At 44.0% G+C, this 124,610-nt stretch overlaps 1 protein-coding gene and 1 long non-coding RNA gene across 6 annotated transcripts; one reads left to right on the top strand and one right to left on the bottom strand.

Annotated features, from left to right (window-relative positions):
• Nucleotides 1-4,322: 4,322 nt before the first annotated feature.
• On the bottom strand, nt 4,323-84,417 carry ADAMTS9 (ADAM metallopeptidase with thrombospondin type 1 motif 9). 3 transcript variants are annotated; one of them, XM_053989173.1, is made up of 40 exons: nt 83,893-84,417; nt 83,394-83,782; nt 82,108-82,270; nt 69,562-69,848; nt 68,507-68,590; nt 68,286-68,407; nt 67,883-67,923; nt 67,656-67,761; nt 65,664-65,813; nt 64,660-64,801; nt 64,342-64,449; nt 59,723-59,868; nt 53,603-53,784; nt 53,366-53,502; nt 52,178-52,295; nt 51,819-51,914; nt 49,112-49,278; nt 48,874-49,003; nt 48,179-48,305; nt 46,338-46,548; nt 45,457-45,621; nt 44,173-44,337; nt 43,194-43,313; nt 41,297-41,401; nt 40,984-41,151; nt 40,522-40,806; nt 39,714-39,875; nt 38,953-39,129; nt 26,297-26,464; nt 22,130-22,303; nt 16,897-17,067; nt 15,227-15,421; nt 13,253-13,385; nt 12,913-13,007; nt 12,666-12,760; nt 12,438-12,571; nt 10,835-10,926; nt 9,303-9,407; nt 7,227-7,321; nt 4,323-6,928 (listed from the first exon to the last, which is right to left on the bottom strand). In XM_053989173.1, exons 1-39 carry the CDS (start codon nt 83,984-83,986, stop codon nt 7,232-7,234), a joined length of 5,799 nt encoding a protein of 1,932 aa, XP_053845148.1. In that variant the 5' UTR covers nt 83,987-84,417; the 3' UTR covers nt 4,323-6,928; nt 7,227-7,231. The 3 variants fall into 3 exon arrangements, with proteins under 3 accessions (XP_053845148.1, XP_053845149.1, XP_053845150.1); XM_053989174.1 differs by having other exon boundaries at nt 64,342-64,446; XM_053989175.1 differs by lacking the exons at nt 4,323-6,928; nt 7,227-7,321 and having other exon boundaries at nt 9,310-9,407; nt 12,472-12,571.
• Nucleotides 83,374-95,369, top strand: LOC128813815 (uncharacterized). Of its 3 annotated transcripts, none has more exons than XR_008439189.1 (6): nt 83,374-83,736; nt 84,750-84,801; nt 88,788-88,892; nt 92,806-92,942; nt 93,455-93,571; nt 95,160-95,369. It is a non-coding gene; the product is annotated as an uncharacterized LOC128813815 (long non-coding RNA). The 3 variants fall into 3 exon arrangements; XR_008439191.1 differs by having other exon boundaries at nt 95,157-95,369; XR_008439190.1 differs by lacking the exons at nt 88,788-88,892; nt 92,806-92,942; nt 93,455-93,571; nt 95,160-95,369 and having other exon boundaries at nt 84,750-85,249.
• The last annotated feature ends 29,241 nt before the right edge of the window (nt 95,370-124,610 follow it).

The raw sequence follows: 124,610 nt of genomic DNA, 5'->3' as shown, positions 1-124,610 counted from the left end.
CCCTTCCCTTGCCACAGCACTGGAAGTGTCACAGATGTCCTGCAATCCCTCACATTAATCATTAATTTGCCACCCTGCAGGTGGAAAGGTCCTTTTACTCATGTTTTTAAAGCTGTTTTATTGTCTCTTTTAATTGAGAGAAAAAGAAAAGAGTCTTTTACTTAACATTTTACAGGGTTGAAACCTGCTTATAAATAGGGGAGAGAAATGCCTAGCAAAACCAGGCTGCTGGTGGTAGCTCAGATCATGAGAAATTAGGTAGCTGGCCAAAGGAAAAAATCAGGAAACTGTCTGTGGCCCTGAGATGCCAGAGATTGTTTCTTTTCTAGACACTAATGTTATCAGGTTTTATATAGGTGCTATTTTTGCCTGCTGGAAGCACCAGTTCTTTAGCCAAAGCAAACAGCCCAGGACACACCTGCTGTCAAAAGCTTCTGGTTCTCCCAAGTTAAATGCTGCCATACATTTGAGTTCTTGAAAGCCCCAAGCCATTGGGAATGATGAGATGGGAAATGCCATTAGTGAAATCTGAATGCCAGTCGTACCTGGAAAGCTCCACATACCACTTGCACAATGTGGAGGAAAGCTGAAGAGGAGGATACACTCAGGTTATCTTGGGCAACAGCCTCTCTGGGGCAGGCAGCAGCTCTCAGGGGTTATTCCAGGTGAGCTCTGCTCCAGCACAAGGTACACCCACTGCATTTTTCCACACAGAGCAGGATGAAGCTGTCGGTGTTGACAAGAGCTGTTGAAATGTCTTGAGGACACCCCACTTCATGCAATTCAGTCAGCAGAATTTAGAAGTATCTCTAAAAAGTGGATCTGAAGGGTATCACCTCTCCATTTGCCCTACCTGAATGGAGCAGCAGCTCAAATGAGAGTCAGCAGAGTGATCTGCTGGGTTTTCCTTAGATCACCTGTACCACTGACCTGGGTGGACTGTTCCCCTGAGACATGGGGATTTGAGGAGACATGGCATGCTCAGGGATACCCTGGGAGGAGAACAGTGAAGGAGAGACAGACAGCAAAGTGTTGCAGCAGCTGAACCCCAGCACAGGTAAGAAGAAAGGCCATTGCCTCCTGCTTCTACAGACAAGGCTCAGACTCACTGTGCTGCCAGGAAACAAACCTCCATGGCCACTGCTGCCCTACATCTCCTTTCAGCAGCTCGTGGTTTGAAATTCTAGGTCTCAGTTGTTTGCCAGTTCAGCTATGCTGTATTTACTGAAGCAGGGAAAGGTTGCCACCAGTGTGTACCTGCTTGTTCTAAGCAGCCTCAGTGGGAAGTGCAGAGCTGCATGCTCCCACCACAACACACGTGCATCCTGCTCCAAAGGGCTACTCCAACCTGGGACCAAGCTGAGAAATTTCATCTGGGAAGTCCAAGCCATGCACGAGGCCACAGCTCCAGCCTCTGGCAGCATCTGGTACCTGCTTGCATCCTGTGCTGCAGGCGGCCTCGCTCCCACCCGCCGGGGGGGCTTGGAGGCACCACCTGTATTTACTGCTGCTTTATTTGCCAGTAACAGCAGCTAACCTGGGCATGTCTGTTCTTGCCAGTGAGTTTGCAGGGAGCCATTCCCACTTCCCTGCTCCGGCAGCAGGAGCAATGAGAGCGTTTCACAGTCAGTGCTCCTTTCTGTGTGGGGCTGAGGAAGGCAGGCAGCGAGCCGTGAATAGCTTCAAAGAGGAAGGTCAGCAAGCCAGCGAGGATGGATTAGAAAAGGACAATGCAGAAAAGACTGGATTAATTTAATTGCTCATCTGAAATGTTGGCGCAGACTAAAGAAGGATGAAGAAATTATAAGCATATGAATGGAGCCAAGTAATGATTTTAAGAGAGAATATCAGAGCCCTGCCTCCCCCTGCACCCTTTGCCCCACATACAAAGGGTTTTGTATTCAGAGATTACTCCAGACTTCTGGCTCTTCTCCTCATACTGTCTCTTTGGAAATGGAGACACTGACTACCAACACATGTTTAATTAGCTGCAGCTTGATCTTGTTGCTGGCGGCTCAGACTGATCATTAGAGCCAGGCATGTGCCAAAACCTGTGAGGAGATGTAATGTGGAAACCATTCTGCTCCCAGCAGAACTGAGGTTTTCCTGGTGGAAATGGATTGATGGGCATGGCCTCAGCTGCGGCATTTTATATCCTGCCTGGAAGGACCTGGATCAGTGTCACAAAGGAGAAATGCATTTCTACCTCCCCTTGCTTAAAATGGTACCTTACATCAGATCTTGTTGTGCTTACAGTCAACGTATCACATCTCCAAACACTTCAGAACCAATATTTATAAGTAGAGAGAGGCAGAAGTAATTTTATGGAAAATTTCATAGTTGTTTTTTTTTTTTTAATTGGAACAAACAAACAAAAGAAACCTCCTCAGGAAATATATTATAAAAGGCATTTGGGTTAGGTCAAAATGCTATTTTTTTTTTTCTGAAATCTGTGCCTTATATTTGCTAATATTAAATAACTGGAAAATTAAGCCAACTTTGAAGTGGAAACTCAGACTTTTCTGTGAAGGCTGAAAATAACTTCTTAGCATTCTTCATCTCGCTATTGCAAAGAGAGGTCAGAAACTTGTCAGCTAAATCTGCTTCTGGAAAGCTACAATTCCAATTGCCTGGATCACTTCACAGGCAAAAATACTTGGAAAATATTGGAGTGAGACTGACAGGCACCACTTTCGGTCATCAGCTTCCTCCTGCTCAATGCAAGCCGGAGCTGCCTCCAGGAATCTGTACTGCAGAGGGACTCATCCCCTCCCACAACAGTCACCAACATTACAAAGGGCTGTGACTTCTGGATGAACTGAAACACGTCTCTTACAACGACCAGATTGAAAGAGTTCTCCATTTGAAGAGTTCAAGTGATGGGAGAACTTAAGGCATGGCCTGAGCCACTTCAGCTGTTAATGAGGCCTGGGTTGGGTTGAATTCCTGTGCCTTTGCCTGGTAATGGGAGGTGTCTCACCTCAGTGCTCTTCCCCTGACAGAATGCTTTCTTCTGAGTCAGCCCTCAATCATCTGTTTGAGGAGTTGTGTTGGAAAGACTCAACAGAACAGGCTTCTCTGCACTCTTCAATTTTCAAAGTGTGGCTGTGAGGAAAGGAAGGAAAGGAGTCAAACGTCCTGATTTAGGACTAATCCCTTGAGACATGCCTTTCCAACAGCCTTCAACAAAATGTGTTTTATTTTTCTGTACAAGAAAAATGCCCATCATTGGGGCAGAAGGCCAAAGTGATTAAGCAATCACCTCTGTCTCTGAAGCTGCACAAAGAGACTGAAGAAGAGTGCTGCAATTGTAATAGAACCTCAGCACTAATCACACAGAACCTAAGCACTGAAAGTGTTAAAATGACCTTTCATTATACAGGGCTGGAAGGTTAAATAGGATTCAGGGTCGGTGTATTAATTCCACAGTAGCTCACATTTAAAGTCTTTGTAATAATTTATTAAGGATAAATTATAGAAAAGACATTTTTATGAGATTGGTCATTTAAAATAAGAATTGCGCTTTTGAAACACTACATGTTCTGTTTTCTGCATCTGTCAGTGCTTCAGACAGCACAAGGGAGGAATCCTCTCTCCTTTGAAAAAATAGAAGCTGGAAAAGGCTGGAACTGCCAGCACTAAGAGATCTGCCGCATTTTCTGAGACAAAGCATGAGGAACATATAAGGGAAGACAGAAATTGCAATTTCACTCTTACCTGCAGTATCTGGGGCAGTGGTGATGTAACACTGGTTGCACTTCAACACTTGACTGCCATCCTGGGAGGCGGTCCCCACATTTGCTTCCTTTTAAACCAAATTTCTCCTGCCTGAATTTTCTTGTATATTTGATACTATCCTTTCCAATTTAGGAAAGATGGTTTTTGTTTTTTGCACATTTCTTTCCATAGCAATAGAAGTGGTGTGGACCAGGCCCATTATCCCAGCTCATCCTTCAGAAACATTTCAAAATGAACTGCTTGTCTCTCTTATATGCCATGTCCAAGGATGTCCCTGGTCATTGAAGGCAGCACCAGCCAGTCACCAGACATGTCTGAACAATGCATGGCAAATCTCTGAGATGTGCTTGTGTATATTATGCACCTTGGAGCAGTCCTCTCTGGACAGAAATTTGGGAGCATCAGCCGCAACCAGCAGGACATGAGTGGGTGGTCACAGCCATTCTCCAAGGGGGTCCCTGGTCCACAGACTCCAACATAGGTTTGGGGCAGGGCTCCATATAAACAACATTCTTCCCATCCCTCATTCCTTTTGCATGGGACAATCAAACCCAAACCTTGGAAATAAACACCAGCACAGAAAAGAATGTTTACCATTAAATGTATTATTCCCTTGTGTACAAAGTATTTTGCCTCTATTGTAGGACACAGGTATTGAAATACGATGGCAAATGCAGCAAGACCATACAGACATGTCATACAGGTATTCTCATTTCCTTTTGAGTGTAAGCAGAAAGAAAGGAAACATTGTACAGGAAAGTGCTTGCAAAAAAAATACCCCAGTTTGTAGAAAAATAATGGCATTGATATACAAAACCCAGAGTTCTTTCCTGAACAAGAAATATCTATTGTCTCTGATCTTCAAAATCTGCTCTATTTAATGATGACCATTAAGGAATGTCAGGATCGGTGCTCTGTCATTTTTTCCCTTATAGTTTATTTTGTATTTTTTTTAGGTTCTGCTAGCTCTGTTAATAGCTGCCCTGAAACTATATGGTAGAAATGAATTTGTACAGGTCAAAATAGTATTTCTTTTTATAAATAGCCATTCACTTCATTTCACTTCACTTACACAGGTAAAGCACCTCTATTTCTTTCTGAAGTTCATAGTGCAATTTTCCCTTTTTCCCTACAGAATTTATACATAAGCAATTATCATTAGAAAATCACTATTCCATTATTACTCCTTTCCCCTTTCCCTTTTTTCTCCTTCTCTTTCCCTTTTTCCTCTTTCCTTCACCAGTTCTCCAGCTGCCGGGCTGTACCACAGCCCTGCTCGCCTGTGAGATGTCTCCCAGCTGACAGGAATGTGTCAATCCCTGATTGTCAGGCTGACAGGTTTCACTCCAAAGGCTGAACACAGCCTGGCACACACAGGTTATGAATCCAGGGATTGGATCATTTATCACCATTGATCCAACTGTTTTGTAACACACTGATTACACATCCTTTGGGGAGCTCTGTAAAAGACTCACACAAGATCCCAAGGTTGCGTTTGGTAACTGCTTGCATCCAAAATGGAAAGAGTTATCTGGAGTAGCAGATAAGCCTCTTTGGTTTTCCAAACTGCAGGTAATTCTGTGCTGAAAAGCTTCCTTTCCTTGTACTTTGTGCTCCTGGCTGCCTCAACATATAAGGTGAAAGGGCAGCACCTTCCTATCACTAAGTAAAGTTGTGGAGAAAGAGATAAGGGACATAGTCACAGACTACAACAATAACCTGGTCACATCACCCCCCTTCAGTGTGCTACGAAGCTCTGTGAAAGTGTGGAGTGCCACAGGTAGAGGGCTATGTACAGGCAGGAGCCACCACACCTAAGGGACACAGCTCCTCAGTTTGATTAAAAAAAAGCCAACAGCAAATGTCTGGCTGTACATGGGAATGAGGAGAGGCAAGGAGCACAGATGCCTTACCAGGAAGATCCGAAGCAACACGGGAGTAGGCGTAAAGCAGCTTGCTTTTGAAGGGGGGGCAGAATCATCTGTAGGTACAGAGTGATCTTGCTGAAAGGAGGCAGCAAAGCCTCCCTTTGCAGATGGTCTGCGAGTGAGTAGGAAGCTGGGGAAATGCTGTAAGTGCCTGCAGGGGAGTACCCTGGCCAAGAGAAGGGGTGGCTTGGCTGGGCGTGCTGTCCCCATCCCTGGGCGTGCTGTCCCCATCCCTGGGCGTGCTGTCCCCACAGTCCTCCTCAGCCCCATGGGGAGGGAACACCACAGGGATGCTTTCATCTTCATGCTAGGATTTTGTAACAAAGTCTGTAAGAAACTACATCTCTTCTGAGAACACAGCCCAGGGAAACATATGGCCTGATCAGCCTGTCTGGGATGAGTTAATACCCCGCTTCCAGATGGAGTCAGGAAGCACAGTGGCACATGCAATTAGGAGACAAAGATAGTTTTTTTTTAAAAAGTGAGTTCACTTCAGAACCCTGGAAAAAAAAGGGCTTGAGCTGAAGATCCATCTGCAGGATTTTTCCTAAACCTGGGGTAGATCTTGATTGATTTTAATTGCCTGACAATTTTTCTCCTTTATCCTCTTCTTCAATGATAAAGGCACTGGATTAACTAAAACTACAGAGCATTAATAAATATCATGTTAGCACCAAACCAGTGCTTTCAGCACTGGCCACAGAGGTCATGTGAAATTCAAAACATACCTAAAAGATACAGATTGCTAATGCAACTAGCACAGTATTCATTGTCATGTTTTCCTTGAGTGCTGTCAGCCTAATCCCTAAAAATAAAAATTTAAGCACATCTTGTCTAATTTCCTTGCATAAAGACAGATTGAAATGCCAAAAATACCCCTATGCAGATTGTGTAGCACCGTGGAGGGCCAAAGCAGCCCATAACTGAAGGAAAATTACTGACTGAAAGTAAACAACTGAATACAGTGACAATTAAGTATCACTTGTCTTAATGCTACATATAATGTAGAGTATGCAAAATGCAGTGGCTTGACTGCAGGATTTAACAATAAAAAATAAAAATAGTAAAAGCAGCCTTAATATAATGATTTTACGTACAAAAATATTAAATCAAAATAAATAATCCCAAACATAAATATTATACTGTACATTAGGAATATGCAATCTATATACACATATACACAGATATAAAAGTGGAAGGCAGAGGTATTGCATCACTATCCTTCATCCATCTCTCATCTCCGCTGGCTCCTCCCAGAGAACCTGGAAAACACAGAAAAGGTGCACATTTAGAGTCATCCTGGCCTCTGGAACATGCCAATAGAGAAACTGGCACAAGAGCAGAGCAAAGGTGGGTGCCAGTAAGGTGGGGAGGTGTTTCTAGGTGACAGTGCTGTATCCACAGGGGTTACTGGGGGAGGAGGGGATCCCACAGGGATGCTGTGTGGGGTGGGTGGCTGTCACCAATGCACTCCATGTCTTTTTGCAAACATGGTCTGATCTGCTCCTTCAGGGCATTTTGGGGGAGATTTTCTTCATGCAGAAGCAGCTGAGAACTCACCACTGCTATAACACCTGAATGTCAAGGCCTGTTCCAGATGATGGAGTGCACTTCCCACAGTAACCACCACATCTTCCTACTACTTTGGTACCATCCTGCAGGCAAAATCAGAAATAACAGCTCAGTAAGAGCTCAGGAATTCCATGCTGTAGAAGGGCCAGATCTGGGTTACTCAAGCCACGTTTTTCAGGGTGTATAAGAAAACAAATGATGCCAAAATCAATCTATGAGATCACTGCTGTATTCAAATATACACAAATGTAATTCTCTTTAGTGCTAGCAGGTCAGATGATGGACACAAATAGGAAAGGGTAGTTTTGATTTATTAAATTGAAAGCTGCCCAAGGAGAAGGCCATTTGGAGGGTATCTCAAGGGTATCTGCTTTCTCCAGTTTGCCCCACAATGAGTAACAGTAGTGAGTAGAAAACTTGGCTCATGCAAGAGCAAAACCACTCTGGGTCAGAAGCAACTGCTCAGCTCTGCCTGAGCATGGAAAGGGTATTTGCAGGCAATACCAGGAAACATCCACTTGGAAGGCAAAGTCCTGGAGTGGCTCCAGAGACAAGAGAGGAGGGAAAGTGATAGGGTGAGGTGATGTTACTTGCTGAGGTGCCAACCCTCCTCCCCTTCTCACAGCCAGCAGGGGTAAGTGTGGAGTGGTCCTGAGGCTGACCTGGTCTCCAGGTGAGCCCAGCAAGCAGGGTGCAACTTTGGGCTAGAGTCAGGAGATTAATACCTCCATCTGGCCTTCCTTATCTCACCTCTGCAGAGTTTTTCTCCTCTTGGTCATTACAATGGACAGACAGTCCTTGAGGGGAATTCAACCCTCAATTACCAGAAAATTGGACTTAAGCACACAACAAGTTTGCACAAAGCACTTATTTTTAAACGAGCTCCACCCTGCCCTTGACATTATTGATCTGTGACTGCAGCAGGCTGCTATCATCTCTTCTCACTACACCGTTCTTTCTTCTGCTCCTGCAGGCAATTACGCCCTTGGAACAGCACTTGACAGATGCCACCAGGTGATGGAGGATTTTTGAGCACCCCTGTTCCTTAAAGTTTGTTTTAATTCTGCCAGCCATGATGTTTCCTGCAACCCCAAAGGTGACTTCTCTCCTTTTAGAAGGGGATGATAGAAAAGCACCTTCTGGAACTGACATACAGGGCGTGTGCTGGTCCTCTTCCACCTGTAGTGTGGTCAGATCTGTAGCATTAATTCTCATCTGAGAGACCAGCACAGAGGAGACTATGCTCCCCAGAGCCAGGGGGAGACTGACAGCAGTACAGGAGAGGATATTTTGTCAATTGCTGTTTGTTAAATGATGGTGACCTCCTTTGGAGAATTTTAACAGGGGCAATTGGGATGACTCACATGAAATAACAGCCAAAAAAGCAATCCTGGGTTTCTACCATTTCAGAATATGACACAGAAGCAACAGAGTGAAGGCACACTGTGACTGCAGGAGGTGTTAACAGGCAGGCAAATTCAGAAGTACAAGTACAAATTTGGCTGTGAGTGATTCTGAAGGGCTGCCTGGCTTACCCTGAGGATCCAGCCAGCAGAGCCACAGGCAGTGACAGGGGACGGTGCCTCTGCAACACTCCTGTGACTTGAGGCTTTCCCAAGGAGATAAACCCAGACCAGACCAGCAGGAAGGTCCATGCCCTCCATGCTTTATCAGCCATGTGTTGGGAATAGTTCAGGGCACTTGCCTGGCACCAGACCCTTCCTGCATGTCCAACTCTGCTCTGCAGCCCTGACCCTGCCCTGCTGCCCTGCCTTGTGATGCACACTCCATGCTGGACATCTCAGACAACTGATTAAGTATATGTCTGCCCCACAGCACTCAGCACTTTCAGCTTCACAGTTAATCAGGCTCACTAATTAATTGCAATAACTCTGATCAAGCTAAACCCACGAGGGCCTCGCTCCACTACAATTACATACAACACTTTAATGTCAGATGTTCATTTTTTGTTAGTCTCTATTGGAAGATGTTGCTGTGAATGACAACGTGGTGATTAAAAACTTCTGATGAGCAGGTATAGCCATAATTAAAGTTACAACTTACTGGGGATTTCTGAATTTCCGACACCGCGTAATTCCCTTGTGAGAGCCACTTGGCTGTTCCCATTAGGGACAGGCCTGTCCCGTACAGGTCTATGCTGAAGCGACCCTAAAAAACAACCAGAGCCTGGTTATCCCAAAATGCCATGCTCCACACTCCCAGCATGCCACGGTGTTGCTTTTCTAACAGGATCTTGACAGCAGGGTTTTCCTTGTTTTCCATTGCTCTGACCATGATCATTGTACAAATCACAGCATGGCTCACATTAGGAGTTTCTTGTCCTTGGTGGCTGCAGAGAAGGAGGGGCTTTAGATTGCTTTTGAACTGCATTTTCCCCCCAGGTTTCACTGCTTTACCCCGGTTTTGCACTGCTTCTTCTCTGCCGGCTGAGGGCATTGTTGGCTTTCCCATGGCAAACTGCAGAGCCTGACGTGCTCCAGGAAGGAACCTCAGGGATGTGCTGCAGCTGCTCTCCCTCCTCAACTGGAGAGGGCACACTTGTCCTTGTTTTCCTTATTTTCCACTGTGTTTTTTTTTTTTTTCCCCAGACTAGTGAAACTCTTCAATTTCTTTAAAACACTTAATTCCACCCTTTCTCAAAATGAGAAAGATGGATGAAAAATTAAGGACTATGCCAGCATCCAGTGCTCAGCCCCCAGCCCTCCCCTCCCCCTCATGGCAGACTCCAGTCCTGCCAATTTCTGGACCCACGGAGGGATCCTTTGGACACATCCCCAGGCTGACCCACAGCCCAGCACGGCCTGCAGTACCAGCTGGCTGTTAGCTTTGCTCCTTGTACTTGCTGCCTTGGGAATGCTGATTTTCTGTGAGGAGCAAACTGTCTGGGTCAGGTGGATGGATATTAACATTTATGAGCATTCCTGAGGTAAGGAGTCAATCCCTAAGCTGCTGAGCTGTGCGGGAAAGTGTCAGCTCTGAAAGCAGGGAGGGAAGGAGATGGAGAGGTTTGCCCTCTGCTGTCTGCTGCTGCAACTCCCTGTTAATGCCCTTTGCCAGTAATGCCCACCCAATACCTTGGACTATCCAAGCAGACCACTCCCCATGCCCAGCCACACAAAAGGTAGATGTGCTGGGGACATGCAGCAAGCCATCCCTAACACAGTGTTATTTGTCTCCTACAGACTTTCAAAAAGCATCTACTCCCTGCTGCTCTCTCTGCCCAGCATTTCCACCAAGTCCTGTCATGGACTGATCCCCATGTCTTCAACTATGCAGGCAAAACCCAGTTCTCCCCCCACAGCCTCTTCTTCCTTTTCTCCTTTACTGGAGCCTTAGGGAACGTCTCTTAGGCAGCCACTGGCCTGATAACATGGAAAATGGAAACTACTTTCTTCCCGTTCACAAAAGGAACTTTCTCCATCATTTTCTCCCTCTTCACAAAGGGAAAAGTTTCAGATCGCTGAGATAAGAATGTGCCACTCACTGAAGTTGGGTTGCTGCGATCAGCAGTAATTAATAGAGGGCCTGAACATAACAAATGGCACCAATTCCTGTTAAATGCACTTGTCAAATACCTGCGGGCATTTGGCAGCACTGTAGCAGTCCCCAGCAGTGGCATAAGGAACCGGTCGTCCATCATGTGTCTGTGCAAACTGTAAATCAGTTGCTGTGGAGAAGAGTTGGTGAATAACATGGAAAGAAAGATACAGGGAGAAGACAAAATAAATGTAAACATGTTCTTTGCTAATGTTTAAATTCACCAAAGTTAGCTTCCCATATTAATGTAGGAAGTCAAGATTACTATACTTTTATGATATCAAGATTACTATATTTTTTAATATTAAATATCCTGATTCATCCCACATGATTCCCAGCACATGAGCACTGAATTTAACAGGACATTTACACTCAGTATTTACAGCTCAGTTTAAATCTGTTGGTGATTTAGGAACAAGGTATAAATAACAACAAAACTCGAACCCTTAACTTGGGGTTTATTTCGCTATCAAAAAAATCCCCACTTTCAAAAAGGCTACAGCACCTTCTAAATCTCCCTTTTAAACAAAAGCAAACAACATCTCTGCTCTCCTGGCTGCCCCAGCCCAGGGGTCGGGTTTTCAAAGGGAATTGGAGTATTTTGCTCTGGAATGATCTGAAGTAACTGAGACTCATTTAGATGGGGATGTGAGATAGCTCCTGCCTGACAGAGGTAGGTGCCCAGCTCCTTTTGAAATTCAAAGGGAGCTGGTATCAAATTCCCAGAGGGTGGTTCCTTTGAGATCTTTACCTAGAAGCTTTTACAGATTATTAGTTGCTTTTTACAGATTGATAGACTGGGAGGTCTTGAAAATTAAGTGATAAAACCCACTTATCAGATAAGGAGTCGTCTTACAGGGAAGGATTTTGATTTGCTAAAAAACCACTTAGCTATTTACTGAATGAACTCCCAACAATATGTTATATTTTTAAAACACTTGCTGAAAACTGATAGCAGTGGAGTCAGGGGACTGAAACCATAACCCCATGGAATGCTACAGGGTCTCTGGTGGTGGGATGGGCTCCCAGCTCACAGGAATGACAAAAGAGACAGTGTGTTACTCTTATTGCACAGCTATATTCTCTTTCTCCATTGCAAATCCATGTCCCCAGCCCTCAACACAAGTTATTTCCCTGTGGTCTGGCTCTGCTGAGAGACTTCTCTGCCCTGGCCACTGGGAATAGCATCCCCATCCCAGTGGAGCCCCCTGTACTGGGATCTCCTGACACCTCTCTGAGTAAAATGGAGGGGGGTGGGGGAGTGGGGCAGCTCCTCCCTGATCAGGCTTTGTGTCTGAGTCCCTTGTGAAAAGAGGGGACCAAATGAAATAAAATAAAATAAAATCCTTCATAAAATGCACTGGGCTGCTGGGAGCGTGCAACATTCTGCAGAGCAGATACACCAGCAATTGCCTTAGTATTTTCCTGTTTTACAGAGAAATAACATGAGCGTCTCTGGTGTACTCAAGCTGCAGTCTCCAGGTGTAAAGCAGCAAACAGGTGACCAAGTCTAAAAGCAGCTTTTAACAGGAATTCTCAAGAATATTGCTCACTAGAGTACTACTGCTTTTTTGTCACAGTTATAATTGTGTAAAATAAACATTTTTTTTTTTTTAATGGCAAGGCCCTGTTTTTACTCACTTATTATTTGCATAGTGTTCAGGTCCAGCCTTACTTTGCTGAAGGTGGAAAACCCAGCTGCTGTGTAATCTTTCCTACACTGGCAGTCTTCTCGTCTGCTCCCGTTATACGGACACTCGGTCGGGTTATGCAATCTAAATCAAAAGAAAACCCTTTCTACTCATGACCAGGAAATATTGCCATGGAAAACAAAAACACTGTAAGGTTCATGATTACAGGATTTCTTACCTGTATCCATACACCTCTGAAAAATTCTCTGCATCCCCATTTACAAGGGTCACATACTCCTTTGGGCTGTCAGTCTGCATCCCAGAGCAATACACCTGAGAGAGAGAAGCCAGAATTGTGTCATGTGCAAAGGCATCACTGAGACAACCAAAGGCAGAAAATTCAAGAGTGGAAGTGAACACCACAGGCAGGGTCCTCTTGAACCTTTAGAAAACCCATTAACTATCATTCTGTTGCTGAAATGCACCTTTAATGTCTTTCCTTTGACTTGCAGGAAATATTCACCATCTTCAGTGACGCCTTCGAGATTTTTAACGTCTTTGCAACTCCTTGGTAAGTCACCTGAAACAAAACAGAAATACTTGTAGTCACTGAACAACTGCATATCAAAATTTAGTTTGGAACACTCTGAGACTTCCAAGCATCAAAACATCTTTTTTATTTTTAACAGGTTTCCCTGAAGTGTCTTAGTGCTTACTTGGATGGCTCCCAATGCTTGGAAATACTGCAGATCTCAAGGAGTTTTGAGGGGAAAAGATGCTGAAGCCATGAGAAAGGCAAAAGAAGGTGTAAATCAGCAGACTTACAGTCATGGACATTGTGGCATATCCTCCTCTCTTCAGGTTTCAGGTCCACATGGCACAAACTGCTGACCTGGTCGTCGTTGGTCAAACACTGCACTGAGCGGTGCATGACCCCAGCTCCACAGGTGACAGAGCACTGTGGGACACAAGACAGAGATTCCTGGTTTATCTCAAGGGTTTATGGGCTCCAGAAGAAAGAACAGAGACAGATGGTTTCCCTTGTATCAAGAGACAGCAGCAAAGACTTCAGTCCTGTGAAGTGTACAAACACAGGCTTAATTTTAATCAAATGAGTAGTCCCTTTGGTAATTAATCCCTTATTATCATTGATTACTTCAAGAATACCATACTTTGCTCAGTGTTTGCACACTTTGCTGGATGAGGCAGGTGGTTAAAGAGAACCAACTGTGTGCTCAAGTGAAATTGCTTATTTTTCACATCAGGAAGATTGTTGTTTTCTATGCAAATTACACAAAAAAAAAAAAAATGGAGCCTCAAAATCTTCTCTCCCCTCACCTCCTGGGGAAATGGCTACATCTGTGCAAACACTGGGTCATCCTCAAACCACCCAGATTAAGGGCAATCCTAAGGCTGAAATTGCACAAGTTACTGGAGCTACCAAGCAGCAGAGCATCCAGCTACTGAGTGTGGGCTGTGGGAGGTGGGAGCACCTTTGCTCCTCCATCCACAACTTGTTCTTTCAAGTACTTGAGAAATGAAAATCAGCTCTTTCTACAGCTACCAGGTTAGGCTATAAGGAAAATGAAGTTGCTCATCCATTTAGAAATTATTATTCTAAAGGAATAACCCATGCAGAAGATGGTCTTCAGTGGGTCATGGTATTCACAGCTTGAGCATTTACTCTTTATCAAGTCCAGTTCCATAAAATTTAGCTGAAGCGCTGAGTAGGACTCTCTCTGTCCATCAAAGGGGATGGCATTTTACATTAAATCCCTTTCAAAATCACAGCTGACAAGGGTCATGGCACTTGGTGGTCACTGGGATATTCAGCAGCCCAAAGTGAGGAGAAAGGTCTTGCTCTCTGAAATGAATACTCTTTGCAGTGAAGTTGGATTAATGAGTTGGGTATTTTGCACTTAAATTCTGAGGGAAAATACCAATTAATTGAGGCTGAACTCTTTGCTGTAACTCCTCTGTGCTGACTCACAGGGAGGATCTGAAGCTTCCTATGGGGCAGGAGGAACTTAGGTTTCAAATGGCTTTGCCAGTTACCACGACAACTTCTACTACATTTTACTTGGCTTGACACTCATCGCCTTGTAAAGGTTTGACAAATTCCTACAAATGCCTGAGCTGGGTTAATAAATCAAGTTTATGGGAGAAACATCACATTTCAAAGAATGTCAGAAGCCCTAAGAAGTGAAATGTTATCACCTTAACTAAAATTTGATCTTGTAGTTCAGGTCCCAAAAGAAGCTCAACACAAATAACTTTAGCAGAAAGGCCAGGTTCTTTCCCCTGACCTGTCCTAGCATTTCTGAGAAGGAGGGAGAGGAAAAAAAACTAGAAAAAAATCGTTTTCAGGCTCAAATGACCAGTGTTTCAGCCTAATGTTGGCTCCCAAGTCTTTCTCATACACATGGCCAAGTGGAATCCACTGCAGTTGCCAGTGACTCACCAATCCTTCTAGCACAAGGCTTTCAAATCCTTGTTTTCTGCAATGACCCCACTCTCTGACTAAGCATTCAGCATGGCCATCAACACAGCCACAAATGTTGGCTACATCCCAATTTTCATGAATGACTCTACTTGTAGCCGCTGGGGCTCTCCCATATGAAAGGGTTCAGTGTGAAGTATGGAGCCCTACACACACAACGCCTGCTGCTGCACCACAGTATGCCATGCATTAATTTAAGCAGCTCTAAAACATTCCCCTGCCAAACCTTCAGTCTGTGTCTGAAAAAAAAACAGGTTGTTCCAGTCTTTTTGGCCAAAAAAGAAATTTGCCCAACTTACGCTTCCCCAGTTGCCGACGCGCCAGGAGGCCGAGATGGGGCACTCTCCGAGGTAGCAGGGCTGGATGTTGGGGGGCTGCGTGCCAGGACAGTTGACCATGTTCTGGTACCCGTACTCGTAGTGGTCCTTGCCGGTGTAAATCTCACTGCAGGACACGAGGCGCTGCCTGTATCCCTTCCCGCACGTGACGGAGCACTGCGGGCAGAGCAAATACCAGTGAGCACCGCGTGCTTCAGGAAGGCTGCCCAAAATGGGAGGGGAGGAAACCAGGCCTGTCAGCTTTTAACACAGGAAACTGATTCAACAGATCACTGGTATCTATTTAAGCCAGTCATGAATATTGTAAGTGGCTACTACAAGTGGGCTGGTGCCTGACACTATCTTTGAGCACCCAACTCCTATCTGGGCTGGATCTACAGCTGCTCCAGGACTCCCTGCTCCAGACTGGCTCCTGGCCACGTGTTATTTCTTCCCAAGCACAAAGAAAGGAGCAGAAGATCCATGGGAATTCGGAAATGCCTCTATTAGTTGTTTTGGTTTGTGGTGTTTTTTTTGCCATGGGATACAGAGAGATAGAAAATGGTCAAGGTTGACCCTGAATTGCAGGAACTTGTCAGCAACTAGAAGAATGAGAAAATTTTCATTGTAATTAGAGGATTAATAGCACTGGTGCTTTCCTCATCAAAGGGCTGAGTGGGACCTGGGAGAGCCAAACTCTGGCTCTGAAAGCTCTCTTCACCTCTCTGTTTTCATGGGCCTGAGTGCTCCCAGGTGGTCTCCCAGGCATTGGGGGGTGGGTAGAGGGTGCCTGGGCAAGGAGCAGAGCCAGAGCTCCAGCCAGACAGGCACCTCAATATTTCAAACCACTCAGGAGACCAGACTGCTCTGAGATATTCTCATGTCTCCACATTTCTCCCTCCTTGCACTATCTCAGGTGGCTTGGCTCTCCTTCCCCTCAGTCCTGCTGTGTTTTCTTTTTTCCCTTTTCTCGTTCTTTCTTTTTAATCAGCGCTGTGTCAGCAGCTGCCTTGTCATTTCCCTCTGCTGTTTCTCCAACTGGAAAGTAATCCTTCACTGGCTGCAGAAGGAAACAGGCTGAGATTAGCCTGCATCCTCCCGCATGCGGCGCCCGCTGCAAGGAAAACTCATCTATATTCCTTGCCTCCCAGCTGTGAGGGTGAATGTCCTGCCTTCCCTCACTCCGGGTCCTTGCCCCTGCAAAGACAGCACTGAGGAAGGATGTGCCCCCATGGTCACCTCCAGGCTTGCCTCTCCCCCATGATGCACATCTGGACCCTTACACAACTCACAACCCCAGAGCCCCCAGGGAGCGGATGGGAATAAAACCAATTAATTAAATAAATGAAATAAACCAGCAGAAAACCAAAGTGGGTGCCTGCTGAATGCACTGTGCTTTGGAAGAAAATTGCCTCCAGATAATATTAGCTAGGACCCTGAGCAGGCTGCTTTTAGTCTTTAATATCCTGGGTGTCTCCCACAGCACCGCTCCTTTCTGTCCAACAGGGAGATTGCACACTGAAATAAACCAAAAAATAATAATTAAAACCCACAGCGCTGCCTTGCCACTGCTGATTGGGGTTGCAATACCTCAGCAAGGGCAGTGTTGAGAGGAGGAGAGCATGGCCTGGTGCAGGCCATGGGGGACTCACCTCTGACCACTCTCCTGTGATCCAGATGTACTCGCAGGGGGGCAGCCCGCAGCTCTCCACCTCGGGCGGGCGTTTGCTGGCCTCGCAGTAGCCGCTGTTCTGCAGCTGCTTGTTCTCATCCACACAGAACACCTCGCGGAACCGGGACGCCTCCCCGCACGTCTTGGTGCACTGTGTGCAAGAAACAACAGCTCAGGCAACCCTGAGGGACTCCAGGGAATGAACCCACATCCAGAGCAAGCCTTCCTCCCAGCAACCATTGTAAGCTGTCACTGGTATCACCTGGGGGAAAATTTTCCACCAGGACCCTGCTGTGCCACGTGCTGCTGCCAGTGACAAACTGCTCCTGACCTCTGGAGGTACTAACACACATCCCAGGAGAGAGGAGAAACCAAGGTAGCAGGTATTGGGATTGGGCAGATGTGGGGTCCTGCTGTGGTAGGATCAAAAGATGCAGGATTGGGCATGCTGGGCCAGGAGATAGGGAAAGGGGAGAAGAAAGGGCCAAGCCCTGTTATTTCAACCCCTAGTGAATACAGCTCTTTGGAGAATGACAGCTCAAGCATTCCCCTTGCAAAAATCACACTGCTGCACCTCTGGCTGTGGCTGGTGTGGGGGGAGCTCCTGCCCCAGCTCTCTGCTTTGGCATGGGGCACACAGAATCATAGAATCATCATAGAGCAGTTTGGGTGAAAAAGACCTTAGAGATCTTCTCATTCCAACCCCCTGCCATTGGCAGGGACACCTTCTACTAGAGCAGGTTGATCAGAGCTTCACCTAGCCTAGCCTCAAACACAACTCTACAACCACTGCAGTGGAGGCAGCCCTGCAGCTTTATTCTCTTTTAAACACTGCCCTGCCTGATATTAAGAGCAACTCATGCCAGACAAGTACAACTGCTCCCCAGGTCCTTCAGGAGATTTCAAGGACTCAGTTCTTTCTCTGCTTGTCATGGAAAAACGAGCCTGGCTGTGAGGCTGTGTTCCTAGGAGTGAGGCTGTCCTTGGAGAGCATCTTAGAAAAACACATAAAACAAAATAAATCAGTGTAAGAGCAGCTGTCTAGATAAAACCCTATTTTCTTTTAGTTATTGCCTGTAATGGACTTTTAATACTTTCAACTAACTGGATTAACGAGGAGAAAAATGCATGAAAATAATCATTTTATAGAACATAGGAAATGTCTTCCCCTTAAGGAAAAGGATAAAACATCCAATCAGACCATTCCTATCTGTACAGAAACACTGCTTGAAGTTACCTAGGCTTGGAACACTGTGCCAGTTTAATCTAGTTAGAGTCTTACTCTCTAAACATCATTTCCAGCCTCCCTGAAGCAGCTCTTGCTCTCCTGGCTGGCCAACAATTAGGAAGATATTAGTGGGTTCAGCTAATGGCAAAATGCAGGCACTGTCATGGCACTGTTACTGTAATTGGCTGTCAGAACCAGGATTGTAAATTATTTGAGAATATTGAAAAATCAGATCAGTCTGTGGCAGCAGCAGCAAACCAGGAGAGCAGCAGTGAGCACAGCATCATGTTGGGTGTAAATATTTAAAACTGGGGCAAAGTGGAAAGGGATGGGGAAGGAGAGGCAGCTCCACAAAGCAGCATTTATTCCAAAGGAATAACTTAGGAGCTCTTAGGCAACAGTCAACATTGCAAAATCTGCAGTCTGCCAGAAGACCCCAAGGGCTTTGTGTGCTTTCAACCTTATTTACTCTCTTGCTTTGAGTTCTTGGAGTGGAAGCTCATTCTAGGTCTGTGCTGAAACATGGCAATCCTACAGGGGTTGGAGGAATTTGCTGGAGTGTGACTTCCCCAGAAAGCAAACAAAGTGAGCTATATTTGCCCATCTCTGATTATCTCCCTATTATTATTTTAATATTACATAAGTAAAAACTGAAAGGGGGTCATTGTGTGTGAATATGGCACCACTACACCTCCATCATCAGGGAGCTTCCCTGACAGCTTTTGGGGCAGCCTGAACCCTGACCTTCCTGCTCAGTGGGAGTGGGCTCACAGGATGCTCAAAGCTGCCCTCTTCTCTTCTTTGGCATTTTCCAGCCCAGCAATGGGTCAGCAATACAGGGTGAATTGTTCCATGGTCCCTCACAGCCAAAGGAGGCACCTTGAAAGGAGTGGGAAGAACCAAGCCTGATTTTGTCTCATCTCCTTAATGTATATTTCAGACTAAATTTGCAAAGTACACTGGCTCATGCTTTACTTTAAGAGGGTGAACCATGGCTATGCCATCAAGGCATCTTCTAACATTGGCAGTGAAAAGTTATCACATCAAAAGCCCATCCTTGTTTAAAATCATTACTTGCTGATGAAAGACTGACACTCCCAAGCACAGGCCAGCCTGATTTGGGTTTGTCTGCAAATAACAGTTGTGTGGCCAAATAAACCTGAGCCAGCTCTGTGCATTCTGTCATCATCAGAAATTGAAAGTTTGGTTATTTGTATTTTTAAGGGTAACTGGCAATTGAAATAATCCCACTGAAATATTAAATGAGGCTCAAAGACAGTGAAACCATCATGAACTAAGTAAAAAAGAAACACTGCAGAGGTTCCAATCAGCCACCCCAGTTATAAAACATTATTCATGTAGAAAGCAGATAGTTCAACTAGCATGGAAAGGCTACTTTTTGTTTCAATGCAGTGACAGATTTTGCATGAAATATCATGTTCAAGACTGATTTAAATCTCACACAAAACAGTGAGGTCAGGCTATAACAGCTATTGATAGTAAAATCTGAAAACAGATCAGGCATTTGACAATATTTGTCTCTTTTGCCTCATTTCCCAAATTCTGAACTATTTTCCTGGCAGTTCAAATTAAGGATCATTTCAAGCAGTTCTGAAACTGCTTTAGAAGAGCAATAATAATAATTAAAATAACCCCAAAGGCATTGCTTTGCAAAAGCATTGATTGTTTTCTTCTTTTTTTAAAATAACAATCTGACACAGAGATGAAATGTACCCCCCATGCATGAACGCTTGAAACATGCCTTGGGTAACTCTGCAATTCAAATCAGGCAAGGATGGCACAATTTCCCCCCAAAAGGCAAATGTCAAAGATTCAGGAGTTGCATGGCAGCTTCCAGAGCCGTGCATTGTCCTTCCACAGAGGCTCATATTAAAGAAAAAAAACCCTTCTTTCTCCCAATTTTTCCTTTTTCTTTGTGACTCTAGTCTGAGTTTTATTTTGACATTAGCAAGGCTCTTTCTATTGACTTTCTTCTCCCTGGTGAGGGCACTGAGAACAGGTGATTAATGGTGATACACCAACAGAGCAGTAAATGGTTTCCAGTAAGTTTCATATTCCTTCTCATTGTCAAGACCAACACTTTTTCTAAACAACAACAACAAAAAAAAAGGAACAATTAAAAACCCCCAAACCCTCTTGAGAGATTCCCTTTAAAGATAAGAAACAAGAAGATAAGAACAAGACAGCACTGAGATGTTATTTATATCCTGCCTTCCATGTTCATTGCTGCTCCCTGCTCAGAGAATACCAGTGAAATCTGTGCCTCCTCATGGACATTTCCTATGGCTGGGGTGGAGATGCTATTCCTTTTTTGCACTGTGTACACCAGAACAAAATAAGAAGTGCTTGAAAAAAATGCTTGGAATCAGCCAAAGGGCCAAGCTCACACTGGGCAGCTCCTGCATTTTCCTGTTCATGGTTACTTATGAGTACTTATGAGGGTGAGGAAACCTCCAGTCCATCCTCTTAGTAAAGCTCCCTTGGAGAAAAAACAAATCTCCATTGTATGTTCAAAATTTGCCCAGTGCAATGAGGAGCCCTGGAAAACTTCAGAAAACATCACTATTTATGTCCCATCAAGGGCTCAGAAGGGTGGGGGCAGGCACCTCTCCAAACTGTTTTAAGAAGTTGCAAAAATAAGGGAGGGAGGGCAAAACTTGATTGAAAGTTGGACTTGATGATTTTGGAGGTCTTTTCTAACTTAATGATTCTAAGATTCTGTGAAAGGATGGGGCAGGAGCTGTTTCTTTCCAGGGCTGATTACACCACTAGGTAAGGACTGGCACTACATGCTGTTTGGTGACCTCTTTGCTGCCTTTAAATTTATTAGCTGAAGAACTTAATGGGCTCTGTAAAACTAAAACTAAAACTGCAAGGAAGCTGCTGGAGCCCCCTCAGCTGTTCCTACATTTCCTTTTCTGGCTAGGATGTTTCCATCTGGTATCACTGTGTGACCAGCCCAGCTTTGCCTCCTGCTGCTTCCCATCACACTTCCCTGTGTACTGGGAAGCAGCTGGGAAAGGGCACAGCCCCCTCTGACCTCCTGCACTCGTGGCTGGGTTACACAGGATTATAAACCAAATTTCCCAGCACTGCTGAGATTGGGGAAATCAAGATAAACTTGTGTGTCCAGTTCCCATCAGGCTGAGGTACCACATGCAGGGGCTAAAAATGGAAAAAAAAACCAGAATGAAAAGAATAATTTTGCTGTCTGGTCTGAACTGCCTCTGCCAAAAACTTCAGTGCATTTGAAGGCTGACACAGCACACTCTTGGCAGTGCATGGGAGGGCTTCTCCTGCTCAGAATCCCCTCGTCCTCCTACCACCCACCAACCTTGAGGCCACTTATTGCCCACACAGCAGGAGAGTTGGAGTCACTCCCTAAACCACCGGAGCAGCAGCTTTATCTCCAGTTTCAGTCTCAGGAGTTGTTTTTGATAGGAACTGATGCTGGTCACACAGAAAAGCATCATCTCCCACAGAAGACTTGATCTTGGCACTGTCCGTGACTTGATAAAAGAGCAAAGAACCTGGAGCTCAGTGAAAGGATAGGGATGTCAGATGGAGCTGGGGTAATGGGGCAGGAAAGAGGGGATTACCACTGCTCCCTAACTCCTCCAGGCATGGGGCTCAGGCTGGAGCAGCACAGCAGGGCTCTGTCTCCTGGAAGAGACCCAAATCCGCCCTACCCAAGACCTGCTCAGTATTTGCATAGGTCCCAGCCAAACACAAGGCAGCACGAAGCAATAAATTAACCCTACAGAGGCATTTCTTCCCCTTTCAGCCAGCACGCATGAGCCTTCCCTCTGCCTCTTCTTTTTTTTTTGTTTTGCAACCCCAGGTTGCAACCCGAACACCGCGACCCTCCGGCAGCGCTCCCCGGCCTCGGCATCCAGCATCATGCCACGCCTGAGAGCACAGGAGCCGTGACCCCCGGGCCGGGGAAGGGGGGGTCCCTGCTTACCGCCTGCCATTCTCCGGCTGCCCAGCGGTGCGTGGGGCACGCGGGGAGGTGACAGTCCCGCTGCGCAGGTGGCCGGCTGGCCGGGTCACACTCGGCCTCCTCGGCTGCCTTCGGGGTGCCGCTGTGGCACTGCACGGAGCGGCGCTGGACGCCCCGGCCGCAGGACACGGAGCACTGCAGGAAGGGACAGAAGGTGAGTGGAGCTCCCCATCACAGCCACCATGGTAAGTTCAGGGGGTTCAGTCTCTGCTCTGGGCTCCACGGCATCGATAGCGATGCTCTATCCAACCTCCAAGTGAGGCTTGTCATTGCGCAAGGGAACACTGGGAATCTGAAGCCAGTGCGAATATTTGCCGTTGGCTTCAGTGGGGTCAGGACTTCCTGGACAGGATTTTTATTGAAAAATCTGTTTTTATTGCAAAATAGCGGCACTGCTAAACCACCCTGACATGCCAGAGGCGGCCAGGCTCTGAGTATTGCTCTGACTATTGCTTCTCAGGCACTGGTTCAAAAAAGTAATAGTTCAAAATACATCAAATGCCACAAACAGAGTGGGCTTTAATGAAAAGCAAACTTGGATTCTATAGAAGAAAGTGTGTAGCTGCAGAGAGGGAAAGGTGTGATACAGCTGGGATTTCTTTCAGCATGCATCTAAACATGAACATGCACCAAGGCAGGGAATACAGTTAGTTTTGTAAACAAATGTCTTTTTGAAATTAACTGCATTTCAGATTTCCTTCATTACACTGTGGGCACATTTCTCCCAACTTCAAGGCACAGCAACAAATGCTTGAATTTTTCTGTTTCTCAGACATCTTTAAATTATTATCTATACTGCAATATTATTAACAGCTTATTTTTTCTTTCACGCAACATTTCTTAGTGTTGTGACTGCACACTAACATGTTTAGCAGTACTTAATATTCCCCTGGAACAGATTCCTCCTGGCTAGACCTTAAAGTATACTATACAGATTTGGAGTAAAGAGAATTTGCATTTGTAGAAGAAAGTGCATAAAAAATAAAGGTATGTATTAAAACCACAGCTTGAATTAACAACTAATGTTAGTCATTTATAACCACTAATATTACTTATTAATATATCAGGAACTAAGAAAATAAGTTCACAGCCTGTTATTGCAATGCCCACTAAAATGAGCCTTCTTAAGGCAGAGAATTAAGTGGTGTCTAATGGGGAAGCAATTCCCTTTTCCGTATTCCTCCATAATGTTCTTTGCTTTACTATCCAAATGCCCCATAAAGCCAAGAAAATGAGAGAAAAGCTGACTGTGACTATTTGTCTGGCTTCAGATATTCATAGGAGGGTGGGAGCATTTTTGTGTAGCTTTTGAAAGCAGCAGTGGGATTTCTGTCACTAGTGATGCAAATGCTTCCCATATGCTGCTGCTTCCCTGGGATTAACAGTGGTCTTTGTCCTACACATTCCAGAGGGGACTCTTAAACTGAATAAAGGCACAAACTTGGAGAATATACACCAGGATGCCTACCATGCTCTAAGATATCTTTTGAGTTGCATTTATCACCAACATAAAAAGCCCAGGTATGGATAAAAGAGCACAAGTGACACCATGGCTTTTTCATGGGGGGCTGCAGTGTGTGTGTGACACCTAGGTTTGGGAAGAGGATGGTCCCTGGACAGTGCCAGAAACTCCACCTGATGCTCTGCCTGTGTTTTTATATAGGGCTGGATTTCAGCCTGTAGCTGAAGTATGCAAATACCAGAGAGCAGAATAAATATTGGTGTTTTTGTTAAATGAAAGGTAAATGGCCATAATTGACACTACTTAGGAGAAACAAACACATTGAATCTGATATTTCATTGCAGACATAAACACACTTAAGACTGGAGAAAAAACCTTTTTAGAGATATATCAAAAATGCTTTGCTCCATGGAAGTGGGTTCTTAACAATGCAGAAAAGAACTAACCACCCTCTGAATACAAAACATCCAAAGAGAAAAAAACCTAAGATTGGAGCACCAGCACAACCAGTGTCCAACTGAGACTGATTTTTAACCATTCCGGTATTTTTTGATCTTCACTTTCTCAGTAATTCCTTTTTCAGAAGGCAAAAACTCCCAACACCTAAAGGTATGTGCAATGGGTTCTGTGCATATATAAGGATCCACTTTTATGGGAAAATATTGCCTTATTTCTCACGCAGATTTTTGCAGGTTTATTCAGCAGAAAAAGCACAGCAGCTCAGCTTTGGGATTAACTTTCTGAGACAATTAGACCTTCAGAAAGTTAGGGGGTTTTATGGATAATATCTAAGTGGAAACTGATCATGGTTCCTATTTGCCACAGTGGCACTGGAGATAGGGAAAGTCACGTGGAGTTTTCATGCCCAATTTATGCCCTGATCTGCTGTGTATTCAGAGCACCAAACTCGTGTATGTTTCATGCTCTTTATGAGAGGTTCAGCACCTAAATCCAGCTTGGCTCCACGGCATTAGATCTCTGACCCCCCTTACAAGGGAACCAGAACCAGCACTCCCAACCTGTGACAGCCCCAACTCTTCATCTGTCACAGGCAAAAAAAATGCTGCCAGCAGCAGTGAGTCTCAGAGATCCATGTCACAGCATCTGACAGGACTTTAAAAAAGCCCAATTTGACATTGTAGCATAAGTGTTTCCACCCCTTTATTTTTTCCCCAAGCAAGATGCTGGCTGGCTGAGCACAACCTGCTTCAGGAACCTGGGCTGAGGAGCTACTCCTGGAAAAGCCTGCTCTTAGCCTTATCATTAGCATACAAATATTCCTTAATTGCCTGGTCATGAGAGATCACCTCAGACCATAAATCACCTCATCCTCCTATTAACTTGGGTTTCTTTCTCTAGTTGCATAAAATTAATATCCATGATGCAGTGGAAAGCTGGGAATTTTAAACCACTTATGTTTATCAATTAGTATTAGTGTATTTTAATGCAATTGACAGACCATTACATTATTATGTTTACAATTATTAGTAAAAACTGCTTTCAGGAATAGTCATTAAATAAGGTGCAAATTGGATACCACAAGACTGTCTAATGGCCTTGCATTTCATTTTAGTCTCTGGCTCCTGTATAAAACTGAGGTTTCAGTCCTGAAGGTAATAAAGGTAATAATATTGACTTAATTTCCAGTATGGGAGCAGTACTGTGGATTTCACAGGCTGGGTGCTCCAATCCTCAGGTAAAGAGCCCAGACCTCAGCAACTGAACCTCCATGGTGAACGAGCACTTAGTCCCTCACCCACATAATGGCAAATACTCCTATCCTGTCAATCCAAAGATAAGGATTAAAAAAAAAAACTAATACAAGTCTGAAAACAATCATAGATCATTAATGGGTTTATTGCCCTTTTTATTAGTGGACATTAATCAACAACATGCTGTCCTAGTCTTAACATTTGCATGTGTGCCTGTAGCAATGTGAATAGTTTGTCTTTCAGGGAACTTGAATGCAGCAAGAATGGGTGTTTTGTAGCTACATTTGGAAGACAGAATGCAAGGGAACACGATGTTTTACAAGTTAACAGTTCATTTAGTCTGGGATTTTCAATTATTCCTCTGATTAGCACACAAATGAGGCAGAGGGAAAAGCAAGGTTCAGAGTTAAAAATGTGATGTGGCAGATTCAAGGTGATGACAAAGACATTATTTTCAGGAAAACAAGGATTCAAGGTATGCTTTCAGCAAGCAAGAAGTTTAATAACTCAAAATACTTTTTCATTTCCAGCAGCCTCTGCTCTGTGCATTGCTGTCTGACTTTTTAACAAGGGAAAATCAAACAATGAGTTTATTTCTCAAAAATAAGGAAGATTTTATTTGAGTTATGATATTTCAATTATATTAAAAACATAAATAAATAGTAGATTCTCTTTAATATTATATACTAACGATGTTTCTAGCAAAACCCTAAAATATGCAACAAGGAATTTGCTTTCAGAGAGACACTAAAAGCAAACTGCCTAGTTTTCAGCTGGTACAAATCTCTGCTGCTCCACTGCTGTCCATGAAGCTGCAGTGGACACCAGGATCTGGCCCAAAACCTTTATCCCTGAATAATTCATGAGGACAGAAGTGATTGGAAAACCAGGCTCTAACCAATTTGATGGAGGAAGAATACCAAAAGGTGCAAAAGGGTACACAACATGTCTCACCTGGCCCCAATCTCCTGCTTTCCACTTCGGACATCTGCCCCCTCTGCATTTCTTTTGCACGTTGGGCTTAGCAAGGTGTTTACAATTCTCTTCTTCTACATGCCTCCCTTCCTTTGTCAAACAGTACACACTGCGGTGCTTTTGGCCCCTTCCACAGGAGACAGAACACTGTAAATATAAAGTAGTAACAGATCAGCTTTCACACTCATACAGGGGCCATGGCTAACCAGGGCATTTTCTTGTAGCTTGACCAAAAAGCACCTCCCCAGGTCCCCAGCAGGCTACACAAAGCTTGAGGGGAGTGCAGACACTTAATATCGTGTGATATTCTTGGTCAAAGCCCTAAAAAATGCCAGTATCAAAATAGAGAAAACAGCTGACATTCAGCAGGGGTAACAGCCTGGATTCCTGGCATTGCTCCAGTCGTTTCAAAGGAGCAGAGTCATCTTACAGGGATCAAGGCAGGAGCCCTCAGTATCTACTTAGAAGAACTTGAAACGAACCATTTCCCTTTACCTTGGTACAAAGGGATGTCAAATATTGGTAAATCAGGAGGGTAAAGTGTGCTCTGCACCTTCACAGAGGGAAATAACTGCACAAAGGACGAGGCAGAAAAGTGCAGCATTTCCTTGTCCTTGGTACAAAAGCTCGTGTTTGTTTTATCAGTGTAGTCTGACTTTTCTTTTTTTCTTCACTAAACAGACTGAAACCAGGACATGTTCATCCTTAAGATTTATGCATTTTGAAAACAACTCAGAAGGTGGCAAGAAGGCAGAGCCTGGAGAATCAAAGCAAAAAGCAAACCAGCAGGTATGTTAGCTGCAAGCTTTGTAGTGAAGCAACTAATTTCAACCTCCCTCTGCAGGTTCACTGAACTTTTTCAAATGTGACCACTTCTGGCATGCAAACCCCAAGCAACTTCACTTTGATTTCAGATTAGTCTCCTCCAAAGATTTAGGAATCAAAGGGGTCTGGAATCACGACACGAATTTAATATGACAGTTTCATGTAGAACAAGCCTCTTACTCAGCATGATGCACCCAGAGACTCAGCTTCCATTTCTTCATTACATGTTACCCCATAAGCATACTGGTTTAATCCTTGAGGGCAAACCCACTGTTTTAACCATGTCTCCATATAAAAAGTTCTGCTTTCTTTTCAGAATGGAGAAAACACGCAGAAATGAGGCTTCGACCTTCATTTTGGAGTCACTCCATCAGTATATTTCCCAAGAAATATATTACAGATTAAGCTCTTCCCAGCCTATAAATAACCTAAAAAAATTATAGCAGCTCTGGAAGATCCACTAGAATAGGAATTGACATATACATTGACACCTGTGACTATTTTGTATTACAGCCCTACTTATGGCTCATTCAACCCACAAAGAACCAGCCAGAGAGCAGTTTCTAAATGGAAAAGTTCAGAACAATGTGGAGAGAAATGGATGTACCTCCTAAAACCAGACATTGATGCTTAAAAGTTTGTATAAATGATTCCCTGAAAAAGGTTGTTTTCCTTACAGTGTTACAGAGTTAAGAGTGTTACAGCTCAACAAAAGATCACTGAGGTCCCGTTAATCAACAGCTTTAAGAGCCGTTAATGATGCTCCTCTGAGAGGCTGAGCAGGGATAGCTGCCTCTGAGTTTTCCTGAGCTCAGATCAAATTTGAAGATAGGCCAAAAAACCCAACAAGCAACATCCAGACTTGCACTGAAAAACAGAAGAAATGCTGTCCCTTGCAATAAAATAAAACTTCCACAAGTTACCCAGATCCATAAACTTCACTTCTTTTCTTTAGCATCAACAGAAGAAAGATCAAGTTAATGTTACCCTATTTTTATAAGCCTTCAAATTTCATCAGAAGTTATTTTTGTCATTCTCTCTACTTCTCTCCCCAGGCAACGAAAGTCAGCAGCAAGACAGAAATGTCACATCCTAAAAAACCCAGTTCTAAACTTCTAGTATTTTCATCCACTTACTGTCTTTGGATTAAACACCAACACTGATGCTTAAACAAAAATTCAAGTGCTCCTTGGTAAACATTCTTCATGCAGGTTATGCCACTTTGCTGTGACAGTCAAAGAGTAAATTTACAGCATGGATCATGACTCTCATGTCCCACATCCTGAGCTGATACAGCCCAGAGCATCCTTAATTTAAAAAATACACGGGATCCCACTACTTAAACTAGAGCAAGACTAACCACACTGTGTAACAATGCAAGCACCTTTCTGGGGACCTGAAGCTGGTTGATAAATACAGGATCTCATGAACAATTTGGTCCTAGTTATTTCAAAATTTTTACTCCCTGTCAACAAAATGCTTCACTTTGGCATGGAGCCTGATTCTGACATTTATCTTGTGATCCCATGATCAAACGAGTCTGCGTGCAAACCTCGGTGCACTCAGAGGTTAAAGCATAATTTGGTTAATTTTTTAAATACTTAAATGTAATTCCCAAGACGCTGGAATGAATCATTTCTATGTCTGCCTTTAATATAAATCATATTTAGGCAGCTGTATATTTTCAGATCTAAACCACCCGTTTGCTTTCATGCACATTTGAGTTATGATCTCATTTGCACTAACAGAAAAGAAAGGTTGAATAATCTAATTTAACCAAGTATCAGAGACTGAAAATTCCTTTGCAAAGAGTCCACTTAATAACTGCCATCTAAGTAATCTCAGGTATTCAACTTTTATCTGGCACATAGATTTTAAGCATATGTGAGCCACATGCAAAGCAGAATTTAATAGTGGGCTGCATCTCAACGCCATGTGAGTCCAGGAAGTGCTACACCCAACTACCACCATCAGCCTCATCATTTATTTTGGACCCTGGATAAACTTTGCATTTCATTAACAGGACTCTTCGTGGCTGCAAATGCTGCCTGCTTATGGTACCTACCAATAACAGTACCACAATGAGGTAAGCTTTGACCTTGCCTTTCTCAAAACATTTGGCAAAATCACTGTCTTCACATTCCTCTTTTTCTTGAATTTCTTTCCCACACCCCCCATATAAAATGCTTCCAAGTACTGGGGGCAGATGGTGGCTCTCTGGAATAACAGCCTCACCTTATCCAAGGTTTTCTGAGTCCACAGAAAAGCCTCTACCGGTTTTAAGCACCTCTGCGCCAGCCCTGAATGTGTAGCCAGGTACTGTATGGAATTTTTTCACTTATCAGCTTCCTAGAGTCAAGGATCACATGCACTTGGGCATGCCTGTGGTCAAGTTGCCTCTGCCTCCACTTAAGTGTGGGAAAACGCTGCCCTGAAAGGCTGTTTACAGCCTGTGATTGAGGCACAACAGCAAATAGCACCCCTGGATGAACCTGGGAGGACAGCCAGGCATGAAGGAGGGTGTGAAAACAGCAAATTGTTAAGTTTCTGTAAAAAAAACCACCAAAGTTTGCAGCGCATATAATAATAGAGAAACAGTATTTTGAAAAATCAGCTACAGCCATCACTCTAAAACTCTAGCAAACCTTCCCCTTGTTATTATCTTTATTATCTCCTAAACCCACCACAGTTGCACCTGGCACTTTACACGGAGAACAATAACAAAAGAATTTTCCTAAGAGCATTAGGATCAAAGCACTTAGCACAGATTTAAGGGCTTTATGTTTATTGCATGATTAGTGTTGGTTAACGTGCCAAGAACTGGAGATTGGCATGCTGCTGATATTTTCAAATAAATATACTGCCTAGTTAAAATAAATGCAAGGAAAAAGGTTTAAATAAATACGGCAGAAATATTTCTATATCAACTGTTTTCATAAAGGTCAGAACACGATGCTAAATATCTGCAATGCCTTGCTCTGCTCTGCTTGTGTTTTTGTTTCCACAAAAAATTTGTTTTATGTTTCAGAGCTTAGAAGATGATAATTCTGTTTTACAAGTGTGTGCAAATTGCTTTAAAATAAGCCTTTCTGCATTTCCTGATCTCATCGTTTGAGAGATGAGGGTACATCTTCATTAAGACCTCCCTAAAACAGAAAGGCTGCATGCTATTGATGCATAGGGCTGGCAGAGGAAAAAAAAAAACAAAAAAACCCAAAACAAAACAAAAAAAACCCCACAACCCCCCCCCCAAAAAAAAACCCAAAAAACAAACAAACCAACAAAAAAAAACCAAAAAAAAAAAACCAAAAAAAAACCCCCCAAAAAAAAAAACAAAAACAAAAACAAAAAAAACCCACCACAAACCAGAATGTGTTCAAAATCTCTTAAAAATTTGTACAAAATTTCTGATGAATTTCTGGGAACAGGGTCAGTCCAGCACCAAGAAGACTCAAGAGCTCTGGGCACAAATGAACAAATCTTAGCAAGAAAAAGGCACCACAGAGCAGTCAAGAAGAAATGGAATGACTGCTCCTTGTAAATTCAGTGCATTGAAGAGGCAGTTCCACAAAGGGCAGAAGGGCACATCCCAAGCAAGAACCTGGGAACACTCTCCCCCAGAAGGGAAAAGTTGCAGAAAATGCTGTCAGACCACTTCTCAGACCCACCGTGCATCAGCCGACAACGATTTGGGAGGTATTTAAGACAATGAATGCAAGCTGTGGTGATCACCCAGTGAATTCCCAAAGATAGAATGATAGCTCAGCAAGGGCAGGGCTGGGAAGGATTAGACTAAAAATGGCTTTATCAGATTCTGCCAGGAGCAACTTTTTGTAGGAAATTAAAATCAATCCTTGTAGATTTAGACTGCCCCACATTAAGGATTTTATAGAAAGTCAGCAGCTGTAAGTAAGCTCTGGTTCATCCTTTGCAGCAATCTGAGACAAAATGTGTTGGATGAAACAAAGCAGAAAAGCAACAGAGCCCTCCAATGCTTTACACCCATTTTCCAAGAGGGCTATGATCCTGGATGCCAGCAAACTCCTCCAACTACAAGCAAACCCAACAATGTACCCTCACAGCTACCTTTCACAGCTAGCCTATTAGTCTGTATCACCTTTTCCTACCACTAACACTGCTGCTGTCAGATACTGAAACCATATCCCTGTGACTTCTGTACCTCTGAAGTCTCTTGAGCACAAAGGACATCAACAGACACATCACCAGGGAAAGCCTGGATCCTTCCTCACCAGCTGAACCTTTACCAGGAATCTTAAAATGCTGGAACCTTTGTGAGCTGTTCAGCAACAGGGGCTCTGTGGCATCCAAACCAAATCAGCTTCACAACAGCAAGGTATTTCAGCAGGTAAGTCCCTTGGCTTCAGTGAGACAGACTGAAAGCAAGGCTCCAGCACTTTAGGAGATGTTTAAGAAATATTTACTGCTGCTCTGAAGCCCTGTTTCTCCCACCGATGCGTTTTAGCACAGTCTTGTGCCCATCTGCATTGGCATGGTGAGAAATCCCTAGAATTGGGTGGGGATACATGCAGGGCAGGAGTCACCCAGCTTGCCCTTCCTTTCCTCACAAACGAAGGTGCTCAGTGTTTATGGTCATGGTGATTTTAGCTGGTGCATGGCCAAAAAGTACATGGGATTCTTGATTTAAAAGGGAAGAGGGGTCTCTACATTTAAGGGAGGGCAAATGGACCAGAGACCTGAACAAAACACATCAAAGCACTGCACTTTTGAAAGAGGCTTTAGAAATGTTTAATCCAAATTGACTCCTCAGATAAATGGGGTGATTGAAAAAAAAGGCACGAACATCAGGGATTTTGGAATCTATAGTCTGAATGTGTTTGTGAGCACTGTCCAGAGCCCATGTGGAAGTGTTCTGAGGAGCCCTCTTAGAGCTGGAGGACAGCCCCCAGTCTGAAGAGGAGCAGGCATGGGCAAGAGGGAACTTCCATGTTGGCCTGCCTTGTCTCTGCAGTGGCCACAGGGTCTCCATCCTTCAGAGGCTCTGGTCTTGACTTGGAGCAGAGGCATAGAGCTTCCCAAGTCATTACTGCAAAAGGGAGAAATCTTCTAAAAAAAAAAAATCACTAAATCTTCACCTTCCCACCAACAAACTCAGCTGCAGGGACTGGTGAGTGGCCTCAGATGATGTCTTACAACACATAAAAAAAAAAAAAAAAGAAAAAAAGAGGAAAATTTCTCAGAGAAAAGGGCCCAATTTGATGTGCTGCTGCAGAGGAAGTAAGAGCTGGTGTGTCTGGAGCCCACTGCTCCAGCATAAATTGCCCAGAGGAAAGGATGCTCCTGGGTTCTTTAACTCCTGCAAGATTTAAGGCCCAAGTGCCAAAGTCAATACAATAATTTCCCCAAGCTGGGAAACCTCACAAGATATATGACAAGAAAGAGGTAACTGCAGCAGGAGAAGCCATGCATCTCCTCTTCTGCAGCATCCACCCAGTAAGCAGCACCTTCTCCCCCTCTTTTCCCTGCCCTGTTGTTACACCACAAAAGACTTCACCAGGCACAGAAATTAGCAGGGCTGTGAGCACACAGAGCTCTCCTAAAAGCTGTGTCCCTTCCCTGCTCCACACTATTTACCTTGAACAACAAAGAAAAGCCCCATAGAACCACTGCAGGTTTCTCCAGGGAGGGTGGCAGTAGATGGCAATTCCTCAAATTAGGAGGAGATGTGTGAGCTATCTAAGGACACCAATACAGTGGGATGTGGAAGGGACTGATGAAACCTCTTTTCCATGTTGTGGCACTTCTAGGAGAGTACCAATTGAAGCAGCAAGGTGCCTCAGCTAACTGACACTTCATATTTCTAGTGAACAGTGGTACTACCATGCCATTTAGATATTCTATTCCAGAATAGGATTTCTCTGTGTTGGATGGAGTAAAACACAAAGTAAAGAGCTCTCCAAGAAATGTCAGCCCTGTTTCACATTGGGGGGTTGTAGGAGCCCTGGGCTGCTGCTTGCTCCCCCATTTTATAAAGAAGAATCTTAGTTTAATGCACTGGGGACAAATATTGTCAACCTGTATATGGTCTTGGGCATCAGACAGATTTTCATCCATGCTGTTGGATCACTCACCTCCCCTGTGTGCTAGTAAAATTAAAATATGAATAGAGCTTTAAGTGCCTTTGGAACACGACTGACTACACCATCTTTTTCTTAATAACTGCACAAATCAATCACTGGAAAAGTTAGAAGCACAGTAAATCTCTTTGTGCTTAGTGTCCCTCATTGTTATACATCCTTGTTTCTAAATACCTAGGATCTGAGCAACAGAAATGACTGCAGTGTGGAGTACAGAATGTGACTCTGGAAAATGGGCAAAACCACAGGCAGACTCCCAAAACCCAGCTCAGGGATCTCCCTGAAGATGCTGCATTTCACAGCTCATCCCTGAAAGTGTGTTACTGCTTCAATGTGTCCCTTGCAGTCTAATGCATTCCTGGACTCAGAGCCAGTGCTTTGGGAGACATATTCCCAGCAATTGCCCTTTTATTTATTGCTTTATTTCTCCTGTGTGGGCATGTGCAGATGTGCAGGAGATCTGCAGCCAGGGATGGGCCACCCATAACACAAGGCCTGAAGCCAGCCATTGCTGAACAGCAGCCTCACCATTTCTTGTTTGAGTTTAGGCCTAGAAAATGACTATTTCATTGAGAAAATGTGTAAGGGAGGAGGTGTAAAAAGGCAACCACAGAGGCATGCCAAATGCAGCCAAACAGCCACTGCACTGTGGGAGGAAAGAGACTGCTCTGAGTGGGAAAGTGCACTGAGGAACTTGGGGAGAAGATGCACTGTCTGGGGGCAAAGGGATGAGAGGATTTTAAAGATGCCTGAAAATAACCTTTGTGAGTCTAAACACTGGTCCAGCTCCTGTGTGTCCTGGCAGTGGCAACAGGAGAGGTTGTTTAAGGACAGCAGATGAGATCCTCTGCAGCTCCTTTCCCTTGTCATTCCCCTGCATTTAGTCACTGGATTAGGGAAGTCGGAAGGGACATTGCTGACCAGTCCTTTTATTTCTCCATCACACTAAAAGGTCACGAGGGGTGTAAAGACCAATGGGGGTCTGCAAGGGGGAGAGTGGATTGCAACAGCTGAGCTTTAAGTTGCAGGAAATCAGTCCTGTGAGGAGTTGATCCAGGAATCACTAAGGTGCTGGCTCAGTGTTAAGCACACAGTGCCCCAGGGCAGTCCCTCACCTGCAGGGTGTAGCTGATGGGCTTCCATGGCTGTTTTCCTGCTAATGGAGCATCAACACCAGCAAAGAGGAGACAGAGAACTGATTACAGAAGTATACCTATACAGTTCTCCTTATTTAAGTAGAATCAGAAGGAGCAATGAAAGATGGTGATAATAGGCAAAAAATAAAAATGGAAAGGAAAACAAAAATCAGAGATTTTAGGGTAAAAAGAGATTAAATAAATTATGTGACTCCACTGGGCAGCTGGGTACCACTGGCTTTGCCCACCTGTGATTGCCTTGGAGCCACCAGCTGTGAGCACTGAGGTGAGGAGAGAGATGCATGAGCATCCATCACCACTGCCTCAGAGGAGCAACAGGCTGAGACTCTTCAAACAAAACCCCAAGAGCAGTTCAGCAATGCTGCTGTCACAGCAAATTCATTTTCTGCAAGGAGAAGAAGGGAACAGCAGAGTTATATACACTTGCAACCAAATCTGTCCCTGGCTATCACTTTTGCCTTAGCATGACCTGACATCCTGCCTGCTATGAACATTATCAGAACAACGACACAGAGAATATTGCTGTTGAGCAGCCTATTTTCAGCCAGCTGCATGGGGAAGGCATTTTCCAAACAACATGTTGGGGCTTTGACAGAATTAAATACAAATAACCCAAAGTTTCCACTGACACCAACTTTAAGATTAAAATTCCAGAGTGCCAGCTGCCTGACACAGGTGTTGGCCAGGCAGTTCTTCCACTTCCCAGTTCAGAGCTCCTTTGCTGCTCTGTCCCTGTGTGCAGCCAAAGAGCCCTGCAAAGCCATCAATGCCACCAGCTTCCTGCCAAGGGAAACCAGTGCTGTCCTAGCCCAAACCTGAATGCACATCCACAATAAGAGAGCTTGGAACTTAGCTGGTTAATGTTCTAATTACCTGACAGTAAGCTTCTGATTCTTCATTAGAGCAAAAGGCCCACAAAGACTCTGATACCAGCACCTCTGCCTACAGGATACAGAGCTGGGAAGCATTGAGAGCTACACAACCACTGCACCAGCAGCTTGAACTTCAGATATCCAAGACTGACAAGCACTTGACAAGGCAGATTACTTTTAAAATTATAATACTTTTTTGGTAAAAAAACCAAACAAACCCCAAATAAATCTAAACTTCACCCACCCATTTTCCAGAGTTCAAAGTCAAATGATCACTGTTCTGTGCAGTGAAGCCCAAATGACTCACCCAACTGGAGCAGGCTGCTGTGAGATATAATTGTTTTTACTTTATCTGTAACCATTCCCTAACTCAGAATGAATGAGAAGCCCACAACAAGTTAATTCAGCATTATTCATAAATTGTATCAGGATACAGTGGGATATTAAGGCAAACTCAAAATATCAGAGATTATTGCATGGAGCAAATCTGCTCCAAGACAGGTGCTTTAAGGGAGGTTATGCACATATTTTATATATATGGTATATATATGGGTATATTTATTAAAACCAAACCTCGGGTTTTAAGTGAAGCGATGGGTAATTCTCGTGAACATCTCCCTCACTCTGGAGAACATGGCAAGATTTCCTCTCGGGATTCGAGAGTGTGTATGGAGATCTGCATTCATACCATAAAGCATTCAGAGGAGAAAAAACACTCTCTGTATTCTGGTGACAGTCAGTGCACATTTTCTAAAGCATGGTTTTAATAAGAAGGTCAGGTCTATCACATGGTGTACAATTCTGCAGTGGGTAAATACATGTTCTTAAATATGCAAGGGAATAAAAGTGTCACCTCCTCTTAGTCCTCTTTGAACATACATTAAAATTACAAGACATCTCAGCAGTCTCTTGTTGTAAAATTATCATTTACACATACAATCTGTTTATCCATTTAATTATCTCTTCCAAACCTGGATTTAACCAGCCAGATAAAGATCACTTGTTTACTGTATAAAATCCCAGTGGAATTTTGCCCGAGGACTGCAGACTGGGTGCTTCAGACTCCCTCTGCTTTAATTTGTACGCATTTTATAGTACTAATTTCACTGAAACTTGAGTAGTGCTAAGCCAGTCACATGATTGCAAGAAATTAGTTAACCAAACTTTGTAATTCATACACCTTTAACTGTGTTTGTTTAATCATTGAGAATGACAATTTCTGTTGGAGAACAAAGCAAGTAAAAGAAAAGCCAGATAAAAGATGGAACATTGCAGAACTGTTTCAGAAAATTTAGCAAAAGTCACCAAAACTAAGTATATGATCTGAATTTATCAAAAGAGTCAAGAAATCATTATACAAATTCATTTATGATTACATTCTACTTGTCTTTAATTTTCACTGTTCAACATTAACATTAAACATTATAAATGTATGCAATATTTATATAAAATTAAATAACAGTATTGGAAAAATAAATACACTTTTACATAAATACATAAATCCATACTGCTGAAAAGTTTCAGCTAATACTATACTCTTGTTTCAAAAGTGACCAAAAAAATATGGTAGTGACACTCCATCCCAACAGATGAAGTATGTACAGCTACAGAATGATGTTTGCAACCGACGACAGAGCTAAAGCAAATCCAGGTGATACCACACTAAAGGAGAAAAACTTGGCCGTTACTACCTACAGTAGTAGCACGAGGTAGACATACACGTGGAGTGTTCTGCTGGAGGGAATGAAGCCCTGGGGACCCCATAGATACTTCTCAGTCTTCAAACAGCTCTGGGTCTCCTATGTCAGAGCCCAAGGACATCTTGGTAAATGAGACTGAAAAATCAAATCAGTTCATGGCAATGACGGGGGCTCGGCCCTGCAGCCCCTTCCCCAGGGCTGTGACCCTGCGCCAGCCGGGAGGAGACACTGCAGGCAGGACAGGGTGTCCCTGCCCTCCACCTGTCTGCCAGATGTCCCACCTGCTCCCAGGAGAGCAAGGACAACCCACTGAGACTAATACAACAGAGTGGAGCCAAGGGAACTTTTCCTGGGTGAAAAGAAAACCATCAGACTAGAGGACTGCACCCTGTGTTTCCAACACTGAGAAGCAGGTGCAGCCTGGAGCCTGCTCCTCAACAGCCACGAAGAAGCTGAGTGACACCAGAATGAAACACAACTCTGTCCAAACCTTTGGCTCTTGCAAATGGTCCAGCACAGGTAAAACAAAGTTGGCAGCACCTCCCAGCTGGCAAATCCTGCAGGGCAGCCAGCACACACATCGCTACCTCTGCTTACCTCACCTCGCTGTTCCTTAGCACCAACCAGGTTGATGGACAAGGGGTACATTAGCACCTCAAATGAAATATTTCATAGCACTGTCTCTTGTACTGGTGAAGCACTGGATACACACCAGTTCAGCAGTTTTATGGCTATTGCAGAACTCACTGAGGTATGATAAAAATATTGAAGAGTGTTACTGAAGGCATCCACATTACTGAAAGCACCCACAGGAGGAGAGCAGGTTTTGGCAAGATGACTTTCCAAACTATGACAATTAAGGAATTACAATTACATTAAAAAACAGGCCTCTTTTTTCTTTTCCTATAAAGTGCTTTTAAATCAGATTTTTAAAAAAATTGTCTTCAAATGCTTTTATAACAAAATACACAAAGGTGTTTGAAGGCCACTCCAAAATGGACAGGTCTGTGGTTTTCCAGGGCTCCAGAAGCACCTCAGGTGGCACTTGCTTTGGTGCAGGTTCACAGAAAAGGTTGCTGCTCTGGTCAGGAAGAATTACAAAGGTGTGGCACCCAAAACAGCACCACAACCCTGTGGTTCGGGGCTGCTCTGCCCTCATGAAATCATCTCTGTAGCAGACTCCTCCAGCAGCAAAGGAGCAAAGTAAGACACCTCTGCTCCAAATACTATTTTGCTATTGGGAAACTGCCAGGGTTTTAAGCCTTCCAACACCTGGCTGATCATTTGCTGGCTTAGTGATAGAGCAGCAGCTGGAGATCAAGCTAGACAATCACTCTCCAGAAGCAGAGAGATACACGAGAATAGCTTACAGGTGCCTTGCACTGTACATCACAGTCTTATTATATACACAGGAACAGAAATAGAGCACAGGTGTGAATGCACACGTTTCTATGTAGGTCTGTGTGTGGGCATGTGCCCACATGCACACATATCTATACACACTTATACATGCCTGGAAATTGATGCCATTTAACACATTCTCCCCACTTCTCTTGCCTTTGGCAGAGAACACACCACTGCTAAACCAGTAGGTGCCCAGTGCAGTATTACCATTAAAGAGCGGAACAATTTAACTTCAATGGAAATGTACTGCTTAAATTACAGGTTTAAATCCATATGCAAAAACTTAGTCAGAACCAAGATTCGTAATGCACAGCACTCGCACAGTGTAATAAAATGGACAAAGGTGGCTACTTAGCAGAAAGTGCCTTTTAAATTAAAGGACCAGAGTTCCCCTAATGTAAGCCCTTCCTGAACAGGTGTTATTATGAATATATTGTAAATAATCCTCTGTAAGTGCAGTTTTAAGACATGAAACATTAGCACCTTGGTTTGAAGCAAATTAAATGTCGTTAGGGGATATCTACTAAATAGTTCATAAAGAGAAAGAGTTTATGGTCGTACCGAGCTCCAAGGACCAGCACTCCAGGCAGCATCTCTAGGACAGTCCTGCACATTGCACTGCTCTCTGTCTGGTGGCTTGTCAAGGATTTCACAGCTCAGATCCGGAAACCTTTCTCCATTAGGGCGCTGGCACACCACCAGCCGTGTCCTTGTCCCTGCTCCGCATGGCTTCGTGCACTGCAAGTCAGCAGAGGACAGAGCAATCACCGCTGGGACAGCAAAAATACTGCTCACTTGCTGCCTGAAGCACTAGCACCTCAAAAAACCAATGGTAGTTTCTGTTCCCAACTAACCCACTCCAGCCAAATCCCTCTCATGAGCCTCAGATGGACCTTCAGCTGCCTCAGCTTCTCTCCCCCTAAAGCTGTTCATGCTGCTCCACCATGATATTGCCCGACTCAATGTGATAATGGAGGTTTACATCTCCAATTGCTCATCTCAGACTAATTTTCAGAAGGGAGCAGCGCTTTTATTAAAAAAAAAAAAAGGCCTTCAGTTAAACTAGGCTTCACTTAAAAAAAAAAACAAACTTCATTTTTGTAAAACTTACTTTTGCTTGGGAAGAAAGTTTTCCCATGACAAATGGAAATGAAACCACCACCCAGCAACTGCTTGGGTTCACTCATTTATCAGAGGCTGCCCTTCAAGTTCCAATCCTTCTAATAAATGCCACCACAATACCCCTCTCTTCTCCTATTTTTCAGCCACCTGTTAATGAAATCTTGCCCTGGGCAGGGAGCCCAGATGGATGGTGCACTCACCTCTCCCCAGTTGCCATAGGCCCACTGAGGGCAGGGGCCAGATTCGCACGATCTCTGCTCCATGGGTTTGCTTTTCTCATCGCAGTTATTTGCAGTGTATCCATTTTCATCCTGGCACACCACGACCCGCCGCTGGAACCCCCCCGCACACGTGCTAGAGCACTGGAAGACACAATTGCACACAGCTTCATTGAGTCCAGGAATAAGTTTGCATTCCCAGCTCCTTACCAGTGCCTTGCACCGTGGGAATGCACTGCTAGAAGTTTAATACAGCTAACAGGCATTATTAAACTTCAAAACCCAGCTATTACTAATAGCAGTGCAATGACTTAGGTGCTGACTAAGCAAAGAAAGTAAACGCCAGCCTAGTTTTAAGCAGGTGAGTAATCCCTGCTGCAGTGTTTGACATCTCATTTGTGCTTAATTCCCTTTAGAGATTTCCATGATAAAGCGTTGCATACTGCTTGCAGTGAGAGGAGCTGGCATCGTGGCTCTGCTGTGCTTTGGCAACAACTCTGCACAACTGTAAATGTCCCAGGAGACAGCCAAGAAGCAGAGGCCAGCCTTTGCCTCATGGAAAATGACGTTGTCAGCTTTCTGCCTAGACTGCCTTGGAGATATGAGGTATGAGAGGCTGACAAGTGATGCCTGAGCCCTTCTGCAACACTTGCTTGTGTGAGCAAAGACCAGACAGTGGGGAGAAAGGTCCCTTTCTCTCTTCCCTTTGTGCTGACTTTAAGAAAATATGGATTTTGGGAAAGAAACAAAGCCCAAGAAAACCCAAGAATAAGAGAATCAGAGCACTTACAGCACCCCAGGGGCCTATCCTCCACTGATTGCCTCCTGGTATATGTGCACGGTTTCGGTTCGGGCTGCCCCCAGGGTGCGGTTTGAGGCGATGATCCGGATAGAGGAAAGGGGGGATGGGCCTGCCGTAGTCATGGCTGTTTGGATGACAAGGAGACATGGAGCAGTCTTGCTCGGTGGCAGGGAGGTCGTCTGGGTCACACTCGCTCCTATCCACCAGCTGGTCACTGTAATTGATGCAGATCACTTGTCGCGTTGCCTTACCTTGACCACAAGTCACCGAGCACTGCATTACAGTGGGAAAAGAAGACACGGTCACATTTCCAGTTTTGAAAAACAGCTCTTGCTAATAATGAACAGCAGAAAACCCAAATAACCTCACTTATAAAAGGGCAAGCGCGACAGATTAACGAAGCACATTTCCAGCAATGAGGTCTCTTGCAAGAGACAGTGTGATGCTTACAGAGCTCCACTCCAAGGCCTTCCACTGCCCACATGGTGTCACGGTGCACATTTCTGTGGCTGATGGCTTTGGGAGGTGTAAACAAGCTGACTCATTGGCCACGGAGCCCTGGTCATCCCGGCAGCTGACGTATCTCATCCGGGTTCCCTTCCCGCAGGTTGCGGAGCACTAGGGAAGAGCAAAGAACATTCCACTAGGAAGTTGCCTGATATACATTGCAAGGACTTTGTAATGAAAAGTTGGGCATATGCAGTTAAAAATATCACACTGTCTACTGTAAAATAATCCTGAAAGTATTATGATGTGTGCTTACCGGTGTCCAGGATCCAAATCTCCACTGTGTCCTGTGAATGCCTGATATTGCTCTCTTGGCTTCAGGACTATTTGGATGGGCAGGACATACAGCTACTTCACAGTCCTGTATAGAAAATACATGGGGAAAACAGGAAATAAAGAATTTGCAGATGTTTTGATTAAACCACCTCCTCTTCAATGTAATTATGAAGAACATGCAACATCTTGAAACTCCGTGACCTGCACGTGTTGTGCAGGCAGGCTTCCTCCCTTCATCCCCTTGGTGAATCAGCAAAACTCAGCATCAGTATCCTGAGGCTTTCATATGTAGTACCCTATGTGGACTTTTGACTTATTAGGAACTCTACAATAGGGATCCCCATAACCATGTGCCATCTCCATGCATTAAAACCAGATGTTTTTGAGGCAAAAGATGAAAGTTCATTAAACGTTCTGGTATGAACACACATCTGCAAAACAGCAACTTTATCTCCCTTCAAAGCTTCCTTCCTTCAGAGTGAGACCTGCAGCCCACACAATAAAGGTTATGCTGCTGATTGCAGCCCTTTGATTCCCTGCAGCCCACCAGACCACCTATATCCACGTGCTGATCTCCACCACACACCAAGCAATGTGAGGTTTTGGGGACAGACGTGTCATTCTGCTCAGTTTTTGTACAGTGCCTCACAGGAGGGCTCTGGTTCTGCCTGGACCTCCCTGGAGGTCTGGTGCCAGAAACTATGAACATCCATAACTTTATTCCATTGAGTACTCCTTGCCAAAAAGGAAATTAATAGTGATTGTCCCTGTTAGGGGGAGAGCAGCTTCTGACAAACGGCAAACCTGATTTCTGCTTTGCTGTGATTTCACTTATGCTGGAGGCACACATGCCAAATGATGGCTGATGACAGGTGGGTTTGCTACCCCTTGACTGTAGTGCAACTGGTCTCCATACATGGGAAAAACAGCTCCTTCCCAAATGTTGTGGCCTTAGTTAAACTCTGAGTTCATGCAAGACTGAAGCTGCACAGGGCACAAGCACTACAATTCTCCTAGATGACAGATAGATGGTAATGTTCTGTTTTATTCAGCTCCTCCAGACGCCTTGGATATATCCTCTGCTTGAAATGGGAATTTACATGTTTGCTTCCAAGTACACAGCATGGAAAGCCTCTTCAGCAAATTTGCAAAGGGTGTGCAACATTTCTCAATTTATCTGGCCAGAGAGGACATGTCTTGAACTACAGCTGTCACAAACATTACATTGTCACATGCTGCAGACAAGAAATTATGCCCCCTCACCATCATTTGTGGTGAGGGGCAACAGCAACAGTCCTGCAGCCACATGAGCCCCGACTGCAGCCAGGCATCCTTGACTCCATGCAAGCCAAAGGAGGTGTCTGCTGTGTCAAAACCTGAACCTCTGAGGCCAGTAAATACTGTCTCAACCTTGTGGTCTCTTGTTGTTATCCCAGATTCATCCACTGCAGCTTCTTTAGCTCATGAGCTCTTAAGAGTCCAGCTTTAGTGCTGCATCTGAACACACCCTCACATCCCGTTGCATGACTAGAGCTCCATGGATATAAACCATAAGCAAAGGTAATTAATCTTCACCCACAAAGTCCTGATACCCTCATAGGTTGTCTGCTGCCTTTCTGCCCATCTGGTGCTTCAGAGTGTAAGGTGAACCACATGGAGAGGATCTGGATGGGAACTCCCTGAACACAGTTTATCTATCCCATTTCTACCAAAGCAGTCCTGCATCTTTCCAACAATCATGAGCAGCCCAAGGTACTGCTCTGCAGGGCTGGCATTGAGGGCAAAGCTTTGCTGTAGCAAGATGTCCCCTGAATCTGTAGCCTGGATGCCTCTATACACACACTGGGAAGAGATGGAGACAAGAAAGTAGGATTTACCTGGGTATCTGTAGGCCTGGTTGCAGCATTACACTCATTATCATCCACCACTGACATGTAGGTGCCCACAACACACTTCACTGCTCTCATCTGGTAGCCTTGGCCACAAGTCACAGTGCACTGGGAGAAGAAGATGGGAGAAAAGAGCACTGGGTCTGAGTAAGTGCTTTGGTTAGAGAGTATTTATTAGCCCAACTTCTGTTTAGGCATGTAGCAAGAGCAGCAAAAATGAAATGAAAGACAGTTTCCCTTCTGGTTTCTCTCCACTTCATGCATTTCAGCTTTAAATTAGGTCAAAGTTTTAACTCGCTGCAGCCACCAGTGCCTTGCACGCTTCACTTGCTTCTTTGGGAATGAAGGTGGAGCACTGAAATTATTTACTTTGCTGCACACATTAGAATCAGAGTCTAGTAGAACCTGTATGATATGCTTCTTTAAAACTGGTTGTTCAGCCCCATGGTAGCATGAGCAGCTAATGAATAATTTTACTGATGGGAAATATGTCTGACTGGGACAACTGGTCTGGGTTTGTTGCTGTTTTTTAAGTCAAGAGCTAACAGCTTTGTGAAAAAGCAGATGCCAGAACACTCTGGGAGGAATGAGTAACTTATATTTTAAAAAAACCCTCACTAAACCAGAAAACATTAAAAGCAAAAAAAGTTATTTAATGTGAGGAGCTTTTCTGTGAAAATTAGGACATGTATTTATGCTCCTAAACATGGATTTAGTAGTGTAACCTTGGAAACCTCTTTTTTTGAAAATCATGGCCAATTCAGTATGACAGAGATTAAATTTAGCACAAAGGGCAGGTACTTTTATTGCTGCCTATCTGCTGAACCCAAGCAAACAGAGGGCTGCTTTGGTGTGCAAATCAATTAACACAGTTATGCTGCTGAATTTGGATGAAAGGGCAGTGTCCAGCCCCAGCCACCCTTATCCAGGTCCCCCCAGTCAGGAGCCCTGTGGGGCTGTGTGGTACCTGTCCCCATGGCCCCACTTGCCACGAGGCACACTCCTGCTGCTGGCACATCTGCACCGACTCCGGCTTCGTCTTGGGGTCGCAAAACCTGTCGTTCAATCGATCTTCTCCAAACTGGCACCACGTCTGGCGGTGCTTGTGCCCTTTTCCACAGGTGACCAAGCACTGTGAGGAGAAAAGTGCAAGCTCAGGTAGTGCTGGGGATGCACTGCCAGCTCAGTACCTGCCCTGGCACTGGAAAATAAACCTGGAGACCTACTGCAACCACTGCTTAAAAAAATCCTGGTGCTGAAGTGCAACTCTTTAGCTAACATCAGCATGTCCTGGAAGACAGAGGAGTGTCTTGTCAACAAGAAGATTGCTCTCAGGAGCTAGTCTAGAGGAGGGGCTGGATCATGGAGACCACAGCAAGGCTAGAATCCTTCAGCATGGGCAAAGTGAGACCAGAAAGGCTCTTGACTTCCAGCAGCTGTGAGACACAGGGCAAAGGCACAGCACTGCCCTGTGGGGTTTTAGCTGTGCACAACAGCGTGTTTCTAAAAAACTTGTTCTTTCTGAGTGTGCATTTTAAGGGTCTTGGCTTCTGCAGGCTGTGAGCCCTTCTTCCACTGCCCTGGCATGGCTTGGACTGCCACCAGCTCGAATCAGAAGACACGTTTGGTAGAAAACAATCCCTGTTCCCATTTAATTGCTTTCATTATGCCCTAAAAGAACATGACTCACAGAAACAAGAGAAATTTGGCCACAATGTTGATGAGCACCCTTTGAAGACTGTTCTCCAGGACCCCTAGTCCTGCTGCAGAGACAAACCTATCATGATTGTTTTGTTGCATTGCAAAAAACACCAGCAGCAGTGGAAGAGGTAATAAACAGCAGAGAGGGGCTGAGCAAAACATCAGCAGGGTGCAATCCTGCCCTCCAGTGACAGCCAGAGCTGCCAGGGCTCTTGAGGACAATCTCAAGGGAAAATGAGGGCAGAAGGTATTTTTCTTCCCAAATGCACAGCAGAACTACAGAAAAACTGGGGAGAAATTACTGCAGGATTGCAGAGACATTAACCCCCTGTGGCTTTGCAGGGAGGAAAGTGGCTACTTGACCAGTGGTAACAAGGCCAATGACTTTGCTGCCTGTCTGAAGCCTCCCTGTGCACAGGCTTGCCACCTTCTGCAGGATGCACAAACAAATCATGACAGACGAGCAGGGATGGAGACACCTCTTTGCAGACATCAGCCCCTCAGGGTGGAGGACCAGCAGGGTGAGCCCACCTTGGTGACCAGCACCTACCTCGGACCAGTCACCGGTTCTCCACTGAGGGCACGAGAAGTCGCTGCATCGCTGCACTGTCAGCTTCTCCTGCTGGCTGCACTTGCTGTCGTCCAGCACGTCGTTGTAGGTGTTCACACACATGGCTCGCCGCCGCCGCGTGCCCCCGCCACAGCTCTTGGAGCACTGCAAGGGACACACGCCCAGTCAATATTTCCTGCCACTCTACTGCTATTGCTTCCTCCCTCTTTGCAGTCGCTGTGGAGTGACTGCAGGAAACCTCTGTAACAATGTACTTTAAGTAACAGGCTTTTACTTTATGTATTCCTTTAAAAAACTAGTCTTGCTATGCTTAATAAAATGTCATGGCAATGTGTTTCACAAATTCATTTCAGGTTATAACCCCATTATTACTTTTACAAGTGCTGCCTTTCACTTCTCCTAAATGGCTGCTGTTCGTTTTCATTTTAAGAGAGATTAACTCTCTCTGACTAGCCAGCCCCCCCTTCACTGTACCCTTCCTGGAAAACCCCAGGCTTGTCAATCTCTTGGTACCTGCATTCTTGCTCATACAAAAGCTAAGATGTGTAAAGGAAACAAATTTCCTAAGTCCTCTGATGACGACAACATGTCCTCCCTAGCTCCTGGCAGTGGTGACAGCTTTGATGGTAGAAGATAGCTAGCAGAGCTTCAGCTAATGAAGACAGATACTTAAAGTATAGATTAATTGCAGTGGAAGGTAAGGAGTACTAGGCTGATTCAGATTAAAGTGTCCTCCAGAGGAAGCAATGAAAGCAGAACCACTGTGGCCATATTTTACATATATTCTGTTACCAACCTAAACAGCCCAAGGTACTCCTGTGCAAGGAGCAGCATGTGCCGTGCCACAGAGCATCCCTTACCTCAGTCCAGGCCGAGTACCGCCATCCTCCCACGTTACAGTCTCCAGTGCACTTCTCCCTCGTGCTGGGCTTGGCCTGGCTGTTGCAGTAGCGGTCGTCCACCTTCTCTATCTTGCCCTCCAGCCGGCTGTACTTGGAGCAGTAGATCTCCAGGGTGCGGTAGCCCAGCCCGCACTGCGCCGTGCACTCGCTCTTCCTCGCGATGTGCCACCTGCGCCGAGGACAGCAAACATCAGCCCCGGGCTCTGCAGGGAACGTGCTCGAGTGTGTTTGACAGAAATAAATAATGTATGCTCTTGAACAGGAAGTTTTGGCTCTTTGTCACACTTCCCAGTGCTATGGGACTTACAATTACCCTGGCATTGCTGCTTGAAGGGAAGGAACTGTCAAAAGGTCTTTCTTAAGCAAAAGAAAGACAGCAACGCCACACTGTAATCCTTGGACCAGCCAAGGTGGCATGCAGAGTTCATGGCCAAGCAAGGAACAGTGCTCTGAAAGCTTCTGAAAGCTTTCCACCCCATGTTCCCCTGCACTTGCCACCTCAGCATCTAAAAACTGGAAAATACAGCATCAGCAAATGATCTGCACAGGCTGGAGAGGTGTTCTACAATAAAGGACACCCACAAAGCAGTTTCAGCTCTCCAAAGGACAAGCAAATGACTTGCTACAAGATACTCAAGCCCTAGCTGTATCAACAGGGATTAGAGGTGTTCTCTCTGGACAGATTTCCACCCTGCTGCCTCCTCCATGAGACGGACAAAAAGGATGGTGCTGGAGGCCCCAAGGCCCCACCTGGGGATATATCTCTCCTTCACATCAGCTCAGCTCTGGAAAGAGATGCTGGACGTGAGGCCTGATCCAGGGAGGTGCTGAAGACCCTGAAGCCAACAGGAGCCCAATGCCCCTCACACCTGGCAAGGGTGGCTTCTGGGGGAGGAGGCAGTGACATCCTCTAGGAGTCCTGGAGACCCTTGGGCTGATGCCTGTGCCTGTACAGGGAGCACAGAGCCCTGCTCCCAAGCCAAGAGAGCAAACTCTATCACAGCCCAGAGAAGAATAAGATCAAGGGGATCTGGAATTAGTAGCTCCTGACTGGTGGGAGCCTCACACCCCTGCATGCTTTTCAGACTCCTGCTTTGCCCTTCTCAAGTTTCCAACCTGTTGCAATGGCAACAGCTGTTACCGCGACAACCCAGCCCTGCACAGCCCCGGTTTAACAGGGCTGGAGAAACCCCTCGGGAAACTCGGCCATCTGAATTGCTTCACCAGCGGCTTAATGCCACCACATTTAAGCCCCAGGAAGGAAAACAGATTGCTTTTTAAAGGAAAATGGGTTGTGATGATTTAGACTGTGCTCCATCAATTCCAGCTTGCCAAGAATTGTCTGGGGACAGCCCTGAACCCATTCTACACTTAAGCCTATTCTTTGCTTTAAATAAACAGTGACAAATCCAAGTCTTAGCTACATTTTTTCTTCAAGTATGTGTTGTCCCCCCTTTGCAGGCTCTATGTATAATGGCGCTGATTTCTGATCCAGGCAGATGCAAATTTCAGGCCCTATATTACACAGAGAGATTTTTTAACATTAAGAGAATTTTTGTTATAGTTAGCTCTAATTGAATCCAGCAAGTGAAATGTAAAAACATTGAAAAGTGCCTTTCAAAACACCACTGGTGGACGACAATCGCTCTTGGCTGACAAAGAGGCAACTACCAATCCTTTTCTTTTTCAAAATCTAACACAGGCTGGTGAGAAAGGAAATTATGGTGAGAAGCAAAAGGAAAGAGGAGTAAATATTAAGTACACAATGTTATTTATATACATGGCTGAGCACAGTGCACCTTAATTCACATTCTGTGTTACAAGGCTCAGTGGTGGGGTCAGGCTGGGGAATTCGATCGCATCGCTGGTCTGACACCGTGAGCTGGTCTGACTCTCTCTTACACACAGGCTTCCTTTTTCGTTCTCCTGCACAGAGAAAACCAGCACTTGGTTTGAGTCATGCAGAAAAGTGATCAATTCAGTAATTTCTCTTACACCTTTCATAGTAGTGTTGAAGAGATCTTTAGGCGTGCTTTTCTACCTCTGTCGGAAGGAGAGAGGGGGTTTAAGACTAAGTGGAGCAGAAGGAGTTTATCGCAGATGGGATGGACACAGGCAGAGAGCTGCAGTACCCCACAAGGATGGGCTCTGAGTATTTAGCAGGGTGGGCACTGGCAATGATTGGATGTCAGACCCAAAACCAGACACTGGTGGATTTTGCAGACTTAGGAAATGCCTCTTGATATTTTCTGTGCTTCAGCTTCCTCACCTGCAAACCAGGTTCTGAGGCTCACCTGGCTGGGAGGGACTGCAAGGTGCCCTGCTCTGAAACCCAGAAGCACCTTGTAGGATGTTACCCTCCACTGCAGACCACGGAAACAATCGTATCCACAGGGTGAGAATCTCAAAGAAATCAAACAGAGAGGGATCTGTTTGATGCACTGCCCAGACCGCAAATGAATCCAGGACAAAACTACCCTTCCCAAGCACCCACCTTGGCAGAGCTTACTGCAGGGCTGCCATGGGCCATGCTCGTTCCAGTAAAACTGCTGAGGTTTGTCCTCAATAGGGATATTGAATGTATAACGAACATCGGGATTGTACAAATTACCCACTGATAAAACCTGAGAGGAAGAAAAATTAAGCAGAGTAAATCAACAGATATCACTGCCCACTGTTTTCAGTTCAGCAGTGCTGGGCAGACTTGTCCATACACACAACATATACTTCACCTGAAGTGTTATTTCTTGCTCAATCCGATCTGTAGAATTAATCCTTTCAACACTATTATCGGAGCCACTGTATTCGATCACAGCATTCCCAACTTTGATTTCCCTTTTAAACATACTGACGACAAAGTCTCCATTTAATATAAAGTCTCCTTGACTGTTAGATAAGGCTGCATAGGTGCAAAAAACAAGAACTAAAGAGGCAGAATTAACTCATACATACATAACAACGTGGGTCATGTGCTCTCAGTGCTCCTTTCTCTGGGGAGGTGGGGGGAAAAGCCCACTGGCACTCTCAGACAGAAAGGATGTAAAGTGAGCAGCAGAGCTCTTGCAGACATTATGCCTTCTCCTTTTTCCAGTGGAAAGCCTCCTAAAAATGAAGGCTGAACTCCTGAAACTGTTGATAAACAGTTAATCCATAACCCAGTGCAGAGATATCCAAAAGGCATTCTGGGCTGGCTGCTGCAAGGAGCACACATAGGCTGTATCCCCACATATACCACAGAAGTAATCCTGCCCAAACCTTTTCATGAGCTGTATGGATAGGGTGGCTTCCCTGGTGTTTCCAGGTGTGTTCTTAGGGTAAATGTACGCACTCTAATTACCTAAACATAATTTTCTAGTATATAATTACAGAGAGTTTGGTCAGTATCTCCCCCTTTGTCTCCCTCTCCCTCCTCCCCCCGTACTTTTTATTATTCCAAATCTTAAGGTATGTGAGAGCACTGGAGGCTTAAAGCCTAAATGCTTTATAAAAGGAACAGTTTCCTGAAAACAGCAGTCTGCTGCACAACTTCACACTAATGCGATTATGTAGCTAATTTCCTAAGTTAGTTTCCCCACCATTTCACCCATCACAGCTATGTTACTAAAAAGCCCCTGTACTGAAAAATCTAAACACCAAAACACCAAAGGGAAGGTTTTTCCATCGAATGAGGAGAGATAATGAAGCAAAACACTGCTTAGTAGCAAAAAGACATAGATGCAGAAAACCTCACAAAGCAGAGGCTACACTCAACCAAGTTTCACACTTCAGAGGTTTTAATGTTATTAGGCAGTAGTAAAACTCATTAAAGGATTACTTCTCTTTTACTATATCTCCTATAACAGTAGGTACATCTCGGACTTGATGACAACATCAAATTCCTCCTAAATTGTTAAGCAACTACAAGGTTCACAGTAACTGAGGGCCCAAGATTTCACACTCAGTGAGCTGCAAAGTAAGTGGACACATGCACACTTCTCATTTGCTTCCAGTCAGGCCTAATGTGAAGAGATGCTTTCCCAGCAATATTAAAGCAACATTAAAGAAGATTTGACTTCATTGTTTCCCAAGAAGATTAAAGGCCCTCCAAGAAGAGCTGAGAAGTTTGGGGCTCCTTCTGGGGTGAACCAGTTTGAATATGCACAAAATAGGGAGGATTGTTTTTTCCAGGAAAGAGGAAAAATAAAATTTGGCTCCCTCCTCCAAGACAGAAAACTCTGAGACCTCAGTAACACTTTCTTGGTGCTGATGTGCATTCATGCTGCACCACCTCAACATTTTGCCTCAATGAAGGGTCCAGCGACCTGGATGGCATTTCAAAGCAACCACCAAGGCTGTCAGCACTGCCTCCCTTTGGTGCAAGGTAGTCTCTGGCACTTGTTTCTCAAATGAGTCCCTATACCTTTGATGGGCTAGGGGCCACGAGCCAACTCCCCTTTTTAACATACCTAGTTACAGGAATTTGGTGAGATAGAACAAGATGAAGTGCCCTGTTCAAAGATATAAGTACAGGATCCTGTGCCTCTGGAACACAGCTGGTGGTGCAAGGCACAGGGTGTGCAAAAGAGGAGGACCAAAGACTCTAAAAGACCCCACACAGGACGTAATGGCAAAATCAGCCTTCAACTGGGAAGTGTAACATCAGTGATGATGTTCATTTGTATTATCTCTGCTATTGAAGCCAAACAGAAATATCTACAGGGTGAGTTAGTGGTCATGATGGAAAACACATTCATGGCCATGCTAACAGCATATATGTGCATGTAACAGAGTGGTCTAACACAGCACCACAAGCATTTTCATCTGCCTCTAAAGACACAGCCACAGATCAGAGAGAGCAGTGATTATGAAATTCCAACAGCCAAAGGCCAAGTTACTGTTAGATTTAAATCAAACCAACATCTTTGGTGCAGGGTATTTCTTTACAGTTATATGTCACTATCAGGCAGGGACAAGAAAGCCTCACTAAGTGAAATCAGAATTTTTATGCTCAGAAGAATAGAAAATAATTTCTCTTTGTATGTGTTTACGCAAACATCTTTCAGGACATGGCACCAGCCAAAGCATGGTGACAGCAGAGATAAAGTTGCAGTGAGGAGACTCCAGCAGAGCTCAGAATCCTGTTTGGTTCCCAGCTTTGTCCCTCAGCTCCCACCCAGCCTCAACAGTCCTTCACAGCCCTAGACACACCCTAAGGGAATATTTCTTATAACTGGTGAACCTCCCAGACTTTGCAACTAGGATGGCATGAAAAAAAAAAAAAAAAAAAAAAAAAGAAGAAGATAAGGCTGAATGTTTGGCAGACATAGAAAAATTCTCACCAAGAAAATATCTCCCTCAAATGAAATCTTCAACCTCCCTAGCGGAGAGCTGCCAGTAGATGCATCACTACAACCAGACAACCAAGGAGACTTCTGGAGTGAAATAAGGAGTACAACTCACCCAGGTAGTTGTCATCCTCTGGTTTCCCTGAGTAACTGTGCTGACGCACATCAATATTAGTGGCACCAGCTGGGATGCGAACCACAGTGTTATAACCTAGGAAAGATTCAACAGAAAGTCAAGGCCGTTACACAGGCATTTGATTTGCTTTCTACAAGCGAAGGGAAATGAGCTAAGTTACCTCACATTACACAAGCTGATACTTTTCATTTAGGGATAGCATAAATAGTTATGAAATGGAATATACTATAGCTAGAAGGATTTTGTGTTTTACATCAGTGTTTTTGTAGATTAAGTATCATAATGGCTTTTATAGACCTACATTTTTCACTATAAAGTTTTTAGCAACAGATTCTTACCATAATGCACCGTGTTAAATGTGCCTGCAACAGTTTTGCATGAAGAATTATCCCCACCACAAACACCACATTTATCTCTTCTTGCTTTTGAATTCAGCACATGATCACATCCAGCTTGCTTTAAGAGAAAAATTGAAAAAAACAGATTGAGCAAATACAGACTAGAACAGCATTGACAAATCTCCTAATTAAGGCACACAAAAGCTGTGTATGCAAAAGGCTGCTGTGAGATAAACTGGTTTGCTTCCCCACATTTTTCCACTGATTTACTGTGTGACCATCCCACGAGGTTTTACAACAAAAGGCATTTTTACAAAGCAAGAATCAGAACAACTGTTTGCACCAGGTAATGCCTTCACTACAAAAAAATTCTTGCATCAATTGTTCCCATAGAGAAAAGTGTGAAGAACAATCGTGAATGGAAATGTAGGGCTCTGGGGCCTGATCAGGAAGAACTGGAGCAAAGCATAGAAGGAAGCAACACTGGGATTTAGGCTGAGATTCCACAGCCCTCAGTAACTTAGGGCAGATGTGCAAACATGTTTCACTTGAGTGTGTCCCAAGAAGAGCTGGTGAATGGTCTAGACTAAGATGAGGAGTGACTGAGAGAGATGAGAAGCTCAGCCTGGAGAAAAAGAAGCTCAGGAGAGACTTTCTCACTCTCTACAACTACCTGAAAGAAAGTTGTAGCCAGGTGGGGGTCAGGCTCTTTTCACAGGTAACAAGCAACAGGACAAGAGAAAACAGCTTCACATTCAACAGGGGAGGTTTAGATTTGATACTAGGAAATAATTCTTCACCAAAAAGTTTGTCAAACACTGGAATAGACTGCTCAGGGCAGTGGTGGGAGTCACCCTCCCTGGTGGTATTAGAAGACATGTAGATATGACATTTGGAAACATGGTTTAGTGGTGGACTTGGCAGTGCTGGGTTAATGGCTGGACTTGATCTCAAAGGTCTTTTCCAACGTAAATGATCCTATGATTCCATGTGTGGCTCTTCAGCAAATCTGGAGGCTGGCACAAGTTTCAGACCAGTTTGGGCTGACAGAGTCTGCAGATGCTGCTGGCATCCTCTTGAGTGAAGAGGACATGCCAACAACTGCCTGGAGCATGGTGCAGAAGCGCCAGCCTGCCTGGCCTACAAAAGTGCCATCTCCCTTTGGTGAGGAGGAGGGACAGTGATTACCCGGCAGAGGCCCTGCACGCAGATGTCGTTGGTGTCGGGGCCGCAGGGCGTCCCGTCGATGACGCGGTCCCGCAGCTGGTAATAGGCCGTGTTCCCCGCCACCCGGCAGAACAGCTTGCACCGATCCTTCATCAGGACTGCGGGGGGAGGGAGGGAGACCAGGAGCACGTTATCTGAACACCCTCACCCCTAGGCAGCAATCCAGGAGGCAGGATCTGCATCCCCCCCGCCACTTACTGCCGCTGTATTTGGGAACCCAGCGCACATTCGTGGGCAGCCCGTTGATGTTGAAGTGCTTCCCATCAAAGTCGGCACACTGCTCATCCCGGAAATCCTTCTTCAGCTTTGAGCACGGTTCGGTGTTGCAGGATTTAAACTTCATGCGACGACCCACGCAGTACTTCCCACCGTTTTTGGGTCTGCAGAGACAACATTGGGCTGGAAATGAGGGGAATTGCAATTCTGCAACAGGTTTAGTACGGTCAGGATTTGCAACAGCATTTTGTGGGCTCTGTCTTTCTGCATATATTTAATTAATATCCCAGGCTGACAAGCAGGAAATGCTATGGTGGCGTCTAACAAAAAAAATCCCACATATGCAATAAAAAGGGATGACAAAGAGAATATTTGCTTTCTGATGGATGCCATGGTAGTGAGAGAAACCAGAAAGGAAGAGCAACATCTTCTTCCCCACCTGAGGATCTATTTTCACATTGAGGGATCCCACTCAGACCCATGTCTCCTTACAACCCCATCAGTCCTATGGATTTTGTGGCTAACAATTTGCCTTTGATCTAGTGGGTTGCAAATAACTAAACATTACAGGAGAAAAGGCTTCCTCCCCTGCAGAGGCTGAAAGGTCAGACAGCACTTAGTCCTTCAGGATTTCTAGCCCCAAATATTAAAAATGGTAATGCTGAGCACTTTGAAACAACTTTACCTGTGTATATTCCAGAAAGCACCAAAGACAGCCAATAAATAACTTACTCCCATTTTACAGCAGGATGACACTGGTATAAACTGGGAAGAGAGATCCTATCCAAGCCACATAAAACCCAGAGGATAAGCCCAGGAGAAGCTATCATTTTAAATTTCCTGACTCACAGATTCAGGGCTGTAGTCATAAAACTATTTTTTTTTCATATGTAGATGAAGCCTTTGCCAGAGAACATCACCCTGGGGACTGAAAGAGCCTCTCCCATTCCATCTGCTGCCAACAGTGGTGCAAGAATGAGCTGCACATCAAAATAACCACCAAACCTACATCTTCTACCTACCCCCTGAAAAATGAGTACCTGCAGTAGCAAGAAGTGCAATCAGAAGAGTGACTTGCCAGGCTCCAACAACTGTGCACCCACAACTCCTTCTAGGGCTGTTCTTGAGGATCAGCTCTGCCTTGCCTGGGGACCAGGTGCCCATCAGTGCCCCAGGGATGCTGGCAGAATGCTCCTTCCCTTGGAGCTCCATTGTGAAGAAACACACACAAGGTTTGCACAAGGTTTGCACACACGAGGTTTGAAGGGTTTGGAGAACCCTTCAAGATGCAGATGAATGAGTGATAAATGGGAACCACCCCTGCCCTCAGAACAGAGGTGCTCACCATGAGATCTCCACATTGCATACAGCCAGCACCTCTAGCAATAGAGACAGCACCTCCCTGCACCTGCACAGCTGTCTCTACACAAGTCAACAAGTAAGTCAACAAGTTCCTGCAGCTGAACTGAATTTTTTAGCATCTCTGCACCTCCACCACTCAGGAAGCCCAGCAGTGCCATTTCTCCCACAAATAACAATTCTTCACTCTTAACACTTGAAAATTTGTTGTGACTCAAATAACAGAGTTCCTGTGAAACAAATGAGAGACAGAAGCACAGAACAGCTTGCTCTTGCCAAAAGATTGCCTGCAAAACCAGGAAAGGCAGGCAGACTTCCCACCACCCCATCAGCACCACACCAGGGATGCTCACAGGAAGGAGTTGTGCCCTTGAGCAGCTGCAGGTGAGATGCTGAGCACCACCAGTTACACACGTGGGATTTGTCCTGCCAGCATCCTCCAGTCACGGAGATCCTCACTGCTCTAGTGCAGGCCCCTCTAGTCCTACCCTAAATGCCAGAGGGTATGGTTTGTCCTTGGGCACAGCCCTGAGCAATAGCTAACAACACCATCTCTATCTGCTCTGAGGGCAGTTCTCACATGCCATCTGGAAAGTGAAATGCCTTTCACTTACAAAGGTTTCTGGTGTTTGCAATTAAACAAGTACCAGTGATAAAAAGCCCAAACAACTGTACAGTGGCCATTGCAGATTCCTGATTACAGACTGATTTTACACCTTTACAGTTCCTAATGGAGGAGTAAGTCTAAACCCTGTTTATACTGATTTAGTCTGTTGTCCACCTTGTTATGACAAACAACTTCAAAGAACTTACTTGATTACACTTGGGACAGCTCCAGGGCCATCCCAGCACAGCAGCTCCTGCAGACACAACCCAAACTCCTCCTTGCCTTGCAGGCACAATGGCAATTGCTGGGGGTTTCCCAATACCAGAGCCCATCCCGTGGACTATTCCCATGCAGGCACATAAGCTACCTCTGGCTACAAAGGGACATCTCAACCATATTACTACACAGCACACAAGGAACCTTCTTAATCACGGCAGCAGCACACTCCAGACCTGGGTGAGTCTGAGTCATTCATGGGGGAATTAACAGGATTCATCATTTTCACTTCAAAAGCATTTCTACCTCTGCAGAACTGTTGCAGTTTGACAAAGCCTCTGAGTTATACAAACCCTTAAGAGGGCATTTCCTTTAAAAAAAAATGCAATTACAACATTCTTATGGCAACCACATTGCTTCCAATATAAATCATTTTAACTAAAATGAAACTCTTAACTATTTAGTTAAGGAGAACATGAAGAACATGCAGGAGTCCTTTTTTGTTTTTTTATAGGTATGTCTGATAAAATCAAAAAATCTCAAGCTACTATTTAGTTTTCTCTTCTCTAGACATGACCCCTGAGATTGAGATAACATTGACACATGGACACACCACAAACTGAAGGATGCTAAAGCTTGCCACCTTGTTGCAAACTGTCAGCTTTGTAACCCTGGCAGTAAATCTCCTTGCAGACAATGCTGGGGGCCAAAGCACACTGACACTTCTGAGACTTAAAAACAGCTCCAAACTCCCCTGACAAGTTTCAGAGTGTTTTTAACCAGCACTGCTTCTCACAAAATGTGAGGGACAGAAAGAGCTGACCCTGAAAAAGAAGTCACCCTCATATAACATCAATTTTCAGTGTAACGAAGAAATACAGCATACTTTGTTCTGTGTAATATTTTTACGGATCATCAACAGTGTACCACAGAGACAGAAGGGAAAGCAGTACATGCATAGAAACCTCCTTGTTTTGCTTCCACTTTCCTTCTCTCTGAGTCAACTATTTGACCAATTAACAGCCAGCGTGGAGCCAGTTTCAGTCCAGTATCATTCCCCTGACAAGGTACTGCACACACCCCAGACCCACTGCACTCCTCCCAGCAGCCCAGAGACTCTCAGGCCTAGGGAATGATAGGGCTTCATCCCCATTCCCACCCCAACAGGTCTGAAATACATGATGCTTAATCCATCACCTTCAGCATTTTCACTTGCAGATTTTGAGGCAGCACCCAGCTCCCAGCAGTCTGGCAGCACCAGGTACAGACACCTGCCAAGAAGTGCTGTTTTTGGGGGTGCTTTGCACCTGCCCCATGGGCAGCAGCTCTGCCTGGGAGCACTGAGGTTGTCACAAGGAAAAGCCCCAGGAGAATTAACTGCAGGGCACATGTGTTCATCTGCACATTTGCCCATGTACCTGTGCTCATGCGTGACTGCAGAAAAATCTGTGAAGCTCCAGTGTGCACAGATCAGTTTGAGATATCCTTCCCTGCATTCCAGGAAGTCCTAGGACTGGGAATTGGTTGGTGGCTAGCACAGTTATCTATACATGTGTTTGCATGTCAGGCTTAGACAGTTTTCAGCACAGGTGGATACTTCTGTGATGGACTAAAATGCAAATGTGATCTAACTCACATCCAGAGACAACACTCCCCTATCCAAACAGCCATTCCTGAAAACAGGGCTTCTGGTATTGACATGTTATCAAATATGCCCTTTCCCATAATTCTGCAACATGTCTTTCTTTGAAAACCAGGGTTTGCACCACAGACCCTGTGATGATGCACCACAGCCATGGGCTTTATCCACCAGCCAGGCTCAAATTCCCATGTGGGCAATCTCAGTGGGAAGGGTCTGGTCTGGTTAGCAAACACATTCCTTCAGGGCATGTCAAAACAGTCTGTTGCCATTCCAGAGGCTTACAGCTCTTCCTGCATCCCAGCAGGATACTCACCCATGTAGGTGTCAGAGCACTCTACAAAGAGAGGCAGGAGTTGCAGCCTTACTTTCTGTAGCATGGAGGGAATGGATGTAATTTTCAATGCCAGATTTAACACATTTTTTTACTGGATGCAAGATCCCACCCCAGATTTTCATGCACAGAAAAATCTTTAAAAAGCTAAACCAACTTTGAATATAAAAGACTTACTGAGATTTCAGGCCTTTTTCAGGGTATCTGGGTTGGGTTTGCTGCCTTCTACAACAGAGGAGAAACTGTCTCTTTTTGAAGTACTTTGAGAAGGGAAAAAGGCAAGAGTATCCAGTGGGGTCTCATCCATTTCCATCGTTTTAGCAGCCCCATGATAATGGCGACACAGGTAGTGGGAGCTCACACTATGGTGTCAAATTACAAGCAACAATCATATCAACAATCAGTGGAAAGCTCTGTGGATTGTGCCAGGACAGACTACTCCTCACAGAGACCTTGTGAGGGGTTGGAGAAGAAAGGCCAGTGCCAGCACAAGGCTCAGGAAAGGGGGCCTGGAAAATAACCACTATCAATCATAAGGATTCCTAAGGCAGCTTGGTGCCGAGTGTGTTTAGGTGCTTTTGCAAATATCAGCCACAGCAATACAGCTACTGAAGCACCAGGATACAAAGCACAAGCTATCAGGGAAGATGGAATTTCAAATCCCTTGGCTAGCCTATAGGATAAAGGAGATTTTCTATCACAAAAAGCTATCAGTCTGAATAGATGCCTCTCAGAAGACAGGAATACATCTTGCTGACAGCATCCAAAGTTTCAGCAGCAGAGATGCAAAGATGCTTTGTTTTTGTCTTTCCATGGCTATCAAAGACCATATGGAGCGTGCTGACTCAGCACAGCCAGATGAGAGCCCTCTGCACTTGTGTTTTTCTTAGCATTGTTTTAATTAATGTGCTGGTGTCCTACTCTCTCAGCCTCAACTCCTGACACTTGCCCAGCTGTGCTGAGCAGCGTCTCCTGTTACCACACCACCACTGTCAGAGGTATAAACCCTCCCTTCTCCCATTAGCAGTGATGAAACTACACTATTGGCAATTTCCTTGGCAATAAACCATCCTACACCAGTGATGAGAAACAGGAATCTTTTTAAGACTCCTCAGTGCAACCAGCCCCACAGACCCTCTCCTGTCTGTATCTCAGTCCCAAATAAAAACCCAGAAAGCCTCCCTTCTTCTGCAAGAAGGCATTTAAACAGAAACCAGCACAATTCCCAATTTACGTAAACAGGCTGCCTTCATACCAGTTGCTCAAGCTATTGCTATTGCACCAGCTACATATTTGTCTCCTTGAAGCTCACAGCAAAATTCCCTGCCATTTCAAATGGTGCAGGATTTTGCATTCCAGGCTGATAGCAAACATTTTTGAGTGCCACTTTTTAATGGGTCACAGATTTCTGCTGAGGTTTGGCTAGTCTGCACCAGCTGAAACGTAACTGTATAAAGGATCAGCTGCAAAAGCAGCCAAAAGCTGAAAAACCAGACAAAGCAGGAATAAAACAGTAGAAAACGTTATTATAAAGCCCTCTAGGAACAGCTGCAAAAGCAACTGAATCCGGGGTAAAATGGTGAAAAAGGAAGGCTCCTTCCTTTCTCCCTCCTTTCTGAATCACAGCTTTGGAGAAAGAAAAACACCTCTGGAAGTGGGACCCCAGCTGTGCCTCCACAGGAAAACAGAAGGTAATAAACCCATGTAGGCATCAGCTTTTTATCTCTCATTGTTGAATGGATCCCTTTTTAGAGCACTTCACCGACACACCAATGACCAGATCCTGCCTCACCCGCGCTGGGCAAAGCCACCCATCCCCAGGGCAGAGCCACCTGTCCTTGGCACTCACAAGGACTGGGGACAGCCAAAGCTGATTTCAGCCCATTTGGGCAGCCCAAACTGCTTTTCCCCATCTCACCCTGTGGCACTTCCCCTCTGTGCACTCACTCGGGCCTGTTGCACTCTCGAATCGCCGTCTTTATGCCGCCGCCGCAGGTCCTCGAGCAGGTCCCGAAGGGGCTCCAGGTGCCCCAGGCTCCGTCTGTCACCGGTGCCTCTAGCTCCTTGGGCACACACATCCCAAACCTGCAGTGCTGCACGTGAAGGAGAGACATGGCAAAGGTGGGACTGTGCTGCTTTGCATTATGAGCAACCAACAGCGACCAGCCTGGGCAACAAGACTCAGCCTCACTTATTTCTCAGCCACACACAATGATTTTGCAATCAAAACTGAACTACTTTTACTTTCGTCTGTCACCTCCATATTTTTTTTTCTCAATGCCCTTAAATGGCAAAGTGAAGGCAAGGTGCTGAGTCCATGGAATGATTTATGGGATGAAGACTAAAGACAACAGCAACCACCAAATATTCCCTGTTTACTGGTGCTAAGCAGCACAGCAAACTCACAGCACTGGCTTTTCAAAAAGCTGCTCTATCTCATTTCCTGGAGAGCTGCAGAAACTCTGCAAAGAGAGCCGTGTCAGGAGAGCAGACAGGCAAAAAGGAGAAACAACACCAGGGAAAACTCAAATCTCCCCACAGTAACCCAAAGCAGAAAACTTCCAAATCCAAAAGGCAAATAAAATAGAAAAATTAATTCCTCAAGCCCAAGTGTTTTTTTTTTACACTCAGACACAACATGGGATTTGCCAAGACCTGGTTTACACTTCTGTTTTCCAGCTATGCCTGTTGTTTTCTTTTGTTTGGAAAACTGGATTAAGTTATCTTGGCAAGCCCCCATCCCTATTTTCATGGTATAAATTGTGTCCTTTGGGGTATGTTTACAAGATGGACTGCACAGACTTCTGCAGAAGTGAGGGAAGAGTCACCTTCTGGCCTCACCAGAAGAGACGGAAAAATGTCCCCTCTGAGTGAACAGTGCTTGCTACAGTTGCTTTAAACCCAGAGACATACAGATGCCTAAATCTTTGTAATTATGGGAAGCCCAAACACTGCTGATTGCTCAAAGATTAGAAGAGGCTACAGACTACGAATACAGGTAGAGAGCATCACTAAAAATATTCCCTTGTAGTGTTTCTGTGCACCAGGTGCTGTTCAGATCTGATGATCTTTATGGGAACAGGGTCAAATTTGCTGATGCACTGTTTTTCCAGCCCTTCCACTAATAGCACAACAAGGCTGTGTCAAGACACACCACAAGCTCATCCCGCTTTTTTAGACACCCTTATGAACCACCTTGGATAAAGCTATCTAGGAAAACAGAGCAGAATCAAGCTGTCATGGGGCTGTGCATCCCACAGGTCACCAGCTCTGCAGCACATATGACACCTTTTTCCCATGAAGGCTGACTTGTTACATAGCTTTGCTGATGAAGAAAGCTGATCTCAGGTGCATTTGACCATGGATATGGTTTGCAGGACAGCTGAAGAACTCATAATTTCACTCCTGCATGTGGTATTTGCTCAGAGACAAGCATGGTCTCTAGGCTGCAAAATACTCCAGATTTGCTTTCATCTGAAGATCTGATTCCCCAGATAAAACTGACTAAAACCCATCTGCTACAGTAAAGGACAGCAATAAAATCAGCTGAAATGCCTGTTTCTTTGCTGCAGGACAAATTACAATGCACAAATCTTCCTGGCATTTAGAGGTTGAAAACATGAAGGTTGGGTCTCTATACAGTGACAGCTATCCTTAAACAACAGAAATACATGACACCAATCCAATAGTGCTGTCCCAGTGGAGAACTTCTTGCAGCAATGTTGATGCTCACAGCTAAATATCTAACCAGAGTCATGCCTGGCACCACTGACCCAGGGAAGATGACTGAATAGCTAACTAGTGAATGAACATGGCTTACAGACCGTGACATGACCTATATGTCTCCCATCTCATGGTTGAGTATTAACCAGGAAGTCATCTACATCCATTGATTTTATTAAAAATTTGGGGGTTGGAGTTGATGGTAAAGCAAAGCAGGGAAAAGAGCAGCTGTTTTAAATAAATGGCAAGATTATCTTATGAAAACACAATGGTGCTTCTTGGAACCACACTGTGAACAGTCTGGCTGTGCAACCTTTATGCCTTTCATATTTTAAAAATAATTTCTATGTTGAGATACAGCAGAAAGACTAAAAAGCCTGCCAGGGTCCTCTTTTCCATAAGCTTACAGCTCACAGAATGAAGAGAATAAAAGGCAGATTGTCTGGAGCAAATTCAAAATATCTTAGACACACAGTGGAGCTGGAGAGCACTGGCAGGGATGGAAGACATTACAGCAGACTTTCCTTTCCTTTGTCTTGCCACTGGAGTTCCAGATAATTTCCCAAATCCAGCTGCCATCCTTGGGCTGGCTGGCTGAATGGAGTAGCAGGGGGCAGAAGGGGCTGTGCAGCTCCTTGCATGCATAACAGACACACTACCTGCTGCCACAGGGCAGCAGACACAAATCATTACTGTTCATCTGCTCTACTGTTACCATTCTTTAAACAGCCCTGAAAACCACCACGGAGAGTGGCCCAAATTTACAGCCTCCTTTATCTTCTTTCAGAGATTTATCTCCACCCAGCAATGAGTTGATTCTGTGGAACATGGTAAAACCATCACGCAGCAAAGCCAGAATCTGGGCTGGGCTTATGGCTTGATTTAACAGTATCAGATTCAGTGTCCTCACATGCAAAATATGCATAAGTTAATACTCTCATGTTTTTTAATGCCCTTGATTTAAGAGTAAATTTAGAGCCCAGTTAAATCTACATCCCAGTAGTTTTAGCTAAATCTTTTTTTTTAGCTATTCAGGCTCTCTTATTTCCAAAGATATCTCCATAAAAAATGGTATGATATTTTCTCCATCTGCCAACCCGTACAGCATGAGCTTTAAACATGCAGACTTGAGGCATTAGTCAGCAAGTAGCAGCTTGACAGGACTCCTGGCCACAGCAGAGTACCAAAATAGCAATTTATTCCAAGGAAAAGCACTTCAGGCTCGCACCTCAGCACTTTACAAGCCCAAGTAAATACCAAGCAGGACGGAGTTTATGTTGATCCAAACTTTAAGCTTGAATCAGATGAGCACACAGACAGCAAAATTACTCCATAAAGCCCTTTTGTGAGAACACATTTAATTGCCCGAACACGAGTGGGCTGCATTAGCTTTTCTTAAGAGCCTATCTGCTCTCAGCTGAGATGTTCAGATCATGCTTATCTAGTTTGTCTAAACTTGTCAGATTGTCTAAACTTGTGGCCTGAAATGTTTTTGCTCACATGGTCTTTATTAAGAGCCATGCAGCTGGACACTGCATGACACAGGGTGGCTCTGAGGGCGTGCTGATCTGCTCAGCTGCTGCTGTTTGCACATCACTCTGGTCATATCCAAGGGTAAATGCAGGTTTGCTGCAGCCCAGATTTTTGGTATTTCAAGAAAATTTCAAAGTTATTGCTGATCTTTCAGCAGTGAGCAGATCCCAAGCTCACCAACAGAGAAGTTGAGGGCACAATGTCTCAAGTCACAGGGACTCTGCAGATACCTATGCTCAAAATGGGGATTTTACAGAAAAACATTAGACATTCCAACTACATCTCTAATGCACTTTCTCAACCATAAAAACAAATCTGCAATTGCACTTTTCCCTAAGAAAGGAAGGCAAATTGATACATGATGCTCATTGTCCTGAAGGAAATCAGTCAAGTGTCACTGAACAATTGAGTTTTCAGACACATACATCAACAGATAAATTTCCAAAGAGTTCCACAGCCTGTATGGAAAACTATATTTAAAATAGCATCCAGAATTCTTATTAAAGTTCCTTTGAGAGACTGTGATCTAAAACTTTGACTCTTTCTAAAGAAAACATTATTATTATTAGTGTTGATCTTAAGAGCCAGGAAAGCAAAATTTTAAGCTATACTGTGTGGAATAACATCACACTATTTTTACTAGACACAGATGGAGAATACTTTTATTCAGACACAAATAGTAAGAACCAGTTAGCATTTTTATTCAAAAGCTTTAGTATCTCAATAAAAGAAAAATACTCTCAACTATTTTTCTACAGATACGAATAACTAAAAATTAAACACTTACCCTAGAAACCACAATGTTAGCTGGAAATTAAAATTGCACATGGAAATGGGAAGTTTCTGTGAATTACTGCCAAAAATGTTCCATACATAAAATGTCAACCAATTCTATATTTTACTCTGAAGCTGTCAAGATGAAAAGCCAGTTGACAAGTTTATGTTACACAGAATTACTAATTGCTCACATCACATAGGCAATTTCTAACAAAAGCTTAGGGAAGCTTTGCAAAAGTTTTGCTCAAAAGTTCACTCAAGGGCATTAATTCAAAAAGAAAAGCACTCCAGGAATACCTGCTTTAAACAATGCTATGCCAAGCAGTTGACTTTAATCACGTTATCTGGGCTGGAGATGTCCCAGGCACCATCAGGCTTAAAACACATTGAGCTGCTTTGGGCTTCCAGCACAGCAGTCAGAGCCGTCCCTGCCCCACACAACTGGCCTTAGGGTAGGATGATTCTGACTGATATGCTCAGCCTCAGCCCAAGGAAATAGAGCCACGAGGCACAAACCACCAGGTATTACAGACCTTTCCAGGCTCACATTCTGTCCCATCTGCCCAAGGTGTGTGCTGGGTTCGACATCCCTTGTGGGGACCATCGACGTTGATACACCACAGTCGCCGACACTGCATCTGCTTAAGTGATTGCAGAGATCGAAACATTAAATATGTACCATATGCCTTACCAGACAGATGATCCTTTATGAAATTATCCCCCAGATTTATCATTAACTCACAAGCTTGACAGTAAGTTGATGGATTGTGAGTCTGCCATTCATCCAACCCCAGGAGACCTTATTTTGCTCTGGCAAAACCAGGAAAAATAAGGTGTGAAATTTCACTTACCATATAGGGGCACACTTGGGATCCGGGTCCAAAAATTAACTCACATTGTTTGTTGACGTCATAAATCAGCCCTGGGAGCTGCTGAGGCAATGTGTAAGTTCTTGATGAAGGTTCATCAAGCAAACACTCCCCATAACCAGTGCTACAAAACAAATCAGAATACTGGTGTTAAACAGGAGGTGGGAGATCAGAACCCACTTGTGTTTGCCTGAATTAGCCTTAGGGCAGTTGCACACCACGTTTGCCATATTTAACAAGCACTACAAGAGCTATTTCAAACTCAAGCACAGGAGGGTGTGTTACCCATACATCATCACCCTTGTGCTGTGACAGCAACCATCCACCACACCACAGTCAGCTACCATGGCAAAAGCATTTCTAAGTGTGCATTTAGTTGCTGAGCAAGCACTGGCGCATTTTTATAAAGAATTCAGAAAAAAAAAATCACTGATTAGCAGAACTGCCCAAGGGACTGAGCTCCTGGATTTGCCAGAACACCATCATGGCTCTCATTCTGTTCCACACCACAACACACGGGAAGGCATCACAGCAAAATGGGCGAATCACTATGCATCAAACTGACCCGTGGGCTCCTGGAACGGTGTTCCCACACGGATTAGTGCCAGGGCTTTATCTTGACCTGTGGAGCAGAAAGGCAGATTCAATCTGCCTTCTAAAACACAGCTCCGTATCTGGGCCACAAAGCTTGGAAAAGTCATTCTTCAGGTTTGAGGAGAACACACATTCCTTAAAAGAAATATCCATGGGGGAAGACTTATTCTTCCCTATTGAGAGGCTGGTTCTTGCCAGCTTATCATGAGGCTGAACTGGCAGGGACTGGATGCCAGGGGTGCATTCCTGCTCTATGTAAAGGATGCGTGCACACACAAATCCCTCTGATTTCCTCCAAACGCTGCACACTACGACTCCAAATTAACTGAAGAATTCCATGGGACACATGGACATGTGAAAACAGCCCAACACATGCATATGCAAGGCCTTACTCCAGAAATTCAGTGATGTATTTCCTACTGCACTTTGACCACATCCAGGGATTGGTGTAGAAGTTCAGTGTTGGTGCCATGACATGCTGTTGGAGGTTTTTACTTCCATCTTCCTTGCACTTGTGATTGTCATCATGTGGCATGTTAAATCTAAGAGGAAAAGAGCAGCAAAAAGGAGAGTCAGTTAAGAGGCAAACATCAAGTATTTAGCATAGCAAGGGCAACGGAGCGAACTAAATGCAAGCAAACCCAAGAATTTTCCCTAAATATGCTGCTGACAGATATTACAGAATAAAAGTATTAATACACACATATTCATAATAAATTTAGAAGTGTTAATGAACAGGGTTTCTAGCACTTATGTGGGAAAAGCTGTGCAGCACCCTGCTAAGCTCCCCACTCCATGACTGCATATATTCAGCCAGAGAAGTCCTCCAGGGAGCCTAGAGTAAGATGCAAATCCAGCTGCAGTTTCCTTTTCAGCTGATGGTTGCTATCCTGCAGACAGGCTGAAGTCTGGCCCCTCCTTCATAAAAATGGCAAATACTCTGGATCTGACCACAGATCCAAGAGTTGATCTCAGGGAACTCTGAAGGAGATGATTGACTTGAGCCCACTGACTGCAGACCCTCATGCACACAATACTGTTGGACGCAAAATATTTTCTATTGCAGTTGAATACCCTGGGCCACACTGCTGCTTAAGCAGGGTTGCACCAGGGATAGACTTGGCTCCTATACTTTATGTGGCAGGTTTACAAAATGCCAGCAAGCATTGGTATCAAGAGAAACCAACATGAAGTTTGCAGCACATGACACCTTGAAGAATGTGGTAAATTCACTAATGGGGACAGAGCGGCTTAAAGTGCTGGGCTGTTTGAAGTGGGGAAGGGGAAGTGACCTGGTGTGATCCTGTGTTCCAAGGCTGGGGAGTTTGTATTCCATTAAGATTACCTCCAACAAACCATCTTTTCACTCTGCTCTCTGAAAAAAAGAGCACAGAGGCGTTTCCTGCTTGGGAGCACTGCTAACCCCCCCAGCAGCTCTGAGGCAGCATTAACAAAGGAATTAGCCATAGGTTAGGTGTGGGGAACACCAAAACTTTGGGAACTTTCTGTCAGGAAGTCTTATTTAAACAAATACTACTGTGGTTAAAAATAGACTGTCTCAGCCAGCTCTCCATGAAGAAAAGCAAGAGTTTAGAACAATGAGAGATTTGTTCCCAAGTACTCATCCATCCCACACCTACAGACCTCCAGTGCAAAGCAGGCATGTGATGGTTTGGGACTGAATCAGCTGCCGAAGGTTGTAGTCAGGGGTAAAGGACTATGTGATCTAAGGTGATTTTTCCCATGACTGCATAGCAGTGAGAAAAAGCAAAAATCATTTGAAAGAAATTTCTGCTGGAGGAGGTGAATGGCAGCATCTCTTCTGGGGATGTCCAGCAGCACAAGATTTTCCATGATGAAACAGTTCAAGAGCTGAGTCAAGCTCACTTACACACTCCATCACCTCCCAGGCGCCCTGGGTAAGTTCCTCCTTCACACACAGCTGCTGCACTGCCTTCACCAGCACCACACAGAGCTGTGGGACAAGCTGTGGCCGGCTGAGGACCTGCTCTCAGAGAAGACTTCAGTCCCAAAAGATAGTTCAGATGTGCCAGCATCCTTTGTCCTGGTCCTCCCCAAGGACCTCTGCCCAAAACCCTGGCTAGTTCCAATAGCTTGGTCAAGATCTCATTTCTTAGGTGCTGCTTGTGCTACTCTGTCATTCATCCTCCCCAAAACATGGCCCTGCTGGTTTGGCTGCTCTTAGGTAAGCTCCAGAGCACCCCACAGTTTCATCTACCTCAGTGGTGCATCTTCTAGCCAAATATATTGATTTCCCCTCAAATAATTAGGCTCAGCAGTACCAGTTCCCAGCCTGGCTGGCAAGCCCTAGTTAGCATAAATATTGGGCTATTTAAATGTAAACGTATTTACATAAAACATACACATGGCCAAGTTCATGTGCTATTGTGAAAGCAGTGCTCAGTCCATTATCTTCACTAATTGAACAGCTTCTGTATGGGTCACAGACTGTGCCCAGCTCTGCCAGACCTAGGAGATAACAGAGAGATTTATGATAGAAAAAGAAACGTCACTCACAGTTCAGCACAGACAACTAACATTGTCACTGCAAAAAAAGTTATTAAAAGACAAAAAAAAAGGTTTTCCTTACCCAGAGTATCACATTTGTCGTGCGCTCTACAAATATCTTGTCTGAAAGCAGAAGAGACCTGACACATTAATTCTCAATGCAGCAGTGAGTTAAGGTACAAACACAAGTAACAACAGCAGAAACAACTCTTGGTCCTCCAACGGACCTTCTCATGCTGGTTTGCCACATCAGAGTCCAAACTAACTCCCCACCACAGTCAGAGTTTTTAATCTTGTGCTAAACCCATGGGCAGACCTTAGACAGCCTTGAGACTCTCAAAATCATCTCGTTCTGGTGGACACATGCTCCCACAACTGCAAATATCATTACATCCACATTAAAATCTGACCATTTCCCATATATTACATGCTTATGGCCCCTGACACACAACTGGCTACAGTTTTCATGAGAATATTCACCACACCTGGTAACAAGCACGGCTGTATCATGCCGAAGGTGACTTCCCTCTGGGTGGTTTTGGGACTGCTGCCATTGGCAGAAGTTTTTTAATGTTGTCTGGGCATTGTAAGATATTGCAGGGCCATCCTGATAAGCAACACACAGAAAGCAGGTATTTTAATTATTCATGACAATGCTCACTAAAAATGCCATTGTCAAGCAGAAGGTGAAGAAAATTTCCATTACCTGCTCATTATGTATCACGACCAATTTCACAATAACAATATTAATTAAATTTCCAATGCTTGGGTCTTTGTAGATAGAAGCCACCTGTTTCAAAAAGCAATATTTGGAATTACTGTTAACATTCAAGGAAATAAACAATTAAGACAACACATATATTTTTCATGTTGCAACTGTTTTTCTCCTGAGCTGCTCTTCTGCCCTACTCAGTGCTTTGATGCTACTTGGAGAGACCTTCTGGCAGAAGCACAATTTTAGAATGAAAAAAAAAACCTGCTGGTATCACAGAAACCTAACATTTCCTTTTGCTTTAGCACACATTTCACCAAATTAAAGGATCATTCTGCTCTGAGACACAAAGACCACCAAACAAGACTGTCAAAAGCATCTTATTCTTCCAATTGCCTGATTTTGATATGGGCAGTTTCAGATCACATATTCCGTGCACTTCTACCGTCGAACAGGATGAACATCCCTCCAGAGACACAAATATGTTGGATACTCCCTGCCAGTCACTCTGCATCTACAGAACTGCCTGTCTGGAAACTGCACTACTGCATCTTAGTAACTGCAGCTACTCAGCTGCTTGTTCTCAGCCTGGAAAGCCAACTTGAGAGCTATGCTAAGGATCAAGGTGACAACAGGCTCCTTCCCCTTGCGACAGCAAGGGAAGTCAGGCAACTGCATGACCTACCAGCATCAGTCCTCTGGAAGGCACAGTGCCCAAAGTACTTTTTTAAATTCAGCTGTTATTTCACATGGGCTTAAATAAAAAGAAGAGTACAGCATGTGGACTAAACAACCAGTGATATTGCTCATGGTGTCTGATGTTCAGAAAGCTGGAAGAGAGGTGTGAGAAGGATCAGGAAGCGTGATGCATCTGGGAAAGAAGACTCCAACCAGCATTTTCAAGCCATGTTTTACCATTTTTGATGTAACCCCAGCATTATCTCCACGCCTAGGGAAGGCAAACTGATGGCGTTGCATATGAACGCAGCAGAGAAGGGCTCTAGAAAATGATTTGTGGGTGAATCTACTTGCCCTGGTTGAACACTCACTATTGACATCAGGGTTAAGACATAGTGCTGTAGGTTGGCTCCATGGTAGGCGACCATCCTGCTGTCAGCCACCACCATCACCTCCACAAAACGTGGGTAGGACAAGAACCGCTTCGTTCGCTTGTGGCTCTTCTTTTCACCAATGGTCCCCGTCTTGTTGCTGTCCCCAGAAAAAGAATTCACTTCCAGGCTGTGTTTCAACATCTCCACGTCAGATAATATGCTGCTCTCTGCCCACTGCCTTCTCCAATGTTTTCGCTTGTTCTTTTTGTGACTGTGGTCATGATCTACGGTTAAAAGGCAGAAAAAACATACAGTACATTCTGGAGTGAATAAAATTAATACCACGTGTATGCCAAGTCAAAATACCTATTACCTCAACAATGTTGTGTGGGCTTGCTCCAAACAAACAGGGAGCTGAAACAGAAGCACTCTGTGGAAGCCCACCATGTAATTCAACATCTAAGGCTTCATTTTTAAAGCCATTTTGGGGAAGCCAGTAGCACTTAGAGGTGGACATTCCCTGCAGCAGAGCCAGCTCCTGGTCCGTGCAGGAGGGATGGAGCCCTGCAATGGTAATTAGCCACTGCAGCAGCAGCGTGAGGATTCTGGGCACGTCCAAGGTGGCCAGGAAACCACAGGAAACAAAGGTTCAAATCCTGTATTTCTAACTCAGGCATGAAGGACGGCAGGATTTGGCCTTCACAGCAAAGTAATTATATATGATTTATTTCTGTCTCTAACAATAACACGGCTGGGCTTCAGCTCCCCCCTTCCCTTTATTATTCTGTGCTACGGGAATGGTAAAGGTCATCTAATAGCACAGCTGCCACTGGACAAAGAATAGAATTCAGGAAGTTTCACATATACTGCTTTTGATATTCAATTAGGCCAAACATAAAAGCAGCCTGAAAATATACTCCATGCTGATACAAAGACGACAAAGTGAAGAGGGAGAACAGGCATATAAAACATATGGAACATGTACAATTAAGATTTACCATCTGATTAGTATGTAATTATAGCATTATTTAAATGTAAGAGCAAAATCAGGCTTATTTGATGCCACTTAATTTTTAATCAGTTCATCATAGGAAGTAGCTAATTGAATGTGATTCACCCAAGAAAGATTGTTCACTTCTGCATTTAATATAAAGCCAGATCTGAACTACTCATCTACGACTCCAGGCTACAACCCTCATGCTCTTTGTAGCTTTAGTTTAATTTCGTCATGCTGGTGGAAAAGATCACATTTCCTTATCTGACCCATTGAGTAGGTTAGAGGAAGCATAATATTACAGAACAAAGGAATATTCAATGCTCAAACAAGATTGAAATGATAGGAAACTTCTTAGTTATTTTTCCTGTATAGTTTCCTTTTAGGAATATTTGTAATTATTTCCAAAAAAAGAAATATGTTCTGCAGTATCACAGCAAGCAAAGGGGATCAGCCAGCTTCTACCTATCTGAAAAATACTATCCTTTTACCCTATGTGCAAATAGGCAATAGAGTAGTTAAGAATTAAATCTTGCCTACTCTGTACTACCTAAGTCCTTTAAATTCCCCTTTCTTGATATAGTCCAGACCACCTTAATACAGCAGAGATTCTGCAGTTATTTGAGTAAGAATTCGAGAAAGCCAATGGCATTTGTGGTTATAATTGGATTGCCCTAGTTCCTCTGCTCTAATCAATGCCCTTGTGTTGGCAAGGTTATGCTCTCATGCTGGCACTGCTTCGTGGGCAACCATGACATTATCCCGACTCATTCAGTGCCAATCAGCTTGGGGAGCCAACTATGCATACAAATAACTTAAAAGTGAGGAGAGGACCAGACTGAGGAGAAAGTGCTAACCCCAGCCCTTCAGCCAGCTCCTCTCTACACCCTCAGACTGCCACTCAAATTTCTCTTTTAAATAACTAACTTCCAAAAGGAGCAGGTGCCAAAGGAAAAAGTGTGTTAAGGATGGGGAGATGCTCAACAGGGCTCGAGCGAGGCTGAAGACAAGGCTGCAGAGTGAAGGCAGAGCTCTGCAGGGCCCCAGGTGGGACCATGAGGCTCAGGTGCCGTCACCTCCAACCATCCAGTCAGAGGGAAGTTAGATGGCAAAAAAGAGGGAAATGCAAAGACATCTATCTTTGAAGACACCTAACACACAGGTGTATAAAAGAAATTGATATTCACTGGGCTTGCACTGAAATCTTGCAGCTGGTGTTACATGCTTAAAAAAACCCCACAAACCCACCCAAAACCCAGAGAAGTACCACATGAAATTCCACATCTTGTTCTGAGAGCCCTGACCTGGCCCTGATCATGCAAGGGAATCAGAGCCCAACAAAGCCAGGTATGCCCAGCACAGAGGAAAAATAAATTTCCTTTTTGCACAGAGATCTGGCACAGAGTCACAGAATCATTTAGGTTTTTAAAAATACTTAAGATCATCAAGTCCAATCATTAACCCAATGCTGCCGAGTGTTGGTACAGTATCAGTGCTCTTTCCCCATTCAGCACACAAATGAAGTCAGACACATTATCACTTCCAAAACAACTGAATTATTGTGACTCACAAAGTCACTCTAACACTTGCAGTGTGCTATTTGGACAGGTCACATACTGGGTGTTTGTCAGCCTGGTTACTGGAAAACCAGGCACCAGTGATGGGGATGCACTCAATGGAAAGCCACTCCTGGACTTTGGTAGTAGTGAACTGTTATCTTCATGCATCTTTCTCGCATGTCGGTAGTGTGCACTCACCTGTAAAAAATTAAATGCTAATGGCTGTGCACTGCTCTCAATCCATCTGTAAAATCCTGGCCATGTTAATGGGAGCTGCACACAGGCACTGCCAGGAACTCTGTGTGCCTGATTCTGTTGATATCCTGCTCCATTACAATGGCCACAACAGCATTGCTCTCACTGAATGGCGCAATATGCTGCCCTGCTCCATCAGGCAGAAGGGAAAATCTCTCACATTACACAAAACTGTGATTTTGCAGCACCAGCTTCCTACTGCCACACATAACATCAGAAAAGGGTGTGATATTTCCCCACCTTATTTTCCCTTTTTTTTTCTATTGTGTTAACATAGTAACAGAAATCAGGAAGAAAAATTATTTTCTTGGCAAGCCCTCAATCTTCGCAATGACCTGAAACACATCTACTTACACATGGTAGTAACTGGATGGGTTCAAGAAACAAAACATTTCTCTTTTACTTTGTAGAAAAACCAAACTCCACTGAGTAGAAAAATCCTATAAAACCATGCAAACTACAGTTCAATAATGCAAGTATCAAGTGAGCCCATGCACTGACTTAACAGTTCACAATCATTGGAGAGGCAGGTAAAAGCTAGAATAATGTCCATTTTACTGCATACTTTACTAAGACAATCTATGCTGTTTTCATTGTCTTTTTACAGACCTGGTGGTTTATCTTAATTTTTTTTCTGTTTGGTTTCTTCTTTGTAATGTGGGACTTAAAAGGAGACCCAATCCTGTGAAAGGATATCGCTTCCTGATGGCATCTTCTCACTAATGCCATTTATTTTTGCTTGGGCAAGAAGCCTCAGCCCAGAACCCATTCAGCTGATTTATGGGTGTTTCCTGCTGGTTAATGTACTTTGGATCTATCTCAAGAAAGACAGCAGGGAAGACTCAGGCCCTGTGCGAGTACTTTGCCTGCATGAAAGGGTGACAGGGCAGAGTCAGGATCTGCTTTTGACATAGTAACTATTGTTATACTAAACCAAATATTAAAAGATGGAATGCTCACTTATCCCAACAGTCCTAATCCTTTCCATTTCTACATTAACTAGTCCTTGGAATAGAAAGCAATTTGCACAATTAAGTAAGACATGTAACAATTCAAGCAATTCCAGTTCAGCTCCAAGTTCATAAGAGCTGCACATAGCAGCAAAAAAAAAAAAAGTAAAACACAGAGAGAGAGCAAGAGAAGGGGGGAAGAAAAATCTCTTTCTTGAGCTCACAACATCTCCCTGCTAGAAAAAAAGTATGATCCCAAACTGACTAATTATCACAAGTTTTCTGAATGTGTAACATAGGATTTTTAACAAAATTTGCCACTCAACGGTTGGCCCGCATCACTTCTACCCCTGCTCTGATCCAGTTACACAGATAATAAATTATTGCACACCTCCATAAAACAGACCAAAATTCAGCTGAGCTCCCCTCATGCAGTGAGTCAGTGTGTGACCAGTATCCCTCAACTCCACAGGAGCAACCCTGGCCAAAAGCTTCAGTACAAGCCCCAGCTCCAGCTGCCTGGCTGGATTTGCTGCCTGTAGCTGGTTCAACAGCAGCCGCCCCAGGGACTGCCATTACCTGGGAAACAGAGGAGAGAGGCAAAATGGATTTGCCTTCATGCAGAGATCAGACTGGCTGAAACTGAATCACATTTTTAGGCTCTTCTTGTCAAGAAATGGAATGGAAACGGGCTCCTCTTTAGGACACAAACAGGTATGAAGCCAGATCAAAGAATTTTTCTAGCCCTGGGTCTGTCCTAATTCTATATCAAGACGTTTTGTATCTCTGTCTTTCTATACATCTACAAATGTATCTCAGATGGATTTGCATGAGACCGAATTATCACCTCTCTTACTGTGGGGTGCTGTTGTGGTCAGCATAACCCAGAGCTGAACACACCTTCTCTGCCAGCAGCTTCACACCCTGCTTGGACAATAGCCAGGGATTGAAACATAATGGGGGACCAGCCACCGCCTTGCTGTGCCAAACTGAGATGATCAGTCCTATGAGCAGGATTAATCCTGCCTTCCCTCTGGATAGCTCCTTGACTGAACCAGAGCTGCTGCTATTGCCAGGTCCATGTCCAGCAGCTCCTCCTGCTGAAGTCAGTCCCATGTGTCCACCCCAGAGCCTGGAATTTGTGTTTGCAGTATGTGAAAGTATTAACACCAGAAAGCAAAGCTATAAAGCCATGAGCAGTTCAGACCGGCATGAAGCATCACTGATGCAAAACCCAACAGTTTCACCCCAATTCTCTCACTGTATCCTGTGTCTGTGACTATAGAGACTTGGAGGTGCCAAAGCTCAAGGTGATGCTGAACCCTGATGTCTGTCAGGGTGATTCTGCCTTTCTTCTCACTGCTTGAACCAGAATGCTGAGAACCATGGACTTGAAGTGAGCAGCAATTAGCTTCCCTTAGTAATAAAACATTCTCTGGTTTATACCATGCTAACACTAAAGACCACACATACTCTAGATGTTTTCTTTCGAGGTGATGAATATCAGAATGCATTCCAGCCTAAAAGATTATTTTTCTGCCTAAGGTAAGAAGTTGTAAGTGAAAACCATCAAGTTTGCACAATAGACAGAAAGCAGATTAATGAACAAAATAATAAATTACCTCTTTAAGAAAGGAGATGCTAACACATGAGCTGAACATGTGGCAGAACATGATTCAAGATCATCTTACAGAGCTCCCACACATGCTCTTCAGGCAACTTCCAATGCACAACAGTCACAAGTACACCAACCTGTGTCCCACACTATTGTCTAGTGACACCTATGAGGTACCATGTCAAAAAGAACAACACAACTTTGAGGCCATCACAGCTTTGTACTGACAGTCAGTATAAGATAAAACAAAATATCCCATTAGAAAAACAAAATTGTCCAGCAATTGGCCACAGGGATGTTGACAATGACATTACAGGCATATGGGAAAGCAGTCATAGAATAGTCAGCCTGTTTATTTTCAGTAATATATGCCATAGGAAACAGACAGAAAGCACCCAAGTGATTCCCCCTGCTGCTCCTACCTGTCCTCCTTCAGTAGATGTCCACACAGATGAGGTAAAAGTATGTTCATTTTGATTCCAGGAGAATAATTTAACTCTGTCCACTTACCATGTTTAAATTGCAGAACAATAACCAATCAACAACAATTTGTGTAGTCACAATCTTAAGTCTTACACCTTTAGGGCACCCGATGGATGCTTGATACATTTTCAATACTAAGAGTAACAACAAAATGCAAGTACTTTACTTATAGCTCACACTGAGGAATCTTAAGCCAAAACTAATTATGGGGTCTGTATCATTGACTGTGAGCAATATTTTTTAATATTGAATTTTTTAATATTGACTGAAGTCAGTCTATTACCTTATTCCACTTGCCAACATCACAAGATACCTCAAACATTACAGACTGATCCCTTCTCCAGCTCAGAATGGCAAAAACTTGTGCTTGACCTCTCAGGCCCATCTGACCAAATACCAGCTGGCTCTTATTGTGCTGTTACCTCAACAGGGAAGCAGAAATAGAATTAATTACATTAGCATATGGGAGTTGTGATGTCATTATCTTCTTTACTCTGGGAGGGAAGGAAACCTGAATTAATTACTGTCTGACTAAAAATTACAATCCACTTCTTTAAGATAAGAAACTTTTCTGAGGAAAAGAACACAGTCAGTTTTTTACCCTAAGGCCAAAAGCAAAGCTGACAGCTTAAACAGAAGGAGCTCAAGGATTGCTCAACCTGGAAGTAAAGGCTTAAGAAAACCTCCCTGCAGATCTCCTGCAAGCCCGAGTTTACGTGACACTCGGCAGTACAGAATTTGCCTGAAGACCTGCCTGGAAACCAGACACCTAGAATGCAAAATTCTGCTGGATTAATGAGATGAAAAAAAAAAAAAAAAAAAAAAAAGGGACACAGTTGGAAGCAAGACAGAGTCCAAAAGAAACAGCAAAAATACTAAAGGGCTCTAGACCAACAAACCAAGTGCAAAGGATCTGGGATTTCACCACAGACTACTCAGAAGAGTACAAACATTGAGTCCTGTGGAAAAGGAATTCAAAGTTTCTGCCTCGGAACTGCTATAAAGTAACAACATAAAACATACAAAGAGTCTGTAGAAGGAGCAGGAAATTTTCCATCACTGGCCCCATTCCACTCCACTGCCAATTGTAACACTGCAGACACACCTTGAACCACAACTGGAGCAGGAACAAAAACTCGTCCCCTTCCTACACCAATGAAAGACCACACTACAAAGTCAGGCTTTAGCCACAGTACCAGATACCTAATACATCCTTCCCCAAGTCTTCTCCCTGGTCATGGCACTGATAACACACTAACAAACCCCCATTCTGGCAACCTCAACCTGACCACCCCTTCCAAGCACATGGGAACATGGTGACAGGACCATCTCCTGCTTGTGCCATTGGTTCACCAGTGACTTCCCATGCAGCTGGCTGGCATTAGGAGAGCAAGCTGGTGTTAATTATCATGCAGAAACACGATCACAATCATCAAGCTGGCAGCAACAGGCATCTGCTTGCTCAAGACACAGGGCAGCACTCCTCTGCTCTGGTGGTTCCCCAGTGTCACGTTCCGTGGGAAAGGTTGCTACAGTTACTATGAAAGGGTAATCTATTACAAATTACTTGTTAATGCAACTGAAAAATCAGTGACATATTACTGAGTATGCCTGTGTCATGCTAGCTCAGGGGCAAAACTTGGTTCATGCTGCTGGTTTCTCCTCTGCTTTTTATAGAACCCTTCATAGCACAACTTACACGTAGAGAGCTTCTGTCCTCCTCACCTGGACCACATGGGGCTTCCCTTTGTGGAGCTGCTGTACCTGGCCACACATGCACTCTCCAGTAGTCAAACTGCTGTAACACCCAACAAAATACCAGCAAATTTGAGACCCTTTTGCATCCATTTCTGGCAGGTACTGGGATATGCTAAGCCTGCAGGTTGTGTCCCACAGCCATCTGTGCTGATAATACTTGGTGGATTTTGGAAAGCAGCCTCAGCAGGTGAGTCACTGGGCTTTCCCACCTCTGCCAGCAGTGGGTGGGGGCACAGTCAGCACAGTGCAGGTAAAACCTGCTCTGTCCTGCATTTATCTGAGGCTGTTTCCAAAACCTCAACACCTCAGCACAACTGCTGGAAGGCCTCGTTGCTGGCTACAGCCCCTTGGCTCCCCTCCAAGGGGACAGGAACAGCTCTAATCATCTTCCTACTAGTTTGGCACCAGCAGAGTGTTATTGCTGCTTCTGCATGATGAGTTTTGCCCGTGGTGGATATTCCTGCTTTAAATGCTCTCATTAAGGAGTGAGGACTTTGTGCAAGATCCTCACATGCAGCCCCAGAGCCCAGGCCCCACGCCAGCCTCAGGATGGGCACAGCTGACCAGCAGCAAGCAGGGAGCAGCTCACATTCACTATATATTCAGTCATTGGTTTATTCATCTCAGCCCCAGACAGGTCTTGAATATAAAAAAATTATGAGAAATGAGGCAAGAACAGAGAGGTATTTAACTAATGAAGCTGGGATGGAAATTGGAAGTGCAGATCAGCCAAATGAAGGCAGTGGGTAATGCCTAAAGAGGTTGACCTGGAACATAGACTAGACAATGTTAAAGGAATAAAGTAGGTATTTATTAAAAGGCCTTTAAAGGATACACCTTGGGCAGTATAAGAGCCAGCCCATGGCTACACCCAAGATGGATGACCAGTCATGAGTCTTCACACTTTTATAAGTTTTGGTCCATTTACATATTGGGGTTAATTATCCAATTATAGCCTCAGGTTATGAAGTCCCATCCTCTCAGTTTGCTCTCTTCAATTTGCTGATTATGTTTTTTGGGTCTGAGGCTGTCCTTGGTTCTCAAGCTGGAAAAGGATTGTTTTATCTAACTACCCTGTGAAGAGAACTTACTTACATTTTATATGAAGTTCAGAATCACACACTAAGGCAGTACGTAATCTAAAAATTATGAAAGCTAAAACTTAAGACATCACGGGTACAAAGAAGGAGCTGCCCCAAAAAGTTTAGTCAGGAGTTCTGCATCAGGGTCACAGTAAAAGCTGCACAGAATTTGCTAAGTTTGGAGCAAGAGCTAGGCAGGCAACAGAAGTGGGGTGACAAAAGGGCACAATACTTGCAATCATGCTCATGGACACAGAGGAATTGTGGCTCAGTGCAACCAGGCAGGTGGAGGCCACATCTGTCTCAGAACAAGGGGTGGCCAACAGGCAGAATGATTGCTAAGGTTCAGTAGAAGGCTAAAGCTATCACAGACTCCAACAAAACTGGAAGAGAAGAGCTCCAGAGAACTCAGCAACCGAAATATACATAGAAATACACATATACATATATCAGTGACAAAACCCATGGGAAATATGACAGAAAGGAGAAGCAGCAGAAATGGACGCAAGACCCAGAGCAAGAGGTGGCCTGAAGTGTTTTACTTAAGTGATGACCAAAGGCAGCATCCTATTGGCATCTGGAGCTGGACGTCTCTCTGCAAAACCAAACACTGACAGTTTCAGATGGAAAGGGCTCGCGGGTCTGCTCCTGGCAGAAGGTGTCACCGGATGGGGGCTTGGGAGGTGCTGCCTGCCTCACGAAGGCAGCTAGCACACGGATGCAGGATGCAGCTCCACGCCTTTATCACTGGAGTCAGATTGTTCCTCCGTGGGGCGCAGGAAAGCAGTGCTCTCCAGCCTTGCAACGAGCCACTTCCTTTTTTCTTTTTTTAGGATTGCAATTTCTTTTCTCTTCCTCCTCCACCTCAAAAAAGCGGATATTTAATAATTGGGTCGGAAGAGCTTGCTATCCTGAAGCGATGGGTGGTAGTGGTGCTGCACCTATAGTGACATCATGCTGTCCGCCTGGCCGAGTCCTCATCCCATTCAGGGCTATTCAGTAAAACACAACTAATTATTCTGCCAGATCCCCGGCCAGATGACAAACTGATTCACGGCACTAACAAAAAGAAAAGGAGGAGAGGAAAATGCACCATTTCCTATGACTGAAACTACATTAACCTGTTACCCCAAGGAAAACTCTGTCCAAAGTTTTTCTCGCAGCAGCTGAGCTGTATGCCAGACAGCTGAAATGCATTGCCAGAGACCCCAGTGCTGTGCAACGAAAGTTCATCTGCAGAGCACAGCTTCCATTTGATATCCATCAGCATTCAGAGGAAAAAGATCTTTTCCCAGAACACCTGCAGAGTATCTTTTATGTCAGAGGACCTAAAACTGTTATCAGAAACTGCTAATTAAAACTTAACAAAAGCAAATACCTGGTTTTCTAAGCTGACCTTAGGACGCTGAAAACTAAAAGTAAGACCAGGGAGACTGCTGCAAATGAAAGCTTTTACTCAATCTATTAGTCAATTCACAAGGGAAACTTTCCTGAATACCTCAAGAAGTCTAAAATTACATCATTATGGCAAGGGCACACCAGTATGTTGACTATTAATCATTTCCAGGAAGACAACTATCAGAAAGTCATTTTTAATAGCACCACTGCCTGGCAACATAGGGTCCCTTGCTCACCTCAGTGGGGGTACCTTAGATTTCCCTCCCATGAATTTCCTCTTTAAGCAAATTTCCACCCCTGCCAGAAGCCTGCAAAGCAAATGCACCATTTCACATGTTCTTCTGACAAAAGACTGGATTCACACAACACCCTACAACTATGACTAACTCCCAAACTCTCACAAAACCATTCTTCTCTGGCAGGAGTGAGAAATACACCCTGTCTAAAACAGTGAGTGCTGCTAGATTTTGCACATTCACCTCTGCTGCAAAGACATGTGAGACACCTTCTGTCACCAGATGTAAGCTCAGGTAGGATGCCAAGGTTCAGCATTGCCCAAGCTGCTCTGAACGTGCTCCTTAAATGAAATAACCAAGACTTGTTCACCATACACGTACGGCCATAGCATCATTCCCTTTCAAAAGCTTGGACGATGACAAAAAGAAGAGCCAGTAAAGAGGGAGAGATGGAGGGAAAGAGGACAGGAAGACAAGACTCTCATGCCTATCTGGAACACTTAAGCTTGTGTTTGAGAGGTGAGAACTCCTCCCTCCACTACATGAAGCAACTGGGAAGAGCAAGAAAAAGACAAGCAAGAAGCAAAGCATACTGGAACAAAGGAGGAAGAGATATGCAGCACATTGGTAAAACCACAGATGGAGTATTATTCTTGTGAATTACAATACAGAAGAATAATATTCTAAATGGGAACTACGATACAGTGGGGTGAAATACAGCAGTCTGTTACAGCAGCACAGAGTCAAGTACACAAGCAAAATTGAGAGCCCTCCCAGCTACCTTTGATTCAATGAGTCTTGTGATCTGCTGCTCCGTTCCTCCAAGGGTTACTGATGCAATGTGCCAGATTCCATGTTTCTTTCCAACTGTTCTGAGTCTCCTGCATCTGATCTCAAAGAAGGGAGCAGAAACAGCTGGAAGAGAGAAACCAGAATGGCATATTCCAGCAGCAACCCTTGGAAGAACAAACAATGACAGCCTTGTGAGAGGTGCCACTGTACCCCTGGCACATACGTTCGCATGTGGACATGGATTCACATGTCTTCTAGAAGAAACACATGCTGCTCTGGCTGGTCACAGAGTATCAGAGCACCTTTGCACTCAGAATGATCAGTGCAAGCTGAACAGACTGACAGCTCAACAGCACAGCCACAATGCACAGTCATGGGTGCCAAACGAGTAACGTGTGCTAATTGCAGCCTAATTTGGGCACCATACTTCTCCTCCAGTGGTATCTTTACTTCCTGAGCAACTCCACCTACTTTGCAACATATGAGCAGCTTGCAGCCTACAAGGGAACTCAGTCAAGGTCTATTCTGTCTATTCTGCTTTAAAGTTCCTGTAGATCTAGCTGCAGGACAAAGGAGGAAGGTAAAACAGCAGGTGAAACAGGAGACCGAAGGAATAAGCTTCTTCAGAGAAAATTTAGGTATTTGCTGCCAAAGGGGAGGATTAGTTGTGAACATTAGGAAGTCAAGGAAGCAGAGAGCAGCAGGAGGCCACTGCAGATAATAGGGACAGTAGGAGCAAGGCTATTGCTCATCAAGGCACATGAAGGGGGAGAGAAAAAGGCCTGTGCTCTTTCATATGTGCAAGGCCTAGAAAAAGGGAGTGAGGAGGTCAGGGAGATGGTGCTGGTGGAGGAAGGGCCAAGAGGTAAAAAAAAGAAGCAATGAAAATGAACCGTGGAAAAGTGATTATTAAGGGAAGAACTGTCAGGGTTGGTGTTAGGACCTCCTCATTTCCACTATAAAGAAGTAAGACGTGGCAACTCACAGCCAGATTTGGGGAAAGAAGACCAGGAGCACAGTAAGACTAAGATAGATGTCATTTAAAGGACAGAGTATCAGACAGAGAGTGTATCAGATTAGGATGGTTGGGAATTACATGTAGCATAGAACAGAAAACAAGTTTAAGGGCTCACAGGATACTTAAGGCAAGACAGATCAAAAGCTCTCTTGCCAGCTTTACATCAGGAATCAAAAGGAAACTTTTTTCTGACCGCAACTTCCTTATAACCAATTCCTAGAAAGCACAAGTGCACCACATCTCTCCAGGACAACATTACCACCACGAGCCCAGTCCTAGCAGTCACAGCACCATTTCTAGAGGGGTCTCTCAACTCCACATCCCTTTTTTCCCACATAAATCTACTACCTTTTAACTGCAAATAGCACTTCCAAGTCATCCAAGGCAGTAAGAAAATGAGTACCTGGAGTATTGCAAGTCTGCCAGTCCCCTGAAGAGTTGGTTGGAGATGTCCGGTGTCGGTAGACAAGATGTGGTTTATTGTGCTCTTCTTCATACTCCTGTTCCTCAAGCGATAGGAGTGGCTCTACAAAATAGTCCCCATCATCAGACTTGAATGTGCCTAGCTGAGAGGGACCAGAGAGAGGAACAGGAGGTCAGCTTTGCACAATGACAAACCACCTAGCAGCACTACCCCACAAAGCAAGCAGTTAATGAGGGAGGTGTGCCTAGTTCTGTGGTAACCCCTGTGAAGGCAGTGGCTGGAGCTCCAGCTTCCGTCACACTGCTTGCACCCACCCTGGGCTGCACAGCCATCCCACTGGTGCTTACAGAGGGCTAATTACTAACCCACAGGCAGGGAGCATGAGAGAGGCTTGTCTGCCAGACCCTGTCCTTATGCCAGTGATGTTTACCAAGCCAGTCCTGCCCAAAGGGTGATGGTGCTGCTGTGCGCTGGAGGTCCCAGTGCAACCCCATCATGTGCTGTTTTCACACAGCATATTCCCCTGAGACAGGCTTTTAACCCACATATAAAGACCAGAGGAACGTATCCAGCTAGTGAAATCCCTGCTTATGAAAAGACATCAACGCTCTTAGTTTCTTATAACTACGAATGCACATATTTGGTTGGTAAATAAATATCCGAGACAAAACATTCAGCAGCCATCCTATACTGGTATCCATGGTCAGTACCTGGGAGGGAAGCCACACAGACATGTGCCCAAGCCTAGGTGAACACATGCACCCAGAATGAAGCCAGCAGAAACTTCCAGAGAGCCCCTGCGATTGGCACCCCGTGGGACTGAAAGGCACCAGGAGAGGCAGAAGAGTCAGTCCTTTTACGAGCTTCTGCACATCCCAATGCCAGCATCCCTACACCGAAGGGCACCCATCTAGGGTACCAAGGACCGGGACATGCTCCTGGTCCCGGGCGCTGGGTGGGTCGGGCCAGCGCTGGGATAAGCCCGCAGCCACCCCTCACCGGCACTCCCCGGGCAGGCGGGGTCCGTGCCCGGGTCTGGCTGGCGGACCCAGGTGTCGGTGGGTGGCATTTTTCCCTTAAAATCCAAGGAGCAGAAGCGGCGCACCGCGGAACCCGACCGATTAAGAGCGGCGCAGGAGCAACCCCCGATCGGGGTGGGCGGGAGCCGCCCGCCGCCGTGAGGGGAAGGGGCGGGCGCCATCGCTCTGCCCGCCCACCCTCATCCGCGCTTCCGCCCCTGGCCCTCAGCGGGGCGGGGGTCTCACCATCCCGGAGCAGAGGCTGATAACGGCGGTGAGCCGAGGGCGGGCGTTGACGTGCCCCCGGTAGAAGCAGTGCTTCACATCGGCGTCGGCCGCCTCGGCGTAGAGGCGCCGTTGGTCTGCGGCGGGCTCTCCCAGGAGGCTGACGGTGAAGAGCGGGGCGATGAAGGCCGAGCTGGCCGTCAGGTTGAAGAGGAACTGCTGCCCGAAGGCGGACAGCCTGTAGTGTGCCTTCGGGGAGTCGGCGGCGGCCGCCGTCCAGGCGTCGGGGGCAGCACTGGTGCTCCGCCGGCGCCGCCTGAAGTGGACATCGGTGGGGAAGGGCTCACCGAACTCATTCACTCGGGTAGGAGTCACGATCTCGTACTCGCTGAGCTTCTCCAGCAGCTGGGCTGCGAGGGGACAGACGCACATGCCGCTGAGTGAGGTGGCCGAGCCCCGCGGCCCCGGGGGGGGCGGCAGCGCAGCACTCCCCGCGCCCCTCCCCGAGCACCCCCCTTACCTTGCCTGGGGTGCAGCTTCTGCCTCCTCGCTCCCGTCCTCAAGCCGTCGATGAAGAGCGTGGTGAGTGCCAGCGCCAGCGGCGCCAGCTGCATGGTGCTGCGCGCTGTCCTCGGAGGAGCAGCTTTCCCCGCCTCTGCTTCTTCTCCTCCTTTTTCCTCCCTTTCCCTCTTTTAATTTTTTTTTTTTTCTCTTCTCCTTTCTTGTAGCCCCCCTCCCGGCCCCCGGAGCGCTGCCGCGGGAAGGCGCAGGAGCCGGGCGGCGTTAGGGGCGGGCGGGCCGGCGGCGCGCGGGGCGCCGGGGGCCGCGCATGGTGCGCGGGGGCGGACGGGCCGGGGTCGGGACCGACGGGCCGGGACGGGGGAGCCGCCCGCCCGCCCGCCTGCCTGCTCTCCCTCGCTTTCCGCCTCTCCCCCCGTCGGGCTGGTGGACGAGAGCTGCTGGGGCTCTCAGTTTAAGAAGGGGCGTGCTCCATAGATCAAGCAGGAGAAAGCCCGCCCTCCTCCGCTCCCGCCCGCTCCACTCCTTCCAGTATGTCACTTTCTTTTTTCATTACTGGCGAAAGCCGAAGTCGCAGGTTTTGGTCAAGAAAAGCCATCGCTAGAGCTGGACGGAGTGGGCGGGGGAGTGCGAGCCACGGCTCCGCATACCCGGGTTCGGGACCCGCTCCCCGCCGGCTCCTTCCAAAAGGCTTAAAAATCCCAGAGTAGCCCAGGCAGAGCGGCACCGGCAGCGGCAGGCTCTGCCAGGACCTGGTGGGGATCAGTCACTTTGCCATTCACTGAGAGGAGAGCTGAGTTTCCTTACCTAATTGACGTTTTCCCTTTTTTTTTTTTTTTTTTTTTTTCCCCAAGGCAGCTTGAAGAAGTGGACCAGCAATTGAAGAATCCCTTGTGTGGCACTTACAGCAGTTGTTTTCTTCTGCATTTCTCAGATAAGAGGCAATTCAAGCAACTTTTGTTCAGGATTAGAATTGTGTTGTGCACTTTTCAAGCACCCTGAGGGAAAAGGAAGATTATATCCTTATCTGAGTTTATTTTGTTTTGTTGTACAGTTTGAAAGGTCTCTGTAAAAATTTAAGACATCCTTTAGAGCTAAATGTAATTAAGTGTTGTCTTCTACCCCTTCCTCAAATCAAAACCCCCAGCCTTGGTTTATAAGGTTTTTAAATATTTAAAACCTGTAAGCAAGGCAAATGAGAAGTTTGGAAGTTCAGTTTGCACTTCCATAGAAAATGTCAAAGTTCTTTATGTTCTTCGCTCAACTTTGGGACAAGGCACAGAAATGTTGGTATTTGCTGCAGAAAGGGAAAGTTTTAAATAAAAATCAATTCAGAATCCACTTCTGGGCAAAATGCACCTCCTGACTCTTCAAAACAACTGGTGAAGTCCTACAAACCTCAACTATTAGGAGTCAATTATTAATTTTTGTATGATGAATGTAAAAGTCAGAGTAAATAAAGCATCACTTGCAAAGCCATGCATCTTCAACCCTGCAACTGGCTGGCCAGGGTTGCAGGGCTGGGAGGCAGAGCCTCAGCAGTGCAGGAATCTCCAGAGTTGTGGAGACCCAAGTCAGCACATCCTTAGGGCAAGGTGTAATGGCACATAACCTCCCTGCATGGCGTTGTACCCACGCTTATAAACCAGGTTTAATTAAAATCTCGGATACAAGAGATGACTCGCCCATATCTCCCTGAGTTGCAGTGTTTGCAGAGCACCCTGAGCCATGACCACCACCTTCCTACAATCTCCATATGTACCCCAAAGCTTTCAGTCTTCACAGAGAGAGATACAGGGTGCTTGAGCTTGGGATAATGCTCCAGAAATTATGGTGGGAGAAGGAAGGGTAGGCTGTATCCCAAACTCAGGTGGATTTCCCTGGAGTGCCAGGAGGAGCCTGTGCTGTCATTTGGGCATGTGGAGCAATATTGAGGAGCTGATCAGCAAAGGGGGAGTGAGGAAAAGTGAACCAAGTTGCCTGAGGAAGGAGAGGTGAAAAGCTGAGCGTAGCATTAGGGATGAGTCAGAGGGGAGGAGGCTTACGTGAAGCATGTCCTGCTGGTGTCTGGGAAAGAGGGGTGCAGCCTTCAGTCCTCTGATCAGCACAGTGTTGGGAAACAGGTCTGGTTTATCTGGGCCTGCAGAGTGCCCTGGGGTGTCCCTATTTCACAAACATCTTGCATCCCACTGTTCTCAGCCTCAGCATCCCCTGTGCCCCATCAGGTGCTGGTAAGAGCTGCCTTGCTTCTATTCAGCTCACTGTCACAGGAAGACCTATCAGAGCTTTGGAGTTTTCTCCTCCTTAGTTTTCTACAAGGTGACCAGTAGAAAACTAATTTGGCTCTGAGGTGAGGTTTGATGGAGCTCAGGAGCTGGTAGGGGCTGAGAAGTGACAGCACATACCTGTGACTTGGTTGGGTAGGACCCTTTCCTTTTTGGCACAGAGCTGAATGGAGCAAGGTTGTTTTGTGGCGCATCCTCACAGCCCCAACGACTGATCTGAAACCACCAACGTGAGGGAAGGCAAGAAACACAACTCCATCATTCAGAAGAGGGATCCAACTCATGGGACTCCATTATGGAGCAGAGTTGGGAGTGGTCTGAAGCCTCCCAGGACCAAATTCTGGCTTTGCAATGTCACTAAACATACATTCATGCATGCCATGCAGCATGGCATGACTTCCAGAGCCATTTCCATCAATATGCACAAGTTGTATGTTGTGTGGCATTTTGAATCTTTACAGCTGGAGATTAGTAAGTGCAGAATGAAAGCTGTACTGTAAGTAAATAGATTATGTGGAGCTTAGAGAAACTAAGCTGCAATCTTAAATACAAATAACTTTCCTATTAGGAAGGATCTATTAATACTTACGGTATGGTAATTGTGCAGACTCCAAGTCCTCACCCAGTCAAAAGTAAGACTTGAGAGCTCATACCTACCCATGGAAAAATCCCCTTAAAACACTGGGAATTTTGCCTATGTAAATACTGCAGAACTTGAGCTGCAAATGCCTCTTCTATAAACTACCAAATCAGAACTTGATCACAACAGCAAAGTTTCAGTAAGAAATTTAAGGCAGTGGATACTGCTGCAAGAATACGCTTGAGGAACCCAGATTTCCTGAGGTTTTTGCACTGCTTTTCCCCCTTGTTACCATTTCATTTTCACTATAGGTGAGGCCATCCCTAGTACTAATCTTTGTTCTTTGTGGCTCAGCCTCTCTGGGTAAGCATCATCTTTCTTTATCTGCTGCATCCTCTTGCTTGTCCAATGATTATCCCACAAGGCAGACAGTTTCCCTTTAATGGTTGTTCCTCAATGCTACAAGATACCTGAAAACAACCAACTCTTCTCCTTCTGTCTAGTCTGTGTGGTCAGAAAGTGAAAGATTTCATTCCCTTCAAACAGCTGACCACCCTCTCCTGCCTCTCTCTGCAGATGCTGATGCTGGTAACAAGGATACAACTCTGGGCTGCCTTTCTCTTTGTTTTGGAAACTCTCCTAAAGGCTTCTCTTTAAAAGACATTTTCAGCAGTTGTCAAAGCTGCATTTTTAAGTTTTGTAAGCCTTTCACATTTGTTTGGAGGGACCGAAACTTGCAAGTTCTTGGTGTATACTTAATTTTCAAACTTACCTGTGCCATGCCAACTCTTTTTGATCCTCGTTAAAAGGATTTAAATACACTAAACACATTACTGTAGTCCTTTAAGCTCCTGCTTCCTCCCTGGGGTTCTCTTACCCCATGTAATGTGCTGCTGCCATCAAGGTCTGAGTCACTGGGTTGCTTGGGATTTTGCTTCTCCAATCCATAGGAGGCTGGGAAGTGCTCCCTGCCATTCCTAGCAATACCAACACAGCATTGCTATCACAACTTGCCCTCTGGGCATATCCTGATCCCCATATTAGGCTCAGTGGCTGAGGGAGATGTGAAGTGATGTGCCAGGATGTTGCAGAGCCATCAATGCCATCCCACTCCCCTGAATATTGAGATCTGCACATTGAGGTGACTAATTCAAGGTTACCCAGGGAAATAATACCCAAACATCCTTCATCTCCATCCTGGGTCAAACTGTGCAACTCAAACATCTTCCCAGCCAGTGCATTGCAGCAGGAGCCATGTTCTGTGGGAGCCATCCATTGCTCTGCACACAGGTACAAGGTGGGACACAGTGGAAATGCAGTGTAGCCTCGTCCTTGCAGATCTCATCCCTGCTCTTTGCCTGGATAGGGAATCACCATTTGGGAACAGAAGGTGAAGGAGGCAACACAAAGAAGTCTGTTCCACTGCTGCACTCACATGCAAGGCCAGCGTTCAGCTTGCCTCAGAAACAACTTTGACCCTGGAAAACAGATACATGAGTAGGAACTAGGGACTGGGTGGGAGGAATAGCAGAACCCACGTAGACACTGCAAATGTGTGGGATTTTCATCTTCAGGTCAGCACGGATGGACATAATGATCCCTTGAGGCTCTACTTGAAACTGCTGGTTCCAGCTTGCCCCTCCCCTGCTCCCAGCATTGCTGCTGACTGTTCAGACACTGCTCCTTTTCCTTACACCTCTTATCTGCTATGTGGAAAGTGCTCAGGGTAGCCCAGCTTCTGGGTCTCACTGCAGTCTGGCAGTTCTTTTGGCCTAATAAACAGTTACAGATCCCATCTCCCTTTTCACTATGGGTCACTATGGGAGAGGTCCTAAAGAAGCTAAGAAACACTTAATTTTGAATCTTCCCATTTTTGTACAAATTAAGCCACATCAAGCTAAACATTATATTAGTTTATCATATTATTAGTTTATATGTTTGCAATGCCACATGCTATAAATCAAACAGAACCTGAATACACTCTTCATGACTTCTGATATTATGTACTTACGCATCTATGCTATGTTTCAGGTGCCTTTGACAAAACATTAACAGTAATACTAGGAGGACTCAATACAGCAGATGTTCTGTAATCCCACACCAAAAGGCAACCTGGGAATGTTGGAAATTATGCAGGTACAAAAAGCTTTATCCCTCGAGCCATGTACTTTTGTTATATAAACAAATTATCATAACAGCTCTGTGAGGTGTCACCATCACCTTATGAAAAGAAGACTGAGATGATTGATTTGGCAAAGAACATGGGGTCATGGACCTCTGACCTCATTGTAGTTTCACCCTCCCTTTCCATCTTGTATGCAGCTTAAGTGTATAATGTAATATTTCAGTGCAGGGATCATTAAACTGTAAAACTCTATTTTAGGACGGTTGTTTTCATTCTTTTCCCAAATAGTAGATTGTCTCCAGAGATAACAAAATACAAATATCCAGTAAAGCAGGGAAAAAGCTAAGCAACTTTACAGATATCAAGTTCTTTTTCCCTACACTGTTTGATTTCCCTTGGGGTGTAATGAGGTACCCAGCTAAAAGCAAAGACGTCTCCCTGGGGGAAGTCTTTACAATGTTGTCATATTTGTATTGTGGTAGGAAGTCTCTACCAGTTATAAAACTGTCAAAAAAATTGTCAATGGCCAAAAAGCTGGGAATGTTTTAGGCCTAATCCAGTGCCTGTCAAAACTCATCATCAAAACTTCCACTGACTTGGAGAAGTGCAGAATCTCTGTCATTTCCAGGAGCTATTTTACAGCATCACATTTTGCTCATTAATATCCACCTGACAAGCATATATAACACCCAGTATTTCTTTACCAAGATGCAACAGCTAAAAAAAACATTTCTTTTTTTAACTTAGAAAAATGTCTGTGCTCACTAAGTTGCAGTACCAAAACCAGGGTGTTCTAAAATTCTTCTCAGGTAGCTGAGGGTTCCCAGAACAGATGGGCACAGGGAGGGAGAAGATAATCTAATGACAGCCCATCATTTTGTAGCACTGCTGGTACCACATCATTACCATAGCCAGAATGTGCAACAGACCACAGCCATTGCCTCACCATGCTAAATGATTAAGAGATGCTGCTTAAATGTGATGCTTCAGATTTGTCAGCAGTCTCCAGCTTGCAGGATATGTTGAGGAAACAGCTCTCTTCTTATAGGTGCTCCTATACTCTTGCACTCAGTTTCTTCCTTTCCTCTGAAGGCATCATTGATAAGGAACAGACTAGAAATGCTTAGTGTGGAAGATTCAGCATATAAACACAGGACAAAAATCCAAAAAGGGATTTGGTCTCTCCCCAGCTATGCTGTGTTTGCCCTGGATGAAGGAGTGGTGAACAAATTCTACTTTCAGCTGCACACCCTGCACTGTCTCACAATGGCTGTCGCTGCCTGAGTGGCTGGGCACAGCTAACACAGGCTCCCTCACTCTGGTTTGTGTCTGAACTACTGCTTTGCTGTCAGGTACCTACAGCCTTGGCTTTGCTACTTAACTTCACTGTCAGGTTCTGCTTTTGCAACGAAAATAGGGGACTTAACACTAAGAATTCAGTTTCTTAGAAGATAGAGTTTAGGTGAGATGTTAAAAAGCAGGCACAAAAGTAGCAGGATGCAGGGAGAACAAACTGTGGATGATCTGAAAAGCTGAAACAAAATTGTCTTTTTCTTCCCAGCTGTCTCCAACAGCCACCTCTGCTCTATGCCTTCATGCCTTCTCACTCACTAAATACCTTTTTTTTGATGGCAAAGGCTGTCTAGGAGCAAACCTGGAATCCATCCATTCCCCTCGCAGGTGTGAGGAGAGCTACAAGAATGATGTGAATTGGCTGCAGCCTTCCTAACCACATTCATGTCATGCCACTCTGGCTGGGATGCTGGAGAGAGAATTAATGGAGTGTAAATCCCTGTTTGGAGATCTCCAGCTTCTCCCTGTAACTCCTTCATTCCCTTTACAAACCACAGGAAGAGAGGATCTCCTCAGAGAACCACAGCTGCACATTCTGGATCTTGATTAAAAGTAGTGGAGAATTCACACAACCAGAGCTGCCTGTCTAACGAGTTCAGAGTGAACTGAGATACTTCCAAGAGAATCTGTAGTCCTGAGACTAAACCCTGTGAGCAACAAGCCTCTTTTAAAGTTATTGTATGGCTTGGCTACAAAGATAAGGCACCAGATGGCTTGGGAAGAATTTTTAGGAGACAGTCTGCTGGTATGCCTGGAAGGATCTTGAGAGTTTACGTTTACAATAGACCATTTCTTTGGAGGCGAATGTTTGTCAGGAACATCAGTTTTAATTACCTAAAATGTAGGCTGTTTCCAATTGCAGACAATGTTAAGAGGAGTTGGGTTTTTTTCCTGAAGAGAGGACAGCCACAGAAACCCCTTCCTTTATAGGTAGCAAATTGACTTGTGAGATTACTGTTATGCAGTTTTTGTCCCAAATACTATCCTGAAGCACTTTCTTTCACTGATGAATTATTCATAGCACAAGTAGGTGTTACTTTTCATCTGTTTTCAACCAATGAATTAAGCAGCTAATTTTGTCAACAAGCACACAAGGAACAGCCCTCAAAATTCCCAAGACTTTTCAACTGAGCCTTACTTTGTCTTTTGCATGCAAGGAGGGATAAGCTGGGACAGGAGCCATAAGGATGCCAGTAGGAATAAGCAGACTGTCAGTAATTTCAGTGTTGCTTTCATACATGCAACTTGCTTCTAAATCCAGATGTGATCATTTGGCAGTAAGAATTATAGCACTATTACCCACAATATTGGGCTGAATTCAATGACACCAGGAATTGAGCTCCCGTACGCCCAATGTGAGGGCATGACATTCCTTTCCCAGCCAGAAGTGTTACCCAAAATTATCTAAAGGATTTGGACCTTCCTAAGAACTATGGCCCCTCATCACCTGCAGGTGCATGGCACACCTGAGGAGATGTGCATGTGGGCACCACACCTTGTCTGTCTGGAGATGTGGCAGCTCTGCTAAGGGGGTAATTTCCTACCCTCCAACACATGGGGGCTGAGATATACATGTTGTGTTTTTCAGACCTTTCAACTTTCTCATAAGCATTACAACATAAATACCATTAACAAATGCTGGTGATGGGAATCAGGCTCATGTTTGTAAGCCAGCTGTTTCCATGTTGTCTCCCCATATTTTATCATCTTAATTCTTAAATATCCCTAACCTTTCCATTCAGAATTTTTAAAGGGACAAAGCATGATTTGGAAATGATTGTAACACAAGGATATTTGTTGACTTAATTGACATTGTTTTGACATGTCAGGGCCTCCTAGGGGACCAAGACCCCATTGTCTAATGGCAGAGCAAACACAGGGCTGAAAATGGGGCCAGTATCGGCATTCCCCTGCCTTATCACACTCAGTTAATGCATTACTCCACACCAGCCAGCCAGCTAAGAATAGCATTTGTTGAAGGGAGGAGAAATCTCATACACACCAGCAGCATTCTTTCTCTCTGCTGTTTTCATAGGAGGTTCCAGCACATGGTTCTTTGTAACACAAGGCCCATAATCAAGACAGAGAATTGTGCAAATCTGAGCCATTTCATCTACCAACAAATTGGATGTTTGTTTTCTTCAACAGCAGGACAGGGAGATGCCCACCCATGGCTGAGACTCCTAGACCTGTCATAGCTTGTAAAACACATGGAGAGCCAAAAGAGCAACTTCCCTCAAATATGAGTAGAACTGGGCACATTAAAACAAACACGTTGTCCTGTTTGATTCTGTGCATCAGTTAACTCCTCTGACAGTGAGAATGGAACTTTTTAGCTCTGGTTATACATATATAAAAGCATGTGGTTTAGGGCAGCGGTATCTAATTGCATGAAATTTTTTTGGATACCATTATGTATAGAAAATAGGCCTCTGGGCCAGAAGTTGGCACTTTTCAGAAGCTGACATGCTTCTGCTGAAAGCATTGTGAGGGATCCAGTGTCACCACCTCTCTGCAGCATCATTAATAGCAGTGACCAAGAACCATCCCTGTGGCTCTTCTCTCTTGCAGATATCCCCAAGTCACACTCCTGCAACCCACTGCACAGTATAAGGAAGAAAAGGAGTTTCTGCATTGCTTAAACACACAAGAGCTACTGACCTGACCCTCTTAGAGCCATTTCACACTCTCTCCAGGGCAGACCAATGGTGAGTGTTCAGTGGTGACAGGGCAGGAACAAGGAAAGCTTACAGGGCCTTGCCTGAGCACCAGTCCATCTTCCAGGGACCTGCAGTTGGGTGACCCATGCCAGAGGTGATATCCTTGTGCTCCTCTGCTGAGCTGCTCCAGGAGGAGAGGGACACAAGTCCTGCCTGGGGACACACAAACGTCAATGTAACTCTTGCCCTTGTGCAAATGCAGTGCTGGTGTTCAAAAGTCCAACCTTGCACTGCTCTGATGTCGGCACCACACATGATGGTTTAGTTTCCACTTCCACCACCCAGAACAGCCATGGCTGTGGAAATCCCAGATTAACAATTCCTATTAGGAATACCCACCATAGTCTCAATGATGTGTGTGTGTGACTGCCAGTGGCTGTGACATCTCTCAGGGTGCGGAGATATAGTAACAGCTGTCAGGTTCAGAAATTCCCTTTTATTTTTTGCCCCATTCCCTAAGATTTTTCTCATGCCCCAGCCCTCTTCTTGTGTTCCCTCAGGCTATGTGTCATCTGTCCTGGTCACTGAGGAATTTGGTTGTGTGCCTAGAACAGCTTTTGTGTTATTGGCAGCTCTTCTTTTTGCACCCATTGAAATCTATAAAAATAAGACAATGTGTGAGTAGCTTTTCTAATTATTAGAATCTAATTATTCTTGTGTTTACTTGGCATAATCTTTGATATTTTGCAACCAATTTATTTGACCCAGCTTCCAGGAGAAGACTTGAGCATGAGATGCAGTGACACGGATGTTTCCTGTAGGTCTAAAATGTGGTACAAGCGTGCCCTTCTCTATCCAAGCCCTTCAGCAAAAGTGCTTGTAGCTTGCTCCTTGACTTCAGGAAATGGGTGCAAATGCACCCAGGCTCACCCTGCAGCTGGAGGTGTCTGGGGCACCCTCCAAATGTAGGTCCAGCTGCATCTGTCCCTCATGTCACAGGCCTGAGCCCCTGGCCCTGAGCGGCATGTGACTAGCACAGCAGTCAGAAAAATTCACACAGAAGATTTTGTAAGCACGTTTGCTGGTTTAAACTTTGCCCTAGAGACTGGAGACTCCTGCAACTGTGAGAAAGAGGGGTCCTTGTAATTTATAGCTGAGGTCAGCGGAGGGCCAGAGCAAGGAAGTTTGTATTGCAGCAATTTGTACCTTATCTTGTTTATAGATGTAAACAGAAGGTTTACACTTCCGTTACTGAACTCTCCTACACCAAAAATGTCGAGTGCAAAGAGAAGGAGAGGGATAGGCAATGTGTCTGTACTCGTTTCTTGAACTAATTTCAAAAAGTACAGTTAAAGAGTCTGGTGTTTCTGAGGTTTGGAAATTCGGACTCCCTTGCAGGGTTTAAAAACCCATCTCTGCAGACTGCAGGGGTCATTCCAGGATCTCGATAAGGTCTGGATGTTACTTGTAAGTCTGATGGACCTGAGTCAACATCATCGAAGCCAAGAATCCTTTATGAGCTTTAGGTCATTCCCAATTGCTTCTGAAGTCATTGCCCAGGCTTTTCTCATTTTAGTCACAGTACCAGGGTTTTGTATCATCTGAAAAGCTCCAAGGCAAGGGACATATGGAGCTAACAAAAGCACAGTTATTGTGCTAGTTAGCTCCACTCCCATGCCAAGCAAATTATTCATGCACATTCTGTGGATAGGAGAAACAATTTTCATGTGGTTATATGGATAAAGGGAGAAGAATTTGGGCCACTGACTCAGCCTGCCAGCAATGCTTCCCCCGAAATTCAGCCATGGAGCTGCAAAGCAGATTTCTCACAGCACTGATGGTGAGGCAGTACTCTCTTTGGAAAATGTGACCCCTTATTTACAAGCCACTTGGAAACCAGTATCATACAAGGGAGCCAAATTATTCCTGAAGTATGGCCTTTTGATTATAACCTTTCAGGAAAGTAAGCAATTGAACAAAAGCAGCTTAGAGATAGCATTTCAAATGAGAATCAAACAGCTTGGCTGGAACAGGAGCAGCAGCAAACTGCCCAGCCTATTGGAGACATGGCCATGCCATGCGATGCTGCTCTCCTGCATCCGAAAGGAAACCTGACATTCTACAGGTGTTCTGCTTTTTGAGTCTCATGGAAGGAGACAGAGATTGAGGAGACACACTACAAAGGTTCATTTTAACGGTTGCTGCTTTTCCATTTCAGCTCTGTGACCAAAGTGCTTTTTGTTTTCTCTTTTTTTGTCTCAGCAGATTTTACTCAATTGCCATTGCAGTGGGCACTGCAGAATGCAGGGTACATTCCTGCTTCAGTTTTCTTTCTGTGCATTTGGCAGCAATTCTGGACACCCAGAAATGCAGACCATCACTATTTCCTTTCATTTCCATTTTCCTTTTAGAAATATTTAATAAACAGCCTTCCCACATTGAAAAAAAATTAAATAATTAATATATTTTAAAAAAAATGAAGTAATTAAATTTGCTCTATTATTCAAGTTAGTGGAAATAGAAAAGTGAATCAGCTGACTGTTATTGTACAATAAAGTCAAGAATAGTTAATTTCTATTCTTGTTCTGTAATACTTATATAATTCAGACCTGGAGAAAAAAACACTAAGGTCATGGATTAGCAGTGGCTTAAAGTTGAAAATAGCCTGAGGAAGTAAGGATGACAAAATAAGTACGAGTGGGCAAATCATATGTAATGGGTATGAGAATTACTTACTGTATGATATTTTATCAATATAAATGGAAGAAATACAAAAGCAAATTCAATTTTTAAGGTCTCCGTGAACAAAAATATATGTAAACCTATATTATAAATATAAATATACCTGTAAACATAAATGTAAATATCACCAGTCTCTATACTTTAAACAGAGCTACAAAAATTAAATTTGAAATCCAATATAGAAATAATTGGTAATAATTAAAATAGTTGTTGAAATGCAGAGCTAGTTCTCATTAACAGTGTTTTATAAGTTTGCTTTCTTTCAGTGATGTACAAAACTAAAACCTGTGTCATTCAACTGAGATGCCAAGCCATTCAAAGAACACACTGAGCAGAAGTTCATCCCAAAACACCAGCCACAAACTACACTTTTCTAGATAAATTATGGTTCATAGGTAAATAATCATGGCAATTCACTTAGATATAGCATGTGAGGTAAATTAAATCAAAGCCTTTACGTGCATACCCAAACAAATTAACAAAATCTATAATAAAAGCTGTGGTGGGGCCCATACTCACCAGTGTTGGCATTTCACAAGACGCCTACCAAGGTTTCATTATGATTACCTTTTGCAAGCATTGCAGCTGGTACAATAATAATTGCTGTGCCAAAGAGAATTGTGAAAGTATAAAACACAGGAAAACTAGAAAAGGAATTTTATGACAAGAATGCCATGCAATTTTTCACATACCAGCAGAGAAAATTAGATTTCTAAACAGTGAGTGAACAGTTGCTTGCCAGGGTACTGCAGCCACTGCCTGCACAAAACCACCCCTCAGAGCCCATTGGATGTTCACAACAAGCAGCAGCTGAACACTCCCAAGGAGAATGGTGGTAATTAATTAATTATTTAGTGCTTCTGTGCTGGAAGAAATTATACCTATACGTGTTACTAGTGGGTAAAAACTTCACACATCCATAAAAATGCACACAGAGTAGCTCTGTTATTGATCAGAATAACTTCTAGCCATTTTGACTAAGACACCTACTTAAGAGGAGCATCTTTACCCAGTGATTGGGTCTTACTGGGAGAAATTAATTGTTGACTTGGCACTGTCTGAATTTTGGTAGTGGGAGAGGGCCACAGGGGTACCTTCTGTGAGAAGCTGTTGGAAGCTTCTACCATGTCCAACAGAGCCCATCTCCAATGGCTCTGAAGATGGACGTCCTGCTGGCACAGTTAGAGATGTTGGTAACACCTCTGTGATGACATTTAAGAGGAAAATCAAAACATTGCACGAGCAGTTTTTTTCCAGGAGTGGCGAAGCGCCGCTGCCGGGGCCATCCCTGATGTGGCGCATGGCAATGCGCTGCCAAGGCCGCCACCATCTCCATGTGGCCCAGGGTGAGCTCTGCCTGCCTGGCCAGCCCCTGCAAGCCATGGTGAGGACCATGGTGAAACAAACCCTGTCCCTTGGAATGCATGAAGTGCACGGGGGTGCAGAGATCCACTCACAGCCCACGGGAAAAGGGCTCACATCGGAGCGGGTGGATGCCAGAGAAAGCTGTGATCCAGTGGGAGACCTGAATAGAGAGAGAGGGCCCTTGCTTCCAAAGATAGAGACAGAGGGCCCTTGCTTCCAAAGTAGAGCAGCCTACCCTTCGAGGATTGCACCCCATGGATGAGTGACCCACGCCAGAGCAGTTTTGGGAAAACTTTGCCCATGGGAGGGACTCACGGCATAGCAGAAAATTGCTCTCCCTGAGCGAACAGAAAAGGATCTCAAGTGATGAACTGACCAAAATTCCCATGCCTTGTTTTCCTGTGCTGTTGCTGGGAAGGAGGGACGGGCTGGGGGGAAAAAAGGTGTTTTAAGGACTTAGTCTACTTCTCATTATCCTCCTCTGACTTTGTTAATAATAAATTTACTTTATACTTTTCAATTTAAACCTGTTTTGCCCCTAGAGTATTTTTTCTCCCAGTCCTTATCTCAACTCATGAACCCTTCATTAATTCTTTTTTTTTCCCCCTCTCCTCTGCCCAGCTGTAGCAGAAGAAGGTAAGTGAACGACTCTCGTGGGTGCCTGGCGTTTGGCCAGTGTCAAACCATGACATTCACCTTGGCCTCAATTCACAGCTCAGTCAGAAAGTTTACAGAGGCCTCTTGGGTGTTTGTAACATTCTGTTAAGTAATAGCACAAATAAAACCACTGTCTTGGGATAATGCACCTTCTTTTATACAAACATTTCATTTCAAAGTCTTAAATAGGCAATAAAACAGTATTTAGTCTTGTAAGTCTTCTTTGGTTAGGTTCATAATGTACCTGCCTACCAATTACATTCCTGACAGTCAGAACACCTAGAAAACTTTATTTATTAGCAATTCATCCCAAAATAAATGTACCACTTGAGTCAAAGTTAGTCTGTTCTGAAGGAGACTGCTAAGATAGCTCCTAGGATAAAGGAGGGTAAGGTGCTCTTGAATATTAACATAAAAGAAATAAAAAGAAGTACTTTGCATTTCAGAAGTAAATTTTTCACACCTCATTTTTGTTTTCATTATTCAGACATAGGCTGTGACCTCCACTGAGGTCCTCACTGAAGTAAATATCCACTGACACCCTTCTTACTGCAGCCTTTGGATAGCAACATCTGGAAGATGATGAGACCCCCGTACCCTTTGCCCACACACACAACACAGCATTTCAGGCTGTTTCAGTATTTTACCTGCCCTTTAAGGCCCCCATACAGAAGCAAAATGGTTGTTACATGTATGTAGCTCCTGTCTTATGAGCCATCTAATCCTATTTAGTGTTTTAGCTGTGTCACACATGAATTGGTGGCTCTGTGCAGTGCCTTGTTCAGTGATGGCAGATAATAATGCCTTTGGTGTGCAACACTCAGCTGAGGCAAGCTTGGAAAGTGTTAACTCTGAGGCAGGATAATATCTTATTTGGTTGAAGTAAAAAGTAAACCAATACCGGATTTACAGCAATTTAAGGCTTAAGATGAGATCAGATGCCTGTCATCTCCAAACACCTCTCAATCAGCAAAAAATAATCCTTCATGAAGTGGATTGTTGTGTTTTGGTGCAAACTTTTTTGGGTAAAATGGGTCCATATGTTATTGTTCTGTAGAGTGGAGGGAGGTGAAGCATAAACTCAGCTGAAAATTTATCCAGAGCTTCTGGCAAGTGTGGGCCAGAAGTGTGTGATTTGTGCTGCTTACCAGATCTCTGCATTTCATGAATCCCAGATGATGATTTTCAGGAGGATCTCTTTAAAAGGATGCAGGAAGTTAGAACTATCATCAGCTAATGAAGAGGGCAGAGAAATTAAAATGGAGCCAAAGGGAGAGGAAGATGTACTCATTTTCCTGAGAATTATTGCATTAGAGCCACCTGCTTACAGGGTTAACTTTCTTCCTCTCTATTTCAAATAAGGGGAGTCAACCTGACCTTTACTTTCAGATCTGAGAGAAGCCTTGAAAATGAGAACAGTGAGGCTCTCCAAATGCAAACACTGGCTGCAGCAGACCTATTTTTAAATAGTTTAGAAGAACACCATGAACTAGAGAAGGAGGGGAATTTCCCCCTGCAAGTTTGCTGCCTCACTGAACACAGCGACAAGCTTGAATTTGCTCTCTTACATACCAGGAGACCTGTAGCAGAAAATGAAGTTAAATCCACAAACACAGGACCCAGTGCAGTCAAGTGGCACCAGCTCCAGTTTTGCTGCAGTGAATGAAGGGGCTAATCTGCAGAGAATGCCCCATGTCCAACATGCACAGGCTTTAGTTAATGGTTCTGCTTCATGGAAACAGACCCTGGACAGAGCTGCTAAGGGGAACAATCCCAAACCAGCTCAAGTGGCTCAGAGGACATCTACCTCTGAGAAGGGTACAGCTTCCCAGGCTACATTCATCAATCTCTTCCATCTCTTTCCAACCTAAAAAGTGGTTTTTTTTTTAGTTTTTTTTTTTTTTTTTTTAATAAAGAATAAACTACAAACCATTCAACTGCAATAGTAAGTAATATTAAAAATTCATAAAGTGAAGAACTAACCCAAAATAGCAGCACCACAGCCCTAATATATTCTCTTAAGAATTCAGATTTATCATAGCCCCCAACTTGCTACACAATTCCTAGCCATATCTTCTGCTACACACTTCTGCTGGGCTGCTACTTTCAGTTTTGAACCTTAGCCCTACAAGGAATTCTCTGAACAGGAGGTTAACCTTTGTTTTAAAGGATGTCATTAAGTAAAAACAAACTCTGGCCTTGCAAAATTTCCCTGTTTGTATGTTTTGCCCCAGTTACTCAGAAAAAGTAATCCAATAGATTAAATTTCCCTTTCTGAGAAGTGTTATCTAACTGCAAACCAGTGGTAATGTCACTGGGCAGATGATATAGTCACTAAAGTGCAGTTACTTGGTCAGCACAGATGGCTTTGATGCTGGAAAAGACAATACAAAAGGAGCATTTCATCCCTTTTCTGTCTGCCCTCCTACATAAACAAGGCAACTTTCTGGGGCCTGACAGAGTAGATGACAGAGAGAGTTGGCTGGTGAAATTCTGTGTGATTTCAGAATAATACCTACCTACCTGTAATTATTGCCATGTTTTGGTTTCTCCTATCTGCAGAGAATCACATCAGAGGACATTGGAGCATACCAGGACTGGGAAGAGAAGTCAGTTAAGGGTGAGATGCAGGGAAGAGGAATGCACACCTTTGACACATCCCTATAAACAAAGGTTAACCCACTGTCCCCTCATTTGCAGGTTACTCCAAAAGTGTGGTGATTTTTACCAACCCAGACATTTCCAGCTACCTGTATGTATCTTCTGTTTCCCATCTCATTTCTCCTGAAGCCTCTCTAGCAAACTTCATGGGTGATTTCTGGGGTCAGGGTGATATCTTTCTATTTGTATTTCATAGCTTTCAGTAGAATTGTTTTCCATGGACTCATCTGGTTACTCCTGAACTCAGGAGGTTTACTGAGACTCAGCTGTAGGAAAGACTGAAAATGAGAAAATCTTTTTTGCTATGAATAGTAGTCACAGACATGTTCCTCTCTCCAACCAGCTGCCTGAAACATCCCTCTCCATTTCATAGAAAATGATCTTGTATGTGGGTTAGCTTGAAGGGTCATTGAGCAAGTTACTGGCTACATCAATGGCAGACTTGCTCTTCCAGGATAGCTGTGGCCAAGTTACTTTAATTTCTCACAGGTCCATTCTTGGATTCAAAGAAAATAAGAAAAAAAAGACAAGAGGTGAGCTCACTCTGTCGGTCAGGCATGTAAGTCCACATCTTAGACAATCTGCTGATGAAGTGTCAGAGTTCCCAGAAGTTCAAGGATGTCTCAGGGCCTCTAAAAATCAGCTCCAACAGGGCCCAGTAACACCTGGAGTGGTGAGGAAAGGAACCCTGACACGTTTTGTGCCTGCATCAAAGTCCCTGACAGAACTGGCAAAGCCCTGAATTTATTTGCTTTAGATTGAGCTGATTAGAGCAACAGCTGGAAAGGTGAGTGTCTTTAATTAAATGGACAATAATGTATGACTTACATTGGATGCCTCACAATAAAAAATAAAGTGTTTATTAATAATGGTTTTAAATCTCAGTTCCTGTTTTAAGCAAAACAAATTTAAGTAAGCAATCCCAGCTGAACTTCTGGTAGGAGGGAGTTTACTGGGAAAATTAAATTAAAAAAGAAAAAAGCTACTCAGGATTTACTAGTGTTCATTCACCATCCTTAAGTTTGGTGAGGAACGTAGCACAATGTAGCACTCACACTTTTCACAAAGGTTTTCAAAAGCCACTGGCAACAGGTGAAATTCTCCCTTGGATGAGAATTTGCAATCTTGGAACCTCTCTCTCATTTCTTATTTTCTTAGCACTGCAAATGTATTTTGTACAAACACATATGCATACACATACTATGTATATTTACATACATACACTTCTATATATAAATTGTTCCTGATACAAAGCAGTTTGAGCATTTCCCTCCATAAATAAAGTGTCCAGTTCAAGCTGGCAAGCTCTCCAGAATGAAGCATGTGAGAATGAAAAGACAGCAGCTAAACACTGGTTTTGTTAATGGAAAAAGATTAGTTTCCTGTATATGTCAAATTCCTCTGTAGCCATGGGTAGATGAGTTAGTACCAGACATTCAGAAGGATTTAGGTTAGCAAAGATGTAAATAGAAAACTTATAGGAATTTCTTCAGGGGGAGCTGGATATCTCAGGGGAATTTTGAGATTTGCTCACCTAATTTGCTTCAACAGTTGAAGTTTTCTGTGTCTTGGCTCTTCCTATTTAGAAAATGTCAAAACAAGTGATTTTCTCCCTCACCAGGAAGGATCAGGAGAGTGAGGCACTCTAGCAAACACATAACTGAAAAAAGGAGGTAGATGGAATAGGAAAAGTTTAATGTATTGCTGCTCACCTTTATCAGACATGAATGACCTATGAAATATTTATCATCAGAACCACTGTCCTCACATGGGCGATGCTACCCAGAGCCTAGACAGCATCACTGCTCTCCTTCTTTTCCACTGAGCAGGAAATGTTGCTACAGATTTGGAGGAGAGGAAGGCTTCACACCTGAAAGCAGGGCTCAGGTCCAACACCTTTCCTCAGCAGTGACATGGTGTGCAGTTGGTCATGAGGGTCTACTAAACACACAGAGCTGAAAACCAGCCCCCACCACACAACAGACCTGAGACCTGTCAGGAACTCACTGTTCTGTCAGCATTCATCACAGGACCGCTATGGTCCCAATGTAAATGTCCCAGGCAGAGTTCTGGGATCATAGAGTTATTGCACCACATTATATTAATCTGGCACATTTATATTTTGATTTTCTACAAGCTGTGGTCCCACACAGAGATGTTCTCAGGCTATCATCCTCTCAAATGCAATAAAGCTTTCTGTGCTCGCTGCCCTCAGGTTCAGTTTCCCATCCATGCTCAAGAATTATTACTAAAGTAAGTACTGGAAATGCACCTCTCAGCACACTTGCACAATATTTAATGGGAAAAAAACCACCTTTGTTTATTTAAAACAAAAGCCCAAAAGTTGACACACATCTCTGACAGTGAAATTCGGAAGGAGTTTCACAAGAAGTCAATCTGTGAGCAACAGAAGCTGCAAAGCCTTGTTGCCTTTGGCTCCCTGGCTCAGGGCTGGGCTAGTTTCCGGGTAGTAACGCACAAACCCCAAGTCAGAACACTTCCTGTAGCAGGAATACTTTTCCTATGAGTAGTCTGAGGGATTTGGAGATTTACTTCAGATTACAGGTCAACTTTTGTTCCTGATTGAGTGGCATGGATTTAATCTCTCCTCAGTGGCTTATCTTGCTATTGCTGACATACCTAGCTGTCTGTCAAATTGGGAAGGAACTTAACAACATATTCAGGTGTAGAGACTTACAGTGCGATGCTGGAAATCTCTTTAGGAAACCAGGCTTCCAAATCCCCCAACAAAACAAAGTCATTGTAGTTTGACTTGTCTGCTTCAGCTGTGTTAACTCATGGGAAGTTACTGAAGCAAGTTCACGAACCGTCACTGATGCACAGCATGGGAACCCTGCAGATTGTAATTGCTGGGAGCATTGGTTGGAGCATTAAGTGACAGCCATTTATTGGACTAATAAACACAGAGCTTAGTGTTCCTATAGGAAACACCAGCAACTTTTGAATCAAGGCAAATGAAGATGGAAGATCTTTCCTTATGGATGTAGTATCTGCAAAGGAGCAGCTGAATTTTTTTCATCAGAGTCATAACATTTTTCTGAGTAACATTTCCAAATGAAGGACTACTGAGAAGTCCAGACATTGTCCATTTTCTCCCTAGGATATATCCTGCTGGGGCTTTGTACAGGTCATTAATACATTATCTGCTGAGCCATAAGACAACAAGCAAAGCCAGAGAAATGCAGTCTAGTGAAATTTGACAAGAGTCGAGGATGCATGGGTTTGCTACTTAAATAAATAAATGTTTAAGTATTTAAACAAAAATTTTGGTTTGAAAGGAAAGGCTCCATGTGAGGGAGAGGTCAGACGAAAGCTGATGTTTTCTGGACCAATAACAAATAACTACTGATCCAAAAAATCTTGAATACAGGAAGCTCTGTCAGGTTCCATTTGAATGGATAATGAATGGCTGAAAAGAGATGTTATGTGATGCTAATATGTAAAGCTCTAAAAGGAGGTAATTGATTTGCTTTGATCAAGTAAAGAAAGAGATCCCCACCTTGGCTCTTCCCAGCATAGATGGTTATCTTGGCAAAGCTGAGGAGAAGAAGTGGCCAGACTTGCTCTGAGTCAGTGTCAGCAGTCTCTCCTGATGGCTCCACATGTGACCTTGCTGTACAGGAAGGCCATGAGACAGAAGAGAGCAGTAACCTGAGTAGGAGTAATTCCATGTTGTTGCCCAGACAGTGTTATTCCCCTGCACCCTTGGGGGCAAGTCACAGTGTTTCACATGGCAATGGCAGCTCCTATTCACCACATACAGCATGGAGTGTTTCATAGCAGCCCCAGGTATCCCCTCTGAACATGACTGTCAACCACGACCATTCTGTTTCCTAGGCTTCAGCACAAAAGCTTCATCTGCTAGCAAAACACTTGAAATGAGGATGTAATTCTGCTCTGAACATTAGCAACCAAATGACCAAAATATGCATTGTTTCCCAATCCTCTCTCAGGGAGGGTGATGCCCAGAGCTCCGGGAACTCAGTGTCTTTCTTTCCTCCATATTCTCACCAGTAGAACCTCTCACCTACCTCAGTTGTATTTTTACCTCCCACACCCCTTTGACTCCAGCTGTTTGCCAAACTCCAGCCACTTTATTGGGCAGAAATGGAAGAATAAGTGATTGTGAGAATATCTTGAGGGAGTGCAATCAGTGAGTGAATCCAAATACAGTTATTCAGCTATTGTTCTTTCAGCTCCATGCCCGAGAGAAAATGAAATTCTGACCTTTGGCTATTTTGTAATATAAAAACTGCTGATAATATAAAGACAAACACTTTCTTGTGTACTTGTGGGAGACATCTGCTGAAATCACAAGAAAATTTTCCACTATTTGAGCAACTGAACTTTTCAGAACTCCTTGCAGGTGTGCAGCACATCAGCATTAAAAGGTGTTCTCCTATTTCATGGAGTAGCATGTACAGTGCTTGTCAAAAATCAGGCATATTTGGCTACACAAATTCTAAAAGTTGCTTAAACCTGCAATGTTCCTGAACCAAACACTTCTCAGGTCTTTGTTTCTTTGCAGCAATATGTGCTTTATTATATAGCATAGGGCTCAAAATTACAGTATATTAAAAAAAATTACATAAAATGTTTCACAGGTCAAATTAGAAGTTACACAGAAAACTTCATGTGGACCATCTGTGTTTGACTGCTGAGATAATATTAATTTCTGAAGTTCTGGGTCACAAAATTCTACTCATTTCAAAAGCTAGCTAAAAGATCACTTGGATTTTATCCTGTTGGCTTGAATCTTGTGTATCTTGTACAACTTCCTGGCTGTGTAGATGACATGTTGCAGCAGTAAGCTGCAGAACACTTAGAGGAATAAAACTGAGCAGTATTTGAACACTGGGACAGTTTTCAAAGGGCATTGCAAATACACTCAATCCATCATTTGTTTTGCATTTCTCTAAACCACATCTATTCCCTGGGAAATATAAGTAAATTTTGATGGGGAGAGGAATGGAAGAGGGCAAGGGAGGGAAAGCAAGAAAATGTAAATACTTGAAGTGGAAATTAATATTGAAGAAAGAGTTATTTGTGCTAAATAACTATTCCCAGGCTGAATATTAAACATTTTCTATTCAATTATAAACCAAACTATCTGCGTAACATAAGCAGAGCTGAGAAACAGGAGTTTGTTTCAAGTAAATATATATTTTTCAATTAAAATAATCACTCAACCAATTTTACAATTTAATCAAGTCTCTGCATGACTGCTGGGATTCTGTGTATATATCAAGCCTTTGGGTACACACTGGAGCATCAGAGGGTGGGGACTGTCTCAGTGCTCAGGGTTGTTCCTAGAAATTCTTGAGTTGCCTTCTGGAGTCCTGCACATGCTTTCTCTATCACATACTGATAGTGACTTTATCTTACTGATTTGGGGCCAGGAAACTGGAGCATTCATTTCACCTGTCTTGGCCTGAGAGAACTCCCTGCATCCTTTTTGCTTCCCATTCCCCAATTCACACACACTCTAATTTATTTTGTGTAGCTGCTTTCTTCCTTCCCCTGTTGGGAAAGCTTTTAAGGTTTTGTCTGGCCCTAAAATGAAATCTAATAGAAGAAGTAGGAAATATCCAACTTTGGAAAATTACCTGGACAAGAGGGCAAGCATGGCTGTTCTTCCTGTTGTCCTCCCTACTGCTAGAAATCTTGGTGTCAATGTTGTGTCTGAGACATCATTCAAAAGCCATTCGCGAGCCACCAACCATGGGCTTATGCAGTTCCCTTTGATCCCATTCATGCATTGGCTTCCTCAGCTTCCAGCAGCAAGAAGCTCCATGAACAAACTGTGATTTATCTGGACAAGATCACAACAAACCAAACAATGCCTGCACAGGTGGCGTTTTGGCTTTCCCCCCTGCTCTCCTCAGTCCACTCCCCAGCTGCAGACAGCCATGGAAGAGGGGCAAAACAACCTGTGCAGGCACAGACACCTCGAGTTGAGCACAGGCACAGAGGACATGCCAAGAGCCTTGATCCAACCAGCCACTCTGTGCTGGTCTGCTCACAGCTCCTCCTCTTCTATTGCAAACATAAATCAGAGAATGGAGAAAGAAGGTTTCCAGTTCATGCTCATGCTGTGCAGTGGAACCACTGCAGTTACAAAGCTTACCCCAACACCAGTTCTGAGTCTCCCTCAACCCCAACCCTTCCCACAGTGTTTTCTGTAACAATTTCCATTTTCCTTCCCTTCTTCTGGGACAGAGAAGGGTAAAAAGAAAACATACAACATTCTTGGGCAGGGAAGAAACTTTCCCTGGCGTGCTTTCAGACAAGACTGGTTGTCTTTGGAACTATGGTTGTGTTCAAGCCTCATTGTGCCTCTGCATACCCACAAACTCCTCATATCTCTGTTAGTCCTTCAAGGTGGATGGGGAGCAGAGATAAGCTCACTCAGGCTTTTGAGGTGGTGATCAGAGGCAGGAGGGTATTTCACAAAGCTGTTGCTAGTGAAGCTCCAAGGTTTCATTCCTTAGTCCTCCTCCAAAACATAACACATTCAGCTCATTTGTCCTGCAAAGCATCCCCGGGACCTAATGATGTTATACAAACACGATGTAGCATCAAATTTTTGCAAGACAAAACAGCAATAGGGGATGAAAATCAAGAAAAGCCTTGCTAGAACAAAATAATTTCCAGACTGGAGAGCTGAGGGAACATTATCTTCAGAGAAGTAGGTTTTTGAGTTACTTTGATCAAATGAGCTTCAAAGGTGATTGCAGCCCTGTAAGTGTTTTCCTAAGCAGTATCCTGTGGGATGGGGAAGGACAGAATTCAGGCAGAAGCTTTCTCCTGTACAAAAGCCTTGCCACTGACATTGTCAAGGGATCTGTTGCACTCCATTGTGTCCATAATCTTCAAATTAAAGCTCCCTAAATCCACAATAGTCTAATAAACCACAAGCCTGTAACAGCCCCTTCAATTTTCCACGTTAATAATCCATGGATTAAGAGTCCCTCTGCTGCTACAATAGCCAGAACTGATCTTCTCTACTGTGTCAATGACCCATGAATTATAGGGCTGTGTCTCAGATGGTTAGATAATACTTCACTCAAGTCTCAGTGATAGATTTTTCTAACAGGGCAGATTCAGAACTCTGTTTTGAAGTAAAAGCACATCGTGGCATTCTCATTTTTGCAAGTGCTCTTCCTATTCCTCTTGACAGTATCCCCACACAAAAGCACAGCCCCCTATTTATCATATCAATCCATTTGTTTTGCAATAAATGGCCTAGTCACCTTTCATTTACAACTGTACATTTAATATGTCATATGAAAGTTTAATGAGAGGCACAGTTTCCTAACTGGTTAATCAACTGATGCAAAATCCTTCCATTTTCTTGTAATAGGGTCTTACAATAGCCTGGAATATTTTATACTGATTTGTGGATAGCACCTCTTAACAGACTTGTATCGCTTAATAAACCTTTAATACCCATTTACTGTGAAATACACACAGCATCTCCAGCAGTCAAAGCAAAAGGAGGCAGAGCAGAGTCACTTTAGAACCACAGCCCAAACCCATCATCTGTAAAATGCTTATCGACTTTTCTGATCAGGAACGAGCAGGCTTCAGTAACAGTTGCACGATTTCACCTTTGCAAATACCACTGCAGCCAGCAGCCTGGGTCTTGTGTATGGGTTGGAGTCAGGCACTGGCATGGAAAGCAATGTGATGGGTAGGAGCAGACACATTGTCTCCATGGCATTTTCACTGGGGGCATAGTCCCAGTCCCACATTGTCTGCCAGAACAGAATCCCAATGCAATTCCTTTTGTCCACTTTTACTTTTTAAAGCAGAATCCTTCATATGGAATTCAAAGCCACACAACTCATTGCACTTTGTTGCAGGGTTGTTAAGCCAAGGAATGTCTGTTAGGTTAACCAGCCATGTCTTCATCAAAGCCTGGCTGTTCCATACCATATCTTTTACAACATTTACTTCAGACTCCTATAACTTGGACCATTTAAAACTATACTGTCAGTTCTGCTAGACATGGGAAGAGGCTCTGCACTGCAAGTAATCAGCTACTTTTACCCCTGCTACAACATCTTAATGTGCATTGAACAAGAAGTTTGGGTTTATTCCACAGGGCAATAAATCATCCACTCAAAAGCAGTAACGCTTTGGGGCAGGTAAAGCTGTGGCCATGGCTCAGGTGCCATGGTGATTCCCAATAAGGAAGCATCCATTACTTTCTGAAGAAATGTATTTACCGATTTTCTGGTTTTACAGACAGTCAGTGAAGGTCAGTTTTGTAAATCACCCCTAGAGGCTATGAGAGTTTATTAAATAAGGGTCCCGAGTAAAGACCTGTTAACATCGATTCTGGAGCTTTATTCTTAAATCTCTCAGTGTCAGAAAGATCAGTGCAGGATCTATAGACAATTAAAATTATAGTCAAAGTCACTGTGAGGCAATCACTGTGGTGGCAGAGTGAAGACAAATCTCTTCTGATGCAACAAAGAGAGATTGATAGGAACATGGAACAGTAAGAGATGATGAATTTTTACTGATGATGATGTGTAGCAATTGTGACAAGCATCAAGCCAAAGTGAAGTAAGTTCTGTGCTGCTGTAATGCTTTTCTCTTGGGCACATTCCTACACTGCTGGCTACCAGTTGTGATGTGATCCTGCAGCAAAACCCTGCAGTGCCACAAGCAATTGGATTCCCCTTAGCTGGCTGCCTAGTTTACAGCTATCAGAATCTCACCTCTTATTTCACTCTGGTGGAGATTTTAATGACTCAATCATCTTTTAGAAGATGATAAAAGGGGCTGAATTGCCTATATATGTATCTTGTGTTGCAGCTCAGATTTGAAAGACTAGATGTACTGCACTATATGGCAAAAATAAAGTAACCTGACCCATTTGCCTCATGGAGAGGCACTAAAATTCTGTTATCAATTCATTTCCCTTTGCAAACAGGTGTAAGAACAGCAACTGTATTGTCATTAGCCAGCATACAGAATCAATGCTAGGAACAAGCCCATACTAGCTGACCCATATGCAGTAGAAAGTGCTGTTTTATCTCCTACAACTGCCAGGACCTGAGCAATGACTCTCCCCCTGACGTTGACACAAAGTCAGCATTGTCTTCTGAACCCATCTCAGCCTTTAAGGTATCCTTGCAGTATTTTTCTTGGTTGTCATACTGAGCACAATGTTTATCTTGTTATACTGTTTATACAGAGAATCTATTTTTCCATAAGGAAAATATCAAGTGTCAAGCATCTGAAAGTCCAGATGTACTCAGCCAGTGTCCCTGCTCCAGAGATGGGGCAACCAGTGGGACATGGTGCCAGGGTGAGCTCCCAGTGCCCAGCGTGATGGTCTTCAGACCATCCTGTGACACAAACAGCAAGCAGCATCATATTCATTCACTCATTCAGCCCTCATTAGAAGAGCATTTGCTAGTCTGAGACCCGTGGTAGCTTTTCAGGTTTGGCAATGCTGTGATTCTCATTTAATGATTAAACACTAAGCCTTGAGAAGTGAGGACAGGGCAGCACATGCACTTGTCACACAAACAGCAGAGCCTCTCACTCCTCTCATGCCAAGACAGCCTAGTCCCAAGGTGGATGGGGTCAGGAGAAGCCCCACTGGCAAGTTCCCCAGCCAGTCCTTTGGAGATGAGAGCAGGAGGGACATGGAAGGGGCAGCTCTAGATATCCCCAAGCCCACTGCACTGGCAGGCACTGTGCAGGCTTTGAATTATGTGAACCTGCCCACCCCTCTGTCCCTCCTGCCTCCAGCATACCCCTACGTGCTCTCAGTATACAGACAGCTTGTTAGCAGCTCTGCAGGGTTCCCAGGAGCAGTGAATGAACAGAAACTGGGATTGTATGATCATAACAACCAGCTCAGTTTCTTCTGTCTCCTAAGCCCTCCTCCCCAGGCACTGGAGGAGTGGTTCTGGAGGAAAGGCCATGAATTTTTTATTTCCCTGACCAGAGGGTGATTTTGGCTGGTTGAACCTATATACATTGTTCCTCGTTACTAGGGCAACAGGTACCTTACAAATGCTGATAATACATAAACTAATACAACTCTGCAGTTTGCTCTTTCTTTTCAGTGCAGCTTAATAACCCGTGTGGATGCTGCGAGCCGCCTCTCTCCTGCTGGGATAAATGAGCACTTCAGGAAGTATTATCTCCCTCCAGCCTGGACTCCATGGTGCCTGCACAAAGAGGAGGCACTGAACTGGGGAGCTGGGCCACTATCAAAAGGCAGAGTGATTTCAGAAAGCTCCAGGGAGGAGTGGGAACGGCTGTGGAAGCTCCACATAAATCTGCTGTGGCACTGCTGCCTTCCTGAAACCCAAAAGATCCTTAGGAGGAGGAGGAAATCCTGGAGCAAACATCCCTTAGTTCCATGTTGTGGCCCCATCAGCATCAAGAGCTAACTGGATTAGGGGCTCTTTGTCCCACTCCACCTCACTCCCCCTCTCATGTCCGAGCCCCTTCAATGCACATGCCCAGTTGTCAAGAGAACACTCCTGTTCCCCAGTGCTCTTGCGGAGAGAGCAGGGTTAAAATGCTTCACTGCTCTCCTTAATCCCTCTCACATGATTTAGTCAACACCAGTAGGGGAGAAGGACTCGCAGGTTTGTCTCCCTCCTCTCCAGAAGTCGGGGAGGAGGGCTGAATCCAGCACAGCACTCGGGCTGGATGCTGTGGGAGCTGCACAGTCAACACTGAGCACACCCAAAGGTACGTGGGCTCAAGAGCTGCTGCTGCTCTAGCCTGAAGGCTTGATTTTTTTCCAGTACTCAGCACCATTTAAAGCTGGAAACAGAAAAGGCAAAGAGAAATTTAAAATACACTTTCTGCTCCTGTCCAGAGCTGTTGTAGCATTTGTTCTGTGACACAGAGTTGATTGCTGTGCAGTAACAGAGGGAAAAGCCACCAGGAAAGAGAGGCAAGTGCACAGTATTGTGCTGGAAGCACTTCTCAGTGGACCAACACACCAGTGGTCTAGCTGCAGAATTTAATTTTCAAAGACAACTCTTCTGTTAGAAAAACTGAAAAAGTGGCCTTGTTTCTGGGGACCAGAGATAGCTTGAGATGCAGTAGGCTAACAGGAGCTCAAAAAGAAAAAATACAATGCATAAACCAAAGCAACTCAAAACATAACAACTGATCCTCACTTCCCCCCTCCTCTTCCTTTCCTGTTTTGGGAGTTTGTTTTGTTTAGTTTTTTAGAAAAAGAATCATAGGGGCATAAATTTCAACTATTTTATGCTTGTTACCAGTCAGCCCCTTTGTCCCCATGATCTAACAATAACACAAATAACTTAAATAATGTATGTTTAACTTCCTTCCAAAAGCAAAACACAGGATGGGTAGTGTAGTCTCTCTCAAAGAGCTTTACAAGCACAAAACCAGGACAGTTTTACAGACCCCATTCTTGTCCTGGATGACTTGCTGCTGCTGCAGGACAAGGAGCTTTTATTGAAATCCCAGCAGAAAAGTAAACATTTGAAATAAAGCTAAACAAGAGTTTAGTTGTTGAGGAAAAGACAGTCATCTGTCATATGGCAAGCAAGGTCTTACGAGTGGGGTGCTGAACTGGGACTCAAGCATTTGAGTTTAACCTCTGCAGTCTGAATCCCTTCTACCTGATGAGAGGGCTCCCTGCTGGATCAAATTTGAAGTGCTGTTGGCTGCTGGAAGCACTATTCGTTTGCCAAATAGATCTAAGGAAAACAAACCTGGGTTCCAGCACCAAAATATCCTACTGGAGAATTCCCCCCAGGAAAACACCGTGAGCTCACCCTCCCACGGAAAGCTGCCAGCCACAGGTGCCTGCCTCAGCTGTGAATTTACTGCCTTCCCATTTTATCTCCCCAGTCCTTGCCTGCACTGTTCTCTAACCCAACCTTTCATGCAATGTGTGGAGACACCAGGTAAGGGGAAGAGATTGCCCTGTGCTCCCATAGGAAGTACTTCAGTCAATAAAGACATGAAAACACTGCAAGTCAGGCAAGGACTGGTGCACAGGACAGACCAAGAATGGCACTTTATCAGCCAAGGAACAAGCTGAGGATAGGTGCATCTAATTGCTTTCTCCAGCTACCTCATGGGTGGCTATGATAAAGACAAAGGCAGATGGTCTTGCTTTGTGTAGGGGTTGGTCTAAATGACCTGTACATTTTCTTTCCACCCTCAGTTTTTCTGTGATTCTATGAAACTGTTCCAGTAAGAATTGTTTGCAGAACATGTCATTTGAAGTAATTGACTCCGGGAGAATGTGTAAAGCTCAGTTTCACCATAAACTCAAAGAGAAAAAAAAAAACTCTATGAAGTCCTTCCTTTGCCCCTGGATGACTTGCCAACCCAAACACCTGTTTTATATGGGTAGAATGAAACAAATAGCTGACCCATATCTGTAATTAATCTTGAGGGCGTTTTGATTTTTCAGAGGATTAATGCATCCAACATATTTTATAAAAAACAAAAAGCCAAAACAATCCAACCCTTCTTGAAATTAAACAAAACCTAAAGCAGATGGCTGGACAACAGTTGCAAGGCAAACAAATATTCCATGGTTCAGCTCAACTTCAAAAAAGTTCAGCACCAAAAACCTGAATAAGCACAGAGAATGTGTTACCTTTGGCAATCAGCAGGGCTTCAGATTTGCAATATCATTTCTGATCTATGCAGACTGCTAATCAAAAATGACTATTCAGATTCTAATCAAAATAAACCTTTCAAATTACTTCAGAGGTAAACCATGGTTGAGACTAAAATGTCAAGCATTTTAAAAAGTTCTTTGACTGAACTAAGGATACACAGACAATCTTGTGCCAACAGATTATACTTCAGTTATTGGTTACATAGAGCATATGAAAACTAATAGAAGTGGCCTACCAGCCCCATTTCCCACTTTGTTTTATCAGATTGACACCATCTGACCTTGGCAAAAGCAAGGCACAATCCAACATGCCTGGAAATAGCAAGACCAGGACATTTTCTTAATCACATTTTTTTCTTCATGACAAGGTTGGACCAGATGATCTTTCAAGATTCCTTTCAACTTGGGCTGTGCTATGAATCTATGCAGCATTTATTATAAACAACAGCTGGAATTTCCAACATACAGTGCCTTACTGAACCTCCCTCCTCCTCAAGATACACTTTTGACTCGCTTGTTCTAAAATTCTTCATTTAGAAATCACTTATAATGAAATATTCCTTTCCTTCCTCTTCAGATTTTCAGGTGTTACCCAGTTTCTCTGGCAGGCAAACAGGAGTGACACTATGCCTTATTTATGGGACAGAAGTGCTCTGGGAAATCCATTGCTAGGATATATGGAAGGGGAAGGAGGTGAGAGGAAGAAAGCATAATCACTTTATTCCCTAGATGAGACTGGAACCTCTGTACAGACCCCTTTACACCAACCACAACTCCTGCAAGTGCTGCCAGGCACAGATGATTTTGCCTAGAATGGAGGATGGGAAGGAAGGATTAATTACAATGCATGTGACCTGCTTCAGACTGAAAAACCTGCTCTGGCACTGCCACCGGGGTGGTTTTGGTGGAAATCCCTGTCTCCAGATATTCCATTTATCCTTTCTCACGTGCTTCTCGGTACCTACCAACAAAATAATATCTGGCCTTCTGTGCAGAAGTACAAGAAGGCAAAATTTCTCCTCCCTTTGCCCCAGACAACGTGAGGCATCTACAGCATTTCTCAAACATCTATCTTGTTAGGAGTTGTTTTTTTTTTTTTTTTTTTGTACTTTAGTACCAGCCTCTGGCAGACACAGCTTAAGTTTCAGCATATTATTAATCAAACTCCTCCACGCCCCATCAGCACTGATCTTGGCACATGGCTACTTTAGTCTCAGGGATTCCTTGAGTTGTGTGCCCTGAGTCTACAAAACTTCCCCCCATCCCTCAAACTTCAGGAGACAGACAAGGTTATGGTCTAGGAGGGGAATGCTGAGAGACTGTCCGAGGAAAAGAGCACTGAGGGCTCTCAGTTTTTAATATCACTGCGATAGAAAGTATGTTAGGACTAGAACGAAGCCCAAACCATGCAACATGAATTCATAACACTGGAAAATGTAAGGATGAGACATGTAATAGTTAAGTGTGATTTTTTTTTTCCCCTCATTCTTGGACATGTCTGATATGGAAAAGGAGAAGCGGGGGAGAAAGCACAGCTTTCCTTTGTCTCTAAAAGTTAGGATATCTTTCCATGACAAAATACATCTGACAGTTTCACTGCTCCTCCCAGGTCTCTTCAGTTGACTGAAAACTCAGCTTGTAGGAGAAACTGGATGTGGCAGCAACAATGTGTGTTTTGCTCCTAACACTGGGTCAGAGCGCCCAAGACCAGAGAAGAGAACCCTAAAGCCCCATGTCTCCAGCAATCCATCCCAACCACTCCTATTTGTGTCACTGATTGTATTTGCTGCTGCAAGACACTGTAGGCCATTGCTTGTAATCAGATACACATAACAACAGTTCTTTTGATCTTCAAAAGGGTTTCGCTTCTTTGATTATGAGTTTATCAGTAGCACATACTCAGGCTGCAGACACACACAGTTTAGGCTTAACCCATTTTAAATGCAGGTACACAGCCAGCAAGTGTTCTTTATGCTGTATCCAAGTATCTATTGAGATAAACTGCCTGAGCTGTTCCAGGAGACAGCCTTTCTTGGCAGGTGCAACAGGGTGAGCTTCTCAAGATATTAAGAAGCATCATGGCTAATAAATTTGCTGTACTGTGACTTTTCTCTCAAGATGAACTCTCAAATACACCATATTCCATATCAATCCCAATCACAATGCATTAAACCTACAGCATCTTTATATATGGTTTGACTCTCCAGCATTGTCTAAGCAAAAGGGTGTCAGGTAAAAAAAAACCCATAACACAATAGTAACATTTAGAATTAGGGATAGCAAATTATGTTCTCTTCACTACACCAAGCTGCAAACAAAATCAGACACTGCCTTGGGAACTGCCACCCAGCCTAAAATGAAAATAAATGCAATATCAGCAAAGAGAGAGAAGTACTGCAGGAGTAATTAATTGCTCTGCATCCATATCTGGTAGCTGATTTAGTTTCTGACCCATATGGAAATGCTGACAGGGCAGCCCAGAACACCTGCTGGTGTTTAGGCAAAAAAGCATTAAAACAAGGGCAAAAAAGAAATAGCAGTTGGCTATTTCATGTTTGCCACCCTACAGTAAATTCTATGAAATCCGGTTGATTTTAATAGCAATCTGCTCAGTTCCTCACTCTTTACAAGGAGATCAAATCCTGTTTGAGATGCATGTGATGAAATTGTGTTACTCAACTGTGTGTGGGAAGAGGGACTTGCCAAGGAAGCTCCTCTAGTCATGCCCTACAGTCTGCTCCTGCTCCCTCTGTTTCATCACTGCTTTCTCCAGCCTTCTGCTGTTGGTCCAGACTCATGAGCTCTTTGTAGCTCTTTCCTGTGGGCATCATCAAGCCAAATACAAAGATCCTGCCAGAAAATTAGAATATTTCTATGGGAATCTAGACTAGTTCTAAAAATATTCATATTCAGAAAAAAACATTTTTTTTTTTTGAAAGGGTTAAAATTCCTTCCAAAATGAGACCAGTTTTTTCAGGAAAGCTCACCATGCTGTTTAACTTATTCAAATATCTCAAAAAATCTTGGCCCCCATTACAGCATCGAACACCTGGAAGTGGACATGCTTGAGTTTGGATGTCTGCTCCTAAAAGCAACAATAGCTTGTGCTGTTGTGGGTAATTCAGTTTTGGAAGCAGAAGCCTTGATTTATATGAACTCCATGCTAATGGAGAATTACTTCCAGTTTGTTACAGATTTCAGCACTGAAATTAGGTGGTTTTCTTGCCAAATTTGGGTCCAGTGTGATTCCAATCGAATGAGTTTTGAAGAGCTCCAGTCCTTTTTATAACACTGCAGCATGGCTTGCAAACCAGCTTTTAAATGTTTGGGGTTACCCAGCACTACAAAGTGTTCTTTTATCAGATGCAGCTGACTGAAAAATGAGAAAAACACTCCCTCTTTCCTCCCACTCTAAAAGCATTTAAAATGCAGTGTTTCCGGCAACCTAGCTGGGTGGAGGCAGTTGGCAAAGTGGTTTGTAATGTATAAAATACAGAGGGACAGATGTTCAGCTGATGGCTTTAACAGATACAACAGCAGCACAAGGATGACAGCTCTATTAGATTTCAGGAGGTGATGTGTCATTTGTGCAGTAGGCTACTCCTCATCTTCATAAAAGCCACTTTTTATGGGGTGAGATGAGAGAGATCCAGATAAAAGTGACATAAGAAGGCTGGTCATAAGCTCGATTAAAGATTTGCTGGAAATCACATTAAATAGGAGCTCACATCTGCAGATGAGCTCTGTGACATTTCCAGTTGGTAGTGGAGCCTCTCCTTGCAGCCCACTGCTCCCTGGTGCATCCTTCACCTCTCTTACACCCAGGTGTAGCTGCTACTCTGTTCAGAGGACGAGAACTGCCCATTGCCCAGAGCATTGCCACATGATGGACATTTAGAGAAGATCCACTCTCAAACTAGAAACATCACAGCAGCACAGTGTTGCCAGTGACAAAACCAAGGCTGGAATTCCCTATGGTCCACGAAGCAGGAACAGTCATCTCCAGCAATGTCCATAGCATTAGTTTTAGCTACTCCAGTCTTTGCTCTTTGCCTGTGACCTTCTTCCACTTCATCTTGTATTTCCTTTTTAAACGTCTTTTTCAGCTCTTGAATCCCAGGTGTTTCTCTTTCTTCAGCTGACACTCAGGCTGTGCATCAGGCAGCCATCATGACTTGGCAAAGGTTTGCTGGGTCAGTGAAGGAAGACCCTCAGATCCAGATTTTTGCTATTAAAGTTGTCAGTCATGTATGTCCTTAGAGACTGCAAGAGCATGAAAATTAAATCTACGTACTGAATTATCCCATGCTTTTATTTTTTTCTGCCTTAAGTGCACATGTGGTCTTGTCATTTTTATCACTGTTAGTGGTAGTCCTCAAAAAATAGTGGGCAAACAATTCAATTTCTAATTCTTGCTGCAAGCTGAATACCAAATATGAACTCTGCAAAGTGCAGTTACTTATTCTACTTCATCTATCACATTCTAGCATACATAATGCTTGTGTAGCATTTGCAATCACGTACATAAGGAGAATGTGCCTCAGGCAATAAACTACAAACTGATGTCCTGATATCAACAAGTAGGAGAACCTGAAAACATCTGTGTCCTGCCTGGCAAACAGTCAGAGGAGAAGGTAAAACTACTCTGGTGATTCTGACCTGTCCATCTCAATCCTTGGTCAGTCACACTCAGTGACTGGGAACCAAAACACAAGAGCCCCTGGAGATCCAGGGCAAAGAGAATACAGACAATAGCTACAGAAAAAGTGATACTCTATTTTAAAGGTAATTCCACTTCTACCAACTCTAGCTCACCCTAGCCAACTAAGATAAAACCCATGAAAACTTTTGCTTCATGTCCACATTCTACAGCAACCTTTCTGCTAACACTAAGATAAAACAGGCAGAGAAACTTGTATAGTTTTTACTTAGGAAAGAGAGAGCAGATGAGAACCAAGAGCTGTGCAAACCGCACAGTGTGAGCACCCAGAAGAATGGCTATGCAGGACTATTAGCAGAGTTTCTGTCCCTCTGCTGTTGGCATGCACAGCTTCAAGAGAAACAAGAATCTGGTGAGAATTCATACAACAGCCCAGAGTTTCAGGTGTGATACGTAAATTGCTTACATGATTTTTGGTTGTCAAGTTTAAGGTTGCTTAAAAGACTCAGACAGCTGGAGCCCTTCACCCTTGCTGGAAAATCTGCTTCAAGCTGGGCAATCTTAAATAGTATAAATAATAAAACTGGGTCTGTTGCAAAGCTGCATTTCCTGGGAAACTTAGTAGGAAAGGACAAGATTTTGGAGGATGAAGTCAGAAAAATCAGGGAGCTGAGGACTATTCTTCCTGGTCACCCATCTTCTGCTCAAAGTTGAAACTTGTTGAGTTTGTCTAGTTAAAAAAAACCAACTAAATATCAACATGTAGCAGGTCCACAGCTCAAAGCAAGAGGTTTGAGCACCCTGCTACCAGTTTTGACCCTCTGTGATTAGAAATTTGTTTTCAAGTTCCTAAAGCACAGACTAGCACGTGATAGCAATGCTAACAAAGCAGGAAAGATTTCTGCATATCAACTAAGTGCTAATCTGTTCTGTCTTCTGCCACATGTGCAATATTTACACTTATTTGTTTTAAATGGTGATTTTTATCCATGAGGGGTATAACTGTAAACTTGAATTTTATTTGCAGTTTTGTATGCCGCCCCAGTGGTTTGCTGAAAAACCCAAGAGGAGAAGTACACGAAGGATAGGAAGTGTCATGCAAAGTGTAAAGGCTGTTTCAGTGGTAATTTTCTTTTCCAGGCTGGATTGCAGGAGAAAGGTACTCTCAAGGGGGAAAAACAGAATGAACATATGTACTCAGTAAATTCTTGATGCTCCATGAAGAATCTTGGCCCAGGTGCAGCTATGGCTAAATAGTCCAAAGTAAAGCTAGTGGGAAAAAATTTCTCATACACAAACTAAACAGTTTAAAAGTTGAAGTTAGAGCCTTCTCCTGAATAGATGTCCAAACCACATGAATTATTTCATGCACAAAGTAGCTAGACAAAGAGCTAAGAAACAACAGCTGAAAATCCTGAAAAAAAGCCCCAAACCTTGTATTGAAATGATGACATTATAAAGGTATCTCATGATTCTCATGTTGAGATCCACAGAGCACGGGACATCAGCAATGGGGTACGTAAAGGGATGTGCACCTACTCTGCCCTGCATGCCCCCTTTTCCATAAAAATCTTCTTCAACATGCAATAAATGACTCTGGAGAAGCTCTGGGGAGATGTTTTGGGAGATCATATATAAAACTCTCACAAGGGCAAAATGATTACTGAGCAAAAAAACCTTGCTGTGGAATTTGTTTAAAAACACATCAAAGCTAGAGATGTTAAAAATAAAATATTTTCTGACTAAAAAAAAACACCCAACCAACAAACCCACAAATCCAGCAACACAAAACTCCAAAACACCCTCAAAAGACCTCCCAAGCCCCAAATCTCTGTCATTGGAAACCAGCCAGAGGAAGAGTTTATGTTCCTCCCCATAACGGATGTCAGTTCAGCCTTGGAACCTGGCCCACAGTGAAGGATGAAAGGATGAAGTTTCATACTCCCAACTAGGAGAAGTGGCACCATTTTGAATGAAAATATTTGGGTTGTTAATGATATATTATTGTGCTCATAGGAAATAAAAACTTGAGCAAAACAATAACTTTTACTAGAACAGTAGATTTTTTTTTAAATTAAGGAAACTATTTAAATTAGGTTTTTTACCATACACAAGAGAATAACATTTCTGCAAGTATTCTTCTTGTAGTTTGACCCTATCTCCACAAGAAAAAAAGACCCAAAAGCCACAAAAAATGAACCTATCCAAAGTCATCTCCTTACGAAAAACCAAATGAAAACAACTTTCCCACAGCTTGATATCTCAAGCAGAATTTTCCATAACACAAGCAGGGAGAACAGCTTTACCCATTTAGAGCAACTGAGATTTTGCCCCCAGACGTTCAGAAATCAAAAACACACAGCAGATGCAATTATGTCTCACAGCAGAAATAAATATTCAACTTACTGTAGGAATGTCCCAACGGACAACTTTTCTAGAAATAAATTTCAACTAGAATTCACTTAGTTTTGCAACAGATGCTTTGAATTTGAGTCTGCTGGTTCTCAAAAACCATGAGACAGCAGCTGACCTTAAGCCATATCTTCCTATCATCCTCATATCAATTTATAAACTGCTGGATGAAGTTAAGAGCAGAATTCATCTTGTATTTAGGATTTACAAACCATTAGGAAGAGCTCAGCTCACTCTGACTTTATGTTGTTCTCATCACTAAAGCACTTTCATTAACTACTGGTAAAGAATCCCTGAGCAGTTTCTAGGGATTGTAACACAGATATTAAATGCCTTTTGGGTCCAAACAGTAGTTATCCAGCACCAATCTGTCTCTCCAGCTCTTGACAAGTACCTCATAGGCAGACATCAAAAAGGGCTGAGTATTTGATGAAAATTTTACCAGATGATCTGGGAGCAGCAGAGAGGTCACAGACTTTGGTGCCTACACAGGGTTTAGCTTGTGGGGCACAAGCTGGAAGTGCCTCTGATGTATCATCACAAGATTAATGCTCAGTATCTTTAATCATTCCCTACAGTATTTAAAATAGGAATAAATCTAAAGCCTCTCAAATGAACATTGTTTATAATCTTGGACAGAAAACAATGTGGGAGTTAATGTGCATGTAGAATACAATATTTAAACTCCCTTCCTATTCCCCTGTTTCTTTGAAAGGGTCCAAGTGAAAATAGTGCTGTTCCCTGTTCTCTGAGTTATCTGTAAAAAGGAAATGTTTCTGTGAAAGCCACCAGCTGTTCTATATCATAATTAAAGGATTGGTTTGTTATTGGTACTTACAGAAAAATATATTTTACTGATAACTACAGCATAAATATTTATGTCAATTAGTTACAGCAAAACAGAAATCGTTAAGACACAGCTTTTATCAGTTATTACACTACCTGCTAGCAGTGCAACTACTGAAAGTATCATGAATGGTAAATAGAAAAATAAATGTTGAGAGTAAGGGAATCTTCATATTTACTCTTTTCTTGAAGACAAAGAGAGACCCTTGCCCAGCTCTTACTGTGCCTGTGATGGGTTTTTTAAATCACAGATGTGTTGAAATGCAAATGCTGTCACTAAAAATTGAGTGGCTGCTGTCTGTAGTACCTTGTGTACTTTTATTTTTCTATCCTGCAGATGAGTTGGCTTCAGTTTTGCTGTTCTCCAGCTATAATTTGTTAGCAAATCTCTCTGCTAGGAAAGTCACACAAGCAACATTGTAAGCAAATATTGGAGCATACTAATGAGAGACAATATTTACATTTACAAAATATATTCTTGAAACCCAGGCCCAGACGCCACAACCACTTATCCAAGGTTAACTTTACGTACACTAGGGACTTTACAGACTTCAGGACCAGTGCTGGAATAAAGTGGCTCAGACAAGACCCTTCAGAAAACAACAGCAGCATAAACTTCCAGTTGTTTACATCTAAGAGAAACATTTGCTTACACCCTTAGTTTTAAGCACCTATTTAGGTCTTATTGAACTGTTGTTACATTCTTAACTGCACAGAGGTGAATCCTAATTCAGAGATGCCAGTAGATAAGAAAAACATAGTGAGAAATAATTTATAATTGGAAAGTTGTTTAAAACTAGCGATAGACAAAATTGCTGAGTGCAAACATACTCTGTTGATTTTACCCTATTTCTCATTTAAAAAGAGGAAGAAAAATTCAAACAAAATTTGGCTACAAGTATAGATTATTCAAAGCATGAATGAAAATATACTTGGAGGATTTCTGAAAGTAGAAATCCTGTCTGGACAAAAATAAGATGTTTAAAGTAAATGAAGTTTTTTTTTTGTAGGTTCCTATCCCTCAGAGATTTCTGCTCACTGAGGATGTTTGTCTTCCCCAGCTTTTGATTCACTAAAAATGCAGAGACATAAAGAAAATTAATAAGATTGAGTTCTTTATAAGGATTAAAACATGTTTTTAGTGTTCCCTATCAACGAAAGTACAGGTCAGTCTGATGAACCTGCAAAGCTGATTCATCACAGAAGACAAGACCACTTCAGTACCCATGTTCTGGTAAAGCTTCTGCATTTATATTATTCATTATGTATTGGTACCCATGGAATGCACATGCTTAAGTACCCTAAAGGATAAATACTGTTGGAAAACCAGCTTATACACCTCAGACATGCATTTTTTGAGCAGAAAAAGTTAATGTAAGGATGAACTGTTCTGTGCTGGAGATTTTTAGTTTTTGAAAATTAGATTTGTTTTAGATTTTTGAAGCTATCCCTTCACCATCCCTCCAAAAGATGTATGCTACTTTGAGAGCTGTAGGCTTTGCTCTGATTTTTACAAACACATGGAGGAAGATTTTGCATTTATGCCAACACTGGCAGTGAAAATTGGATTTGAGTAGGAAATAGCAAAACCGAGTAGGAAGCTGGTCTCAAAATTCCTATCCAGGACAAGCACCTTGGTTGCCAATTAACTTGCAATTGCACCATGTGCTTGAACCAGGAAAGTCAGATCAGAGACCCAGCTGAGTATGAGTAACTAACGAGAACAGATGTGATGTCCACAGCTGTAACCACAGGCCTGACTCAGACAACAAAGAGATAACCTGCTTGGAAGATCTAAAACTTCAAAAAGAAATATTCCTAGCCAAAACAATTACATTTTCATTGAGACCTTCCTTGCATGGTTGTGCTAACCTCACCTGGGACAAGGCTGAGGGGTACCTCGTCCCCTGAGCGCTCTAAGCTGATCCAGCTGTTTCACTCCAGTGCTGTTGTACCCACACCAAGTCAGACAGCTTCTGTGGGATAGGAATATCTGCACTCAGGTAGCCAAAAGCAGGGGATCTCCATGCCCAGTGAGGGCAGCTGCTGGGAGCTTGTCCCAGGGAGAGGTTGGTAGCAGACAGCATAAAGGCTGTGCTGGCTCCAGGAGTTGCCAGCTGCTGGGGTGCTAAACACAAATCCTCTGATCAGGTTTTAATTTTCTTCCAGATATCGCAACTACATGAAATCCTACCATTCTTTTTGTCCATCTCAAATTCTTCATGTCTTTAAAGAGCACGACCCTGGTGACTAAAGAAGCGATTTCTTTGCACTGCTGGAAAAAACAAGAAGTTCTGAAGAGAAAAAAAACAAACAAAAAATCCTGAAGGTGGGAAAAAAAAAAAGAAAAAAAAAAAGAGGTGCGGCCTCTTGACTAGTGGTGAACAATAATCCCCACCCAAAATTTTTTTTCCAAGCATATTTCCATCCCTACAAGAGAAAATCAGGGCTTTCAAGTAACACCTCAGGACAAGCCTTTATTTTTCTTGGAAGATTCCATTCGGAAACCTAGACTAATACATTTGGGCTGTGAAACAGTCCAGGCTTTTGGATTCTAAAAGGAAAGGATTTCCAACCAACTCTCAGTGAGCTGATATCTGCTACCTGTCATCACTTCCCTGCTCTGTGCACCTATGGAGAGGGTTCCCTCTTTTATTCTCCCCAAGAACTCGGTTGTGTCTCACATGAGAAAATATCCAAAAAGGCTGTGCCAGGTATCTCCAGCCCCATGTGTTCAGGCTCTCAACCTTTCCTTACAGGATAAGGAAAACATGCTCTGGGTGAGGCTATGGCACAGTCACAACATTAACTCCCTCTCCTCCAGGCTCCTCTCCACTCCTTCCCACTGCTATTGCTGCATTTCCTTCCCCAGCACAACAAAGTGACAATGCTGAATCCTGACACTGACCCTCCCCAACCTGTCCAGGGCTTCTGCAGAACCAAACCTCCAAATCAGGGTTTCACATTTGCTTCCACAGAGTATTTTGGGGATGCTGAACACAATCAATAAGAGGTGTATGCTCACATAATCCTGGTATTCCGTGCTGCCAGGGAGCTGTATTTCACAAGAAGAATGATCTGTTTATCTGCCTTATCCATAAGAGATGCATGACCAAGATTTCCTATTCTAGTTTATGTCAGTTTTCATTAAGCCTTTTGTTTCTACTATCTGAAGCAGCAAGCTTTGAATGGGGTATTATAAATGAAGATTATTTACCCCTCATAGAATAGACTCCTGACTTAATTAAAAGAAAACTGAAAGAATGAAATCAGACAATGATGCTATTAGAGAGTTCCATATCATTGTAATTTGATGTCATTTTCTAAATGGATCAAGAAATCATAACAGACAAGTGGCTGAATAATGCTACAGATGACTGTCTTAACAAGAAATATTTTTCCTATTTTCATCTGTGATGTATACACAGACAATAGTAACAATAGCATGGAAATAATTTCTTTAATTACTGTGTGATAGACTACAATGGAATAAAATGGCTATTGTTGGCTGGGATTAGGATCAGATGGATGCCTCAGAAGGAAATCCCCAAGATGTGGCTGGACAAACACCAGGCACAAACACATGCACAAATTCCATGAAGCACTTTATTAGTGAGTGCATTCACTGAATGGCAGCTGATAAGGTTTTCAATAACACAGAGACTGCTAGTTGTATAAAGCTCTGTAATCTAAACGTAAT

This window comes from Vidua macroura, chromosome 13 (assembly GCF_024509145.1).
Source record: "Vidua macroura isolate BioBank_ID:100142 chromosome 13, ASM2450914v1, whole genome shotgun sequence".
Lineage (NCBI taxonomy): Eukaryota > Metazoa > Chordata > Aves > Passeriformes > Viduidae > Vidua > Vidua macroura.
The sequence above is the reverse complement of the archived record's forward strand: the minus strand, read 5'-3'. Positions and strand labels throughout refer to the sequence as shown.

Bases quoted from the DNA above. Each gene is read 5' to 3' on its own strand.
- ADAMTS9 (XM_053989173.1), bottom strand. From the start codon at position 83,986: ATGCAGCTGGCGCCGCTGGCGCTGGCACTCACCACGCTCTTCATCGAC. The intron at 59,869-64,341 runs GTCTGTAATACC...CTTCACGTGCAG, and splicing joins CAGAATGTGAGCCTGGAAAG to CACTGCAGGTTTGGGATGTG. The intron at 22,304-26,296 runs GTGAGACATGTT...CCCTTCCTGCAG, and splicing joins AAGCAGGAGATTGGGGCCAG to TGCTCCGTGTCCTGCGGCCG.